The 144,179-nt window shown below is 39.1% G+C and overlaps 5 protein-coding genes and 5 pseudogenes across 5 annotated transcripts; 5 read left to right on the top strand and 5 right to left on the bottom strand.

The window, feature by feature from the left end:
- Positions 1-26,466: 26,466 nt before the first annotated feature.
- On the bottom strand, positions 26,467-37,406 carry LOC133243867 (RNA-binding motif protein, X chromosome-like). Its single transcript, XM_061410593.1, has 8 exons — positions 37,267-37,406; positions 36,638-36,744; positions 34,178-34,352; positions 32,384-32,521; positions 31,112-31,223; positions 29,810-29,932; positions 29,645-29,733; positions 26,467-29,024 (listed from the first exon to the last, which is right to left on the bottom strand). Exons 1-8 carry the CDS (start codon positions 37,373-37,375, stop codon positions 28,720-28,722), a joined length of 1,158 nt encoding a protein of 385 aa, XP_061266577.1. The 5' UTR covers positions 37,376-37,406; the 3' UTR covers positions 26,467-28,719.
- Positions 37,407-42,245: 4,839 nt separating this feature from the next.
- On the top strand, positions 42,246-43,198 carry LOC133243826 (etoposide-induced protein 2.4 homolog; annotated as a pseudogene).
- A 7,213-nt stretch (positions 43,199-50,411) lies between these two features.
- On the bottom strand, positions 50,412-61,351 carry LOC133243865 (RNA-binding motif protein, X chromosome-like). Its single transcript, XM_061410591.1, has 8 exons — positions 61,212-61,351; positions 60,583-60,689; positions 58,124-58,298; positions 56,329-56,466; positions 55,057-55,168; positions 53,755-53,877; positions 53,590-53,678; positions 50,412-52,969 (listed from the first exon to the last, which is right to left on the bottom strand). The coding sequence occupies exons 1-8, from the start codon at positions 61,318-61,320 to the stop codon at positions 52,665-52,667; spliced, it is 1,158 nt and encodes a 385-aa protein (XP_061266575.1). The 5' UTR covers positions 61,321-61,351; the 3' UTR covers positions 50,412-52,664.
- A 4,842-nt stretch (positions 61,352-66,193) lies between these two features.
- On the top strand, positions 66,194-67,146 carry LOC133243825 (etoposide-induced protein 2.4 homolog; annotated as a pseudogene).
- A 7,219-nt stretch (positions 67,147-74,365) lies between these two features.
- Positions 74,366-85,306, bottom strand: LOC133243866 (RNA-binding motif protein, X chromosome-like). Its single transcript, XM_061410592.1, has 8 exons — positions 85,167-85,306; positions 84,538-84,644; positions 82,077-82,251; positions 80,283-80,420; positions 79,011-79,122; positions 77,709-77,831; positions 77,544-77,632; positions 74,366-76,923 (listed from the first exon to the last, which is right to left on the bottom strand). Exons 1-8 carry the CDS (start codon positions 85,273-85,275, stop codon positions 76,619-76,621), a joined length of 1,158 nt encoding a protein of 385 aa, XP_061266576.1. The 5' UTR covers positions 85,276-85,306; the 3' UTR covers positions 74,366-76,618.
- A 4,832-nt stretch (positions 85,307-90,138) lies between these two features.
- LOC133243824 (etoposide-induced protein 2.4 homolog) lies at positions 90,139-91,091 on the top strand (annotated as a pseudogene).
- Positions 91,092-98,303: 7,212 nt separating this feature from the next.
- LOC133243863 (RNA-binding motif protein, X chromosome-like) lies at positions 98,304-109,240 on the bottom strand. Its single transcript, XM_061410587.1, has 8 exons — positions 109,101-109,240; positions 108,472-108,578; positions 106,011-106,185; positions 104,216-104,353; positions 102,949-103,060; positions 101,647-101,769; positions 101,482-101,570; positions 98,304-100,861 (listed from the first exon to the last, which is right to left on the bottom strand). Exons 1-8 carry the CDS (start codon positions 109,207-109,209, stop codon positions 100,557-100,559), a joined length of 1,158 nt encoding a protein of 385 aa, XP_061266571.1. The 5' UTR covers positions 109,210-109,240; the 3' UTR covers positions 98,304-100,556.
- A 4,838-nt stretch (positions 109,241-114,078) lies between these two features.
- LOC133243823 (etoposide-induced protein 2.4 homolog) lies at positions 114,079-115,031 on the top strand (annotated as a pseudogene).
- Positions 115,032-122,245: 7,214 nt separating this feature from the next.
- On the bottom strand, positions 122,246-133,180 carry LOC133243858 (RNA-binding motif protein, X chromosome-like). The gene is made up of 8 exons (XM_061410584.1): positions 133,041-133,180; positions 132,412-132,518; positions 129,952-130,126; positions 128,158-128,295; positions 126,890-127,001; positions 125,589-125,711; positions 125,424-125,512; positions 122,246-124,803 (listed from the first exon to the last, which is right to left on the bottom strand). Exons 1-8 carry the CDS (start codon positions 133,147-133,149, stop codon positions 124,499-124,501), a joined length of 1,158 nt encoding a protein of 385 aa, XP_061266568.1. The 5' UTR covers positions 133,150-133,180; the 3' UTR covers positions 122,246-124,498.
- A 4,845-nt stretch (positions 133,181-138,025) lies between these two features.
- LOC133243822 (etoposide-induced protein 2.4 homolog) lies at positions 138,026-138,978 on the top strand (annotated as a pseudogene).
- Positions 138,979-144,179: the final 5,201 nt, after the last annotated feature.

Raw genomic sequence — 144,179 nt, 5'->3', positions numbered from 1 at the left:
TACTAGCAGTCTGCTAATTAAAGACAGAGAATGTCTCAAAACTCAGAGAATAGCACCAGGCCCCTCCCGCACAATATGCATTTTGAGATAATATTGGCACCAGGTGAGTCATCCCAGGTCATAAAATGATTGACATGAATCTTGAAGAAAGAAAGATTTCCATACAAATATTTAGTTGCCTTAACATAGATTAGGAGAACAATGTATGAGTATTTAATATTGGTTCATCAAGTCAGTTCTGAGTCTTTAGGTGGAACTGAATTGAAGATAGAGTCTAGGGTAGATGCATAGTACATTTACATAACTTAAAACAAACATTTCATTTAAAAATATATTGGTTAGCTCAAGGTTTGAGAGAAGTTAAGTTCAGGTGGAACCAGATGTTATTATGGCAACACAGAATTTTAAGAGAAACCTCTTTTTAAATTTGTATTCAGTTCAGCTCAGTCCCTCAGACATGTCCAACTCTTTGCGACCCCATGGACTGCAGCACCCCAAGTCTCACTGTCTATCACCAACTCCCAGAGTTTACTCAAACTCATCACCATTAAGTCGTGATGCCATCCAACCATCTAATCCTCTGTGGTCCCCTTAACCTCCTGCCCTTAATCTTGCCCAGTGTTATGGTCTTTTCAAATGACTCAGCTCTTCACATCAGGTGGCCAAAGTATTAGAGTTTCAGCTTCAACATCAGTCCTTCCAAAGAACAGCCAGGGCTGATCTCCTTTAGGATGGACTGGTTGGATCTCCTTGCAGTCCAAGGGACTCTCAAGAGTCTTCTCCAACACCACAGCTCAAAAGCATCACATTCTTCAGCACTCAGCTTTCCTTATAGTCCAAATCTCACATCCATACATGACTACTAGAAAAAGCATAGCCATGACTATATAGACGTTTGTTGGCAAAGTAATGTTTTTGCTCTTTAATATTCTGTCTAGGTTGGTCAAAACTTTCCTTCCAAAAAGCAAGATTCTTTTAAATTCATGGCTGCAATCACCATCTGCAGTGATTTGGAGCCCCCCAAAAAGAAGCTCTGCAAATATTTCCCCATCTATTTGCAATGAAGTTATGGGACCAGATGCCATAATCTTAGTTTTCTGAATGTTGACTTTAAGCCAACTTGTTGAGTCTCCTCTTTCACTTTCATCAAGAGGCTTTTCAGTTCCTCTCATTTTCTGCCAGAAGGGTGGTGTCATCTGCATATCTGATGTTATTGATATTTCTCCAGCAATCTTGATTCCAAATTTTGTTTCCTCCAGACCAGTATTTCTCATAATGTGTTCTGGATATATGTTAAATAAGCAGCGTGACAATATACAGCCTTGACATACTCCTTTCCCAATTTGGAAGCAGTCTATTGTTTCATGTCCAGTTCTAACTGTTGCTTCCTGGCCTGCATACAGATTTCTCAAGAGGCAGGTCAAGTGATCTGGTATTCCCATCTCTTTCAGAATTTTCCAGTTTATTGTGATACACATAGTCAAGGGCTTTGACATAGTCAATAAGTCAGAAATAGGTGTCTTTCTGGAACTCTCTTGCTTTTTCGATGATCCAGTGGATGTTGGAAATTTGACTCTGGTTCCTTTGCCTTTTCTAAAATCAGCTCAAACATCTCGAAATTCACAGTCCATGTATTGTTGAAGCCTGGCTAGGAGAACTTAGAGCATTACTTTACTAGCATGTGAGATGAATGCAACTGTGTGGCAGTTTGAGCGTTCTTTGGCATTGCCTTTCTTTGGGATTGGAATGAAAACTGACTTTTTCCATTCCTGTGGCCACTGAGTTTTCCGAATTTGTTGGCATATGGAGTGTTGCACTTTCATAGCATCATCTTTTAGGATTTTAGGATCAACTGGCATTCCATCACCTCCACTAGCTTTGTAGTGATGCTTCCTAAGGCCCCCTTGACTTCACATTCCAAGATGTCTGGCTCTAGGTGAGTGATCACATAATCGTGATTATCTCAGTCATGAAGATCTTTTTTGTACAGTTCTTCTGTGTGTTATTCGGAGAAGGCAATGGCAACCCACTCCAGTGCTCTTGCCTGGAAAATCCCATTAGACTGAGGAGCCTGGTAGGCTGCAGTCCATGTGGTTGCTAAAAGTCAGATATGACTGAGCGTCTTCACTTTCACTTTCATGCATTGGAGAAGGAAATGGCAACCCACTCCAGTGTTCTTGCCTGAAGAATCCCAGGGATGAGGGAGCCTTGTGGGCTACCATCTATGGGGTTGCACAGAGTTGGACACTACTGAAGCGCCTTAGCAGCAGCAGTCTGTGTATTCTTCCCACCTGTTCTCAATATCTTCTGCTTCTGCTGGGTCCATACCATTTCTGTCCTTTATTGAGCCCATCTTTGCATGAAACTCCAATACTTTGGCCACCTCATGTGACGAGTTGACTTACTGGAGAAGACCCTGATGCTGGGACGGATTGGGGGCAGGAGGAGAAGGGGACGACGGAGGATGAGATGGCTGGATGGCATCACTGACTCGATGGACGTGAGTTTGAGTGAACTCTAGGAGTTGGTGAGGGACAGGGAGGCCTGGCATGCTGTGATTCATGGAGTCACAGAGTCGGCCACGACTGAGCGACTAAACTGAACTTGTATAAAATGTTCCCTTGGTATCGCTAATCTTTTAAAGGATCGCTAGTCTCTCCCAATATATCATTTTCCTCTATTTTCTTGCATTGATTACTGAGGAAGGCTTTCTGATCTCTCCTTGCTATTCTTTGGGACTCTGCATCAGATGTGTATATCTTTCCTTTTCTCCTTTGCTTTTCATGTCTCTTCTTTTCACAGATATTTGTAAGGCTCCTCAGACAGTCATTTTGCTTTCTTGCATTCCTGTACAATGTTATGAATCTGTCCGTAGTTCATCAGGCCCTCTATCAGATCTAGTCCCTTAAATCTTTTTCTCACTTTCACTGTATAGTCATGAGAGATTTGATTTAAGTCATACCCAAATGGTCTAGTGGTTTTTCCTACTTCGTTCAAATAGACAAGGGGAAAATATATAATACTTATTTGTTTCCTCCTGCTGCTTAAGAGAGAGATAAAGAATCTCTGACATTTGCAGCCTCTGTTTGAAGACCCTTGGCCTTCCTGCCTGTTACCCTCAATACTTATCCAAGAAAAAAGAAAACACATGTCTATATAAAGACTTTTAGATAAATGTTTACAAAAGCTTTTTTTGTGATAGCCACAACTGAAGCAATTCAAATACTGAATAAATGAATATGGTGCATATGAAATAACCAAACAGAAGTGGTATATCTGTACAATGTAGTAAAGTCAGTAATATAAACAGTGAGATGCATGAGTCAAAATAATTATGCTGATTGAATGAAGCCCTACAAAAAAATTTATATAAAACTTTAGAATGTGAAAACTAATCTGTTGTAACTAAAAACAGATCAGTAGTTTCCTGGGAAGAAGAGTCCATGGAACCAGAAGGACACATTGGAAAACAAGTGATGGATATGTTTGTTGCCTTCAATGTGGTGATGATTTCATGTGTATATACACATGTCAAGAGTTGCCCATTTTACACTTTAAATGTACACAGTTATACCAATTATGCTTCAGAAAAGCTGTTTTAAAAGTTAGAAAACATACACCATATCAGTTATAGGGCCTAGATATATTTCCTTGCCTTAAACAACTAGAAAATGAGAAAATACATATGAAACAGCCACTTACAACACTGGATGACAGTCAAAGCAAGACTGTGAAGGGAAACTAGCAAAGTATCTCCTTCAATGGCACCAGCTTGTTGTCTAAACGGAAAGAACCCAAATGAAGCTGTTGGGTTTGTGGAGTTGAGACAGAGTTCACAGTTGTGGGAGACCAAAGGCATTCAAATTTTCAGGGCATCGTGCCAGAAAGAAGGGTTCTACACACAGAGAAAAACTCCATTGTCAGGTTAGATACCATGTCTTTGATCTCTGATGATTGCTTTCATGTGAAAAAAATTCTTAAGCAAGAAAAAAGCCAACTGAAAGGAGCAGATGGACCAATACTGGGAGTTTTTACAGGGCTAGAAATTGTTGGCATTATCACCAGCTGGAGTGCAGAACACATAGATTGTATCCTCAGAAGGATATTGCCTTAATCACGGTGCTAAATTAGTCCTTGACTACGTATTGTACTGGACAACATTGAAATGCAAGCCCTGAAAAGATTAAAGTTTCCAAGTAACTGTGAACCAGAACAAAGTCCAGCATTCTCTCCAGGAATCAAACCAAATTTTATACCTAATACTGCAAAACGTCCATTACCTATCATCCAATAAAAAATGACCAAGCATGCCAATCAGTAGGAAAATATGACTTGTAACTGGGAGGAAAACAACAGAAATATGCCCAGGAATTAGAGAGATGATGAAACTGGCAGGCAAAGATGTTTAAATTGTGATGATAAATCTTATAAATATATTCTATGATGTTAAAGGAAAACATGAACTTAATTATGAGAGAAATAGAAGATATAAAAGAAAACCCAAGTGGTACATCTGGAGGTGGAAAGAAACAGTAGCTGAGAAACAAATTGTGAACAAAAATTATCATCTCATTGTTACTGGAACTCACTTTGAGGACATCAAGTGACCATTGCATCATAACTTCCTTGGAGACACTTCCTTGGCTGGGAAAAATTTATTATTCTGTGTTCTCAAAGTGCTTCAATCTCTTGTTTCAAGTACTTGCCATGGTCATAATATTTCCATTATCCATGAGACTACACATGTCTGTAAGGTCCATTAGAGCAGGAACAATTTTTTGATTACATATATGTAAATTTTACATATATGAAATTTTTTGACTACATAAATGCCAGTGCCAGGAGCAGTGCCAGACTTCAAGAAAGCACTCAATAAATGTATTTTGAATGAATGAATTGCTATCATTAATTTTGTAGTGGATTCATTCAGCCACTCTTATTTAAAGCATCACCTCTGATTGTTCATCAGCATAGTGACCCTGACTGATCACAGGATACGATTCTTACATAACTGCATAAAATGTGCTACCTGCAGGCACTGTTTAGCACAAACAAATGATTCATTGAGTGACCTGGAGTGAGTTCCTTAATGTCTTTCACCTTTGGTTTCCTCAGCTATTGAATAAGGATGTTGAAACCAATGATCTCCCTGGCTCTGATGCTCCAGGACACTGTTATGGTCTGTCTCCAGAAACAATCCCCATGGGGTTCTTGCCTCCTAGTGCCTATACCTTTGAATATGATCTCTCGGCCTTGAATCATGGCTTCTGCTTTGGGCTTTTGGATCTCCAGCCACCAAGTCATGAGAACACTCAAGCAGCCCTTGGGGAAAGGTTCTCATTGAGAGGAGCTCGGACCTCTTGCTTATGCCAGATGAGCAAAACATCCTGGGACAGATCCTCCAGCTCCAGTCAGACCTTCACTTGACTGCAGCTCTACCCACATCTGACCTTAACTTAATGGGAGGTGAGAGCTGCATTGTCCCAGCCAGACTGCTCCTGAATCCCTGACCCACAGGATCTGTGAGTGGTACTAATGGTTTATGCTCTTTTTTTTTTTTTTTACAGGGATAAATCTTTGCCATTTATTTATCTGCAAAAAAGACTTATCTTGATTATGAAACTCGTGGGCATATACTGATAAAGATACCAACAATCCACCAGAAAAAAATGATTGGCAGAAGATTTGACCAAGCACTTCCCCAAAAAAGATAACCACCTGTAGGGGCAAATGGCAACCCACTCCAGTTTTCTTGCTTGACAAATTCCATGGGCGAAAGATCCTGGGGGGCCATAGTCCAAGGAGTCACAAAGAATAGGACATATCTTATGACTAAAAGACAGCAACGTGGACTTTTCAGTTTCTGTTATAGGAGTACTGTAAGAAGCTAAATAAATAAAAGCATTATTTGTGATTTAAAAACAAAAATAGATTACCAAAAGGAAATAAGTATATTAAAAGGTGCCCCATATTATCACCCATGAGAAAATGGCAAGTCAAAACCACAGTGGCTATCAAATCCCTGACAACATGTACTGTTTTAAAGAATTAAGTTTTGTGGTAATTTATTATGCAGCAGTTGGGTGCTAGTCCACTGGTAGTTGAAGTTGTCCCTCCTTCACTTCTTCATTATTTCTGCTGTAGAGAAAACACTAACTCAGTCTCCAAAATGGACATCTTTCCCAACTTGGAGATCAAGTTGGGGGCTTGGAATCTTGATCAAAATGCTCCAGGAAGGTACAAGCACCTCTTTTCTTCATTGGCCCCAGCAGGTCTGATACTACCTTGTCTCCACTCTTATTCTCCCCATTCTTTTCCCTCTTTTTATCACCAGCAATTTTTACACAGTTTCAACTGCTTCACTCCCATTCTGCTTCTGATTTTCCAGGTGACCTTGGTCCTTTTCTCCTGAATGATTTTTCCAAGTTCCATAATCAGTTTTGAATGTCCTTGGAGTCCCTGTGGACACAGAGCAGGTGTTGAACAAGTATTATTTAGCACTTTGGTACAGGTTCTCCAGAAACCTGACCCTGAGCAAGGACTAAGGTTCTAGTGATTTGATTTGAAGGTGCAAGCCTAGGGCAATGGAGGCAAGAGATACAAAGAAATGGGTCAAACAGTGGTGTGATGCTATGCAACACTTCACTGTGGTGGTTTTGTTTCCCTGCAAGTTTCCCCTGAGCAGTGATGGGACACCAGGTTTAATCATCCCAGAGCTTGTTCAGAAGGGCTTCAGGAATGAATCATGATCCAGGGTCATTTATGGAAGAATCGAAGGTGGAGGAATGTATCTACCCTGCTCCTGCCTTCTACCTCTAAGGTTAACATTCACCCAAAGGGAACTTAGCTCCCTACCATTCTCCACTTCCTTGATGACTGCCCAGGAAGCCAGAGTCTACACCCTTGATAAGAATTTCATCTGCATTCAAAGGTGGAAGGAATCCAGGGGCAAGTTGGACACCAGGTGAGAGAGAGCACAGTCACTGAGGAACCTGTGAAACCATACAGGATATGTGTCTCATACAGTTACCTCGTGGCTGGTTTGAAGGCCTGGCTTCTTGTTCTGACTGTATAGGTTCCTGCAGTGTGTGATGTGGGGGGAGATCAGTGGGGTTGCTTGTTAATGGGAGCTGGCCCTTGCAGGTTTCAAAACAGATGGACACAGCCAAATCCTGGCACTCAAAAATGTGGGATTTCTTTCTGCAGCCAGCTGGAGGGAAGATCTTATCTCTCAACTGAGAAGGGTCTTTGAAACAGTTGCACCCACCAGCTTAGAAAATGGAATTTAATGGAGTACAACTGGAGTTTTTGAGCAATCACTGGGTTATTGTAGATAAAATTTAAAGGCTCTAACACACCATTTCTTTTTTGCTAGAAAGACAGGTGTTTCCTCCCAAGAGTTCTTCACAAACTTAAAAGCAACCTCAGGAAACTGGTTACAACCAGTAGGTGGAGGTACCCATGGTCCCTCAGAATCACAGTGTGCCAGAAGGCCAGTCAAGTTCTCATTAACAGATGAGGATGGATGATTGGGTAGGTGGAGACTGTATGGATGGATAGATGGGTGAGTGGGTGGATAAAGTTGCTGCTCAGTTTTGAAAAACTACGAGGTGTTGTCCTCATGTTAAAAACCATGAGGTGGTATTTTATAGGACATTAAATGCCCATTTCCTAGAGGCAATCAAATAAGTCATAACTGGATTTTTACCATATGAGTCCCTCCAACATTTAGTTTTCCTGTCCCTGACACAGCTGCCCTCTGTGATCACCCAGTCTTCGGGCTTCTTATCAGCTCCATGCTTTATCTTTGCTTTGGAGAGGCAAGAAGCAGCACAAACCCTCCAACAGGAGTCTGGAACTGTAACTTGTACTGACATGCACTGGTGTTATCCACTTAGTGCCTGGTAACCTAAATAGGAGATCTGACTGATTTTGATCCCAGGAAGAGAAGTAGGAGCCCTGCCCTGCTCCTGCCACTCAAAGCCAAGCATCAAGCCAGTACTTTGGCCCCAAGTCCTGCCTGACAACACCAACCTTTATGATGTGGTATTGTTTTCCTTTCCTGTGCCTGTCATTATGTTTCAGAGCTGATATCTGGCAAAATACTGGTTGAGGGAGCAGTGGCTATGGGTAGGGTAGGCCATGCAATCCTCTCAGCTGCTGACAGTACTCACCACAGATGGTTATAGGGCCTCAAAAGACCCTCTGGGGGACCTCAGTGCCTCCTAGAAGTCAGATCCTAGCTGAAAATACCCCAGCAGCCCTTCTCCTGCCTCCCTTTCCACCCTTCAATTCTTCCAGCTGTAAGAGGGATGAAACTGAAGGAGAGGTTTTTGAGAAGATCCCCAAGGAGTCACACTGTGGTGAAGCCCACTACATAATTTATAAAATTAAGATGTGGGGCCCCTTGTTTGAAAAAGCAGGAAAGTGTTGTTAGAGGTCCTAAAACATAAGGCCCTTTACCTTTTTTTGTAGTCTCCTCTGACATGCTCATGGTGATTTTTATTTGCTATGCAATGCCACTCCAAATATAAAAACATACATATTATTTATTAATATTAGAATGATCTTTACCCTTCATCTTTAGATTACACAATGATGGTTCTAGATGTACACAGAACTTTTAGCTCAGATGCGGCACCACCAAGGTGACACAGGGGATATTTCATAAATATACATGGATCTCTAGTTCATTGCTTCCAGAACAGTGTAAAAGCTGCATCAGACTATTCTTATTTCCCTTTTTGATACACAGATATTTTACCAAAATTTTCCACCCTCAAGGGAAAATAAACTGTGGTTGCACTTTTTGTGTGTGTGTGTCCTCATTTTGAGTGTAAAGTAAATGGTCAATACAGGGAACTAACGCTAGAGTGTGGCTGAGTTCCTTACCCTTTCTTAGGACATGATCATTTTCTTTATGCATTTCAGGAAAGTTGAAGAATGCTTACAGTGGTGAGCTGAAGTCCATACCCTCTGTGTACTTGAACTCATTGGATCCTCTTGACAACACCACATGGCAAGTTACTTAGATTTTTCAGAAAAAAATTGGAGGCACTGGGAGGTTAAATGACTTGCTCAGGGACTTGCACCCCTCCCCCACCAGAGCTGGGATGCAGGCTTAAATAGCTGGCCCTGGAGTCCTAGACCCACCCACTAGGCTCACCTGCTGTTCAAGACAAATCAAGGGAAGACCTGGGGGAGTCATAACCTTCTCCTTTCATCCTTCTTCTTTATTTGGGTCTATATATCAGGTCTGGGGTGAGTGGAACATCTGTCCCATTCAGGGGGAATCCATAACATCACTTTCTTAAAAATGCACCTTTGCTTGAGCCCAAATCAAGGGGCTTGAGTGACATTTTAAAGATGATAAGGTGAGTAAAGTTCAGTCTTAGAGTCTGATGGGGCCAAATGAGTTGGGGGAGGGCATCTGGGGTTCTCAGAGAAGGCAATGAAACTCCACTCCAGTACTCATGCCTGGAAAGTCCCATGGACAGAGGAGCCTGGTAGGCTGCAGTCCATGGGGTCCTGAAGAGTCGGACATGACTGAGCGACTTCACTTTCACTTTTCACTTTCATGCATTGGAGAAGGAAATGGCAACCCACTCCAGTGTTCTTGCCTGGAGAATCCCAGAGATGGGGGAGCCTGGTGGGCTGCCGTCCATGGGGTTTGCACAGAGTCGGACATGATGGAAGCAACTCAGCAGCAGTTGGGGTTCTGAGGAAGCCCCTTCCTCCCAGCCATTCTTGGGATCAGAGGTGGAGGAGTTTGCATGAGAACTAGGCAATGAAGCCCCAGCTTGGTTTTCCTCACCTTTAGTGAAGGACACATATGAGAACATGCACACACACACACACACACACACCTACACACACACACACACACACACACACACACACAGACACAGGACCCAGCTCCACTTCCAGGACATGTTGTTAGAAAATGACTTCCTTCACCACCACCTCCTCTTTCCCAAAGTGACTCACAGGTGGTTCCCACCTGCCTGGAAAGGCCTTGCCTACAAATTCACTGAGTCAAAGGAAAAGCCAGAATTCTGGACTGCAGAAATCAGCAAGGAGCAACAGGATAAGGGAGCTGACAATTCCCTGTGGGTCTTGTGTGAGTAGGGAACGGCAGAAGGATAAGTAGGGCAGGGGTCCTGGAGCAGAATGAAGAGTTAGGGACCTCATAAAGGAGGGATGGGCAGGATAAGATAAGAACTTCACCTAGAGTACCTGGGAGCTGGAGGGAGCCCTTCTATATCCAGTGATTTTACACTGGCCCGAAATGGTTCCTCAGCAAACAGCCATCTAGTCCTGTTCAGTCATATTTATGACATAGTTATAACAATGCTAGTTACTTTTGCCCCAAGTAGCATGCACTTTTCTAGTTAGCCATCCAAACAGGGTTATGCCAGATGAGAGCCGAACCTCACTGCTCTTCACACACAGATTAAGAGGCAGAAACCCCTAGTCCCTTGTACCATAAAGACATCTGTATCTGGTGCATTGACACAGTTTGAGGTTTGTTCCCTAAACTAGTCTTGCAGACACAAACTTCAGTATTCCATCATTTAGGAAGTAAAGACAAAAAGTGCAGTCATTCCCTCAGTATCCACGGGTGATTGGTTCAAACACCGCCCCCCACCACCACCAGCACAATAAACTCTGTGGATGTTCAAGTTCCTTCTATACAGTGCCATAGAACCAGGGTTCTCTGTACCCATGGGTTCCACAGACCCTGAATCCAGGGATGGGGCACCCTCTGTGAGAAGACTGTACAGAATAACTGGAAACTAACTCCCACAGACTGGTGCCTGGACTTGGAGAAAGGATATCAATGAAGGGAAGCTCTGGTATAAAGTGATGTTGTCATGATTCTCAGAGCAGTTACTTTCCGCTGTTAGCTTTTCATATTCCCAGAATGCAGAAGTCATTCCCTGATTTTCTCCTTCTTTTCTGTGGTCAAGTGCCTTGAGGGGAATCGTACTGATTAGTGAGAGTCAGGAGCACAGAAGACTTTCTTTCCTCTCCTATGTCCTTTTTTGAGTTGTAACACTCTATTTATCTCTAAACATCTTGTTTGGAGACCATCAGGCATGCATGCCTGACACAAATGTCATATAACGTTGTTAATGTCATATGGCTGACAAAGACAAGGAAGAGGGCCCTGATAGATGGACAGGTGTTAAATTTCATCCCCCCCACACAGACCATTACTGTCAGTGCAAAAAGATGTGATGTTTTCTGTTGCCTCATACAGTAATTCCGGAAGGGCTATTGTAAGGTCATTACTCACTTCTCAGGAAATTTTCTGTTTCTGGGTTCTCTATTACCCTCCTCAAAAAAGTGGTTATGGACCCAGGGTTGAGGGACAATAATTGCTGTCCCCTTTCAACATAAAGGTCAGGGGTCCTTCATTTCAAAGACCAAAAAGATTTTGTGGCTCAGATAAAATTTATCTCTCTTAAAGGGCAGTGGAAAATTAATTCACCTCCCAGCTGTCATGTCTGGCCAGTTTGAGTGACAAAACGGGTTTGAGCTTATGAGAACAAACAATAACATGCTCTCACTTTTCTTTTTATAGACAAACAAAGGAGACCCCAAAATGTCAGTGTTGCAGTTGAAGAACAGTTCTGTAAAAACAAAACAAAACACATTTTTCTCCCTTTGTTATCAGTTATCTTCTGTTAACTGTTTCTTTACAGTTATCTGTCAATATTATTTTGTCTCTAGCAAAGATACTGACACTATGATGATATAGTTATGTTTATAGAAGATAGAGGACAGACTTTCCTGCTTGTCCTGTGGCTAAAAATCTACTTCCCAATGGAAGGAATATGGGTTTCATGCCTGGTCATAGAGTTAAGGTCCCACATGCTGAGGAACCACAACCACTGAGTCCATATAATGCAAGTACAAAAACCTTCACACAAGCAGAGCCCACACTCCACAACAAGAGAAGCCCACACACCATAACAAAAACCCAGAGCAGCCAAAAAATTTAAAAAATGATATCTGTTTTCATCTTGGCTTGCAGATTTCCAGTTTTCTTCTGGCTTTGACACTGGAGAGCTGGGATTTTGAATGACCAGCAGTTGGAGGTTGACCCCTGGCTGGCTGACCCACCCATCCCTGAGTTCATCTCCATCAACCACCAATGAGATTGAACATATCACTTGGCAGTACAAACACCACAGACCATTCCTTTCAGGTTGTTGTGGGTCACCATGTAAACAAAGACATCTTAATATTAAGAATAATTTGCTCCTTAATAGAAATGGTCTCTCTGTAAACAAAGATTAACCTGGAAACCATCAGAGTCATTCCTTGTTGCCAGCCCCATCACATGCCTGTCCTACTTTCATCTGCTTGCCTAGAGGTCTTAATTTTCATGACATATGAGGTGCCAGGCATAAGGTCTTGGACTCTGTTGCAAAGCACTATAAAAAGGCAGATGAATGACTGTGTCAACCATAAATACCCTAGAAAGTTAAGTGTTAAACCAAAGTTAATAATATTGTCCTCCAATGTAGGTTATGGCAGCATCACCAGAGCTGTTTAAAATGAAAACAAAACAAAACAAAAACAAACAAACAAAAAAAACCCAATAAACTCTCAGGGAGCTAAAGGATCCCTCCACTGCCATTGTCCCTGCAGTGCAACCAGGAAAGTTATTAAATGTCAGTCCATTTGGTGTGCTTGGAAACCTTTAGTCTGATGGAAAGAGGACCTGTCCCTACAAATAACTGAACTTGATCTCTTTAAATGAGAAGTCTCAGGACCAGAAAGCCCTTATGGAATGTAGAAATGACTCTTCGAATGTCTTTTTGAGGAAACAGGGCCCCTGACCCTTCACCCTGACTCAGCCTGCCCACCCACACCAGTTTGTGTGTGGGCTTTCTTGATGTAAATTGTGGAAGAAGGTGAGAAAACATTCTCTGCTCAAGGTCCTCTTGGAGGAAAGCTTGGCAACCCACTCCAGTATTCTTACTTGGAGAATCCTATGGACAGAGGAGCCTGGCAAGCTATATTCCATAGTGTTGCAAAGAGTCAGACACAACTGAAACTATTTACCACTAATGCCCACTCTAGGTCCTGCCTGACCACCCATCACTAGGTGCAGTGTTGATAATTTAGTAAGCACTGTGCTTGACTTCCACCTCCTGTAGGGGCTTGTCTGTAAGGATTTGCCAGGTGGGGAGCCTGTAAAAAGAACTGCATGCTTATGTGAATAACCAGAAGCTTACTTTGCAAGGTTCCATAGTTGTGCTCTCTTTGCCCAAGTAAATTCCAAGCTGAAATTCTATATTCCAGCCCCTGTTAGGAAAGTCCTAACTGTTCTTCATCTCTTGCTCATCATCCAGTAGTAAGATGGGTAGCTGTTGTGGTTTTTGTTGTTTTCTCCTATAAGTTCCTTCCAAGATCCAAGAAAAAGAGTCAGTGTCATTGAGAAGATGAGTCAAAATGCTCCAGTGGCAAGCTGGGTTCACCAGAAGCAGACACCAGGGGGAGATTCTAGTGAAAATGAGTCTTTAGGAAGTGTTTTGTAGGATAGGAAAACAGGACTGGGGAGGGGAGGAGGACAGACAAGGGTATGATGTCAGTCCATGTCCCTGGGAAGGTAATGCTGGCACAATCCCTCAGGGACACCATGTAGGTGACACCTAAATGTCCCCATCTGGGATGAGGGAGTTGGACAGTTTATAGCTATCTGTCATCAGTTAAAGGGCTGCAGGGGCAGGACATGCGAGGAATGTGGCCAAGGCTATGCCCATGGTCCGTCTTCTGATATAGATGCAGGTGCTGCTGGGAGCAGAAGCCCGAGGGGAGATATTGTGCTCAGAAATGCTAAACAGGGACTTCCTTGTTGGTCCAGTGACTAGGACTCCATGCTCCCAATTCATGGCACCCAGTTTGACCACTGGTCAAGGAACTAGATGCCACATGCTGCAACAAAGCTAGAAGGTCCTGTGTAAGATTCAGCTCAGCCAAATGAACAAAATTAATAATAAAAAAATGAACATTTTTAAAAAGAAAAATCAAGTTGTCAAAGGGGAAAAAAGTTATATAAAGAAAAGAAACACTAAACAATCTTACTACTACTAAGTCACTTCAGTCATGTCTGACTCTGTGCGACCCCATAGACGGCAGCCCACCAGGCACCCCCGTCCCTGGGATTCTCCAGGCAAGAACACTGCAATGCGTTGCCATTTCCTTCTCCAATGCATTAAAGTGAAAAGTGAAAGTGAAGTCACTCAATTGTGCCCAACCTTCAGCGACCTCATGGACTGCAGCCTTCCAGGCTCCTCCATCCATGGGATTTTCCAGTCAATGTTGACATTGGACTGACTGCTGCTGCCACACACCCAACACACAGTAAAATAAAGCAAATAAAGGAACTAAAGGTTTACTTCTATGTTCAGTGACTTGTTAGTTACTCAGTCATACAGCAAACACTTATTGAACACCTGCTATGTCTGTCATTGTGCTAAACGCAGAGGATTTTTAAAAAAGAAGGTAGTACCAATCGTGTGCTTGAGGAGTATAATAGTGTGGGGTAGGGAATATGTGCCTAATGTCCACCACCCAGCTCAGGTTCAGATCCCACTAGTCCTAACTTCCATTCTGGTCTGTTCCACCTGGAAGAAGTTTTCTTTAGAATGATGTAGTTCAGGGGCTTCAGGGCTGTACGAACACAGCACCTGGCATCTGTGGATGAGAAGCACAACTGGAGTGTGGGGTATTATTAGTAATAAAAGTGGCATTTAGCAACACAAAAAATGAATAAGCTGAGATCAGAGTTTTTTTTTTTTTTTTATTCTTCCAATTTTATTTTATTTTTAAACTTTACATAATTGTATTAGTTTTGCCAAATATCAAAATGAATCCGCCACAGGTATACATGTGTTCCCCATCCCGAACCCTCCTCCCTCCTCCCTCCCCATACCATCCCTCTGGGCCGTCCCAGTGCACCAGCCCCAAGCATCCAGCATCATGCATCGAACCTGGACTGGCAACTCGTTTCCTACATGATATTTTACATGTTTCATTGCCATTCTCCCACATCTTCCCACCCTCTCCCTCTCCCACAGAGTCCATAAGACTGTTCTATACATCAGTGTCTCTTTTGCTGTCTCGTACACCGGGTTATTGTTACCATCTTTCTAAATTCCATATATATGCGTTAGTATACTGTATTTATGTTTTTCCTTCTGGCTTACTTCACTCTGTATAATAGGCTCCAGTTTCATCCACCTCATTAGAACTGATTCAAATGTATTCTTTTTAATGGCTGAGTAATACTCCATTGTGTATATGTACCACAGCTTTCTTATCCATTCATCTGCTGATGGACATCTAGGTTGCTTCCACGTCTTGGCTATTATAAACAGTGCTGCGATGAACATTGGAGTACACGTGTCTCTTTCCCTTCTGGTTTCCTCAGTGTGTATGCCCAGCAGTGGGATTGCTGGGTCATAAGGCAGTTCTATTTCCAGTTTTTTAAGGAATCTCCACACTGTTCTCCATAGTGGCTGTACTAGTTTGCATTCCCACCAACAGTGTAAGAGGGTTCCCTTTTCTCCACACCCTCTCCAGCATTTATTATTTGTAGACTTTTGGATCGCAGCCATTCTGACTGGTGTGAAATGGTACCTCATAGTGGTTTTGATTTGCATTTCTCTGATAATGAGTGATGTTGAGCATCTTTTCATGTGTTTGTTTGAGATCAGAGTTTTGCTCTGCATTGAAGGAAATGTTCTGGCTCTTAGAGATACTTTATCTAAGAATCAAAGGCTCCCATAGTTACAAAACATGTCTTCCCCAGATTGATTTGGGACCTGAGAATTTTTCTGATGTCTTCATATTGGTTAGTGCCTTGCTGATTCCAAGCAATGTGGCATGTAGGCAGCACTTCAGCTACAGCTCAGGTGGGTTTACTTAAGGTCATGTCCATCTATTACCCTCAACCTTCCAATCATGGTCAGGAGGGAGGGACAAGTTCAGTCACTCATTCGTGTCCAACTCTTCACGCCCCTGAATCACAGCACACCAGGCTTCCCTGTCCATCACCAACTCCCTGAGTTCACTCATACTCACATCCATCGAGTCAATGATGCCATCCAGCCATCTCATCCTCTGTCGTCCCCTTCTCCTGCTGCCCCCAGTCCCTCCCAGCGTCAGTCTTCTCCAATGAGTCAACTCTTCATATGAAGTGGCCAAAGTACTGGAGTTTCAGGTTCAGCATCATTCCCTCCAAAGAAATCCCAGGGCTGATCTCCTTCAGAATGGACTGGTTGGATTTCCTTGCAGTCCAAGGGACTCTCAAGAGCCTTCCCCAACACCACAGTTCAAAAGCATCAATTCTTCGGAACTCAGCCTTCTTCACGGTCCAACTCTCACATCCATACATGACCACAGGAAAAACAATAGCCTTGACTAGACGGACCTTTGTTGGCAAAGTAATGTCTCTGCTTTTTAATATGCTATCTAGGTTGGTCATAACTTTTCTTCCAAGGAGTAAGCGTCTTGTAATTTCATGACTGCCGTCACCATCTGCAGTGATTTTGGAGCCCCCAAAAATAGAATTTGACATTGTTTCCACTATTTCCCCATCTATTTCCCATGAAGTGATGGGACCAGTTGCCATGATCTTCATTTTCTGAATGTTGAGCTTTAAGCCAACTTTTTCCCTCTCCACTTTCACTTTCATCAAGAGACTTTTTAGTTCCTCTTCACTTTCTGCCATAAGGGTGGTGTCATCTGCATATTTGAAGTTATTGATATTTCTCCAGGCAATCTTGATTCCAGTTTGTGTTTCTTCCAGTCCAGTGTTTCTCATGATGTACTCTGCATAGAAGTTAAATAAGCAGGGTGACAATATACAGCCTTGACATACTCCTTTTCCTATTTGGAACAAGTCTGTTGTTCCATGTCCAGTTCTAACTGTTGCTTCCTGATCTGCATATAGGTTTCTCAAGAGGCAGGTCAGGTGGTCTGGTATTCCCTTGAAGAATTTTCCACAGTTTATTGTGATCCACACAGTCAAAGGCTTTGGCATAGTCAATAAAGCAGAAATAGATGTTTTTTCTGGAACTCTCTTGTGTTTTCCATGATCCAGTGGATGTTGGCAATTTGATCTCTGGTTCCTCTGCCTTTTCTAAATCCAGCTCGAAACATCTGGAAGTTAACAGTTCACGTACTTTCAAAGCCTGGCTTGGAGAATTTTGAGCATTACTTTGCTAGGGTGTGAGCTGAGTGCAATTTTGCAGTAGTTTGAGCATTCTTTGGCATTTCCTTTATTTGGGATTGAAATGAAAACTGACCTTTTCCAGTTCTGTGGCCACTACTGAGTTTTCCAAATTTGCTGACACAAGGAGTGGAGCACTTTCACAGCATCAAGTTTTAGGATTTGAAACAGCTCAATTGGAATTCCATCACCTCTTCTAGCTTTGTTCATATTGATGCTTCGTAAAGCCCATTTGACTTCACGTTCCAGGATGTCTGGCTTTAGATGAATGATCACACCATCATGGTTATCTAGATCATGAAGATCTTTTACTACATTCTAATAAGAGGGACTGATATTTGAGAAAGATTATCAGACATCCTCAGACTGCTCTTTGAACCAAGTAGTCTGCATACATATTTTGTGGTTACAACAGTTGAGCCCCTTCCATTTGCGAACTTTAAATTCTCAGTCACTAATATACCAACACTGCTATGAGTCTGAGATAATGTGAGCATCCCTGTGCCACTAATTCCTTACTTAGATAGGCTCTGGAGATTTAATCATTTCTTCTAAAGCTACACACTTTCCTTCTGTGACCTACAGATTAAATTTATATGTTGTGGCTAGACTATGAGCCAGGGCCTGAGGCAAGGCATTTTGGAGGATTTTGAAAGTATTTTTGGCCCTGGGGTCCACAGCAACTGATCAGTATTTGCTTTTTGAATCTTACTCAGTGAAAATCACTTGGTCACGTTCAACTCTTTGTGACCCCAGCCAGAATACTGGAGTGTGTAGCCATTCCCTTCTCCAGAGGATCTTCCCAACTAGGGATCAAACCTCAGTCTCCTACATTGCCAGCAGATTCTTTACCAGCTGAGCCACAAGGGAAGTCCAAGAATTCTGGAGTAGTTAGCTTATCTCTTCTCCAGGGGATCTTTCCAACCCAGGAATTGAACTCTGGTCTCCTGCATTACAGGTAGATTTTTTACCATCTGAGCTCTCAGGGAAGCCTGAGACTCAGTAAGGAGATGATATATAAAGCAACTATCCATATCCAGGAATTCAAATCCTACAGTTGCCCATGACTCCTAAAAATCTTGTCTCAAAGTATCTGGCTTTAAGCTTTGATCTGACTCTCATGTCCTAAGGCTTTGGTGCCCTGGAGGATTATAAGACCCAGATATTGGACCAAAATCTGATGTATTTGTGCTTTAGTCTTTGACACCTTGTAATTACAGTGTGCTAGGAAATTTAATAGTCACTCTGTGGCTGAGGAGCTTAATTCCTCAATGGCCATACATAACAAGACATCATTCAAAACTGTAGCCTGTTGATATGCAAATCTCTGTAAGTCCCAAGACAAAGTCAATCCGAACAAGTGAGAGATGTCTCAAAACCCTGTGGTAACACAGCCCAAGAGAGTTGCACATTTGGACAAACAAACAAAACTGACTTACCTTGGCTAATGGAATGTTGATAGAGGCATCTTTTAAATGTAGAACTGTAAACCATTTGGCATTTTCAGGTACAGTTGAGGGCAAAGTATAAAGATTGGGAACCAAGGGGTGAAAGGGCACAAGTGCCTCACTGATAATTCTCAAATCTTGAACTAGGTGTTACTGACCATTAGGCTTCCTAACACCTAATATGGAGGAATTACAAGGGTTATAACAAGACCCTAATAACCCTTCTAAGTTCTATGATTGATCACAGTCCTTCCTTGGCCTTTGACCTTAGGGGATACTGTTTTTGATAAGGGAAGGAAGTAGGGTCTTTAAGTCTGATAAACTTAGCTCTGCATACTTAGCTATTCCAATTTGTCCTTCTCAGCCCATACTTCTGGATCCACCTGAGGGGTGGAGGGGTTCATGTTCATGTGCACAGAAGCTTAAATTATTACCAATATATTTCATCCCAACAAGGAAGAAGTGTTCTCAGGCATTATTAAAAAGGCATGTGAGTTTAAAAAGAACCAGAGTTTCAATTACAGCTATGAGGTTGACTAAAATAGTACTTTTTTATTTGGCCAGTCCTCTTACAGCTGCAGATGCAGAGAGCATACTGGAGGTCTCTGTGAGAATGGAGAATGTAGCCCCAGTATCTAAAAAGAAATCAGTAAGCCAGCCACCATCAGTTGTACCCTGGACTCCTCAGATGCTTTATAAAGAGGAACTGTGTGGGTACCCCAGGCCTCATCAGTCTTGGTTACTGGGAGGTTCCAATTACTGGAGCCTCTGTCTCTGGGGATTGTTCCTCCTCCAGTGTGTTCCTTTACAGACCAGGCCTGGGGCCAGGGGCAGCATTTTCACATGAAGTGTCTCTCCTTTCCACACAGATAACATATTTGTCCCTTACCTGGGGCTCCCCTGGGCTTGAGGCACCCCTTGAATCACTGACTGCCTCATTATAGCCTGTACAGCCATGACTAGGACCTCAGTTTTTCCTTAGTCCTTGGCTGTTTACATTTCTCTTCCTAGTGCACACCCATAGGTGGAAATCAGTGTCATAAGATTGTCCCTCCATCTTTAGACACTAGTGCAAAGTAGTGTGCCAAACTTGGTTACCCACACTTCTGTCAAACTTGGTTAAAAATTATAGGTTTTCATTATCCCCATCTTTGGATTCAATAATTTACTGTAGTGATGTATATAACCCAGAAAAACATTTCTTACATTTACCATATTATAAAGGAAACAAATTGAACAGCCAGAACAGAAGACAAAGATCTGGAAAGATCTCAGGCTTTCCATGGAGTTTGAGTTGTACCTTTCTGGTACATGAATTCATTTTTTTCCACCAATCTGGAATCTATACAAACCAGTTTGTTTGGTCTTTAAAAGTTCCGATACACATGTATAAGTGGTGAAGGTAGTCATTAATGATTAACTGAATCCTCAATTCTTCCCATTTCTCAGGAAACCAGGAGTTAAGGGAAACTTCTAAATCTCTAATCTCATAATTAGTTTCACTGGTAACCAGTCTCCATTCTAAAGCTGTCAAGTGGCAACCAAAAGTTACCTCTTTATTGTAAACTCATATATTTTTAAAAGAAGCTTATAAATAACAAAATGCAGTCCTGTTACCAAAACCACTCAGGCAATTCCAAAGGTTTTAGCAATTCTGTGCCTGTAACTTGGAATAAAAAATCTAGTACCTATCACATACATATATACATATTTTATATGGGATTCCTGGATAGCTCTGCTGGTAAAGAATCAGTCTGCAATGTAGGACTGAAAGTGAAAGTGAAGTGAAATGAATTCGCTCAGTCATGTCAGACTCTTTGCGACCCCATGGACTGTAGCTTACCAGGCTCCTCTGTCCATGGGATTTTCCAGGCAACAGTACTGGAGTGGATTGCCATTTCCTTCTCCAGGGGATCTTCCCTACGTAGGGATCAAACCCGGGTCTCCCGCATTGTAGACCACTGGGAAGTCCAATGCAATGTAGGAGACCTTGGTTCAATTCCTGATTGGTAAAATTCCCCTGGAGAAGGGATAGGCTACCCACTGCAGTATTCCTGGGCTGCCCTGCTGCCTCAGATGATAAAGAATCCACTTGGAAGACAGGAGTCCTGGGTTCCATCCCTGGGTTATAAAGATCCTGTGATGGAGGGGATGGCAACCCACTCTAGTATTCATACCTGGAGAATCCGTATGGACAGAGGAGCCTGGTGGACTACGGTCCACAGGGTCACAGAGTTGGACACGACTAAGCACAGCATAGCACATACATATTTTATATATGTGTGTGTGTATGTTTTATACATGCATATTATATATATATATTCAATTACATACACACACATATGTACAGAATGAACCACAAGTCCCCGTGTTGCAGGAAGGGGGACCCCTTCCAGGCCCCAAGCATGGTTACCTGACACTCAGAAATGAATTGTCTGAGAAAACACTTGTGCTAACAAAGCAAATGACTTTATTGGGAAAGGGTACCCAGTTGGAGAACAGGATAAAGAAATCCAGGAGAACTGCTCTGCCAGGTGGCTGGAAGCCTCGGGTTTTATGGTGATGGGATTAGTTTCCAAGTTGTATTTGGCCAGGCATTTTGATGTAAGGTCCTTCTTGGCAGAACAGACATTGTTCAACCAAGAAGGGTGCCAGTGAATATAATTCTAGAAAGTGTTAGAACACATAGTGTCTCCTTTTGATCTTTCCTGAACTCTTCTGTTGGTGGTGGCTTACTATTTCCAGGTTCCTTACCAGGACCTCCTGTCATAAAATAACTCACATAAATGGTTACTATATGCCTTGATAGGGTGGGCAGATTCAGTGCGTTTCACAGAACATTTCTATAAACACCAGTTCATCGGTGTTTACAGATTAAGGCTGCATCATGGCACTTATAGGGATGCTTTCCACAGACACGTCCATAGACTTTCCAATGGTTGGATCATGGTACTTAACAGGGACACTTTCCATAGACTAGACAGACAGATAATAATTATATGCATTATATGAAATTTATATTTATGCAAATTTTAACTGTTATCTTTAGGGGTTTTATGGCTTATACCTAATAATGTAGGTCAACTTAAAGCTTCCAAGTCTGCATATTCAAAGGACAAGTTCAGAATAGAGTGAGAAATCAAGAAAATTTTATTTCAATAATTATTAATTTCTTAATCCTGACAAGGAATAAAATATGAGTGGAGAGAAAAAAATAAGATTAAATCTTAGATGGTATCTTGACAAAATCACATTATGTGTCAACTATAAATTGCTACTTGCCAAGAGCACTGCCAATAGCTGAACATTTACTATCTGCCCTGTGCTGCTGCAGCTGCCAACTATCAACACCCCTTGAGAGTCCAGTGTGGACTGAGGCATTCTGTGCTCCAGGCAATCTAGTCAGACAGGTTTTAGATAGTTGGTCATTTTCAGGAACTGATTTCATGATCCCAATCCCTGCATCTCATGATTAGAAAAGCATTAAATCCCTTGGTAGTGACATCAGCTCTTTGACTACCGGAAAATCTTTTGTAAACTGAATATTTAATTGTATTGAACTCCCCTTCACCAGGGGCTTCCCTGGTGGCTCACTGCTTGCAATGCAAGAGACCTGGATTTGATCCCTGGGTCAGGAAGATCCCCTGGGTCAGGAAATGGTAAGCCACTCCAGAGAATTCCATGGACAGAGAAACTGCAGGTTACAGTCTATGGAGTCACAGAGTCTGACATGCCTGAACAATTAACACTTTCACTCTCCCCGTTACCAAAATATAACATATTGATCTCTCCTGACCCACCTCTTTGGAGCAGTCTCTCAGAGCTATCTGAGGTGCTGTCTCCTGCACTGCAGTCCTGATTTTGTTACAAATACAACCTGTAATTTTCAAGTTGTGCATCTTTGTAGTTGACAGAAATCTGAGTCTTACTTACTCATGAACAAAATTAAATGTTAAGTTGTATAGCTAAAATTCTGTTTTGTGGCATAAATGTCTTTTTCAGTGACTACCATGTAGTTACTTTTTAGCATGTGAGATGAGTGCCATTGTGTGGTAGTTTGAGCATTCCTTGGCATTGCCTTTCTTTGGGATTGGAAAGAAAACTGACCTTCTCCAGTCCCGTGGCCAGTGCTGAGGTTTTCCAGTAGTCTTGTATGGATGTGAGAACTGGACTGTGAAAAAACTGAGCCCCCAAGAATTGATGCTTTTGAACTGTGGTGTTGGAGAAGACTCTTGAGAGTCCCGTGGACGGCAAGGAGATCCAACCAGTCCTGGGTGTTCTTTGGAAGGAATGATGGTGAAGCTTAAACTCCAGTACTTTGGCCACCTCATGCGACGACTTGACTCATTGGAAAAGACTCTGATGCTGGGAGGGATTGGGGGCAGGAGGAAAAGGGGACAATAGAGGATGAGATGGCTGGATTGCATCACGGACTCAGTGGATGTGGGTTTGGGTGAACTCCGGGAGCTGGTGATGGACAGGGAGGTGTGGCCTGCTGCAATTCACGGGGTCGCAGAGTCCGACATGACTGAGCGACTAAACTGAACTGAACCATGCAATTAAATGACAGTAAAACTAAGGAGGTTTTAGTTGTTACAACAGGCAGATAGCTATGAGAACAGAAATGGAGACAGTGGCCATGAGGCAGGAAATTATTCGTCCTGTAAACAGCAGGGGTCCATAGGTAGACAAAAGCAGGAATGTCCAGACTGACAGGAATTCACACGTTTTCAATGATAAGTGTCCCAAAGCCAGCAAAGAAATGTGGGGAATGGAAGGAATCTCATTCACATGTCAAGTGAAAGTGAGGTGAAGTCGCTCAGTTGTGTCTGACTCTTCGTGACCCCATGGACTGCAGCCCACCAGGCTCCCCTGTCCCTGGGAGTCTCCAGGCAAGAATACTGGAGTGGGTTGCCATTTCCTTCTCCAATATTCACATGTAACATATTGCTTATTTTGCTTTCATTACAAAAAGGTTAGCCTTGCAAAAAAGAAATACTAGATCATGCATCAACACCATGACACTTCTGATTTAAGCTAAATAAAGACAATGGTCCCTCCTCCCCTCAGGAGACTGGAGCTGGGATGAAAATCAGGGAAAGGACCTCCAAAATCCTTCCCCCTTTTGGTTTGTATGCCCTTCATAGCTGGTTTACCAAAGAAGTGCTGAGTAGCACCTCCTCACCTACCTGCCTATTCTCCCTCTAAGGACAAACCCTTGCTTAACTAAAACACTCATTTTACTTAACTTCCTATCTTGAAATTCTCTTTGCAATAAGGCAAGAACCTTAAACTCACTGGGAACAAGATTATTTATTCATGAAGAAGGAACAAATATAGCTTAACAACTAGTAGGAAACTTTTTTTTTCATTAATAGGAGAGACTGATTTACCTTAGAAGTCACCAAATTGAGAGTATTTTTAGAGGTAAAAGCAAAAGTATCTTTAACAACTTAGCAGAAATTACAACAATTCAAAGTTTAATGGAGTATTACTCAGCCATTAAAAAGAATACATTTGAATCAGTTCTAATGAGGTGGATGAAACTGGAGCCTATTATACAGAGTGAAGTAAGCCAGAAAGAAAAACACCAATACAGTATACTAATGCATATATATGGAATTTAGAAAGATGGTAACAATAACCCTGTGTTTGGCAAAACTAATACAATTATGTAAAGTTTAAAAATAAAATAAAATTAAAAAAAAAAAAAAGAAAGAAAGAAACAGTGATGTATAGAACAGTCTTATGGACTCTGTGGGAGAGGGAGAAGGTGGGAAGATATGGGAGAATGGCATTGAAACATGTATAATATCACGAATGAAACAAGTCGCAAGTCCAGGTTCGATGCACGATACTGGATGCTTGGGGCTGGCGCACTGGGATGACCCAGAGGGATGGTATGGGGAGGGAGGAGGGAGGAAGGTTCAGGATGGAGAACACATGTATACCTGTAGCGGATTCATCTCGATATTTGGCAAAACTAATACAATATTGTAAAGTTTAAAAAAAAAAAAAAGTTAACAGTTAGGACTGGACAAGGAACAGACTGGTTCCAAATCAGGAAAGGAGTATGTCAAGGCTGTATACTGTCATTCTGCTTAATTTATATACTGAGTACATCATATGAAATGTCAGATAAGCTGGAGTCAAAAGATTACTGAGAGAAGTATCAATAATCTCAGATGACACCACCCTTATGGCAGAAAGCAAAGAGGAATTCAAGAGCCTCATAATGAACATGAAAGAGGAGAGTGAAAAAGCTGGCCTAACATTCAACATGCAAAAAGCGAAGATCATGGCATCTGGTCCCACAAGCTTCATGGCAAATAGATGAGGAAAATATGCAAACAGTGACAAGCTTTACTTTCTTGGGCTCCAAAAACAACTGCAGATGGTGACTGTATCCATGAAATTAAAAGACAGTTGCTCTTTGGAAGGAAAGATATGATAAACAGCATATGATAGATAGGTATGATGGACAGCATACTAAAAAGAAGGGACATTACTTTGTTGACAAAGGTCCATCTAGTCAAAGTTACTTTTCCAGTAGTCATGTATGGATGTGAGAGTAAGACCATAAAGAAGGCTGAGTGCCAAAGAATTGATGCTTTTGAGCTATGGTGTTGGAGAAGACTCTTGAGAGTCCCTTGGATTGCAAGGACATCCAACCAGTCCATCCTAAACCACATCAGTCCTGGGTGTTCATTGGAAGGACTGATGATGAACTTGAAACTCCAATACTTCGGCCACCTGATGTGAAGAGCTGACTCAACTGAAAAGACCCTGATGCTAGGAAATACTGAGGGCAGGAGAAGGGGACAACAGAGGAAGAGATGGTAGGATGCCATCAGTGACTTGATGGATATGAGTTTGAGCAAGCTCTGGGAGTGGGTGATAGATAGGAAAGCCTGGTGTGCTGCAGTCCATAGGATTGCAGAGTGGAACATGACTCAGCGACTGAGCTGAACTGAAAGTTTAATTCCTCGGAGTGGAAGAAGAAAACAGGGATACAGACCAAATAATAAAAGTGTGTCCTTAAATGATGGCCAGCTTATGCAGGAAATTGAATACTGTAAGTTATTTTTAATAAAATATCACTTAAATTAAAGAACTTTAAACAAAAAGAACACCCATTTATTAATTGCAATACACATAAAATTTCATTCAAAACCTAAGCATTAAACATTACTTTAGGAATGGAGCTAACAGGGCTTCCAGGTGGCTAACTCTTAAAGAATCTGCCACCGAAAAAAATCCAGCATAACCAAACACAAGTAAACAGGAAAATGTCATTAACAACTGATGTAATAAGGGCCTTTAGTGAGAATCTGTCAGGTTCTAAATAGAGTCTGAATATAATGAAAGATGGGCGGGAAATTCTAAAACATTAAAGTCACTTTTGCCCTAATTCATTGATAAATGTAAAGCAATGTCAGTCAAAACTCCAATGGCTTATGGAACTATATAAAGGAAACAGCCAGAAAAATAAAAGATAAAATTGAACAATAATAGAGTTACTTCCGAAGTAATGTGCTACATGGCAATACATAGCAGAAAATTTCATTAAGAGAAGTAGAAACAAGAGCTGAGAAAAAGATGTGCATACTTTTTAACTTTTATGCTAGTTTTTACTGGAAAAATTGGTGTTTCACTAAGAAATGAAAATAATTCTATCATATATCACAGTAAGAAAAAAAATAATAGAGTAGGTATAAAAAGCCAAACTAACACTTTTAGAAAGTTATGTAACACTTTAATTTCAAGATAAAAATTCCTAACACAAAGTACTAAAAGTTTACAATACATACAGAACTAATGAAAAATCACAAATGGAAAGTTTTCTCTAACACAAAAACATCAAATAAAAACAAGCAACATACAAGAAGATAACCCCTTTAAGTCAAGACAGTTTCAAGGACTTTTTTCCACTTTTAGATGATTTAAAATTCATAGTTACTAAACACTAAACAAATTATGCCTTTATATTCAGCATACACAGCAAAGCCTGGGATACAGAGTTCTATATCAACATACAGAAGAAGAATACTTCGTTGTGCAGGTTTTTTAACACTGTTTCTAAAGCAACTTGATATTCTTTATTACTAAAAACCAGTTTAATGGCTAGGGTCAACAGAAAGGTACAACATTTCTTACATCAGGAGCATTTTCAACAGGGAATTTTACATTTCTGGGTTAACTGCCATTTTCAAATTAAGCCAACTACAGGAACCTTCAGGTCAAACTGATTTTAAAAACAGTAACTCATTACACATAAACTGTAGAGAAATTTAGTTATAGTTGAAATTTACTTTTTATTCTCTGTACTACAGACAACAAATTCATTTTTGTCGAATGAACACTTTAACAGGATAGGCCTTTAACTTTGGTTATAATTTTCAGAGTTTACTCTTTAACATGCTCAAAAACAGAATCTTTATAGCAATGTTTGGGAGAAATTATTTTCTAGGTTGCCATTCTCATATACTCACGAATGTTGTCACTATTATAACAAGATATCCTGTCAAGGATCTTTCTGTTGCTCAAAGTTTCCAGGGTAGGTAATACAGACACTATCATAATGGATTCATAGGAAATAATTAGAAATTATGCTAGGAAGTTTATATTCTTATTCAGTCCTCACAAATACTACAGCACAACTAAATGAAAGTTATGCTTTCATAATGTCTAGCATCAAAATAGCAGTTTGAGATCAGGTTGCAATTTCAGAAGTTACCAATCTAACTACTTAAAAAATATCCTGTTCTTTCTCAGCTTTGTACTAGGATCAGTAACTTACTGCTTACTTTGTTCCTGCTTACCTGGACAGTGTTGCCTTGAACTTCATGTAAATATCAATGTCACTTTCATGCACTATCCTTTGTCTTGAAAATGTATTCAACTATGCCTTTGACTTCTAACATTTGGAACAATCCTAAGAAATTTCTTAATCTGTCTTCTGAGTTTGCCTCAAATATTGTTAATTGAACCTTTAAAAAGTAAATTTCCCCTAATTTGCTGTTACTTTAAAAGGAAATTGCAAATCTCTCCACTAATTTTGCCAATTCCATTTGTCCTGCAGCTCTTATACTTGTTTCTTAATAAAAAGTTGATGTATTATTATTGATACCTAAATCTACCTATAAAAACCCTTAACTTTCCTTATAGATAAGCCTATACTTTTGGGTTAGATCAAGTACTCCAAAATGAAGTTAAAATCATCATTACTTAAAACACTGCCTTTCCAACAAATCTAGAACTATTTACTTTCATTAAGATACATACTCAGAATACTTAACTAGTTCAATCTCAACTTAGGTACAAATTGTTTTCTTTTTAATCATGGCACTTTTGTCATTAGCCACTTGAATGGCTAAGAAAATTGATACTTAACTTTAGACTTAAACATTTTAGTCATATATCTAAATTTTCTTCTGATTTATACTATTGTTTTAAAAAGTTGGACACATCATTTCAGTAAAGACGCAAACATCACTTTCAGGTTTTTTAGAGACTTGTCAAACCTTTTATACACTGCTTTCAAAAATAGCATGTAATATTTGTTAACCTAAATAGAAAGCAGGTACAGCTTGCAATGGAGAAATACCGTATTGCTTAATTCTGAATGCATTCATGTGCAAAGACACAAAGGGAAACTTTAAGCAAACAGCACAATTCACCCTCCAAACAAGTGTTTTTATGCTTGTTTAACGCACCAGTAAAATAAACAGTGGCATTTCGCAAAACACACTCTGAAAATTTAGACATTAAATTAAAAATTTTTAACTTCTATTTTTCAATTAGCAGACAACTATGAAATTACTTTGAGTAACTCTATTTTTCAACTTATCTGAATGATTCTATTTTTCAATTTATCTGAAAATTCATGGAGGGTAAAGTTTACAGCTCTTCCCTCCAAAGCCAATGCTTTTTTCTTCAGCAGTACTCAAGTATGAATTAAAACAGAAACTCACACAAAATTTTCCCATGCCAAGAAAACATGGTATGTGAGTATTATTTTTAGTATCTGTTTCGGCCTACTCTTTCAGATCGGTTTCCCCCATGACCTCCCCTGGAAGCCTCATAACCTGAGCTACTGTATGACTCATGAGGAGCAGGGTACACCCTATCCTTGGAGGATGGAAATCCTTGTTCTTGTCTTCCACCACGGTCACGACCACTTAAGTATGTATCACTTCGGCTGCATGAGTAACTTTTCTGCCCTCCTCCATTTCTATCTCTTGTACTGCTATAATCGTCATAGTGACGACCTCTGCCGTAACTCAGAGGTGGACCTCTTCCTGATACAGCACCGTGGGAGCCCCCTGTGAAATTAATAATTGATAAAATTATAAAATTTTCCCATTACTACTATAACATGACTATAAAGTACTAAATCTTTCAAAGGCTAGCCTTTATCTGCCTCTGTGGTGAAGATATGAATTAGTAGCCATGGTGAAGGGGCTTTCACATTTATTTAAAAAGAGCAGTATTTTTTAGCTCCAGTGGTTGAGAAGGCAATGGCAACCCACTCCAGTGTTCTTGCCTGGAGAATCCCAGGGACAGGGGAGCCTGGTGGGCTGCCATCTATGGGGTTGCACAGAGTCGGACATGACTGAAATGACTTAGCAGCAGTTTAAAGTAAATATTAATTTTTTGGAAAAGACTAAAATTTTGAACTTCATAATGTTCCTATGCTTCATACTCTTAATAGCACTTTTGTTTTTAAAAATGTTACAGTAATTTTTGTGATTAAAAAATGTAAGCTGCCAAATTACCCTTCATATCATTTTAAATGACTGATCAAAACTAATTCAAACCAATCAATTAGGTAGAAATTACTTTTTTTTCCCCCTGAGAAATTAGAAGTAAACTTGAGTAAATGATGTAGATCTAGCATGTCAATTCTAATTCTGTCCTTTCTGAGTTGTAACTGTACTCTTACCATAACTCCTATATGAATCCCTGTAAGAGCCTCCACTTCGATGTTCAGAATAATCTCTATCACGGCTTCCACCATAGCCATCATGATCACTAAATTTAAGAGAATTAATGTTAAAGAAAAAATTTCCGTAAGTTATTTGATTAGAAACAGAATTGTTTATAGTACCTATGTCCTCTAGAGGAATGATCATCCCAAGAACTTGAATGGCCATAATCATGGTATGCATAGTCTCTAGATGGTGGAGCATAATTCTTGGTGTCTCGCGAACTTGGATCTCTGCCTGAGTAACTTAAAACAAACAAACAAAAATAAATGAAAAGAATTCATACTGAATTCATACAGACAAAAAAAGTTTTAAATTCAAAGGATCTCAATATACTTTTCTTCAAGGAAGATATATAATGATGAACAAGAATGTAAAACACTGCTTAACATCATTATTTTTTTAGGAAGAAAAAAAGTTTTTCAATCTGAATGAGACACCTACTCTGCACCTAGTAGACAGGCTAACCCTAATATAAAGCATCAGGTGTTGGTGAGCATGCAGAAATCCTGTGTGTGCACAGTAAATAGAAAGCTGTGTCAGACTCTTAGTGACCTTGTGGACTGTAGCCCACCAGGCCCCTCTATTGATGGGATTTTTCAAGCAAGAATATGGAGTAAATTGCTGTTTTCTCATCCAGGGTATCTTCCCCACCTTGGGATTGAATCTGAGTCTCTTGCATTGGCAGGTGGGCTCTTAGCACTGCACCACCAGTGCAGTTATGGAGAAGATGAATGGTTCCTTAAAATACTGAAAATACTGTATGACCCAGGAATTCCAATTCAGAGTTTACACTCTGAATTGAAAGCAGGTACTCCAATGTTTGTACGCTTTAACCATAAAGATGGATAAACAAACAATGTTAACTATACATATAATGGTAGTTTAACCCCCACTCAAAAACTGAAGTACTGATTCATGCTTCAGCAAGGATTATCTTTGAAAACACTCACACTAATGGAAAAGCCACATATTAAAGGTCACATATTGTTAAGGCTTCCATGTGGCTCAGTTGGTAAAGCATCTGACTGCAATATGGAAGACCAGGGTCCAATCCCTCAGGAAGATCCTCTGGAGAATGGAATGGCTACCCACTACAGTATTCTGGCCTGGAGAACTCCATGGACAGTGGGGCCTGGCAGGCTACAGTGAACGTATGATATATTCAGGATTAGGTAAATTTACAGACACATGACGTAGGTGGGTGTCTCCTAGGGACACGGGGGGATAAAAATGGGAGCAACTGCTTATAGATTTTGTTTTGGGGTGATGAAATGTTTTGGAACTGAACAGAGATAGCGGTTGCAGAATTCTGAGTAGTTTAAATGCCACTGAACTGTTCACTTTTAAAATTTTGTTAGATACATTTTACCTCAACAAAATTAACTATGACTTAAAAATTCATGTATTTTATTTTTCTTTACCTGTCTTTAGTAGCATAACCATAATCTCTTGGTGACACATAGTTATCTCTCCGAGAAGACACTGGCTGTCTACGAGGACCTCCTCTGTAATTTTCTCTCCGCAATACTGGACCTTTAATTTAAAAATGCTCACATAAGTATCTCAGAATTGAGAGTAATATTTCAAAGAAAAATTCGAAAGACTGGTGTGTCTCCTCTCTCCAAAACAATTGAAAAAAAATACTTATAAAATCCGATTCATGCACATTTAGCTTGCTTTATAAATGTAATTTCTGAACATTTTATTTCCTGACATCTTCTGCTCCCTGTACATTTTGGATAATCTTTAAATTACAAGTAATAGAATCTCTCAAACTTTGAGTAAAGTCTAATTATTTTTTTGAAACTATTTTCACAGGTTCAATCACAAAGTAGTTGATTTTTTCCTAATGTTGATAAATTTAACATAAACTGCAACCTGAATTACTGACCTTTCCAAATGATAGTACTATTGAGTTCAACTACTTATTAGCAATAAAGGGCTCATTTGAAAAATGCTACCTCTTCCAAAACAGGAAAACTATTTACTGTAAATAATACTCACTTCTTGTGCTAATTCTTACTAATTCCTGGTGGTCAGACTTCTCTTGTTTTGTTTGCTCACTAGGCTAATAATCTAATGAAACTTTAGGTGTCTAAGCTTCTTTTGTATTTTGAAATCAATACCATAATACACTTAGCTTCATTAATATTCTATACATAAAAATGACAATTTGATAATGATTCAAAGTTTTTAGCTGTATCAAGAGCAAACAATGTAAAAATATGTTAAGAATCCAAACTACAGTTAATATGACAAGTTTCAGTTACTGTTTATAATTACATGAACCAGGTAGCCAATATAACATAGCTAAACTACTCTACATTCCAAATCGCTGACTCATAGGATATTAGTTTTCATGAAAATACTTGATCTTGAAACCACGTGAAAAATCCTACTAAGCAGCAAATGTTAGCAACTTCAAAAAAAAAAAAAAAAAAAAACCCAAGGAATTCTCTAGCAAGCATAGATTTAAAAGAAATGTCTTCCCCACTTCTATGTTAATCACCTACCACACATCTATAATTAGATGCTAAAGAATTATTTTTCATCCACAAATCAGCTAGTGATCAACAAACATGTGCATGTAATTCTCTTTTCATTTTGCTTCTTAAAGTTAAGGATTGATTTTTAAATAGCTCACGTTTACTAACTACTCAGAAACAATAGTCTCTGTATTATATAACGTTTACCTCGTCCTCTCATTCCACTACTGCTTCGCCCTTGAACAGAAGGAGCAGATCTTTTAGGAGAAGGACCTTGAGACGGTCCTTTTTTAACTGGATAGGGTCCTCTTGAAGAGCTCGTGTTGAGACTACATCCATTATCACCTGTATTTCAATGCAATTTTTTAGGTAGAGTAAACATTCTTAAAGTTTAAGTTTTGCTTACTGTTTATAGATCTTTAATAAAGAACTACCATTGCCTTCAGCATTTGTATTTGTCTAAACCAATAAAACTATTTCCTCATGTGATACATCAGTTAGTACAATTCAGTCAGTTTGAAAAATTTATGAAATGATTAAAGAACCACTGCTGTGATAGTAGTCTGAAGAGAATAGAGGAGGTGGAGAAAAACCAGGATAAAATAAAATTTTAAACACACTGGGAGGAAAATAATTCATACAATTCTGGTGTCAAAAAAGCTTTTAAAAATGTAACACAATAGGTGTTATGTCAAAACAATAAAAAAAATATGCACCTAAAAATATAAAAAACTCCTTTTATAGGAAAAAATGCAACCTCTCCAACAACCTTGGATCATTTAGTAACCTAGTACGTATTTACTTGGAGTAAAAACAAAAAACCCTGCTTTTAAGTGAATCCACACAGATCTGCTTTGTTCAAGGATCAACCTTTACTGTTAATTTTTCAAGGAAAAGGCTATGTTCTGTTCAACTCTAATAGTATTTAAGAATGCATGGTAAGTAATGAAATCTTTTTATCTAACTAGAAAAATGTTTACAGATATATTCCAGTTACACTTGGGAGAGTACACTTTGCAGAATATGAGCTAGTAAACTTTTCTCATCTCCTGAGAAAATAACAGAACTGTGTGATCTTATAATGAACACACCCTGTAACAGAACTTTTAAAAATATTTTCTAAAAAATCACACATCTGGTTGTCAAAAACAGAAGTGAAATGTTTTATTTTTCAAGATTGGTTATTGTTAGTAGAGGAGACAAAGTTTGTTAGATATATGGAAGTTTATGAACGGAAAGTGCCTCCCTTCTTTCTTACCAAGTAAAAACTTCTTTGAAAATATTTCATAATACCATTTGCAGTAACTCACTGTTCTCTAACACACACAAACATGCATATGTATGTACATATATGTAATTATACATACAAAACAGAGGCTTTTACATCTGTATCAAAGACAACTTTTCCAAAATGCGAATTTTATTACAACAGAACCCAGGAACAAAAGCACCATATCAAAATGACAGTGGAGAATTGCATAGAGTTGTCTGCACATACATGCTCAAGACAAATACTACAAGGTCAGTCCAAAAATACACAATGTTCACCCCTGAACTGTGTTATCTGTTATGTAATCTTCAAAGTTCTCCAGTACTTTTTACAATACAGTAGGACTACTCTGAGAGTATATAAATGTCTTTTTAATAGTTTAAATAAAGTTATTTGCCAAAATTGGAAAATTCTAATGTATGATCAACAGCAATGAATTGTGTAGAAAAACTGTTAAAGAGGCATCAATAACAATGGTAAAAAAAAGAATAAAATTTAAGCCATTTCCCTGTAAGATGATGAACTTTTTTTGCACATAAGTAATTTTATAACTACAACAATTCTTTACAACTTAGAAATAATTCTGATTATCAATAATGGTAATTTTCTCATTTAATATATTCTTGTAGATTATTCTTCTCATTAACAATGCAATAGAAATTGAGATTTACTAGATGTTCAAACTTAACAGTTTTTCAGTGCTATGGCGTCCTTGTATTTTAATACATTACCAAAGTTTCCTCCATGAGACATACGCCCTCTTGCTCCACCAGATCCTCCTCTTTCCCATCTCAGATTTCTTGGATGGCCCCTGTTTCTTGCAGGGGGTTGCAGTTTCTGTCTACCACCACTTTCAAAAGATGGTTTATTGGCTTGTTCTACTTTAATTGTTTTTCCATCCAAAAACTATAAGATTAAGTACAACATCAGTAATGTTACATAAATTTTAACTTATTATTGCAATGAATTAAATCAGTATTTTTCCCCAAAGCAAACGTTTTTTTCCTGAAATGACTGTGCTCTTCAATATGATGAACATGACTTAATTGGCAATTGCCTTTCCTAAGTCATCCAACACAAAGCGTATGTATTTCCTATTAGAACTTCCTGAACGGTTCTCTGGTATTAAATGATGAGTATCTCTCCTTTACCATGAAAAAGCACACATTTTTATTTTCTATAACATGCTTCATTTTAGTAAATTTTCCATTTAAAATTTCAGTTTCCCAAGGGTATGTAAAAGTATGCCTATTACTTATTCAAAATAATTGTTCCTATCATAATTATATTTTAGCATTTGTTCTATTAGACACAAACATAAATTTTCTCAATATAACTGCTGCTCTGTATTTACTCTAGTTCTAATAATTTTCTTCATTTTTCTTTTTTTAAAAATAGAACCTTTATTTGGCCATTAACATTTCTTGCCTTATACAACTGTTTTATTTTCTGTTCCCAGGGGGTTACTGACCGTAATGCTACTTCGTATTTTTCAGAAATGCTTAAATTTAATCTTCCAATATCTGCCTTAATATTTTACAGAGACCAAAAGGAGTTTTGAAAACCTAATAGGAATCATACTATATAGACTCTTGTTATTTCACATTATTTTTGGAAAACAATTTTAAATCCTAAATTTCCACCAGGACTTCTGGCTGAAATGGCCTCTAGATCAATATAATCATCCTCAAAAGCCATTTTCCCCTCATCTTAGGGTCTCATTTTCTATATCTTGGTTCAAAATATTTTCCACAAATTCATGCAGTGTCTCTTTCCCAACTCAGGATTTAGCAAATATTCCTAGATATACTGAAAAAAATAGTATTCACCACCCGATGAGCTCCACCAAAATTACTACTTTATTTTCCTTAACATTTCTGCGTGTAAAATTAATGTTTCTATTTGTACGTTTTTTCCCTTCACCCAGAACGCCAGTGCTTAAGAAAATAAATATTTTGTCTCATCCACAACCATTAATCAGCTAACTAAATTCAATCAATGCCTCGCAATATAACACCTATTGAATAAAAATTACTCAAGTGTAATTTCAGATTACATGTTCCAGTGCTTGACAACTAGAACAAATAAAAAAAAAAAAAAAAAAAAGAGGAATTAGTTACCATCAAGTATTCTCAAGGAAAATTTATCTCTGTGACCCAAAGCTGAGTCAAACTTAACTTTTAGGTACTACCATATCTGAAAAATTAAAGGACAAGGGTCAACATGTGTCACATGTGTGAAATATACTAGAACCGTAACTGTAGATAATAGGGAATTAATGTATTTGCACTAAGGGAATGTAGAAGTTCCAGAGATAATTTAACAACAGGATATCATGAGTACAAAAGCCTATTACCCACAATATAAAATGGGGGAGATACAGACTTCCTTTTTATTTAATGTAACAATCCACAGACGGGGCACATCCTGGAGCAAACACAGTGCTCCATAGCTAGCTAAAGAAATGGGATGGGGAGGGAAGTGGGAGGGAGATAACATTTGTATGCTTATGGCTAATTCATGCTGATACACGGCAGAAACCAACACAATACTGTAAAGCAATTCTCCAATTTTTAAAAAGTTCAGCTTCTACGGGACAAATTTTTATTCCTAACACTGATACACTGAAGAGTGACTTAAATAGAAAATGCCAAGACTTAAAATACAGTATGAAATACGGGGAGAGTGCTGAAGGTTAAAACCTATTTGTATTTACACCTGAATGTTAATAGAAGACAGATTTAATCTGTTTTGTTAATGCTGGTATTAACTTCAATCTCTTCCCAACCAGAGGAACTAGTATTTATGTGACAAAAAGGAGTGAAGCCTTACAAAGCATTATACTACTGTAACAATAAAGAAATCTATGCTGCTGCTGCTAAGTCACTTCAGTCGTGTCCGACTCTGTGCGACCCCATAGACGGCAGCCCACCAGGCTCCCCTGTCCCTGGGGTTCTCCAGGCAAGAACGCTGGAGTGGGTTGCCATTTCCTTCTCCAGCGCATGAAAGTGAAAAGTGCAAGTGAAGTCACTCAGTCGTGTCAAACTCTGCAACCCCATGGACTGCAGCCCACCAGGCTCCTCCGCCCATGGGATTTTCCAGGCAAGAGTACTGGAGTGGGGTGCCATTGCCTTCTCCAAAAGAAATCTATAAATAGTATTAAATGAAGAACATACATTATTAAGACTTACCTTTCCATTCATTTCTTTGGCAGCATCCTTTGCATCTGCGGGGCTCTCAAAAGTAATGAAAGCAAAGCCTCTCGACTTGTTTGTGTTCCGATCCTTTATCAAGAGAACTGTAATACACGTAAATCTTTTAAATTTAAAATGTCACATAAAATTGAACTTTACTATTTTCAAAATTATCACTCCTTTGACAATTTCTCATAAGACCCTTTAACATACTTGAATGTTACCAACATAGTACAAACTTTTGAAAGTTACTTAAAAACAAAAATCTATATATCGTTTTATACATGATATAAAAATATCACATAATTTGATTTTTATATATTATTCCTAGTATTCTAAAAATGAACAGTAAATCTCAATAATTCTACTATTACCATGTCTTATTCTCTTTCACATCCCAGGACCACTAGTACATTTTAAAGGCACTGTTTTCTTCCCTTTTCAGTAAGAGGAGACCCTTTCACTGACTGCCAAGTACTTGCCCAATTAAAAAAACAAAAACCTGAAACTACTCATAGTTGTCCATGGATATATATCAAGTAGACATTTGCTTTAAAGAGTTACGTATGTTGATTCTAGAGTTCGAGTCAGTTCAGTCGCTCAGTCATATCCGATTCTAGAGTTACCTGCCACAATGTGACCATATTTCCCAAATTCAGCTTCAAGAGACTCCTCCGTTGTTTCAGCACTGAGGCCTCCTATTAACAGTTTTCCAGGCCGATCTGCTTCCATCATTTTACTGTTAGGTGGCAAAAAATATACCAAAGAACAAATTATGAGCCAAAATGTTCCAATATCATTTAAAAAGAACTGAACTTTTAAAAATGTTTACTTAAAATACAAGGAAGCTTGTAACGCAAAAAGGAAAACAAGCCCTGACCTAATGAATGCTGTTTTTTTACAGATAACAAAAACCTGTAAGTTTAAATTACATTAGAAGGCTGCTGGAAAACTGTTTTGAGCTGCAGTGTTTAAAGAATTCACTCATTAAAACCTAAATACAGTATCTAAGTTTTATAAAATGTACATAAAATACACTAAACACATTTTCAAATTTCCCCATTTTCTCACGTTTATATTGATTACACAACAAATAATCTGTAAAATACACTTAAATTTAAAAACTTCTACAATACTAAGTCATAAAAGCCACAAGAGAATAAAATACTTTGCTGAGGAAAATTTAACCTGTGGTTACTTATTTTGGTAAACTAAGAATCATAGCTCCAGACAAAATAATGTTAACTTTTATGAACATTAAAATTTGACCATTTTTGTTAAGTTAATCAACAGTTCAACATTTGAAAACTTTAGTTTTAAGTCATATAAGTAAAATGGTTCGGTATACTGGTTAAGTTTTTCAACTACTGTCACTATCTCAGAGAAAAACTGTTTAAAAAAAAAAAAGAGTGCACGTGAAACAAAATGGAGCCTGGGCTGTTACATCCAGATGCGCAATTAGCAGACTCAAGGCAAGGGAGAAAATCTGAGTTATACACCAAAGCAATATCCCATGACTAGTAGCCAGAAGCCAAGAGAGAAAAGCTGGATTAGGCACCAAAGCAACAGCCCCCACAACTAGCAGCCCCAAGCCAAGGGAGAAAAGCCAGGTTAAACACCAAAGCAATAGTCCGGTGCCCTAGCAGCCCCAAGGCAAGGAGGGGAAAAAAAAAAAAAAAAAAAGCCAAATTACACACTAGAGTAACATTCAGCCCAACTAGCAGCCCCAAGTGGAGGGAGAAAAGTCGCGTTACCCACCAAAGCAGCATTCCGCACAACTAGCAGCCCCAAGCCAACGGAGAAAAGGCGAATTACACACCAGAGCAACATTCTGCACGACTAAGCCCCCGCAACTAGCAGCCCCAAGCCAAGGGAGAAAAGCCGGTTTACACACCAAAGCAACAGTCCGGTAAACTAGCAGCCCCAAGGCAAGGGAAACAAACAAACAAACAAACAAAAAAGCCAAATTACACACTAGAGCAACATTCAGCCCAACTAGCAGCCCCAAGTGGAGGGAGAAAAGCCGCGTTACCCACCAAAGTAGCATTCCGCACAACTAGCAGCCCCAAGCCAACGGAAAAAAGCCAAACTACACACCAGAGCAACATTCTGCACAACTAGAAGACCCTAGCGGAGGGAGAAATTTCGCATTACACACCAAAGAAGCATTCCGCGCCTCTAACAGGCACCAGCCAACGGGGGAAAAAATGCATTACACACCAAAGCAACATTCTGCATGACCAGCGGTCCCAACTGGAGAAAGAAATGGCAACCCACTCCAGTATTCGTGCCTGGAGAATCCCAGGGACGGGGGAGCCTGGTGGGCTGCGGTCTATAGGGTCGCACAGAGTCAGAGACGACTGAAGCAGCGGCCCCAAGTGGACAGCAAAAAAGCCGCATTACACACCAAAGCCACATTTTGCGAGAAACCAACGCAACATTCCACATGACTAGCAGCCCCAAACCAACGGAAAAAAGCCGAACTGCACACCAAGGCAACACTGCACACGACTAGCAGCCCCAAACCAACAGGAAAAAAATGAATTACACACCGAAAGCAACCAACATCCCGCCCTAGTAGCCATAAGCTTGTGGAGAAAGATCCAGCCTTATACATCAAAGAAAAGTTACAAAGCAAAAACAGCTTTCTCAGTCCCAGGGTAGGAGTATATGCCCAGTATATCCTCCCACAGCCAACATCCAGACATTTCAAACCCCCTTCTTCATCCCACCCCCGCTCCGCCCCCACCTCGTCCATCCCATCCCCAAGCCCTCCATTCAGACAAAAGAACCCTCAAACTTCACTGGCTTTCCATTGCTACTTCAGGCACTGATTCTCCAAGGAATAAAAATTAAAGGTATTTTTCAAGAAATAAACTAATAAGACTTTTCAGGATAATGTACACACACACACACACATATATATACATACACTCAGCTATTAGGTCTTACGGGAAAAAACCTGACAGGAAAAATCAGTCTGAGTTACCATTTTTCTCCAGTAAAAACTGACACTATACCTATAAACATGTTCTCATAAGGTATAAATCTGTTTTTTGATCTTAAAATGCCCAATTCTTTACCTTTTTTTGTCTCGTTCTTCCGAACACACACCACCAAAGCCCCTGAGTCGACCGCTAGCTAAACTAATTTTGAACGCAGCCCTGCCTCTTCCGTCAAGCGCATAAGGAACCGGATGTACGGCACGAGGAGACGAGCGTAAGGAACCTGGATGTATCGCGAGATGAGCCGCAGAGAAAGTAGGGCAGGAAGAAAATACAGAGGTGGAGGAGGGGTAAATGGAGACCTTTGAGGGAAAGTCTAAAAAAAAAACAAAAACAAAAACCAAAAATAAAAAGAGCAAAATATTCTACTAGGTTTACCAGTCGGGTTAACTTAATCACTATAAAATACAAAAGAGAACTTTTACCATCACATGTTTTCATAATTTATTGCCGTCTCATATGTCACCAATATGACCACTCTTGAGTGGCATATTCTTTAATTGTGTGATTTTCCTTTTTCTTAATACAAAAGAAAAGGATAAATAATGAAAATATTTAAACCATTTAGGAGTTAAAAGCCTTAGTGTCTTTGAAGTAAACATATTTGGAATTTTCTCATTAAGCAAATAAAGGTAATGTTTTTCACTAAAAATCCCAAAAGTAACAAAATGAAGAGATCCACTAAGGACACACTCTGCAATTTCTGTCACCTCAGCTAATGCATGTCTATACCTGAAAGAACTCTGCTGACAGATTATTTTTCCCTATATAAAATTCTTCCTTCTAGGAATTAACATGTAAAATCATATCTAATAGAAGAAAATACACTTAACGAAGAAGAGAACTAAAACTTATTTTCCAAGGGTTTCTTTAGAATTTATCTAGTTTATATAGCCATTATATATATATATATATATATATATATATATATATATACACACATACATACTTATATACACATAGTCGCTTCAGTCGTGTCTGACTCTCTGCGACTCCATAGACGGCAGCCCACCAGGCTCTGCCATCCCTGGGATTCTCCAGGCAAGAACACTGGAATGGGTTGCCATTTCCTTCTCCAATGCGTGAAAGTGAAAAGTGAAAATTGAAAGGGAAGTCTCTCAGTCGTGTCCGACTGTTAGCGACCCCATGGACTGCAGCCTACCAGGCTCCTCTGTATATGGGATTTTCCAGGCAAGAGTACTGGAGTGGGGTGCCACTGCCTTCTCCAATATGCACATATGTACATAAATATTTATACATATATATTCATACATATATGAAATTTAATATACTTATATACATATATATGTAAGTATATTAAATTTTACTATTCTTATAGAGCAATACTATAGCTCCATTTTCAGTGCTTATGTCTTATTTTAATACTGATGTCTACTAATCTGTATATTTCCCCGTTTACAAAAATACTTAGAATTTCTTAGTAAGCCATTATAAATAAGTAATATAGTGTTGACTGGTTCTTCTAAAGTAGTGGTTGATCTTTCTAATATATCTTCTTTAGGTAAATCCATGGAGAAGGAAATGGCAACCCATTTTGGTATTCTTGCCTTAAGAAGCCTATGGACAGAAGAGCACTGGGGCACTGGCGAGCCCCAGTCCATGGGGTCTCAAAGAGTGGGACAAGACTGAGCAAACATACTGTAGGTAAATGGAGCTTCTGTGATGACTCAGTGGAAAAGAATCTTCCTCCAATACAGAAGACCTGAGTTTGATCCCTGGCTCAGAATGATCCCCTGAAGAAGGAAATGTCAACCCTCTCCAGTATTCTTGCCCAGAGAAGTCCATGGACAGAGGAGCCTGGCAGGTTACAGGCCATGGAGTTGCAAAGAGTCAGAGACAACTAAGCAGTCAAGAACATGTAGGTGAACAACTCAGCAGTGAAATCATGCACCAAAGGTAAACACACCTTAATATATTTGTATAAGATATAGTTTAGAAAATCGTTTTTAATGTAATGCTTACCAGTCTATTAGTATTAATGTCTTACTACAGAACCATTCTAATAGAATATGTCTATATTACTATATTCTTACTTGAAAGTTTTCCTATGGCTCTATTAGTATTAGTTACCTTTTTTCATTTCACCAGGTAAAATGGGCCCTTTGTTTTCATATCGCTTTTGGAAAGTAAATGCCATTGATGGATTTTACTGATATTGCAGTAACTAATGTTACAAAAATTAAAACACGTAAGCAGTTACAGTCAACTAATAATCAGATGATAATCAGTTCAAATAAAGAATTACTACATTAACCAATGAGAGTACACATTTGAAAAGCATTACTGGAAATAAAGCATTATGATCGCTGCCATGAGAACGTGCTCCAGTGATTTAAAAAATGATTCATACACATGACAGTGATTTGTCACTTTCTGTACACTTATCAGAATAAATCAGCCATTTATTGTGATACAAAAATGTACACTGCAGTGCAGACACAGTGTCCCCTGCCCTGGGAATGCCTGGGTAGGAACTGGTGGCCAGGAGTGGAGTAGCTCAAAGGAGCCAGAGGCCAGTGGTGGATAAGGGTTGCAGCTGGAGCCAGAGCCAAGATAGAGAAGCTACTGAGTCCTTCATGATGAAATATTTGGGGAAACCTCTTTCTCTCCTTTCTGTAGTTGATAGTTTGGACAGTGAAGTGATGGCTGAATGTCACAACCTTTCTGCAGGACCTTGCCAGGGAAATCAGACTCTGTCTTGGGAATTTGTACCGTCTCAAAGTTGGATGCTCAAATTCAACAAAAGAGGGAGGAGTAGCATCAAAAAAGGGCAAGCAGTATCCTGGCTCAGGGGGAAGCCCAGAGCACAGAGAGGAAGCAGGAAAGTGAGCCAAATGTTGTTGGGAGAACTTTCCACTGCTGCACTTGTGATGCTGGAGTTTTCTGATTCAGTCTCCTCTTGTTTTATGGACTTTTCAGTCCTGTGCTTCAGTCAGTAGTGGCCCATATTATTGGTAATCCATCTCTACATGGAGATTTTTGGTCATAGCTGAAGTTCTTCAGCTCAGTGATCTCTCTTTGTGCTCCCCCACTTCATTCTCATCAATGTTGTGAACATGATTTGGTTCCAGGATTTAGCTGACCTGGCATTTGAGAGGTCAAGGAGGGAACCTCACCCATTGGCTAACAGCAGAGTAACTGCTGACATGCTCTTTAGCCTTTCACTGCAGTCTCTCTTCCTCCTCCAGGGTATGTTTGTCAGCCTCTTTACCATTCATTTTGGCCAGTTGCTTAGTCTCCTGCATACATCCCTTCTCTATTCACTTCCGTACCCATTATGTTGCTTTGAAAATCGTTGGTATTGCTTTGAAAATCATTGGTTCAATAAAGGAACTGGAATGCCCCAGCAATATCAACATAGAAAGAAACTGCCCTTACTACTTTGGATTTGGTTTACCCCTGGATTTCCATTGTAAGATGGCAATGCACTCTCCTGCATTGTGGCTGCCTCTTCTCTATCCTCTTTCTTTTGGTTGCCTTGCTCCACCTGTCAAACTCGCACTGGTCATCTGTTTTGCATAAGCTAATGTAAACCTTTTTGGGCTACTTTCTCACATTAACCCACCGTCACCATCTCCCACTGAGGCCAAAGTCTGTTCTTTATATGTCTGTTTCTTCTTTGCTGCCCTGCATGTTGGATGTTCAGCACCACCTACAAGGTCCTCAACTCCATATATTTGTGTTAACGGACAGTGTTTGTCTTTCTCTTTCTGACTTACTTCACGCAGTATAGTAGGCTCCACGTTCATTCCATCTCATTAGAACTGACATGGATGCGTTCCGTGTTAGAGCTGTGTAAGACACCGCTGTGTATGTGTACTCCAACTTCCTTATCCCTTCATCTGCTGATGGACACATAGGCTGCTTCCACGTCCTAGCTATTGTAAATAGTTCTACGCTGAAGACTGGGATACCCGTTTTTTACTATGTGCTTCTAGGGCATGTAAACGTTCACAGACACGCCCCCCTGGGAACTGACTTGAAAGAATCAAGCTGTCTTTAGTGTTTTCGGGGAGGGTAAGTGTACATATCTCTGTCTCTCTCTGTTTTGCAAGGAACCCCCTCCCCCCAGCTTTTGAGACACTTACGATGGTGTGCCCCCCTTCACCTAAAATAGAAAACCGAAGAAGCTGCTTCACGTGAAGACCAATGGCCAGCATAGTTCTCTTGGACGGGAAAGTAGTGAAGAGTGGTCTGGTGCTGAAGTGGATCGAGAGTGAGACACCAGTAAACCTGAATTAATTGCAAAGGAAAAATAAAAAGCATCAGCTGCATGTGTGCGCGTATTGTTTGGGCAGGTCCTCAGGACAAACACTTCAGCTGCATGTAGGAGAGTCAGTCCACCGCGTGGGAATTACCAGTCCGTGGAGATTCGTAGAGGGGGCTAAGTCATATGTTGGGGTTGTGTCAGGGGGTGCAGTTCTTCCCGTGGGGTGGGGGTTGGGGAGGATGGAGAAGGAAGACGAGGGGCCCATTGACTGTGGGTCTGGCAGTTTTACAAGGGAAATGTGGATGTTCGTGGAAAGGGTCTGGTGAACAAGGGCCAGAGATTGAAACAGTGGAACGCAATTCTGTTGGAAGGTGGTGGCCCAGGTATCTTCTCTGTTGCCTATCATCAGACACTTTAATAAGAGTACAGAACAAGGGAAAAGCCTTAACATTGAACTCGCTATGAACCTCGAAGGCCACATGTGTATGAGTGTGTATATGAGTGCACGGTCAGCTTTGCTGAGAGTCCGCTTCCCAGAGCTGGGGTTCCGGGTAACATCTTAGGGGATCGTGTATAAGGTATATGGAGGGGGCTGTGGCCTAGGGAGAAAGTGAGGGGTGGGAAGGCAGTGAGGATATTAGTTTCTGGCAAAAGTGACCAGGGGAAAAGAGAAAATGCAAGGAATCAGATAAAGGAAAACAGATCCCATCGTAGATGTTAGAGCTCATGTGAACTCTGTTATTTTTTCCAGGAACTCAGCTTCGGTACAGCGTGTCCAGGGGCAGAAGTGAGGGGAAAGAGGCTGTTAGGGCGAGCCTACGCAGCCATGTGCTCTGTGTCCCATGCTGCTACTGCTGCTGCTGCTGCTGCTGCTGCTGCTGCTGCTGCTGCTGCAGCTCAGGGGTCAATATCCCTTTTTCCAGGAAGGCTTAAGGCCTTTGCCCAAGGCCCTCTGCCAGGCCAAGCTGTAGGAAAAACATTTTTCTCACCAGCCCTGTGGTGACAGTTTCTCTTCCTTGCGGGACGGCTCAGCACAGAATGTTTTCAACCACAAGGGAGCTGTCCTTCATCTAGGGCTTTGCCACTACTGTGTGGGCCAAGGGCCAGTGGGAACACCTGGAGCATATGGAGCTCACTGAAGGACTGGTCAGCACTTAGGGTGGTCCTTCTGAAGTAGATGACTGCTTTCTGGAATCGCGTCCACCTCTGGATTGAGCAAAAGACAGACTGGCACAAATGGAGTAGGCAGAGTTCGTCTGTCCCCCCACTGTTGTCCTCTCATCCCAGATAGAAGGGCTCCACCGTGGGCATGCCTGAGGGTGATGTCCCACATGAAGTTCTCACTCTACAACTTTTCTCCCTGAAGCAGCACCTCTTTTGAGGGCAAAGCGTAAAGTTCACAGGTTTTATGGATGTCCTCTTCACGGTGCCCTGCATGAGATCTCCTGCCCAGGGCCAGCTTTTGCATTTGAGCATGTACACCCCAGCTTTGCCCCTTCTACAGAGACGCATCTACAGCGCTAGAAGGCAAGGCTTGGCCGTCTCTGGGTGCTTTCTGAACAAGCAGCCCAGGAGACACTGGAAACAGGTCTTCTTACTCTCTGAATCTGTAAACGTCCAAGAATCCGTGGGGCTCCGGCAGGCTGGTACCTGTCTTTCCCAGCCCTAGTTCAAAACAAAACAAAGCAGAAACTATGGTGTGATAACTCTACAGCGGGTGTGAGATGGCATACTGGGGCATGGTTTTCGGGACCTTAGACTGGGCTCATTCTAGGGACTGCATGGCATTTACCCACATTCAGAAGTTTCCGTAAGGCATTGCAAAGAAGTTAAAGACAAGAAAAGTTTAGGACAGGGTCCCCCAGGGCCTAATATTTCCTGCCAGTGCTTCAGGACCAGGGCTGGCTTTAGCTCTAACCTGTCCTCGAGTGGAGTGCAGAGATAGTCTTCGTTGACTGGATGGATGGTCATCCTCTGGAGACTTGCCGTGACTTGTGTCCCAGGCTCTCTAGGGCTTTCACTTGGGCCCTAAAGTCTAGGTGCTCTTAGAGTTGACTGCACACTTGGACGTGTTGTGTAAGGTTTTCCTCCACCGAATAGCAGCTGCCAACTATCAACACCCCTTGAGAGTCCAGTGTGGACTGAGGCATTCTGTGCTCCAGGCAATCTAGTCAGACAGGTTTTAGATAGTTGGTCATTTTCAGGAACTGATTTCATGATCCCAATCCCTGCATCTCATGATTAGAAAAGCATTAAATCCCTTGGTAGTGACATCAGCTCTTTGACTACCGGAAAATCTTTTGTAAACTGAATATTTAATTGTATTGAACTCCCCTTCACCAGGGGCTTCCCTGGTGGCTCACTGCTTGCAATGCAAGAGACCTGGATTTGATCCCTGGGTCAGGAAGATCCCCTGGGTCAGGAAATGGTAAGCCACTCCAGAGAATTCCATGGACAGAGAAACTGCAGGTTACAGTCTATGGAGTCACAGAGTCTGACATGCCTGAACAATTAACACTTTCACTCTCCCCGTTACCAAAATATAACATATTGATCTCTCCTGACCCACCTCTTTGGAGCAGTCTCTCAGAGCTATCTGAGGTGCTGTCTCCTGCACTGCAGTCCTGATTTTGTTACAAATACAACCTGTAATTTTCAAGTTGTGCATCTTTGTAGTTGACAGAAATCTGAGTCTTACTTACTCATGAACAAAATTAAATGTTAAGTTGTATAGCTAAAATTCTGTTTTGTGGCATAAATGTCTTTTTCAGTGACTACCATGTAGTTACTTTTTAGCATGTGAGATGAGTGCCATTGTGTGGTAGTTTGAGCATTCCTTGGCATTGCCTTTCTTTGGGATTGGAAAGAAAACTGACCTTCTCCAGTCCCGTGGCCAGTGCTGAGGTTTTCCAGTAGTCTTGTATGGATGTGAGAACTGGACTGTGAAAAAACTGAGCCCCCAAGAATTGATGCTTTTGAACTGTGGTGTTGGAGAAGACTCTTGAGAGTCCCGTGGACGGCAAGGAGATCCAACCAGTCCTGGGTGTTCTTTGGAAGGAATGATGGTGAAGCTTAAACTCCAGTACTTTGGCCACCTCATGCGACGACTTGACTCATTGGAAAAGACTCTGATGCTGGGAGGGATTGGGGGCAGGAGGAAAAGGGGACAATAGAGGATGAGATGGCTGGATTGCATCACGGACTCAGTGGATGTGGGTTTGGGTGAACTCCGGGAGCTGGTGATGGACAGGGAGGTGTGGCCTGCTGCAATTCACGGGGTCGCAGAGTCCGACATGACTGAGCGACTAAACTGAACTGAACCATGCAATTAAATGACAGTAAAACTAAGGAGGTTTTAGTTGTTACAACAGGCAGATAGCTATGAGAACAGAAATGGAGACAGTGGCCATGAGGCAGGAAATTATTCGTCCTGTAAACAGCAGGGGTCCATAGGTAGACAAAAGCAGGAATGTCCAGACTGACAGGAATTCACACGTTTTCAATGATAAGTGTCCCAAAGCCAGCAAAGAAATGTGGGGAATGGAAGGAATCTCATTCACATGTCAAGTGAAAGTGAGGTGAAGTCGCTCAGTTGTGTCTGACTCTTCGTGACCCCATGGACTGCAGCCCACCAGGCTCCCCTGTCCCTGGGAGTCTCCAGGCAAGAATACTGGAGTGGGTTGCCATTTCCTTCTCCAATATTCACATGTAACATATTGCTTATTTTGCTTTCATTACAAAAAGGTTAGCCTTGCAAAAAAGAAATACTAGATCATGCATCAACACCATGACACTTCTGATTTAAGCTAAATAAAGACAATGGTCCCTCCTCCCCTCAGGAGACTGGAGCTGGGATGAAAATCAGGGAAAGGACCTCCAAAATCCTTCCCCCTTTTGGTTTGTATGCCCTTCATAGCTGGTTTACCAAAGAAGTGCTGAGTAGCACCTCCTCACCTACCTGCCTATTCTCCCTCTAAGGACAAACCCTTGCTTAACTAAAACACTCATTTTACTTAACTTCCTATCTTGAAATTCTCTTTGCAATAAGGCAAGAACCTTAAACTCACTGGGAACAAGATTATTTATTCATGAAGAAGGAACAAATATAGCTTAACAACTAGTAGGAAACTTTTTTTTTCATTAATAGGAGAGACTGATTTACCTTAGAAGTCACCAAATTGAGAGTATTTTTAGAGGTAAAAGCAAAAGTATCTTTAACAACTTAGCAGAAATTACAACAATTCAAAGTTTAATGGAGTATTACTCAGCCATTAAAAAGAATACATTTGAATCAGTTCTAATGAGGTGGATGAAACTGGAGCCTATTATACAGAGTGAAGTAAGCCAGAAAGAAAAACACCAATACAGTATACTAATGCATATATATGGAATTTAGAAAGATGGTAACAATAACCCTGTGTTTGGCAAAACTAATACAATTATGTAAAGTTTAAAAATAAAATAAAATTAAAAAAAAAAAAAGAAAGAAAGAAACAGTGATGTATAGAACAGTCTTATGGACTCTGTGGGAGAGGGAGAAGGTGGGAAGATATGGGAGAATGGCATTGAAACATGTATAATATCACGAATGAAACAAGTCGCAAGTCCAGGTTCGATGCACGATACTGGATGCTTGGGGCTGGCGCACTGGGATGACCCAGAGGGATGGTATGGGGAGGGAGGAGGGAGGAAGGTTCAGGATGGAGAACACATGTATACCTGTAGCGGATTCATCTCGATATTTGGCAAAACTAATACAATATTGTAAAGTTTAAAAAAAAAAAAAAGTTAACAGTTAGGACTGGACAAGGAACAGACTGGTTCCAAATCAGGAAAGGAGTATGTCAAGGCTGTATACTGTCATTCTGCTTAATTTATATACTGAGTACATCATATGAAATGTCAGATAAGCTGGAGTCAAAAGATTACTGAGAGAAGTATCAATAATCTCAGATGACACCACCCTTATGGCAGAAAGCAAAGAGGAATTCAAGAGCCTCATAATGAACATGAAAGAGGAGAGTGAAAAAGCTGGCCTAACATTCAACATGCAAAAAGCGAAGATCATGGCATCTGGTCCCACAAGCTTCATGGCAAATAGATGAGGAAAATATGCAAACAGTGACAAGCTTTACTTTCTTGGGCTCCAAAAACAACTGCAGATGGTGACTGTATCCATGAAATTAAAAGACAGTTGCTCTTTGGAAGGAAAGATATGATAAACAGCATATGATAGATAGGTATGATGGACAGCATACTAAAAAGAAGGGACATTACTTTGTTGACAAAGGTCCATCTAGTCAAAGTTACTTTTCCAGTAGTCATGTATGGATGTGAGAGTAAGACCATAAAGAAGGCTGAGTGCCAAAGAATTGATGCTTTTGAGCTATGGTGTTGGAGAAGACTCTTGAGAGTCCCTTGGATTGCAAGGACATCCAACCAGTCCATCCTAAACCACATCAGTCCTGGGTGTTCATTGGAAGGACTGATGATGAACTTGAAACTCCAATACTTCGGCCACCTGATGTGAAGAGCTGACTCAACTGAAAAGACCCTGATGCTAGGAAATACTGAGGGCAGGAGAAGGGGACAACAGAGGAAGAGATGGTAGGATGCCATCAGTGACTTGATGGATATGAGTTTGAGCAAGCTCTGGGAGTGGGTGATAGATAGGAAAGCCTGGTGTGCTGCAGTCCATAGGATTGCAGAGTGGAACATGACTCAGCGACTGAGCTGAACTGAAAGTTTAATTCCTCGGAGTGGAAGAAGAAAACAGGGATACAGACCAAATAATAAAAGTGTGTCCTTAAATGATGGCCAGCTTATGCAGGAAATTGAATACTGTAAGTTATTTTTAATAAAATATCACTTAAATTAAAGAACTTTAAACAAAAAGAACACCCATTTATTAATTGCAATACACATAAAATTTCATTCAAAACCTAAGCATTAAACATTACTTTAGGAATGGAGCTAACAGGGCTTCCAGGTGGCTAACTCTTAAAGAATCTGCCACCGAAAAAAATCCAGCATAACCAAACACAAGTAAACAGGAAAATGTCATTAACAACTGATGTAATAAGGGCCTTTAGTGAGAATCTGTCAGGTTCTAAATAGAGTCTGAATATAATGAAAGATGGGCGGGAAATTCTAAAACATTAAAGTCACTTTTGCCCTAATTCATTGATAAATGTAAAGCAATGTCAGTCAAAACTCCAATGGCTTATGGAACTATATAAAGGAAACAGCCAGAAAAATAAAAGATAAAATTGAACAATAATAGAGTTACTTCCGAAGTAATGTGCTACATGGCAATACATAGCAGAAAATTTCATTAAGAGAAGTAGAAACAAGAGCTGAGAAAAAGATGTGCATACTTTTTAACTTTTATGCTAGTTTTTACTGGAAAAATTGGTGTTTCACTAAGAAATGAAAATAATTCTATCATATATCACAGTAAGAAAAAAAATAATAGAGTAGGTATAAAAAGCCAAACTAACACTTTTAGAAAGTTATGTAACACTTTAATTTCAAGATAAAAATTCCTAACACAAAGTACTAAAAGTTTACAATACATACAGAACTAATGAAAAATCACAAATGGAAAGTTTTCTCTAACACAAAAACATCAAATAAAAACAAGCAACATACAAGAAGATAACCCCTTTAAGTCAAGACAGTTTCAAGGACTTTTTTCCACTTTTAGATGATTTAAAATTCATAGTTACTAAACACTAAACAAATTATGCCTTTATATTCAGCATACACAGCAAAGCCTGGGATACAGAGTTCTATATCAACATACAGAAGAAGAATACTTCGTTGTGCAGGTTTTTTAACACTGTTTCTAAAGCAACTTGATATTCTTTATTACTAAAAACCAGTTTAATGGCTAGGGTCAACAGAAAGGTACAACATTTCTTACATCAGGAGCATTTTCAACAGGGAATTTTACATTTCTGGGTTAACTGCCATTTTCAAATTAAGCCAACTACAGGAACCTTCAGGTCAAACTGATTTTAAAAACAGTAACTCATTACACATAAACTGTAGAGAAATTTAGTTATAGTTGAAATTTACTTTTTATTCTCTGTACTACAGACAACAAATTCATTTTTGTCGAATGAACACTTTAACAGGATAGGCCTTTAACTTTGGTTATAATTTTCAGAGTTTACTCTTTAACATGCTCAAAAACAGAATCTTTATAGCAATGTTTGGGAGAAATTATTTTCTAGGTTGCCATTCTCATATACTCACGAATGTTGTCACTATTATAACAAGATATCCTGTCAAGGATCTTTCTGTTGCTCAAAGTTTCCAGGGTAGGTAATACAGACACTATCATAATGGATTCATAGGAAATAATTAGAAATTATGCTAGGAAGTTTATATTCTTATTCAGTCCTCACAAATACTACAGCACAACTAAATGAAAGTTATGCTTTCATAATGTCTAGCATCAAAATAGCAGTTTGAGATCAGGTTGCAATTTCAGAAGTTACCAATCTAACTACTTAAAAAATATCCTGTTCTTTCTCAGCTTTGTACTAGGATCAGTAACTTACTGCTTACTTTGTTCCTGCTTACCTGGACAGTGTTGCCTTGAACTTCATGTAAATATCAATGTCACTTTCATGCACTATCCTTTGTCTTGAAAATGTATTCAACTATGCCTTTGACTTCTAACATTTGGAACAATCCTAAGAAATTTCTTAATCTGTCTTCTGAGTTTGCCTCAAATATTGTTAATTGAACCTTTAAAAAGTAAATTTCCCCTAATTTGCTGTTACTTTAAAAGGAAATTGCAAATCTCTCCACTAATTTTGCCAATTCCATTTGTCCTGCAGCTCTTATACTTGTTTCTTAATAAAAAGTTGATGTATTATTATTGATACCTAAATCTACCTATAAAAACCCTTAACTTTCCTTATAGATAAGCCTATACTTTTGGGTTAGATCAAGTACTCCAAAATGAAGTTAAAATCATCATTACTTAAAACACTGCCTTTCCAACAAATCTAGAACTATTTACTTTCATTAAGATACATACTCAGAATACTTAACTAGTTCAATCTCAACTTAGGTACAAATTGTTTTCTTTTTAATCATGGCACTTTTGTCATTAGCCACTTGAATGGCTAAGAAAATTGATACTTAACTTTAGACTTAAACATTTTAGTCATATATCTAAATTTTCTTCTGATTTATACTATTGTTTTAAAAAGTTGGACACATCATTTCAGTAAAGACGCAAACATCACTTTCAGGTTTTTTAGAGACTTGTCAAACCTTTTATACACTGCTTTCAAAAATAGCATGTAATATTTGTTAACCTAAATAGAAAGCAGGTACAGCTTGCAATGGAGAAATACCGTATTGCTTAATTCTGAATGCATTCATGTGCAAAGACACAAAGGGAAACTTTAAGCAAACAGCACAATTCACCCTCCAAACAAGTGTTTTTATGCTTGTTTAACGCACCAGTAAAATAAACAGTGGCATTTCGCAAAACACACTCTGAAAATTTAGACATTAAATTAAAAATTTTTAACTTCTATTTTTCAATTAGCAGACAACTATGAAATTACTTTGAGTAACTCTATTTTTCAACTTATCTGAATGATTCTATTTTTCAATTTATCTGAAAATTCATGGAGGGTAAAGTTTACAGCTCTTCCCTCCAAAGCCAATGCTTTTTTCTTCAGCAGTACTCAAGTATGAATTAAAACAGAAACTCACACAAAATTTTCCCATGCCAAGAAAACATGGTATGTGAGTATTATTTTTAGTATCTGTTTCGGCCTACTCTTTCAGATCGGTTTCCCCCATGACCTCCCCTGGAAGCCTCATAACCTGAGCTACTGTATGACTCATGAGGAGCAGGGTACACCCTATCCTTGGAGGATGGAAATCCTTGTTCTTGTCTTCCACCACGGTCACGACCACTTAAGTATGTATCACTTCGGCTGCATGAGTAACTTTTCTGCCCTCCTCCATTTCTATCTCTTGTACTGCTATAATCGTCATAGTGACGACCTCTGCCGTAACTCAGAGGTGGACCTCTTCCTGATACAGCACCGTGGGAGCCCCCTGTGAAATTAATAATTGATAAAATTATAAAATTTTCCCATTACTACTATAACATGACTATAAAGTACTAAATCTTTCAAAGGCTAGCCTTTATCTGCCTCTGTGGTGAAGATATGAATTAGTAGCCATGGTGAAGGGGCTTTCACATTTATTTAAAAAGAGCAGTATTTTTTAGCTCCAGTGGTTGAGAAGGCAATGGCAACCCACTCCAGTGTTCTTGCCTGGAGAATCCCAGGGACAGGGGAGCCTGGTGGGCTGCCATCTATGGGGTTGCACAGAGTCGGACATGACTGAAATGACTTAGCAGCAGTTTAAAGTAAATATTAATTTTTTGGAAAAGACTAAAATTTTGAACTTCATAATGTTCCTATGCTTCATACTCTTAATAGCACTTTTGTTTTTAAAAATGTTACAGTAATTTTTGTGATTAAAAAATGTAAGCTGCCAAATTACCCTTCATATCATTTTAAATGACTGATCAAAACTAATTCAAACCAATCAATTAGGTAGAAATTACTTTTTTTTCCCCCTGAGAAATTAGAAGTAAACTTGAGTAAATGATGTAGATCTAGCATGTCAATTCTAATTCTGTCCTTTCTGAGTTGTAACTGTACTCTTACCATAACTCCTATATGAATCCCTGTAAGAGCCTCCACTTCGATGTTCAGAATAATCTCTATCACGGCTTCCACCATAGCCATCATGATCACTAAATTTAAGAGAATTAATGTTAAAGAAAAAATTTCCGTAAGTTATTTGATTAGAAACAGAATTGTTTATAGTACCTATGTCCTCTAGAGGAATGATCATCCCAAGAACTTGAATGGCCATAATCATGGTATGCATAGTCTCTAGATGGTGGAGCATAATTCTTGGTGTCTCGCGAACTTGGATCTCTGCCTGAGTAACTTAAAACAAACAAACAAAAATAAATGAAAAGAATTCATACTGAATTCATACAGACAAAAAAAGTTTTAAATTCAAAGGATCTCAATATACTTTTCTTCAAGGAAGATATATAATGATGAACAAGAATGTAAAACACTGCTTAACATCATTATTTTTTTAGGAAGAAAAAAAGTTTTTCAATCTGAATGAGACACCTACTCTGCACCTAGTAGACAGGCTAACCCTAATATAAAGCATCAGGTGTTGGTGAGCATGCAGAAATCCTGTGTGTGCACAGTAAATAGAAAGCTGTGTCAGACTCTTAGTGACCTTGTGGACTGTAGCCCACCAGGCCCCTCTATTGATGGGATTTTTCAAGCAAGAATATGGAGTAAATTGCTGTTTTCTCATCCAGGGTATCTTCCCCACCTTGGGATTGAATCTGAGTCTCTTGCATTGGCAGGTGGGCTCTTAGCACTGCACCACCAGTGCAGTTATGGAGAAGATGAATGGTTCCTTAAAATACTGAAAATACTGTATGACCCAGGAATTCCAATTCAGAGTTTACACTCTGAATTGAAAGCAGGTACTCCAATGTTTGTACGCTTTAACCATAAAGATGGATAAACAAACAATGTTAACTATACATATAATGGTAGTTTAACCCCCACTCAAAAACTGAAGTACTGATTCATGCTTCAGCAAGGATTATCTTTGAAAACACTCACACTAATGGAAAAGCCACATATTAAAGGTCACATATTGTTAAGGCTTCCATGTGGCTCAGTTGGTAAAGCATCTGACTGCAATATGGAAGACCAGGGTCCAATCCCTCAGGAAGATCCTCTGGAGAATGGAATGGCTACCCACTACAGTATTCTGGCCTGGAGAACTCCATGGACAGTGGGGCCTGGCAGGCTACAGTGAACGTATGATATATTCAGGATTAGGTAAATTTACAGACACATGACGTAGGTGGGTGTCTCCTAGGGACACGGGGGGATAAAAATGGGAGCAACTGCTTATAGATTTTGTTTTGGGGTGATGAAATGTTTTGGAACTGAACAGAGATAGCGGTTGCAGAATTCTGAGTAGTTTAAATGCCACTGAACTGTTCACTTTTAAAATTTTGTTAGATACATTTTACCTCAACAAAATTAACTATGACTTAAAAATTCATGTATTTTATTTTTCTTTACCTGTCTTTAGTAGCATAACCATAATCTCTTGGTGACACATAGTTATCTCTCCGAGAAGACACTGGCTGTCTACGAGGACCTCCTCTGTAATTTTCTCTCCGCAATACTGGACCTTTAATTTAAAAATGCTCACATAAGTATCTCAGAATTGAGAGTAATATTTCAAAGAAAAATTCGAAAGACTGGTGTGTCTCCTCTCTCCAAAACAATTGAAAAAAAATACTTATAAAATCCGATTCATGCACATTTAGCTTGCTTTATAAATGTAATTTCTGAACATTTTATTTCCTGACATCTTCTGCTCCCTGTACATTTTGGATAATCTTTAAATTACAAGTAATAGAATCTCTCAAACTTTGAGTAAAGTCTAATTATTTTTTTGAAACTATTTTCACAGGTTCAATCACAAAGTAGTTGATTTTTTCCTAATGTTGATAAATTTAACATAAACTGCAACCTGAATTACTGACCTTTCCAAATGATAGTACTATTGAGTTCAACTACTTATTAGCAATAAAGGGCTCATTTGAAAAATGCTACCTCTTCCAAAACAGGAAAACTATTTACTGTAAATAATACTCACTTCTTGTGCTAATTCTTACTAATTCCTGGTGGTCAGACTTCTCTTGTTTTGTTTGCTCACTAGGCTAATAATCTAATGAAACTTTAGGTGTCTAAGCTTCTTTTGTATTTTGAAATCAATACCATAATACACTTAGCTTCATTAATATTCTATACATAAAAATGACAATTTGATAATGATTCAAAGTTTTTAGCTGTATCAAGAGCAAACAATGTAAAAATATGTTAAGAATCCAAACTACAGTTAATATGACAAGTTTCAGTTACTGTTTATAATTACATGAACCAGGTAGCCAATATAACATAGCTAAACTACTCTACATTCCAAATCGCTGACTCATAGGATATTAGTTTTCATGAAAATACTTGATCTTGAAACCACGTGAAAAATCCTACTAAGCAGCAAATGTTAGCAACTTCAAAAAAAAAAAAAAAAAAAAACCCAAGGAATTCTCTAGCAAGCATAGATTTAAAAGAAATGTCTTCCCCACTTCTATGTTAATCACCTACCACACATCTATAATTAGATGCTAAAGAATTATTTTTCATCCACAAATCAGCTAGTGATCAACAAACATGTGCATGTAATTCTCTTTTCATTTTGCTTCTTAAAGTTAAGGATTGATTTTTAAATAGCTCACGTTTACTAACTACTCAGAAACAATAGTCTCTGTATTATATAACGTTTACCTCGTCCTCTCATTCCACTACTGCTTCGCCCTTGAACAGAAGGAGCAGATCTTTTAGGAGAAGGACCTTGAGACGGTCCTTTTTTAACTGGATAGGGTCCTCTTGAAGAGCTCGTGTTGAGACTACATCCATTATCACCTGTATTTCAATGCAATTTTTTAGGTAGAGTAAACATTCTTAAAGTTTAAGTTTTGCTTACTGTTTATAGATCTTTAATAAAGAACTACCATTGCCTTCAGCATTTGTATTTGTCTAAACCAATAAAACTATTTCCTCATGTGATACATCAGTTAGTACAATTCAGTCAGTTTGAAAAATTTATGAAATGATTAAAGAACCACTGCTGTGATAGTAGTCTGAAGAGAATAGAGGAGGTGGAGAAAAACCAGGATAAAATAAAATTTTAAACACACTGGGAGGAAAATAATTCATACAATTCTGGTGTCAAAAAAGCTTTTAAAAATGTAACACAATAGGTGTTATGTCAAAACAATAAAAAAAATATGCACCTAAAAATATAAAAAACTCCTTTTATAGGAAAAAATGCAACCTCTCCAACAACCTTGGATCATTTAGTAACCTAGTACGTATTTACTTGGAGTAAAAACAAAAAACCCTGCTTTTAAGTGAATCCACACAGATCTGCTTTGTTCAAGGATCAACCTTTACTGTTAATTTTTCAAGGAAAAGGCTATGTTCTGTTCAACTCTAATAGTATTTAAGAATGCATGGTAAGTAATGAAATCTTTTTATCTAACTAGAAAAATGTTTACAGATATATTCCAGTTACACTTGGGAGAGTACACTTTGCAGAATATGAGCTAGTAAACTTTTCTCATCTCCTGAGAAAATAACAGAACTGTGTGATCTTATAATGAACACACCCTGTAACAGAACTTTTAAAAATATTTTCTAAAAAATCACACATCTGGTTGTCAAAAACAGAAGTGAAATGTTTTATTTTTCAAGATTGGTTATTGTTAGTAGAGGAGACAAAGTTTGTTAGATATATGGAAGTTTATGAACGGAAAGTGCCTCCCTTCTTTCTTACCAAGTAAAAACTTCTTTGAAAATATTTCATAATACCATTTGCAGTAACTCACTGTTCTCTAACACACACAAACATGCATATGTATGTACATATATGTAATTATACATACAAAACAGAGGCTTTTACATCTGTATCAAAGACAACTTTTCCAAAATGCGAATTTTATTACAACAGAACCCAGGAACAAAAGCACCATATCAAAATGACAGTGGAGAATTGCATAGAGTTGTCTGCACATACATGCTCAAGACAAATACTACAAGGTCAGTCCAAAAATACACAATGTTCACCCCTGAACTGTGTTATCTGTTATGTAATCTTCAAAGTTCTCCAGTACTTTTTACAATACAGTAGGACTACTCTGAGAGTATATAAATGTCTTTTTAATAGTTTAAATAAAGTTATTTGCCAAAATTGGAAAATTCTAATGTATGATCAACAGCAATGAATTGTGTAGAAAAACTGTTAAAGAGGCATCAATAACAATGGTAAAAAAAAAGAATAAAATTTAAGCCATTTCCCTGTAAGATGATGAACTTTTTTTGCACATAAGTAATTTTATAACTACAACAATTCTTTACAACTTAGAAATAATTCTGATTATCAATAATGGTAATTTTCTCATTTAATATATTCTTGTAGATTATTCTTCTCATTAACAATGCAATAGAAATTGAGATTTACTAGATGTTCAAACTTAACAGTTTTTCAGTGCTATGGCGTCCTTGTATTTTAATACATTACCAAAGTTTCCTCCATGAGACATACGCCCTCTTGCTCCACCAGATCCTCCTCTTTCCCATCTCAGATTTCTTGGATGGCCCCTGTTTCTTGCAGGGGGTTGCAGTTTCTGTCTACCACCACTTTCAAAAGATGGTTTATTGGCTTGTTCTACTTTAATTGTTTTTCCATCCAAAAACTATAAGATTAAGTACAACATCAGTAATGTTACATAAATTTTAACTTATTATTGCAATGAATTAAATCAGTATTTTTCCCCAAAGCAAACGTTTTTTTCCTGAAATGACTGTGCTCTTCAATATGATGAACATGACTTAATTGGCAATTGCCTTTCCTAAGTCATCCAACACAAAGCGTATGTATTTCCTATTAGAACTTCCTGAACGGTTCTCTGGTATTAAATGATGAGTATCTCTCCTTTACCATGAAAAAGCACACATTTTTATTTTCTATAACATGCTTCATTTTAGTAAATTTTCCATTTAAAATTTCAGTTTCCCAAGGGTATGTAAAAGTATGCCTATTACTTATTCAAAATAATTGTTCCTATCATAATTATATTTTAGCATTTGTTCTATTAGACACAAACATAAATTTTCTCAATATAACTGCTGCTCTGTATTTACTCTAGTTCTAATAATTTTCTTCATTTTTCTTTTTTTAAAAATAGAACCTTTATTTGGCCATTAACATTTCTTGCCTTATACAACTGTTTTATTTTCTGTTCCCAGGGGGTTACTGACCGTAATGCTACTTCGTATTTTTCAGAAATGCTTAAATTTAATCTTCCAATATCTGCCTTAATATTTTACAGAGACCAAAAGGAGTTTTGAAAACCTAATAGGAATCATACTATATAGACTCTTGTTATTTCACATTATTTTTGGAAAACAATTTTAAATCCTAAATTTCCACCAGGACTTCTGGCTGAAATGGCCTCTAGATCAATATAATCATCCTCAAAAGCCATTTTCCCCTCATCTTAGGGTCTCATTTTCTATATCTTGGTTCAAAATATTTTCCACAAATTCATGCAGTGTCTCTTTCCCAACTCAGGATTTAGCAAATATTCCTAGATATACTGAAAAAAATAGTATTCACCACCCGATGAGCTCCACCAAAATTACTACTTTATTTTCCTTAACATTTCTGCGTGTAAAATTAATGTTTCTATTTGTACGTTTTTTCCCTTCACTCAGAACGCCAGTGCTTAAGAAAATAAATATTTTGTCTCATCCACAACCATTAATCAGCTAACTAAATTCAATCAATGCCTCGCAATATAACACCTATTGAATAAAAATTACTCAAGTGTAATTTCAGATTACATGTTCCAGTGCTTGACAACTAGAACAAATAAAAAAAAAAAAAAAAAGAGGAATTAGTTACCATCAAGTATTCTCAAGGAAAATTTATCTCTGTGACCCAAAGCTGAGTCAAACTTAACTTTTAGGTACTACCATATCTGAAAAATTAAAGGACAAGGGTCAACATGTGTCACATGTGTGAAATATACTAGAACCGTAACTGTAGATAATAGGGAATTAATGTATTTGCACTAAGGGAATGTAGAAGTTCCAGAGATAATTTAACAACAGGATATCATGAGTACAAAAGCCTATTACCCACAATATAAAATGGGGGAGATACAGACTTCCTTTTTATTTAATGTAACAATCCACAGACGGGGCACATCCTGGAGCAAACACAGTGCTCCATAGCTAGCTAAAGAAATGGGATGGGGAGGGAAGTGGGAGGGAGATAACATTTGTATGCTTATGGCTAATTCATGCTGATACACGGCAGAAACCAACACAATACTGTAAAGCAATTCTCCAATTTTTTAAAAAAGTTCAGCTTCTACGGGACAAATTTTTATTCCTAACACTGATACACTGAAGAGTGACTTAAATAGAAAATGCCAAGACTTAAAATACAGTATGAAATACGGGGAGAGTGCTGAAGGTTAAAACCTATTTGTATTTACACCTGAATGTTAATAGAAGACAGATTTAATCTGTTTTGTTAATGCTGGTATTAACTTCAATCTCTTCCCAACCAGAGGAACTAGTATTTATGTGACAAAAAGGAGTGAAGCCTTACAAAGCATTATACTACTGTAACAATAAAGAAATCTATGCTGCTGCTGCTAAGTCACTTCAGTCGTGTCCGACTCTGTGCGACCCCATAGACGGCAGCCCACCAGGCTCCCCTGTCCCTGGGGTTCTCCAGGCAAGAACGCTGGAGTGGGTTGCCATTTCCTTCTCCAGCGCATGAAAGTGAAAAGTGCAAGTGAAGTCACTCAGTCGTGTCAAACTCTGCAACCCCATGGACTGCAGCCCACCAGGCTCCTCCGCCCATGGGATTTTCCAGGCAAGAGTACTGGAGTGGGGTGCCATTGCCTTCTCCAAAAGAAATCTATAAATAGTATTAAATGAAGAACATACATTATTAAGACTTACCTTTCCATTCATTTCTTTGGCAGCATCCTTTGCATCTGCGGGGCTCTCAAAAGTAATGAAAGCAAAGCCTCTCGACTTGTTTGTGTTCCGATCCTTTATCAAGAGAACTGTAATACACGTAAATCTTTTAAATTTAAAATGTCACATAAAATTGAACTTTACTATTTTCAAAATTATCACTCCTTTGACAATTTCTCATAAGACCCTTTAACATACTTGAATGTTACCAACATAGTACAAACTTTTGAAAGTTACTTAAAAACAAAAATCTATATATCGTTTTATACATGATATAAAAATATCACATAATTTGATTTTTATATATTATTCCTAGTATTCTAAAAATGAACAGTAAATCTCAATAATTCTACTATTACCATGTCTTATTCTCTTTCACATCCCAGGACCACTAGTACATTTTAAAGGCACTGTTTTCTTCCCTTTTCAGTAAGAGGAGACCCTTTCACTGACTGCCAAGTACTTGCCCAATTAAAAAAACAAAAACCTGAAACTACTCATAGTTGTCCATGGATATATATCAAGTAGACATTTGCTTTAAAGAGTTACGTATGTTGATTCTAGAGTTCGAGTCAGTTCAGTCGCTCAGTCATATCCGATTCTAGAGTTACCTGCCACAATGTGACCATATTTCCCAAATTCAGCTTCAAGAGACTCCTCCGTTGTTTCAGCACTGAGGCCTCCTATTAACAGTTTTCCAGGCCGATCTGCTTCCATCATTTTACTGTTAGGTGGCAAAAAATATACCAAAGAACAAATTATGAGCCAAAATGTTCCAATATCATTTAAAAAGAACTGAACTTTTAAAAATGTTTACTTAAAATACAAGGAAGCTTGTAACGCAAAAAGGAAAACAAGCCCTGACCTAATGAATGCTGTTTTTTTACAGATAACAAAAACCTGTAAGTTTAAATTACATTAGAAGGCTGCTGGAAAACTGTTTTGAGCTGCAGTGTTTAAAGAATTCACTCATTAAAACCTAAATACAGTATCTAAGTTTTATAAAATGTACATAAAATACACTAAACACATTTTCAAATTTCCCCATTTTCTCACGTTTATATTGATTACACAACAAATAATCTGTAAAATACACTTAAATTTAAAAACTTCTACAATACTAAGTCATAAAAGCCACAAGAGAATAAAATACTTTGCTGAGGAAAATTTAACCTGTGGTTACTTATTTTGGTAAACTAAGAATCATAGCTCCAGACAAAATAATGTTAACTTTTATGAACATTAAAATTTGACCATTTTTGTTAAGTTAATCAACAGTTCAACATTTGAAAACTTTAGTTTTAAGTCATATAAGTAAAATGGTTCGGTATACTGGTTAAGTTTTTCAACTACTGTCACTATCTCAGAGAAAAACTGTTTAAAAAAAAAAAGAGTGCACGTGAAACAAAATGGAGCCTGGGCTGTTACATCCAGATGCGCAATTAGCAGACTCAAGGCAAGGGAGAAAATCTGAGTTATACACCAAAGCAATATCCCATGACTAGTAGCCAGAAGCCAAGAGAGAAAAGCTGGATTAGGCACCAAAGCAACAGCCCCCACAACTAGCAGCCCCAAGCCAAGGGAGAAAAGCCAGGTTAAACACCAAAGCAATAGTCCGGTGCCCTAGCAGCCCCAAGGCAAGGAGGGGAAAAAAAAAAAAAAAAAAAAAGCCAAATTACACACTAGAGTAACATTCAGCCCAACTAGCAGCCCCAAGTGGAGGGAGAAAAGTCGCGTTACCCACCAAAGCAGCATTCCGCACAACTAGCAGCCCCAAGCCAACGGAGAAAAGGCGAATTACACACCAGAGCAACATTCTGCACGACTAAGCCCCCGCAACTAGCAGCCCCAAGCCAAGGGAGAAAAGCCGGTTTACACACCAAAGCAACAGTCCGGTAAACTAGCAGCCCCAAGGCAAGGGAAACAAACAAACAAACAAACAAAAAAGCCAAATTACACACTAGAGCAACATTCAGCCCAACTAGCAGCCCCAAGTGGAGGGAGAAAAGCCGCGTTACCCACCAAAGTAGCATTCCGCACAACTAGCAGCCCCAAGCCAACGGAAAAAAGCCAAACTACACACCAGAGCAACATTCTGCACAACTAGAAGACCCTAGCGGAGGGAGAAATTTCGCATTACACACCAAAGAAGCATTCCGCGCCTCTAACAGGCACCAGCCAACGGGGGAAAAAATGCATTACACACCAAAGCAACATTCTGCATGACCAGCGGTCCCAACTGGAGAAAGAAATGGCAACCCACTCCAGTATTCGTGCCTGGAGAATCCCAGGGACGGGGGAGCCTGGTGGGCTGCGGTCTATAGGGTCGCACAGAGTCAGAGACGACTGAAGCAGCGGCCCCAAGTGGACAGCAAAAAAGCCGCATTACACACCAAAGCCACATTTTGCGAGAAACCAACGCAACATTCCACATGACTAGCAGCCCCAAACCAACGGAAAAAAGCCGAACTGCACACCAAGGCAACACTGCACACGACTAGCAGCCCCAAACCAACAGGAAAAAAATGAATTACACACCGAAAGCAACCAACATCCCGCCCTAGTAGCCATAAGCTTGTGGAGAAAGATCCAGCCTTATACATCAAAGAAAAGTTACAAAGCAAAAACAGCTTTCTCAGTCCCAGGGTAGGAGTATATGCCCAGTATATCCTCCCACAGCCAACATCCAGACATTTCAAACCCCCTTCTTCATCCCACCCCCGCTCCGCCCCCACCTCGTCCATCCCATCCCCAAGCCCTCCATTCAGACAAAAGAACCCTCAAACTTCACTGGCTTTCCATTGCTACTTCAGGCACTGATTCTCCAAGGAATAAAAATTAAAGGTATTTTTCAAGAAATAAACTAATAAGACTTTTCAGGATAATGTACACACACACACACACATATATATACATACACTCAGCTATTAGGTCTTACGGGAAAAAACCTGACAGGAAAAATCAGTCTGAGTTACCATTTTTCTCCAGTAAAAACTGACACTATACCTATAAACATGTTCTCATAAGGTATAAATCTGTTTTTTGATCTTAAAATGCCCAATTCTTTACCTTTTTTTGTCTCGTTCTTCCGAACACACACCACCAAAGCCCCTGAGTCGACCGCTAGCTAAACTAATTTTGAACGCAGCCCTGCCTCTTCCGTCAAGCGCATAAGGAACCGGATGTACGGCACGAGGAGACGAGCGTAAGGAACCTGGATGTATCGCGAGATGAGCCGCAGAGAAAGTAGGGCAGGAAGAAAATACAGAGGTGGAGGAGGGGTAAATGGAGACCTTTGAGGGAAAGTCTAAAAAAAAAACAAAAACAAAAACCAAAAATAAAAAGAGCAAAATATTCTACTAGGTTTACCAGTCGGGTTAACTTAATCACTATAAAATACAAAAGAGAACTTTTACCATCACATGTTTTCATAATTTATTGCCGTCTCATATGTCACCAATATGACCACTCTTGAGTGGCATATTCTTTAATTGTGTGATTTTCCTTTTTCTTAATACAAAAGAAAAGGATAAATAATGAAAATATTTAAACCATTTAGGAGTTAAAAGCCTTAGTGTCTTTGAAGTAAACATATTTGGAATTTTCTCATTAAGCAAATAAAGGTAATGTTTTTCACTAAAAATCCCAAAAGTAACAAAATGAAGAGATCCACTAAGGACACACTCTGCAATTTCTGTCACCTCAGCTAATGCATGTCTATACCTGAAAGAACTCTGCTGACAGATTATTTTTCCCTATATAAAATTCTTCCTTCTAGGAATTAACATGTAAAATCATATCTAATAGAAGAAAATACACTTAACGAAGAAGAGAACTAAAACTTATTTTCCAAGGGTTTCTTTAGAATTTATCTAGTTTATATAGCCATTATATATATATATATATATATATATATATATATATATATACACACATACATACTTATATACACATAGTCGCTTCAGTCGTGTCTGACTCTCTGCGACTCCATAGACGGCAGCCCACCAGGCTCTGCCATCCCTGGGATTCTCCAGGCAAGAACACTGGAATGGGTTGCCATTTCCTTCTCCAATGCGTGAAAGTGAAAAGTGAAAATTGAAAGGGAAGTCTCTCAGTCGTGTCCGACTGTTAGCGACCCCATGGACTGCAGCCTACCAGGCTCCTCTGTATATGGGATTTTCCAGGCAAGAGTACTGGAGTGGGGTGCCACTGCCTTCTCCAATATGCACATATGTACATAAATATTTATACATATATATTCATACATATATGAAATTTAATATACTTATATACATATATATGTAAGTATATTAAATTTTACTATTCTTATAGAGCAATACTATAGCTCCATTTTCAGTGCTTATGTCTTATTTTAATACTGATGTCTACTAATCTGTATATTTCCCCGTTTACAAAAATACTTAGAATTTCTTAGTAAGCCATTATAAATAAGTAATATAGTGTTGACTGGTTCTTCTAAAGTAGTGGTTGATCTTTCTAATATATCTTCTTTAGGTAAATCCATGGAGAAGGAAATGGCAACCCATTTTGGTATTCTTGCCTTAAGAAGCCTATGGACAGAAGAGCACTGGGGCACTGGCGAGCCCCAGTCCATGGGGTCTCAAAGAGTGGGACAAGACTGAGCAAACATACTGTAGGTAAATGGAGCTTCTGTGATGACTCAGTGGAAAAGAATCTTCCTCCAATACAGAAGACCTGAGTTTGATCCCTGGCTCAGAATGATCCCCTGAAGAAGGAAATGTCAACCCTCTCCAGTATTCTTGCCCAGAGAAGTCCATGGACAGAGGAGCCTGGCAGGTTACAGGCCATGGAGTTGCAAAGAGTCAGAGACAACTAAGCAGTCAAGAACATGTAGGTGAACAACTCAGCAGTGAAATCATGCACCAAAGGTAAACACACCTTAATATATTTGTATAAGATATAGTTTAGAAAATCGTTTTTAATGTAATGCTTACCAGTCTATTAGTATTAATGTCTTACTACAGAACCATTCTAATAGAATATGTCTATATTACTATATTCTTACTTGAAAGTTTTCCTATGGCTCTATTAGTATTAGTTACCTTTTTTCATTTCACCAGGTAAAATGGGCCCTTTGTTTTCATATCGCTTTTGGAAAGTAAATGCCATTGATGGATTTTACTGATATTGCAGTAACTAATGTTACAAAAATTAAAACACGTAAGCAGTTACAGTCAACTAATAATCAGATGATAATCAGTTCAAATAAAGAATTACTACATTAACCAATGAGAGTACACATTTGAAAAGCATTACTGGAAATAAAGCATTATGATCGCTGCCATGAGAACGTGCTCCAGTGATTTAAAAAATGATTCATACACATGACAGTGATTTGTCACTTTCTGTACACTTATCAGAATAAATCAGCCATTTATTGTGATACAAAAATGTACACTGCAGTGCAGACACAGTGTCCCCTGCCCTGGGAATGCCTGGGTAGGAACTGGTGGCCAGGAGTGGAGTAGCTCAAAGGAGCCAGAGGCCAGTGGTGGATAAGGGTTGCAGCTGGAGCCAGAGCCAAGATAGAGAAGCTACTGAGTCCTTCATGATGAAATATTTGGGGAAACCTCTTTCTCTCCTTTCTGTAGTTGATAGTTTGGACAGTGAAGTGATGGCTGAATGTCACAACCTTTCTGCAGGACCTTGCCAGGGAAATCAGACTCTGTCTTGGGAATTTGTACCGTCTCAAAGTTGGATGCTCAAATTCAACAAAAGAGGGAGGAGTAGCATCAAAAAAGGGCAAGCAGTATCCTGGCTCAGGGGGAAGCCCAGAGCACAGAGAGGAAGCAGGAAAGTGAGCCAAATGTTGTTGGGAGAACTTTCCACTGCTGCACTTGTGATGCTGGAGTTTTCTGATTCAGTCTCCTCTTGTTTTATGGACTTTTCAGTCCTGTGCTTCAGTCAGTAGTGGCCCATATTATTGGTAATCCATCTCTACATGGAGATTTTTGGTCATAGCTGAAGTTCTTCAGCTCAGTGATCTCTCTTTGTGCTCCCCCACTTCATTCTCATCAATGTTGTGAACATGATTTGGTTCCAGGATTTAGCTGACCTGGCATTTGAGAGGTCAAGGAGGGAACCTCACCCATTGGCTAACAGCAGAGTAACTGCTGACATGCTCTTTAGCCTTTCACTGCAGTCTCTCTTCCTCCTCCAGGGTATGTTTGTCAGCCTCTTTACCATTCATTTTGGCCAGTTGCTTAGTCTCCTGCATACATCCCTTCTCTATTCACTTCCGTACCCATTATGTTGCTTTGAAAATCGTTGGTATTGCTTTGAAAATCATTGGTTCAATAAAGGAACTGGAATGCCCCAGCAATATCAACATAGAAAGAAACTGCCCTTACTACTTTGGATTTGGTTTACCCCTGGATTTCCATTGTAAGATGGCAATGCACTCTCCTGCATTGTGGCTGCCTCTTCTCTATCCTCTTTCTTTTGGTTGCCTTGCTCCACCTGTCAAACTCGCACTGGTCATCTGTTTTGCATAAGCTAATGTAAACCTTTTTGGGCTACTTTCTCACATTAACCCACCGTCACCATCTCCCACTGAGGCCAAAGTCTGTTCTTTATATGTCTGTTTCTTCTTTGCTGCCCTGCATGTTGGATGTTCAGCACCACCTACAAGGTCCTCAACTCCATATATTTGTGTTAACGGACAGTGTTTGTCTTTCTCTTTCTGACTTACTTCACGCAGTATAGTAGGCTCCACGTTCATTCCATCTCATTAGAACTGACATGGATGCGTTCCGTGTTAGAGCTGTGTAAGACACCGCTGTGTATGTGTACTCCAACTTCCTTATCCCTTCATCTGCTGATGGACACATAGGCTGCTTCCACGTCCTAGCTATTGTAAATAGTTCTACGCTGAAGACTGGGATACCCGTTTTTTACTATGTGCTTCTAGGGCATGTAAACGTTCACAGACACGCCCCCCTGGGAACTGACTTGAAAGAATCAAGCTGTCTTTAGTGTTTTCGGGGAGGGTAAGTGTACATATCTCTGTCTCTCTCTGTTTTGCAAGGAACCCCCTCCCCCCAGCTTTTGAGACACTTACGATGGTGTGCCCCCCTTCACCTAAAATAGAAAACCGAAGAAGCTGCTTCACGTGAAGACCAATGGCCAGCATAGTTCTCTTGGACGGGAAAGTAGTGAAGAGTGGTCTGGTGCTGAAGTGGATCGAGAGTGAGACACCAGTAAACCTGAATTAATTGCAAAGGAAAAATAAAAAGCATCAGCTGCATGTGTGCGCGTATTGTTTGGGCAGGTCCTCAGGACAAACACTTCAGCTGCATGTAGGAGAGTCAGTCCACCGCGTGGGAATTACCAGTCCGTGGAGATTCGTAGAGGGGGCTAAGTCATATGTTGGGGTTGTGTCAGGGGGTGCAGTTCTTCCCGTGGGGTGGGGGTTGGGGAGGATGGAGAAGGAAGACGAGGGGCCCATTGACTGTGGGTCTGGCAGTTTTACAAGGGAAATGTGGATGTTCGTGGAAAGGGTCTGGTGAACAAGGGCCAGAGATTGAAACAGTGGAACGCAATTCTGTTGGAAGGTGGTGGCCCAGGTATCTTCTCTGTTGCCTATCATCAGACACTTTAATAAGAGTACAGAACAAGGGAAAAGCCTTAACATTGAACTCGCTATGAACCTCGAAGGCCACATGTGTATGAGTGTGTATATGAGTGCACGGTCAGCTTTGCTGAGAGTCCGCTTCCCAGAGCTGGGGTTCCGGGTAACATCTTAGGGGATCGTGTATAAGGTATATGGAGGGGGGCTGTGGCCTAGGGAGAAAGTGAGGGGTGGGAAGGCAGTGAGGATATTAGTTTCTGGCAAAAGTGACCAGGGGAAAAGAGAAAATGCAAGGAATCAGATAAAGGAAAACAGATCCCATCGTAGATGTTAGAGCTCATGTGAACTCTGTTATTTTTTCCAGGAACTCAGCTTCGGTACAGCGTGTCCAGGGGCAGAAGTGAGGGGAAAGAGGCTGTTAGGGCGAGCCTACGCAGCCATGTGCTCTGTGTCCCATGCTGCTACTGCTGCTGCTGCTGCTGCTGCTGCTGCTGCTGCTGCTGCTGCTGCTGCAGCTCAGGGGTCAATATCCCTTTTTCCAGGAAGGCTTAAGGCCTTTGCCCAAGGCCCTCTGCCAGGCCAAGCTGTAGGAAAAACATTTTTCTCACCAGCCCTGTGGTGACAGTTTCTCTTCCTTGCGGGACGGCTCAGCACAGAATGTTTTCAACCACAAGGGAGCTGTCCTTCATCTAGGGCTTTGCCACTACTGTGTGGGCCAAGGGCCAGTGGGAACACCTGGAGCATATGGAGCTCACTGAAGGACTGGTCAGCACTTAGGGTGGTCCTTCTGAAGTAGATGACTGCTTTCTGGAATCGCGTCCACCTCTGGATTGAGCAAAAGACAGACTGGCACAAATGGAGTAGGCAGAGTTCGTCTGTCCCCCCACTGTTGTCCTCTCATCCCAGATAGAAGGGCTCCACCGTGGGCATGCCTGAGGGTGATGTCCCACATGAAGTTCTCACTCTACAACTTTTCTCCCTGAAGCAGCACCTCTTTTGAGGGCAAAGGGTAAAGTTCACAGGTTTTATGGATGTCCTCTTCACGGTGCCCTGCATGAGATCTCCTGCCCAGGGCCAGCTTTTGCATTTGAGCATGTACACCCCAGCTTTGCCCCTTCTACAGAGACGCATCTACAGCGCTAGAAGGCAAGGCTTGGCCGTCTCTGGGTGCTTTCTGAACAAGCAGCCCAGGAGACACTGGAAACAGGTCTTCTTACTCTCTGAATCTGTAAACGTCCAAGAATCCGTGGGGCTCCGGCAGGCTGGTACCTGTCTTTCCCAGCCCTAGTTCAAAACAAAACAAAGCAGAAACTATGGTGTGATAACTCTACAGCGGGTGTGAGATGGCATACTGGGGCATGGTTTTCGGGACCTTAGACTGGGCTCATTCTAGGGACTGCATGGCATTTACCCACATTCAGAAGTTTCCGTAAGGCATTGCAAAGAAGTTAAAGACAAGAAAAGTTTAGGACAGGGTCCCCCAGGGCCTAATATTTCCTGCCAGTGCTTCAGGACCAGGGCTGGCTTTAGCTCTAACCTGTCCTCGAGTGGAGTGCAGAGATAGTCTTCGTTGACTGGATGGATGGTCATCCTCTGGAGACTTGCCGTGACTTGTGTCCCAGGCTCTCTAGGGCTTTCACTTGGGCCCTAAAGTCTAGGTGCTCTTAGAGTTGACTGCACACTTGGACGTGTTGTGTAAGGTTTTCCTCCACCGAATAGCAGCTGCCAACTATCAACACCCCTTGAGAGTCCAGTGTGGACTGAGGCATTCTGTGCTCCAGGCAATCTAGTCAGACAGGTTTTAGATAGTTGGTCATTTTCAGGAACTGATTTCATGATCCCAATCCCTGCATCTCATGATTAGAAAAGCATTAAATCCCTTGGTAGTGACATCAGCTCTTTGACTACCGGAAAATCTTTTGTAAACTGAATATTTAATTGTATTGAACTCCCCTTCACCAGGGGCTTCCCTGGTGGCTCACTGCTTGCAATGCAAGAGACCTGGATTTGATCCCTGGGTCAGGAAGATCCCCTGGGTCAGGAAATGGTAAGCCACTCCAGAGAATTCCATGGACAGAGAAACTGCAGGTTACAGTCTATGGAGTCACAGAGTCTGACATGCCTGAACAATTAACACTTTCACTCTCCCCGTTACCAAAATATAACATATTGATCTCTCCTGACCCACCTCTTTGGAGCAGTCTCTCAGAGCTATCTGAGGTGCTGTCTCCTGCACTGCAGTCCTGATTTTGTTACAAATACAACCTGTAATTTTCAAGTTGTGCATCTTTGTAGTTGACAGAAATCTGAGTCTTACTTACTCATGAACAAAATTAAATGTTAAGTTGTATAGCTAAAATTCTGTTTTGTGGCATAAATGTCTTTTTCAGTGACTACCATGTAGTTACTTTTTAGCATGTGAGATGAGTGCCATTGTGTGGTAGTTTGAGCATTCCTTGGCATTGCCTTTCTTTGGGATTGGAAAGAAAACTGACCTTCTCCAGTCCCGTGGCCAGTGCTGAGGTTTTCCAGTAGTCTTGTATGGATGTGAGAACTGGACTGTGAAAAAACTGAGCCCCCAAGAATTGATGCTTTTGAACTGTGGTGTTGGAGAAGACTCTTGAGAGTCCCGTGGACGGCAAGGAGATCCAACCAGTCCTGGGTGTTCTTTGGAAGGAATGATGGTGAAGCTTAAACTCCAGTACTTTGGCCACCTCATGCGACGACTTGACTCATTGGAAAAGACTCTGATGCTGGGAGGGATTGGGGGCAGGAGGAAAAGGGGACAATAGAGGATGAGATGGCTGGATTGCATCACGGACTCAGTGGATGTGGGTTTGGGTGAACTCCGGGAGCTGGTGATGGACAGGGAGGTGTGGCCTGCTGCAATTCACGGGGTCGCAGAGTCCGACATGACTGAGCGACTAAACTGAACTGAACCATGCAATTAAATGACAGTAAAACTAAGGAGGTTTTAGTTGTTACAACAGGCAGATAGCTATGAGAACAGAAATGGAGACAGTGGCCATGAGGCAGGAAATTATTCGTCCTGTAAACAGCAGGGGTCCATAGGTAGACAAAAGCAGGAATGTCCAGACTGACAGGAATTCACACGTTTTCAATGATAAGTGTCCCAAAGCCAGCAAAGAAATGTGGGGAATGGAAGGAATCTCATTCACATGTCAAGTGAAAGTGAGGTGAAGTCGCTCAGTTGTGTCTGACTCTTCGTGACCCCATGGACTGCAGCCCACCAGGCTCCCCTGTCCCTGGGAGTCTCCAGGCAAGAATACTGGAGTGGGTTGCCATTTCCTTCTCCAATATTCACATGTAACATATTGCTTATTTTGCTTTCATTACAAAAAGGTTAGCCTTGCAAAAAAGAAATACTAGATCATGCATCAACACCATGACACTTCTGATTTAAGCTAAATAAAGACAATGGTCCCTCCTCCCCTCAGGAGACTGGAGCTGGGATGAAAATCAGGGAAAGGACCTCCAAAATCCTTCCCCCTTTTGGTTTGTATGCCCTTCATAGCTGGTTTACCAAAGAAGTGCTGAGTAGCACCTCCTCACCTACCTGCCTATTCTCCCTCTAAGGACAAACCCTTGCTTAACTAAAACACTCATTTTACTTAACTTCCTATCTTGAAATTCTCTTTGCAATAAGGCAAGAACCTTAAACTCACTGGGAACAAGATTATTTATTCATGAAGAAGGAACAAATATAGCTTAACAACTAGTAGGAAACTTTTTTTTTCATTAATAGGAGAGACTGATTTACCTTAGAAGTCACCAAATTGAGAGTATTTTTAGAGGTAAAAGCAAAAGTATCTTTAACAACTTAGCAGAAATTACAACAATTCAAAGTTTAATGGAGTATTACTCAGCCATTAAAAAGAATACATTTGAATCAGTTCTAATGAGGTGGATGAAACTGGAGCCTATTATACAGAGTGAAGTAAGCCAGAAAGAAAAACACCAATACAGTATACTAATGCATATATATGGAATTTAGAAAGATGGTAACAATAACCCTGTGTTTGGCAAAACTAATACAATTATGTAAAGTTTAAAAATAAAATAAAATTAAAAAAAAAAAAAGAAAGAAAGAAACAGTGATGTATAGAACAGTCTTATGGACTCTGTGGGAGAGGGAGAAGGTGGGAAGATATGGGAGAGTGGCATTGAAACATGTATAATATCACGAATGAAACAAGTCGCAAGTCCAGGTTCGATGCACGATACTGGATGCTTGGGGCTGGCGCACTGGGATGACCCAGAGGGATGGTATGGGGAGGGAGGAGGGAGGAAGGTTCAGGATGGAGAACACATGTATACCTGTAGCGGATTCATCTCGATATTTGGCAAAACTAATACAATATTGTAAAGTTTAAAAAAAAAAAAAGTTAACAGTTAGGACTGGACAAGGAACAGACTGGTTCCAAATCAGGAAAGGAGTATGTCAAGGCTGTATACTGTCATTCTGCTTAATTTATATACTGAGTACATCATATGAAATGTCAGATAAGCTGGAGTCAAAAGATTACTGAGAGAAGTATCAATAATCTCAGATGACACCACCCTTATGGCAGAAAGCAAAGAGGAATTCAAGAGCCTCATAATGAACATGAAAGAGGAGAGTGAAAAAGCTGGCCTAACATTCAACATGCAAAAAGCGAAGATCATGGCATCTGGTCCCACAAGCTTCATGGCAAATAGATGAGGAAAATATGCAAACAGTGACAAGCTTTACTTTCTTGGGCTCCAAAAACAACTGCAGATGGTGACTGTATCCATGAAATTAAAAGACAGTTGCTCTTTGGAAGGAAAGATATGATAAACAGCATATGATAGATAGGTATGATGGACAGCATACTAAAAAGAAGGGACATTACTTTGTTGACAAAGGTCCATCTAGTCAAAGTTACTTTTCCAGTAGTCATGTATGGATGTGAGAGTAAGACCATAAAGAAGGCTGAGTGCCAAAGAATTGATGCTTTTGAGCTATGGTGTTGGAGAAGACTCTTGAGAGTCCCTTGGATTGCAAGGACATCCAACCAGTCCATCCTAAACCACATCAGTCCTGGGTGTTCATTGGAAGGACTGATGATGAACTTGAAACTCCAATACTTCGGCCACCTGATGTGAAGAGCTGACTCAACTGAAAAGACCCTGATGCTAGGAAATACTGAGGGCAGGAGAAGGGGACAACAGAGGAAGAGATGGTAGGATGCCATCAGTGACTTGATGGATATGAGTTTGAGCAAGCTCTGGGAGTGGGTGATAGATAGGAAAGCCTGGTGTGCTGCAGTCCATAGGATTGCAGAGTGGAACATGACTCAGCGACTGAGCTGAACTGAAAGTTTAATTCCTCGGAGTGGAAGAAGAAAACAGGGATACAGACCAAATAATAAAAGTGTGTCCTTAAATGATGGCCAGCTTATGCAGGAAATTGAATACTGTAAGTTATTTTTAATAAAATATCACTTAAATTAAAGAACTTTAAACAAAAAGAACACCCATTTATTAATTGCAATACACATAAAATTTCATTCAAAACCTAAGCATTAAACATTACTTTAGGAATGGAGCTAACAGGGCTTCCAGGTGGCTAACTCTTAAAGAATCTGCCACCGAAAAAAATCCAGCATAACCAAACACAAGTAAACAGGAAAATGTCATTAACAACTGATGTAATAAGGGCCTTTAGTGAGAATCTGTCAGGTTCTAAATAGAGTCTGAATATAATGAAAGATGGGCGGGAAATTCTAAAACATTAAAGTCACTTTTGCCCTAATTCATTGATAAATGTAAAGCAATGTCAGTCAAAACTCCAATGGCTTATGGAACTATATAAAGGAAACAGCCAGAAAAATAAAAGATAAAATTGAACAATAATAGAGTTACTTCCGAAGTAATGTGCTACATGGCAATACATAGCAGAAAATTTCATTAAGAGAAGTAGAAACAAGAGCTGAGAAAAAGATGTGCATACTTTTTAACTTTTATGCTAGTTTTTACTGGAAAAATTGGTGTTTCACTAAGAAATGAAAATAATTCTATCATATATCACAGTAAGAAAAAAAATAATAGAGTAGGTATAAAAAGCCAAACTAACACTTTTAGAAAGTTATGTAACACTTTAATTTCAAGATAAAAATTCCTAACACAAAGTACTAAAAGTTTACAATACATACAGAACTAATGAAAAATCACAAATGGAAAGTTTTCTCTAACACAAAAACATCAAATAAAAACAAGCAACATACAAGAAGATAACCCCTTTAAGTCAAGACAGTTTCAAGGACTTTTTTCCACTTTTAGATGATTTAAAATTCATAGTTACTAAACACTAAACAAATTATGCCTTTATATTCAGCATACACAGCAAAGCCTGGGATACAGAGTTCTATATCAACATACAGAAGAAGAATACTTCGTTGTGCAGGTTTTTTAACACTGTTTCTAAAGCAACTTGATATTCTTTATTACTAAAAACCAGTTTAATGGCTAGGGTCAACAGAAAGGTACAACATTTCTTACATCAGGAGCATTTTCAACAGGGAATTTTACATTTCTGGGTTAACTGCCATTTTCAAATTAAGCCAACTACAGGAACCTTCAGGTCAAACTGATTTTAAAAACAGTAACTCATTACACATAAACTGTAGAGAAATTTAGTTATAGTTGAAATTTACTTTTTATTCTCTGTACTACAGACAACAAATTCATTTTTGTCGAATGAACACTTTAACAGGATAGGCCTTTAACTTTGGTTATAATTTTCAGAGTTTACTCTTTAACATGCTCAAAAACAGAATCTTTATAGCAATGTTTGGGAGAAATTATTTTCTAGGTTGCCATTCTCATATACTCACGAATGTTGTCACTATTATAACAAGATATCCTGTCAAGGATCTTTCTGTTGCTCAAAGTTTCCAGGGTAGGTAATACAGACACTATCATAATGGATTCATAGGAAATAATTAGAAATTATGCTAGGAAGTTTATATTCTTATTCAGTCCTCACAAATACTACAGCACAACTAAATGAAAGTTATGCTTTCATAATGTCTAGCATCAAAATAGCAGTTTGAGATCAGGTTGCAATTTCAGAAGTTACCAATCTAACTACTTAAAAAATATCCTGTTCTTTCTCAGCTTTGTACTAGGATCAGTAACTTACTGCTTACTTTGTTCCTGCTTACCTGGACAGTGTTGCCTTGAACTTCATGTAAATATCAATGTCACTTTCATGCACTATCCTTTGTCTTGAAAATGTATTCAACTATGCCTTTGACTTCTAACATTTGGAACAATCCTAAGAAATTTCTTAATCTGTCTTCTGAGTTTGCCTCAAATATTGTTAATTGAACCTTTAAAAAGTAAATTTCCCCTAATTTGCTGTTACTTTAAAAGGAAATTGCAAATCTCTCCACTAATTTTGCCAATTCCATTTGTCCTGCAGCTCTTATACTTGTTTCTTAATAAAAAGTTGATGTATTATTATTGATACCTAAATCTACCTATAAAAACCCTTAACTTTCCTTATAGATAAGCCTATACTTTTGGGTTAGATCAAGTACTCCAAAATGAAGTTAAAATCATCATTACTTAAAACACTGCCTTTCCAACAAATCTAGAACTATTTACTTTCATTAAGATACATACTCAGAATACTTAACTAGTTCAATCTCAACTTAGGTACAAATTGTTTTCTTTTTAATCATGGCACTTTTGTCATTAGCCACTTGAATGGCTAAGAAAATTGATACTTAACTTTAGACTTAAACATTTTAGTCATATATCTAAATTTTCTTCTGATTTATACTATTGTTTTAAAAAGTTGGACACATCATTTCAGTAAAGACGCAAACATCACTTTCAGGTTTTTTAGAGACTTGTCAAACCTTTTATACACTGCTTTCAAAAATAGCATGTAATATTTGTTAACCTAAATAGAAAGCAGGTACAGCTTGCAATGGAGAAATACCGTATTGCTTAATTCTGAATGCATTCATGTGCAAAGACACAAAGGGAAACTTTAAGCAAACAGCACAATTCACCCTCCAAACAAGTGTTTTTATGCTTGTTTAACGCACCAGTAAAATAAACAGTGGCATTTCGCAAAACACACTCTGAAAATTTAGACATTAAATTAAAAATTTTTAACTTCTATTTTTCAATTAGCAGACAACTATGAAATTACTTTGAGTAACTCTATTTTTCAACTTATCTGAATGATTCTATTTTTCAATTTATCTGAAAATTCATGGAGGGTAAAGTTTACAGCTCTTCCCTCCAAAGCCAATGCTTTTTTCTTCAGCAGTACTCAAGTATGAATTAAAACAGAAACTCACACAAAATTTTCCCATGCCAAGAAAACATGGTATGTGAGTATTATTTTTAGTATCTGTTTCGGCCTACTCTTTCAGATCGGTTTCCCCCATGACCTCCCCTGGAAGCCTCATAACCTGAGCTACTGTATGACTCATGAGGAGCAGGGTACACCCTATCCTTGGAGGATGGAAATCCTTGTTCTTGTCTTCCACCACGGTCACGACCACTTAAGTATGTATCACTTCGGCTGCATGAGTAACTTTTCTGCCCTCCTCCATTTCTATCTCTTGTACTGCTATAATCGTCATAGTGACGACCTCTGCCGTAACTCAGAGGTGGACCTCTTCCTGATACAGCACCGTGGGAGCCCCCTGTGAAATTAATAATTGATAAAATTATAAAATTTTCCCATTACTACTATAACATGACTATAAAGTACTAAATCTTTCAAAGGCTAGCCTTTATCTGCCTCTGTGGTGAAGATATGAATTAGTAGCCATGGTGAAGGGGCTTTCACATTTATTTAAAAAGAGCAGTATTTTTTAGCTCCAGTGGTTGAGAAGGCAATGGCAACCCACTCCAGTGTTCTTGCCTGGAGAATCCCAGGGACAGGGGAGCCTGGTGGGCTGCCATCTATGGGGTTGCACAGAGTCGGACATGACTGAAATGACTTAGCAGCAGTTTAAAGTAAATATTAATTTTTTGGAAAAGACTAAAATTTTGAACTTCATAATGTTCCTATGCTTCATACTCTTAATAGCACTTTTGTTTTTAAAAATGTTACAGTAATTTTTGTGATTAAAAAATGTAAGCTGCCAAATTACCCTTCATATCATTTTAAATGACTGATCAAAACTAATTCAAACCAATCAATTAGGTAGAAATTACTTTTTTTTCCCCCTGAGAAATTAGAAGTAAACTTGAGTAAATGATGTAGATCTAGCATGTCAATTCTAATTCTGTCCTTTCTGAGTTGTAACTGTACTCTTACCATAACTCCTATATGAATCCCTGTAAGAGCCTCCACTTCGATGTTCAGAATAATCTCTATCACGGCTTCCACCATAGCCATCATGATCACTAAATTTAAGAGAATTAATGTTAAAGAAAAAATTTCCGTAAGTTATTTGATTAGAAACAGAATTGTTTATAGTACCTATGTCCTCTAGAGGAATGATCATCCCAAGAACTTGAATGGCCATAATCATGGTATGCATAGTCTCTAGATGGTGGAGCATAATTCTTGGTGTCTCGCGAACTTGGATCTCTGCCTGAGTAACTTAAAACAAACAAACAAAAATAAATGAAAAGAATTCATACTGAATTCATACAGACAAAAAAAGTTTTAAATTCAAAGGATCTCAATATACTTTTCTTCAAGGAAGATATATAATGATGAACAAGAATGTAAAACACTGCTTAACATCATTATTTTTTTAGGAAGAAAAAAAGTTTTTCAATCTGAATGAGACACCTACTCTGCACCTAGTAGACAGGCTAACCCTAATATAAAGCATCAGGTGTTGGTGAGCATGCAGAAATCCTGTGTGTGCACAGTAAATAGAAAGCTGTGTCAGACTCTTAGTGACCTTGTGGACTGTAGCCCACCAGGCCCCTCTATTGATGGGATTTTTCAAGCAAGAATATGGAGTAAATTGCTGTTTTCTCATCCAGGGTATCTTCCCCACCTTGGGATTGAATCTGAGTCTCTTGCATTGGCAGGTGGGCTCTTAGCACTGCACCACCAGTGCAGTTATGGAGAAGATGAATGGTTCCTTAAAATACTGAAAATACTGTATGACCCAGGAATTCCAATTCAGAGTTTACACTCTGAATTGAAAGCAGGTACTCCAATGTTTGTACGCTTTAACCATAAAGATGGATAAACAAACAATGTTAACTATACATATAATGGTAGTTTAACCCCCACTCAAAAACTGAAGTACTGATTCATGCTTCAGCAAGGATTATCTTTGAAAACACTCACACTAATGGAAAAGCCACATATTAAAGGTCACATATTGTTAAGGCTTCCATGTGGCTCAGTTGGTAAAGCATCTGACTGCAATATGGAAGACCAGGGTCCAATCCCTCAGGAAGATCCTCTGGAGAATGGAATGGCTACCCACTACAGTATTCTGGCCTGGAGAACTCCATGGACAGTGGGGCCTGGCAGGCTACAGTGAACGTATGATATATTCAGGATTAGGTAAATTTACAGACACATGACGTAGGTGGGTGTCTCCTAGGGACACGGGGGGATAAAAATGGGAGCAACTGCTTATAGATTTTGTTTTGGGGTGATGAAATGTTTTGGAACTGAACAGAGATAGCGGTTGCAGAATTCTGAGTAGTTTAAATGCCACTGAACTGTTCACTTTTAAAATTTTGTTAGATACATTTTACCTCAACAAAATTAACTATGACTTAAAAATTCATGTATTTTATTTTTCTTTACCTGTCTTTAGTAGCATAACCATAATCTCTTGGTGACACATAGTTATCTCTCCGAGAAGACACTGGCTGTCTACGAGGACCTCCTCTGTAATTTTCTCTCCGCAATACTGGACCTTTAATTTAAAAATGCTCACATAAGTATCTCAGAATTGAGAGTAATATTTCAAAGAAAAATTCGAAAGACTGGTGTGTCTCCTCTCTCCAAAACAATTGAAAAAAAATACTTATAAAATCCGATTCATGCACATTTAGCTTGCTTTATAAATGTAATTTCTGAACATTTTATTTCCTGACATCTTCTGCTCCCTGTACATTTTGGATAATCTTTAAATTACAAGTAATAGAATCTCTCAAACTTTGAGTAAAGTCTAATTATTTTTTTGAAACTATTTTCACAGGTTCAATCACAAAGTAGTTGATTTTTTCCTAATGTTGATAAATTTAACATAAACTGCAACCTGAATTACTGACCTTTCCAAATGATAGTACTATTGAGTTCAACTACTTATTAGCAATAAAGGGCTCATTTGAAAAATGCTACCTCTTCCAAAACAGGAAAACTATTTACTGTAAATAATACTCACTTCTTGTGCTAATTCTTACTAATTCCTGGTGGTCAGACTTCTCTTGTTTTGTTTGCTCACTAGGCTAATAATCTAATGAAACTTTAGGTGTCTAAGCTTCTTTTGTATTTTGAAATCAATACCATAATACACTTAGCTTCATTAATATTCTATACATAAAAATGACAATTTGATAATGATTCAAAGTTTTTAGCTGTATCAAGAGCAAACAATGTAAAAATATGTTAAGAATCCAAACTACAGTTAATATGACAAGTTTCAGTTACTGTTTATAATTACATGAACCAGGTAGCCAATATAACATAGCTAAACTACTCTACATTCCAAATCGCTGACTCATAGGATATTAGTTTTCATGAAAATACTTGATCTTGAAACCACGTGAAAAATCCTACTAAGCAGCAAATGTTAGCAACTTCAAAAAAAAAAAAAAAAAAAAACCCAAGGAATTCTCTAGCAAGCATAGATTTAAAAGAAATGTCTTCCCCACTTCTATGTTAATCACCTACCACACATCTATAATTAGATGCTAAAGAATTATTTTTCATCCACAAATCAGCTAGTGATCAACAAACATGTGCATGTAATTCTCTTTTCATTTTGCTTCTTAAAGTTAAGGATTGATTTTTAAATAGCTCACGTTTACTAACTACTCAGAAACAATAGTCTCTGTATTATATAACGTTTACCTCGTCCTCTCATTCCACTACTGCTTCGCCCTTGAACAGAAGGAGCAGATCTTTTAGGAGAAGGACCTTGAGACGGTCCTTTTTTAACTGGATAGGGTCCTCTTGAAGAGCTCGTGTTGAGACTACATCCATTATCACCTGTATTTCAATGCAATTTTTTAGGTAGAGTAAACATTCTTAAAGTTTAAGTTTTGCTTACTGTTTATAGATCTTTAATAAAGAACTACCATTGCCTTCAGCATTTGTATTTGTCTAAACCAATAAAACTATTTCCTCATGTGATACATCAGTTAGTACAATTCAGTCAGTTTGAAAAATTTATGAAATGATTAAAGAACCACTGCTGTGATAGTAGTCTGAAGAGAATAGAGGAGGTGGAGAAAAACCAGGATAAAATAAAATTTTAAACACACTGGGAGGAAAATAATTCATACAATTCTGGTGTCAAAAAAGCTTTTAAAAATGTAACACAATAGGTGTTATGTCAAAACAATAAAAAAAATATGCACCTAAAAATATAAAAAACTCCTTTTATAGGAAAAAATGCAACCTCTCCAACAACCTTGGATCATTTAGTAACCTAGTACGTATTTACTTGGAGTAAAAACAAAAAACCCTGCTTTTAAGTGAATCCACACAGATCTGCTTTGTTCAAGGATCAACCTTTACTGTTAATTTTTCAAGGAAAAGGCTATGTTCTGTTCAACTCTAATAGTATTTAAGAATGCATGGTAAGTAATGAAATCTTTTTATCTAACTAGAAAAATGTTTACAGATATATTCCAGTTACACTTGGGAGAGTACACTTTGCAGAATATGAGCTAGTAAACTTTTCTCATCTCCTGAGAAAATAACAGAACTGTGTGATCTTATAATGAACACACCCTGTAACAGAACTTTTAAAAATATTTTCTAAAAAATCACACATCTGGTTGTCAAAAACAGAAGTGAAATGTTTTATTTTTCAAGATTGGTTATTGTTAGTAGAGGAGACAAAGTTTGTTAGATATATGGAAGTTTATGAACGGAAAGTGCCTCCCTTCTTTCTTACCAAGTAAAAACTTCTTTGAAAATATTTCATAATACCATTTGCAGTAACTCACTGTTCTCTAACACACACAAACATGCATATGTATGTACATATATGTAATTATACATACAAAACAGAGGCTTTTACATCTGTATCAAAGACAACTTTTCCAAAATGCGAATTTTATTACAACAGAACCCAGGAACAAAAGCACCATATCAAAATGACAGTGGAGAATTGCATAGAGTTGTCTGCACATACATGCTCAAGACAAATACTACAAGGTCAGTCCAAAAATACACAATGTTCACCCCTGAACTGTGTTATCTGTTATGTAATCTTCAAAGTTCTCCAGTACTTTTTACAATACAGTAGGACTACTCTGAGAGTATATAAATGTCTTTTTAATAGTTTAAATAAAGTTATTTGCCAAAATTGGAAAATTCTAATGTATGATCAACAGCAATGAATTGTGTAGAAAAACTGTTAAAGAGGCATCAATAACAATGGTAAAAAAAAGAATAAAATTTAAGCCATTTCCCTGTAAGATGATGAACTTTTTTTGCACATAAGTAATTTTATAACTACAACAATTCTTTACAACTTAGAAATAATTCTGATTATCAATAATGGTAATTTTCTCATTTAATATATTCTTGTAGATTATTCTTCTCATTAACAATGCAATAGAAATTGAGATTTACTAGATGTTCAAACTTAACAGTTTTTCAGTGCTATGGCGTCCTTGTATTTTAATACATTACCAAAGTTTCCTCCATGAGACATACGCCCTCTTGCTCCACCAGATCCTCCTCTTTCCCATCTCAGATTTCTTGGATGGCCCCTGTTTCTTGCAGGGGGTTGCAGTTTCTGTCTACCACCACTTTCAAAAGATGGTTTATTGGCTTGTTCTACTTTAATTGTTTTTCCATCCAAAAACTATAAGATTAAGTACAACATCAGTAATGTTACATAAATTTTAACTTATTATTGCAATGAATTAAATCAGTATTTTTCCCCAAAGCAAACGTTTTTTTCCTGAAATGACTGTGCTCTTCAATATGATGAACATGACTTAATTGGCAATTGCCTTTCCTAAGTCATCCAACACAAAGCGTATGTATTTCCTATTAGAACTTCCTGAACGGTTCTCTGGTATTAAATGATGAGTATCTCTCCTTTACCATGAAAAAGCACACATTTTTATTTTCTATAACATGCTTCATTTTAGTAAATTTTCCATTTAAAATTTCAGTTTCCCAAGGGTATGTAAAAGTATGCCTATTACTTATTCAAAATAATTGTTCCTATCATAATTATATTTTAGCATTTGTTCTATTAGACACAAACATAAATTTTCTCAATATAACTGCTGCTCTGTATTTACTCTAGTTCTAATAATTTTCTTCATTTTTCTTTTTTTAAAAATAGAACCTTTATTTGGCCATTAACATTTCTTGCCTTATACAACTGTTTTATTTTCTGTTCCCAGGGGGTTACTGACCGTAATGCTACTTCGTATTTTTCAGAAATGCTTAAATTTAATCTTCCAATATCTGCCTTAATATTTTACAGAGACCAAAAGGAGTTTTGAAAACCTAATAGGAATCATACTATATAGACTCTTGTTATTTCACATTATTTTTGGAAAACAATTTTAAATCCTAAATTTCCACCAGGACTTCTGGCTGAAATGGCCTCTAGATCAATATAATCATCCTCAAAAGCCATTTTCCCCTCATCTTAGGGTCTCATTTTCTATATCTTGGTTCAAAATATTTTCCACAAATTCATGCAGTGTCTCTTTCCCAACTCAGGATTTAGCAAATATTCCTAGATATACTGAAAAAAATAGTATTCACCACCCGATGAGCTCCACCAAAATTACTACTTTATTTTCCTTAACATTTCTGCGTGTAAAATTAATGTTTCTATTTGTACGTTTTTTCCCTTCACTCAGAACGCCAGTGCTTAAGAAAATAAATATTTTGTCTCATCCACAACCATTAATCAGCTAACTAAATTCAATCAATGCCTCGCAATATAACACCTATTGAATAAAAATTACTCAAGTGTAATTTCAGATTACATGTTCCAGTGCTTGACAACTAGAACAAATAAAAAAAAAAAAAAAAAAAGAGGAATTAGTTACCATCAAGTATTCTCAAGGAAAATTTATCTCTGTGACCCAAAGCTGAGTCAAACTTAACTTTTAGGTACTACCATATCTGAAAAATTAAAGGACAAGGGTCAACATGTGTCACATGTGTGAAATATACTAGAACCGTAACTGTAGATAATAGGGAATTAATGTATTTGCACTAAGGGAATGTAGAAGTTCCAGAGATAATTTAACAACAGGATATCATGAGTACAAAAGCCTATTACCCACAATATAAAATGGGGGAGATACAGACTTCCTTTTTATTTAATGTAACAATCCACAGACGGGGCACATCCTGGAGCAAACACAGTGCTCCATAGCTAGCTAAAGAAATGGGATGGGGAGGGAAGTGGGAGGGAGATAACATTTGTATGCTTATGGCTAATTCATGCTGATACACGGCAGAAACCAACACAATACTGTAAAGCAATTCTCCAATTTTTTAAAAAAGTTCAGCTTCTACGGGACAAATTTTTATTCCTAACACTGATACACTGAAGAGTGACTTAAATAGAAAATGCCAAGACTTAAAATACAGTATGAAATACGGGGAGAGTGCTGAAGGTTAAAACCTATTTGTATTTACACCTGAATGTTAATAGAAGACAGATTTAATCTGTTTTGTTAATGCTGGTATTAACTTCAATCTCTTCCCAACCAGAGGAACTAGTATTTATGTGACAAAAAGGAGTGAAGCCTTACAAAGCATTATACTACTGTAACAATAAAGAAATCTATGCTGCTGCTGCTAAGTCACTTCAGTCGTGTCCGACTCTGTGCGACCCCATAGACGGCAGCCCACCAGGCTCCCCTGTCCCTGGGGTTCTCCAGGCAAGAACGCTGGAGTGGGTTGCCATTTCCTTCTCCAGCGCATGAAAGTGAAAAGTGCAAGTGAAGTCACTCAGTCGTGTCAAACTCTGCAACCCCATGGACTGCAGCCCACCAGGCTCCTCCGCCCATGGGATTTTCCAGGCAAGAGTACTGGAGTGGGGTGCCATTGCCTTCTCCAAAAGAAATCTATAAATAGTATTAAATGAAGAACATACATTATTAAGACTTACCTTTCCATTCATTTCTTTGGCAGCATCCTTTGCATCTGCGGGGCTCTCAAAAGTAATGAAAGCAAAGCCTCTCGACTTGTTTGTGTTCCGATCCTTTATCAAGAGAACTGTAATACACGTAAATCTTTTAAATTTAAAATGTCACATAAAATTGAACTTTACTATTTTCAAAATTATCACTCCTTTGACAATTTCTCATAAGACCCTTTAACATACTTGAATGTTACCAACATAGTACAAACTTTTGAAAGTTACTTAAAAACAAAAATCTATATATCGTTTTATACATGATATAAAAATATCACATAATTTGATTTTTATATATTATTCCTAGTATTCTAAAAATGAACAGTAAATCTCAATAATTCTACTATTACCATGTCTTATTCTCTTTCACATCCCAGGACCACTAGTACATTTTAAAGGCACTGTTTTCTTCCCTTTTCAGTAAGAGGAGACCCTTTCACTGACTGCCAAGTACTTGCCCAATTAAAAAAACAAAAACCTGAAACTACTCATAGTTGTCCATGGATATATATCAAGTAGACATTTGCTTTAAAGAGTTACGTATGTTGATTCTAGAGTTCGAGTCAGTTCAGTCGCTCAGTCATATCCGATTCTAGAGTTACCTGCCACAATGTGACCATATTTCCCAAATTCAGCTTCAAGAGACTCCTCCGTTGTTTCAGCACTGAGGCCTCCTATTAACAGTTTTCCAGGCCGATCTGCTTCCATCATTTTACTGTTAGGTGGCAAAAAATATACCAAAGAACAAATTATGAGCCAAAATGTTCCAATATCATTTAAAAAGAACTGAACTTTTAAAAATGTTTACTTAAAATACAAGGAAGCTTGTAACGCAAAAAGGAAAACAAGCCCTGACCTAATGAATGCTGTTTTTTTACAGATAACAAAAACCTGTAAGTTTAAATTACATTAGAAGGCTGCTGGAAAACTGTTTTGAGCTGCAGTGTTTAAAGAATTCACTCATTAAAACCTAAATACAGTATCTAAGTTTTATAAAATGTACATAAAATACACTAAACACATTTTCAAATTTCCCCATTTTCTCACGTTTATATTGATTACACAACAAATAATCTGTAAAATACACTTAAATTTAAAAACTTCTACAATACTAAGTCATAAAAGCCACAAGAGAATAAAATACTTTGCTGAGGAAAATTTAACCTGTGGTTACTTATTTTGGTAAACTAAGAATCATAGCTCCAGACAAAATAATGTTAACTTTTATGAACATTAAAATTTGACCATTTTTGTTAAGTTAATCAACAGTTCAACATTTGAAAACTTTAGTTTTAAGTCATATAAGTAAAATGGTTCGGTATACTGGTTAAGTTTTTCAACTACTGTCACTATCTCAGAGAAAAACTGTTTAAAAAAAAAAAAGAGTGCACGTGAAACAAAATGGAGCCTGGGCTGTTACATCCAGATGCGCAATTAGCAGACTCAAGGCAAGGGAGAAAATCTGAGTTATACACCAAAGCAATATCCCATGACTAGTAGCCAGAAGCCAAGAGAGAAAAGCTGGATTAGGCACCAAAGCAACAGCCCCCACAACTAGCAGCCCCAAGCCAAGGGAGAAAAGCCAGGTTAAACACCAAAGCAATAGTCCGGTGCCCTAGCAGCCCCAAGGCAAGGAGGGGAAAAAAAAAAAAAAAAAAAAGCCAAATTACACACTAGAGTAACATTCAGCCCAACTAGCAGCCCCAAGTGGAGGGAGAAAAGTCGCGTTACCCACCAAAGCAGCATTCCGCACAACTAGCAGCCCCAAGCCAACGGAGAAAAGGCGAATTACACACCAGAGCAACATTCTGCACGACTAAGCCCCCGCAACTAGCAGCCCCAAGCCAAGGGAGAAAAGCCGGTTTACACACCAAAGCAACAGTCCGGTAAACTAGCAGCCCCAAGGCAAGGGAAACAAACAAACAAACAAACAAAAAAGCCAAATTACACACTAGAGCAACATTCAGCCCAACTAGCAGCCCCAAGTGGAGGGAGAAAAGCCGCGTTACCCACCAAAGTAGCATTCCGCACAACTAGCAGCCCCAAGCCAACGGAAAAAAGCCAAACTACACACCAGAGCAACATTCTGCACAACTAGAAGACCCTAGCGGAGGGAGAAATTTCGCATTACACACCAAAGAAGCATTCCGCGCCTCTAACAGGCACCAGCCAACGGGGGAAAAAATGCATTACACACCAAAGCAACATTCTGCATGACCAGCGGTCCCAACTGGAGAAAGAAATGGCAACCCACTCCAGTATTCGTGCCTGGAGAATCCCAGGGACGGGGGAGCCTGGTGGGCTGCGGTCTATAGGGTCGCACAGAGTCAGAGACGACTGAAGCAGCGGCCCCAAGTGGACAGCAAAAAAGCCGCATTACACACCAAAGCCACATTTTGCGAGAAACCAACGCAACATTCCACATGACTAGCAGCCCCAAACCAACGGAAAAAAGCCGAACTGCACACCAAGGCAACACTGCACACGACTAGCAGCCCCAAACCAACAGGAAAAAAATGAATTACACACCGAAAGCAACCAACATCCCGCCCTAGTAGCCATAAGCTTGTGGAGAAAGATCCAGCCTTATACATCAAAGAAAAGTTACAAAGCAAAAACAGCTTTCTCAGTCCCAGGGTAGGAGTATATGCCCAGTATATCCTCCCACAGCCAACATCCAGACATTTCAAACCCCCTTCTTCATCCCACCCCCGCTCCGCCCCCACCTCGTCCATCCCATCCCCAAGCCCTCCATTCAGACAAAAGAACCCTCAAACTTCACTGGCTTTCCATTGCTACTTCAGGCACTGATTCTCCAAGGAATAAAAATTAAAGGTATTTTTCAAGAAATAAACTAATAAGACTTTTCAGGATAATGTACACACACACACACACATATATATACATACACTCAGCTATTAGGTCTTACGGGAAAAAACCTGACAGGAAAAATCAGTCTGAGTTACCATTTTTCTCCAGTAAAAACTGACACTATACCTATAAACATGTTCTCATAAGGTATAAATCTGTTTTTTGATCTTAAAATGCCCAATTCTTTACCTTTTTTTGTCTCGTTCTTCCGAACACACACCACCAAAGCCCCTGAGTCGACCGCTAGCTAAACTAATTTTGAACGCAGCCCTGCCTCTTCCGTCAAGCGCATAAGGAACCGGATGTACGGCACGAGGAGACGAGCGTAAGGAACCTGGATGTATCGCGAGATGAGCCGCAGAGAAAGTAGGGCAGGAAGAAAATACAGAGGTGGAGGAGGGGTAAATGGAGACCTTTGAGGGAAAGTCTAAAAAAAAAACAAAAACAAAAACCAAAAATAAAAAGAGCAAAATATTCTACTAGGTTTACCAGTCGGGTTAACTTAATCACTATAAAATACAAAAGAGAACTTTTACCATCACATGTTTTCATAATTTATTGCCGTCTCATATGTCACCAATATGACCACTCTTGAGTGGCATATTCTTTAATTGTGTGATTTTCCTTTTTCTTAATACAAAAGAAAAGGATAAATAATGAAAATATTTAAACCATTTAGGAGTTAAAAGCCTTAGTGTCTTTGAAGTAAACATATTTGGAATTTTCTCATTAAGCAAATAAAGGTAATGTTTTTCACTAAAAATCCCAAAAGTAACAAAATGAAGAGATCCACTAAGGACACACTCTGCAATTTCTGTCACCTCAGCTAATGCATGTCTATACCTGAAAGAACTCTGCTGACAGATTATTTTTCCCTATATAAAATTCTTCCTTCTAGGAATTAACATGTAAAATCATATCTAATAGAAGAAAATACACTTAACGAAGAAGAGAACTAAAACTTATTTTCCAAGGGTTTCTTTAGAATTTATCTAGTTTATATAGCCATTATATATATATATATATATATATATATATACACACATACATACTTATATACACATAGTCGCTTCAGTCGTGTCTGACTCTCTGCGACTCCATAGACGGCAGCCCACCAGGCTCTGCCATCCCTGGGATTCTCCAGGCAAGAACACTGGAATGGGTTGCCATTTCCTTCTCCAATGCGTGAAAGTGAAAAGTGAAAATTGAAAGGGAAGTCTCTCAGTCGTGTCCGACTGTTAGCGACCCCATGGACTGCAGCCTACCAGGCTCCTCTGTATATGGGATTTTCCAGGCAAGAGTACTGGAGTGGGGTGCCACTGCCTTCTCCAATATGCACATATGTACATAAATATTTATACATATATATTCATACATATATGAAATTTAATATACTTATATACATATATATGTAAGTATATTAAATTTTACTATTCTTATAGAGCAATACTATAGCTCCATTTTCAGTGCTTATGTCTTATTTTAATACTGATGTCTACTAATCTGTATATTTCCCCGTTTACAAAAATACTTAGAATTTCTTAGTAAGCCATTATAAATAAGTAATATAGTGTTGACTGGTTCTTCTAAAGTAGTGGTTGATCTTTCTAATATATCTTCTTTAGGTAAATCCATGGAGAAGGAAATGGCAACCCATTTTGGTATTCTTGCCTTAAGAAGCCTATGGACAGAAGAGCACTGGGGCACTGGCGAGCCCCAGTCCATGGGGTCTCAAAGAGTGGGACAAGACTGAGCAAACATACTGTAGGTAAATGGAGCTTCTGTGATGACTCAGTGGAAAAGAATCTTCCTCCAATACAGAAGACCTGAGTTTGATCCCTGGCTCAGAATGATCCCCTGAAGAAGGAAATGTCAACCCTCTCCAGTATTCTTGCCCAGAGAAGTCCATGGACAGAGGAGCCTGGCAGGTTACAGGCCATGGAGTTGCAAAGAGTCAGAGACAACTAAGCAGTCAAGAACATGTAGGTGAACAACTCAGCAGTGAAATCATGCACCAAAGGTAAACACACCTTAATATATTTGTATAAGATATAGTTTAGAAAATCGTTTTTAATGTAATGCTTACCAGTCTATTAGTATTAATGTCTTACTACAGAACCATTCTAATAGAATATGTCTATATTACTATATTCTTACTTGAAAGTTTTCCTATGGCTCTATTAGTATTAGTTACCTTTTTTCATTTCACCAGGTAAAATGGGCCCTTTGTTTTCATATCGCTTTTGGAAAGTAAATGCCATTGATGGATTTTACTGATATTGCAGTAACTAATGTTACAAAAATTAAAACACGTAAGCAGTTACAGTCAACTAATAATCAGATGATAATCAGTTCAAATAAAGAATTACTACATTAACCAATGAGAGTACACATTTGAAAAGCATTACTGGAAATAAAGCATTATGATCGCTGCCATGAGAACGTGCTCCAGTGATTTAAAAAATGATTCATACACATGACAGTGATTTGTCACTTTCTGTACACTTATCAGAATAAATCAGCCATTTATTGTGATACAAAAATGTACACTGCAGTGCAGACACAGTGTCCCCTGCCCTGGGAATGCCTGGGTAGGAACTGGTGGCCAGGAGTGGAGTAGCTCAAAGGAGCCAGAGGCCAGTGGTGGATAAGGGTTGCAGCTGGAGCCAGAGCCAAGATAGAGAAGCTACTGAGTCCTTCATGATGAAATATTTGGGGAAACCTCTTTCTCTCCTTTCTGTAGTTGATAGTTTGGACAGTGAAGTGATGGCTGAATGTCACAACCTTTCTGCAGGACCTTGCCAGGGAAATCAGACTCTGTCTTGGGAATTTGTACCGTCTCAAAGTTGGATGCTCAAATTCAACAAAAGAGGGAGGAGTAGCATCAAAAAAGGGCAAGCAGTATCCTGGCTCAGGGGGAAGCCCAGAGCACAGAGAGGAAGCAGGAAAGTGAGCCAAATGTTGTTGGGAGAACTTTCCACTGCTGCACTTGTGATGCTGGAGTTTTCTGATTCAGTCTCCTCTTGTTTTATGGACTTTTCAGTCCTGTGCTTCAGTCAGTAGTGGCCCATATTATTGGTAATCCATCTCTACATGGAGATTTTTGGTCATAGCTGAAGTTCTTCAGCTCAGTGATCTCTCTTTGTGCTCCCCCACTTCATTCTCATCAATGTTGTGAACATGATTTGGTTCCAGGATTTAGCTGACCTGGCATTTGAGAGGTCAAGGAGGGAACCTCACCCATTGGCTAACAGCAGAGTAACTGCTGACATGCTCTTTAGCCTTTCACTGCAGTCTCTCTTCCTCCTCCAGGGTATGTTTGTCAGCCTCTTTACCATTCATTTTGGCCAGTTGCTTAGTCTCCTGCATACATCCCTTCTCTATTCACTTCCGTACCCATTATGTTGCTTTGAAAATCGTTGGTATTGCTTTGAAAATCATTGGTTCAATAAAGGAACTGGAATGCCCCAGCAATATCAACATAGAAAGAAACTGCCCTTACTACTTTGGATTTGGTTTACCCCTGGATTTCCATTGTAAGATGGCAATGCACTCTCCTGCATTGTGGCTGCCTCTTCTCTATCCTCTTTCTTTTGGTTGCCTTGCTCCACCTGTCAAACTCGCACTGGTCATCTGTTTTGCATAAGCTAATGTAAACCTTTTTGGGCTACTTTCTCACATTAACCCACCGTCACCATCTCCCACTGAGGCCAAAGTCTGTTCTTTATATGTCTGTTTCTTCTTTGCTGCCCTGCATGTTGGATGTTCAGCACCACCTACAAGGTCCTCAACTCCATATATTTGTGTTAACGGACAGTGTTTGTCTTTCTCTTTCTGACTTACTTCACGCAGTATAGTAGGCTCCACGTTCATTCCATCTCATTAGAACTGACATGGATGCGTTCCGTGTTAGAGCTGTGTAAGACACCGCTGTGTATGTGTACTCCAACTTCCTTATCCCTTCATCTGCTGATGGACACATAGGCTGCTTCCACGTCCTAGCTATTGTAAATAGTTCTACGCTGAAGACTGGGATACCCGTTTTTTACTATGTGCTTCTAGGGCATGTAAACGTTCACAGACACGCCCCCTGGGAACTGACTTGAAAGAATCAAGCTGTCTTTAGTGTTTTCGGGGAGGGTAAGTGTACATATCTCTGTCTCTCTCTGTTTTGCAAGGAACCCCCTCCCCCCAGCTTTTGAGACACTTACGATGGTGTGCCCCCCTTCACCTAAAATAGAAAACCGAAGAAGCTGCTTCACGTGAAGACCAATGGCCAGCATAGTTCTCTTGGACGGGAAAGTAGTGAAGAGTGGTCTGGTGCTGAAGTGGATCGAGAGTGAGACACCAGTAAACCTGAATTAATTGCAAAGGAAAAATAAAAAGCATCAGCTGCATGTGTGCGCGTATTGTTTGGGCAGGTCCTCAGGACAAACACTTCAGCTGCATGTAGGAGAGTCAGTCCACCGCGTGGGAATTACCAGTCCGTGGAGATTCGTAGAGGGGGCTAAGTCATATGTTGGGGTTGTGTCAGGGGGTGCAGTTCTTCCCGTGGGGTGGGGGTTGGGGAGGATGGAGAAGGAAGACGAGGGGCCCATTGACTGTGGGTCTGGCAGTTTTACAAGGGAAATGTGGATGTTCGTGGAAAGGGTCTGGTGAACAAGGGCCAGAGATTGAAACAGTGGAACGCAATTCTGTTGGAAGGTGGTGGCCCAGGTATCTTCTCTGTTGCCTATCATCAGACACTTTAATAAGAGTACAGAACAAGGGAAAAGCCTTAACATTGAACTCGCTATGAACCTCGAAGGCCACATGTGTATGAGTGTGTATATGAGTGCACGGTCAGCTTTGCTGAGAGTCCGCTTCCCAGAGCTGGGGTTCCGGGTAACATCTTAGGGGATCGTGTATAAGGTATATGGAGGGGGGCTGTGGCCTAGGGAGAAAGTGAGGGGTGGGAAGGCAGTGAGGATATTAGTTTCTGGCAAAAGTGACCAGGGGAAAAGAGAAAATGCAAGGAATCAGATAAAGGAAAACAGATCCCATCGTAGATGTTAGAGCTCATGTGAACTCTGTTATTTTTTCCAGGAACTCAGCTTCGGTACAGCGTGTCCAGGGGCAGAAGTGAGGGGAAAGAGGCTGTTAGGGCGAGCCTACGCAGCCATGTGCTCTGTGTCCCATGCTGCTACTGCTGCTGCTGCTGCTGCTGCTGCTGCTGCTGCTGCTGCTGCAGCTCAGGGGTCAATATCCCTTTTTCCAGGAAGGCTTAAGGCCTTTGCCCAAGGCCCTCTGCCAGGCCAAGCTGTAGGAAAAACATTTTTCTCACCAGCCCTGTGGTGACAGTTTCTCTTCCTTGCGGGACGGCTCAGCACAGAATGTTTTCAACCACAAGGGAGCTGTCCTTCATCTAGGGCTTTGCCACTACTGTGTGGGCCAAGGGCCAGTGGGAACACCTGGAGCATATGGAGCTCACTGAAGGACTGGTCAGCACTTAGGGTGGTCCTTCTGAAGTAGATGACTGCTTTCTGGAATCGCGTCCACCTCTGGATTGAGCAAAAGACAGACTGGCACAAATGGAGTAGGCAGAGTTCGTCTGTCCCCCCACTGTTGTCCTCTCATCCCAGATAGAAGGGCTCCACCGTGGGCATGCCTGAGGGTGATGTCCCACATGAAGTTCTCACTCTACAACTTTTCTCCCTGAAGCAGCACCTCTTTTGAGGGCAAAGGGTAAAGTTCACAGGTTTTATGGATGTCCTCTTCACGGTGCCCTGCATGAGATCTCCTGCCCAGGGCCAGCTTTTGCATTTGAGCATGTACACCCCAGCTTTGCCCCTTCTACAGAGACGCATCTACAGCGCTAGAAGGCAAGGCTTGGCCGTCTCTGGGTGCTTTCTGAACAAGCAGCCCAGGAGACACTGGAAACAGGTCTTCTTACTCTCTGAATCTGTAAACGTCCAAGAATCCGTGGGGCTCCGGCAGGCTGGTACCTGTCTTTCCCAGCCCTAGTTCAAAACAAAACAAAGCAGAAACTATGGTGTGATAACTCTACAGCGGGTGTGAGATGGCATACTGGGGCATGGTTTTCGGGACCTTAGACTGGGCTCATTCTAGGGACTGCATGGCATTTACCCACATTCAGAAGTTTCCGTAAGGCATTGCAAAGAAGTTAAAGACAAGAAAAGTTTAGGACAGGGTCCCCCAGGGCCTAATATTTCCTGCCAGTGCTTCAGGACCAGGGCTGGCTTTAGCTCTAACCTGTCCTCGAGTGGAGTGCAGAGATAGTCTTCGTTGACTGGATGGATGGTCATCCTCTGGAGACTTGCCGTGACTTGTGTCCCAGGCTCTCTAGGGCTTTCACTTGGGCCCTAAAGTCTAGGTGCTCTTAGAGTTGACTGCACACTTGGACGTGTTGTGTAAGGTTTTCCTCCACCGAATAGCAGCTGCCAACTATCAACACCCCTTGAGAGTCCAGTGTGGACTGAGGCATTCTGTGCTCCAGGCAATCTAGTCAGACAGGTTTTAGATAGTTGGTCATTTTCAGGAACTGATTTCATGATCCCAATCCCTGCATCTCATGATTAGAAAAGCATTAAATCCCTTGGTAGTGACATCAGCTCTTTGACTACCGGAAAATCTTTTGTAAACTGAATATTTAATTGTATTGAACTCCCCTTCACCAGGGGCTTCCCTGGTGGCTCACTGCTTGCAATGCAAGAGACCTGGATTTGATCCCTGGGTCAGGAAGATCCCCTGGGTCAGGAAATGGTAAGCCACTCCAGAGAATTCCATGGACAGAGAAACTGCAGGTTACAGTCTATGGAGTCACAGAGTCTGACATGCCTGAACAATTAACACTTTCACTCTCCCCGTTACCAAAATATAACATATTGATCTCTCCTGACCCACCTCTTTGGAGCAGTCTCTCAGAGCTATCTGAGGTGCTGTCTCCTGCACTGCAGTCCTGATTTTGTTACAAATACAACCTGTAATTTTCAAGTTGTGCATCTTTGTAGTTGACAGAAATCTGAGTCTTACTTACTCATGAACAAAATTAAATGTTAAGTTGTATAGCTAAAATTCTGTTTTGTGGCATAAATGTCTTTTTCAGTGACTACCATGTAGTTACTTTTTAGCATGTGAGATGAGTGCCATTGTGTGGTAGTTTGAGCATTCCTTGGCATTGCCTTTCTTTGGGATTGGAAAGAAAACTGACCTTCTCCAGTCCCGTGGCCAGTGCTGAGGTTTTCCAGTAGTCTTGTATGGATGTGAGAACTGGACTGTGAAAAAACTGAGCCCCCAAGAATTGATGCTTTTGAACTGTGGTGTTGGAGAAGACTCTTGAGAGTCCCGTGGACGGCAAGGAGATCCAACCAGTCCTGGGTGTTCTTTGGAAGGAATGATGGTGAAGCTTAAACTCCAGTACTTTGGCCACCTCATGCGACGACTTGACTCATTGGAAAAGACTCTGATGCTGGGAGGGATTGGGGGCAGGAGGAAAAGGGGACAATAGAGGATGAGATGGCTGGATTGCATCACGGACTCAGTGGATGTGGGTTTGGGTGAACTCCGGGAGCTGGTGATGGACAGGGAGGTGTGGCCTGCTGCAATTCACGGGGTCGCAGAGTCCGACATGACTGAGCGACTAAACTGAACTGAACCATGCAATTAAATGACAGTAAAACTAAGGAGGTTTTAGTTGTTACAACAGGCAGATAGCTATGAGAACAGAAATGGAGACAGTGGCCATGAGGCAGGAAATTATTCGTCCTGTAAACAGCAGGGGTCCATAGGTAGACAAAAGCAGGAATGTCCAGACTGACAGGAATTCACACGTTTTCAATGATAAGTGTCCCAAAGCCAGCAAAGAAATGTGGGGAATGGAAGGAATCTCATTCACATGTCAAGTGAAAGTGAGGTGAAGTCGCTCAGTTGTGTCTGACTCTTCGTGACCCCATGGACTGCAGCCCACCAGGCTCCCCTGTCCCTGGGAGTCTCCAGGCAAGAATACTGGAGTGGGTTGCCATTTCCTTCTCCAATATTCACATGTAACATATTGCTTATTTTGCTTTCATTACAAAAAGGTTAGCCTTGCAAAAAAGAAATACTAGATCATGCATCAACACCATGACACTTCTGATTTAAGCTAAATAAAGACAATGGTCCCTCCTCCCCTCAGGAGACTGGAGCTGGGATGAAAATCAGGGAAAGGACCTCCAAAATCCTTCCCCCTTTTGGTTTGTATGCCCTTCATAGCTGGTTTACCAAAGAAGTGCTGAGTAGCACCTCCTCACCTACCTGCCTATTCTCCCTCTAAGGACAAACCCTTGCTTAACTAAAACACTCATTTTACTTAACTTCCTATCTTGAAATTCTCTTTGCAATAAGGCAAGAACCTTAAACTCACTGGGAACAAGATTATTTATTCATGAAGAAGGAACAAATATAGCTTAACAACTAGTAGGAAACTTTTTTTTTCATTAATAGGAGAGACTGATTTACCTTAGAAGTCACCAAATTGAGAGTATTTTTAGAGGTAAAAGCAAAAGTATCTTTAACAACTTAGCAGAAATTACAACAATTCAAAGTTTAATGGAGTATTACTCAGCCATTAAAAAGAATACATTTGAATCAGTTCTAATGAGGTGGATGAAACTGGAGCCTATTATACAGAGTGAAGTAAGCCAGAAAGAAAAACACCAATACAGTATACTAATGCATATATATGGAATTTAGAAAGATGGTAACAATAACCCTGTGTTTGGCAAAACTAATACAATTATGTAAAGTTTAAAAATAAAATAAAATTAAAAAAAAAAAAGAAAGAAAGAAACAGTGATGTATAGAACAGTCTTATGGACTCTGTGGGAGAGGGAGAAGGTGGGAAGATATGGGAGAGTGGCATTGAAACATGTATAATATCACGAATGAAACAAGTCGCAAGTCCAGGTTCGATGCACGATACTGGATGCTTGGGGCTGGCGCACTGGGATGACCCAGAGGGATGGTATGGGGAGGGAGGAGGGAGGAAGGTTCAGGATGGAGAACACATGTATACCTGTAGCGGATTCATCTCGATATTTGGCAAAACTAATACAATATTGTAAAGTTTAAAAAAAAAAAAAAGTTAACAGTTAGGACTGGACAAGGAACAGACTGGTTCCAAATCAGGAAAGGAGTATGTCAAGGCTGTATACTGTCATTCTGCTTAATTTATATACTGAGTACATCATATGAAATGTCAGATAAGCTGGAGTCAAAAGATTACTGAGAGAAGTATCAATAATCTCAGATGACACCACCCTTATGGCAGAAAGCAAAGAGGAATTCAAGAGCCTCATAATGAACATGAAAGAGGAGAGTGAAAAAGCTGGCCTAACATTCAACATGCAAAAAGCGAAGATCATGGCATCTGGTCCCACAAGCTTCATGGCAAATAGATGAGGAAAATATGCAAACAGTGACAAGCTTTACTTTCTTGGGCTCCAAAAACAACTGCAGATGGTGACTGTATCCATGAAATTAAAAGACAGTTGCTCTTTGGAAGGAAAGATATGATAAACAGCATATGATAGATAGGTATGATGGACAGCATACTAAAAAGAAGGGACATTACTTTGTTGACAAAGGTCCATCTAGTCAAAGTTACTTTTCCAGTAGTCATGTATGGATGTGAGAGTAAGACCATAAAGAAGGCTGAGTGCCAAAGAATTGATGCTTTTGAGCTATGGTGTTGGAGAAGACTCTTGAGAGTCCCTTGGATTGCAAGGACATCCAACCAGTCCATCCTAAACCACATCAGTCCTGGGTGTTCATTGGAAGGACTGATGATGAACTTGAAACTCCAATACTTCGGCCACCTGATGTGAAGAGCTGACTCAACTGAAAAGACCCTGATGCTAGGAAATACTGAGGGCAGGAGAAGGGGACAACAGAGGAAGAGATGGTAGGATGCCATCAGTGACTTGATGGATATGAGTTTGAGCAAGCTCTGGGAGTGGGTGATAGATAGGAAAGCCTGGTGTGCTGCAGTCCATAGGATTGCAGAGTGGAACATGACTCAGCGACTGAGCTGAACTGAAAGTTTAATTCCTCGGAGTGGAAGAAGAAAACAGGGATACAGACCAAATAATAAAAGTGTGTCCTTAAATGATGGCCAGCTTATGCAGGAAATTGAATACTGTAAGTTATTTTTAATAAAATATCACTTAAATTAAAGAACTTTAAACAAAAAGAACACCCATTTATTAATTGCAATACACATAAAATTTCATTCAAAACCTAAGCATTAAACATTACTTTAGGAATGGAGCTAACAGGGCTTCCAGGTGGCTAACTCTTAAAGAATCTGCCACCGAAAAAAATCCAGCATAACCAAACACAAGTAAACAGGAAAATGTCATTAACAACTGATGTAATAAGGGCCTTTAGTGAGAATCTGTCAGGTTCTAAATAGAGTCTGAATATAATGAAAGATGGGCGGGAAATTCTAAAACATTAAAGTCACTTTTGCCCTAATTCATTGATAAATGTAAAGCAATGTCAGTCAAAACTCCAATGGCTTATGGAACTATATAAAGGAAACAGCCAGAAAAATAAAAGATAAAATTGAACAATAATAGAGTTACTTCCGAAGTAATGTGCTACATGGCAATACATAGCAGAAAATTTCATTAAGAGAAGTAGAAACAAGAGCTGAGAAAAAGATGTGCATACTTTTTAACTTTTATGCTAGTTTTTACTGGAAAAATTGGTGTTTCACTAAGAAATGAAAATAATTCTATCATATATCACAGTAAGAAAAAAAATAATAGAGTAGGTATAAAAAGCCAAACTAACACTTTTAGAAAGTTATGTAACACTTTAATTTCAAGATAAAAATTCCTAACACAAAGTACTAAAAGTTTACAATACATACAGAACTAATGAAAAATCACAAATGGAAAGTTTTCTCTAACACAAAAACATCAAATAAAAACAAGCAACATACAAGAAGATAACCCCTTTAAGTCAAGACAGTTTCAAGGACTTTTTTCCACTTTTAGATGATTTAAAATTCATAGTTACTAAACACTAAACAAATTATGCCTTTATATTCAGCATACACAGCAAAGCCTGGGATACAGAGTTCTATATCAACATACAGAAGAAGAATACTTCGTTGTGCAGGTTTTTTAACACTGTTTCTAAAGCAACTTGATATTCTTTATTACTAAAAACCAGTTTAATGGCTAGGGTCAACAGAAAGGTACAACATTTCTTACATCAGGAGCATTTTCAACAGGGAATTTTACATTTCTGGGTTAACTGCCATTTTCAAATTAAGCCAACTACAGGAACCTTCAGGTCAAACTGATTTTAAAAACAGTAACTCATTACACATAAACTGTAGAGAAATTTAGTTATAGTTGAAATTTACTTTTTATTCTCTGTACTACAGACAACAAATTCATTTTTGTCGAATGAACACTTTAACAGGATAGGCCTTTAACTTTGGTTATAATTTTCAGAGTTTACTCTTTAACATGCTCAAAAACAGAATCTTTATAGCAATGTTTGGGAGAAATTATTTTCTAGGTTGCCATTCTCATATACTCACGAATGTTGTCACTATTATAACAAGATATCCTGTCAAGGATCTTTCTGTTGCTCAAAGTTTCCAGGGTAGGTAATACAGACACTATCATAATGGATTCATAGGAAATAATTAGAAATTATGCTAGGAAGTTTATATTCTTATTCAGTCCTCACAAATACTACAGCACAACTAAATGAAAGTTATGCTTTCATAATGTCTAGCATCAAAATAGCAGTTTGAGATCAGGTTGCAATTTCAGAAGTTACCAATCTAACTACTTAAAAAATATCCTGTTCTTTCTCAGCTTTGTACTAGGATCAGTAACTTACTGCTTACTTTGTTCCTGCTTACCTGGACAGTGTTGCCTTGAACTTCATGTAAATATCAATGTCACTTTCATGCACTATCCTTTGTCTTGAAAATGTATTCAACTATGCCTTTGACTTCTAACATTTGGAACAATCCTAAGAAATTTCTTAATCTGTCTTCTGAGTTTGCCTCAAATATTGTTAATTGAACCTTTAAAAAGTAAATTTCCCCTAATTTGCTGTTACTTTAAAAGGAAATTGCAAATCTCTCCACTAATTTTGCCAATTCCATTTGTCCTGCAGCTCTTATACTTGTTTCTTAATAAAAAGTTGATGTATTATTATTGATACCTAAATCTACCTATAAAAACCCTTAACTTTCCTTATAGATAAGCCTATACTTTTGGGTTAGATCAAGTACTCCAAAATGAAGTTAAAATCATCATTACTTAAAACACTGCCTTTCCAACAAATCTAGAACTATTTACTTTCATTAAGATACATACTCAGAATACTTAACTAGTTCAATCTCAACTTAGGTACAAATTGTTTTCTTTTTAATCATGGCACTTTTGTCATTAGCCACTTGAATGGCTAAGAAAATTGATACTTAACTTTAGACTTAAACATTTTAGTCATATATCTAAATTTTCTTCTGATTTATACTATTGTTTTAAAAAGTTGGACACATCATTTCAGTAAAGACGCAAACATCACTTTCAGGTTTTTTAGAGACTTGTCAAACCTTTTATACACTGCTTTCAAAAATAGCATGTAATATTTGTTAACCTAAATAGAAAGCAGGTACAGCTTGCAATGGAGAAATACCGTATTGCTTAATTCTGAATGCATTCATGTGCAAAGACACAAAGGGAAACTTTAAGCAAACAGCACAATTCACCCTCCAAACAAGTGTTTTTATGCTTGTTTAACGCACCAGTAAAATAAACAGTGGCATTTCGCAAAACACACTCTGAAAATTTAGACATTAAATTAAAAATTTTTAACTTCTATTTTTCAATTAGCAGACAACTATGAAATTACTTTGAGTAACTCTATTTTTCAACTTATCTGAATGATTCTATTTTTCAATTTATCTGAAAATTCATGGAGGGTAAAGTTTACAGCTCTTCCCTCCAAAGCCAATGCTTTTTTCTTCAGCAGTACTCAAGTATGAATTAAAACAGAAACTCACACAAAATTTTCCCATGCCAAGAAAACATGGTATGTGAGTATTATTTTTAGTATCTGTTTCGGCCTACTCTTTCAGATCGGTTTCCCCCATGACCTCCCCTGGAAGCCTCATAACCTGAGCTACTGTATGACTCATGAGGAGCAGGGTACACCCTATCCTTGGAGGATCGAAATCCTTGTTCTTGTCTTCCACCACGGTCACGACCACTTAAGTATGTATCACTTCGGCTGCATGAGTAACTTTTCTGCCCTCCTCCATTTCTATCTCTTGTACTGCTATAATCGTCATAGTGACGACCTCTGCCGTAACTCAGAGGTGGACCTCTTCCTGATACAGCACCGTGGGAGCCCCCTGTGAAATTAATAATTGATAAAATTATAAAATTTTCCCATTACTACTATAACATGACTATAAAGTACTAAATCTTTCAAAGGCTAGCCTTTATCTGCCTCTGTGGTGAAGATATGAATTAGTAGCCATGGTGAAGGGGCTTTCACATTTATTTAAAAAGAGCAGTATTTTTTAGCTCCAGTGGTTGAGAAGGCAATGGCAACCCACTCCAGTGTTCTTGCCTGGAGAATCCCAGGGACAGGGGAGCCTGGTGGGCTGCCATCTATGGGGTTGCACAGAGTCGGACATGACTGAAATGACTTAGCAGCAGTTTAAAGTAAATATTAATTTTTTGGAAAAGACTAAAATTTTGAACTTCATAATGTTCCTATGCTTCATACTCTTAATAGCACTTTTGTTTTTAAAAATGTTACAGTAATTTTTGTGATTAAAAAATGTAAGCTGCCAAATTACCCTTCATATCATTTTAAATGACTGATCAAAACTAATTCAAACCAATCAATTAGGTAGAAATTACTTTTTTTTCCCCCTGAGAAATTAGAAGTAAACTTGAGTAAATGATGTAGATCTAGCATGTCAATTCTAATTCTGTCCTTTCTGAGTTGTAACTGTACTCTTACCATAACTCCTATATGAATCCCTGTAAGAGCCTCCACTTCGATGTTCAGAATAATCTCTATCACGGCTTCCACCATAGCCATCATGATCACTAAATTTAAGAGAATTAATGTTAAAGAAAAAATTTCCGTAAGTTATTTGATTAGAAACAGAATTGTTTATAGTACCTATGTCCTCTAGAGGAATGATCATCCCAAGAACTTGAATGGCCATAATCATGGTATGCATAGTCTCTAGATGGTGGAGCATAATTCTTGGTGTCTCGCGAACTTGGATCTCTGCCTGAGTAACTTAAAACAAACAAACAAAAATAAATGAAAAGAATTCATACTGAATTCATACAGACAAAAAAAGTTTTAAATTCAAAGGATCTCAATATACTTTTCTTCAAGGAAGATATATAATGATGAACAAGAATGTAAAACACTGCTTAACATCATTATTTTTTTAGGAAGAAAAAAAGTTTTTCAATCTGAATGAGACACCTACTCTGCACCTAGTAGACAGGCTAACCCTAATATAAAGCATCAGGTGTTGGTGAGCATGCAGAAATCCTGTGTGTGCACAGTAAATAGAAAGCTGTGTCAGACTCTTAGTGACCTTGTGGACTGTAGCCCACCAGGCCCCTCTATTGATGGGATTTTTCAAGCAAGAATATGGAGTAAATTGCTGTTTTCTCATCCAGGGTATCTTCCCCACCTTGGGATTGAATCTGAGTCTCTTGCATTGGCAGGTGGGCTCTTAGCACTGCACCACCAGTGCAGTTATGGAGAAGATGAATGGTTCCTTAAAATACTGAAAATACTGTATGACCCAGGAATTCCAATTCAGAGTTTACACTCTGAATTGAAAGCAGGTACTCCAATGTTTGTACGCTTTAACCATAAAGATGGATAAACAAACAATGTTAACTATACATATAATGGTAGTTTAACCCCCACTCAAAAACTGAAGTACTGATTCATGCTTCAGCAAGGATTATCTTTGAAAACACTCACACTAATGGAAAAGCCACATATTAAAGGTCACATATTGTTAAGGCTTCCATGTGGCTCAGTTGGTAAAGCATCTGACTGCAATATGGAAGACCAGGGTCCAATCCCTCAGGAAGATCCTCTGGAGAATGGAATGGCTACCCACTACAGTATTCTGGCCTGGAGAACTCCATGGACAGTGGGGCCTGGCAGGCTACAGTGAACGTATGATATATTCAGGATTAGGTAAATTTACAGACACATGACGTAGGTGGGTGTCTCCTAGGGACACGGGGGGATAAAAATGGGAGCAACTGCTTATAGATTTTGTTTTGGGGTGATGAAATGTTTTGGAACTGAACAGAGATAGCGGTTGCAGAATTCTGAGTAGTTTAAATGCCACTGAACTGTTCACTTTTAAAATTTTGTTAGATACATTTTACCTCAACAAAATTAACTATGACTTAAAAATTCATGTATTTTATTTTTCTTTACCTGTCTTTAGTAGCATAACCATAATCTCTTGGTGACACATAGTTATCTCTCCGAGAAGACACTGGCTGTCTACGAGGACCTCCTCTGTAATTTTCTCTCCGCAATACTGGACCTTTAATTTAAAAATGCTCACATAAGTATCTCAGAATTGAGAGTAATATTTCAAAGAAAAATTCGAAAGACTGGTGTGTCTCCTCTCTCCAAAACAATTGAAAAAAAATACTTATAAAATCCGATTCATGCACATTTAGCTTGCTTTATAAATGTAATTTCTGAACATTTTATTTCCTGACATCTTCTGCTCCCTGTACATTTTGGATAATCTTTAAATTACAAGTAATAGAATCTCTCAAACTTTGAGTAAAGTCTAATTATTTTTTTGAAACTATTTTCACAGGTTCAATCACAAAGTAGTTGATTTTTTCCTAATGTTGATAAATTTAACATAAACTGCAACCTGAATTACTGACCTTTCCAAATGATAGTACTATTGAGTTCAACTACTTATTAGCAATAAAGGGCTCATTTGAAAAATGCTACCTCTTCCAAAACAGGAAAACTATTTACTGTAAATAATACTCACTTCTTGTGCTAATTCTTACTAATTCCTGGTGGTCAGACTTCTCTTGTTTTGTTTGCTCACTAGGCTAATAATCTAATGAAACTTTAGGTGTCTAAGCTTCTTTTGTATTTTGAAATCAATACCATAATACACTTAGCTTCATTAATATTCTATACATAAAAATGACAATTTGATAATGATTCAAAGTTTTTAGCTGTATCAAGAGCAAACAATGTAAAAATATGTTAAGAATCCAAACTACAGTTAATATGACAAGTTTCAGTTACTGTTTATAATTACATGAACCAGGTAGCCAATATAACATAGCTAAACTACTCTACATTCCAAATCGCTGACTCATAGGATATTAGTTTTCATGAAAATACTTGATCTTGAAACCACGTGAAAAATCCTACTAAGCAGCAAATGTTAGCAACTTCAAAAAAAAAAAAAAAACCCAAGGAATTCTCTAGCAAGCATAGATTTAAAAGAAATGTCTTCCCCACTTCTATGTTAATCACCTACCACACATCTATAATTAGATGCTAAAGAATTATTTTTCATCCACAAATCAGCTAGTGATCAACAAACATGTGCATGTAATTCTCTTTTCATTTTGCTTCTTAAAGTTAAGGATTGATTTTTAAATAGCTCACGTTTACTAACTACTCAGAAACAATAGTCTCTGTATTATATAACGTTTACCTCGTCCTCTCATTCCACTACTGCTTCGCCCTTGAACAGAAGGAGCAGATCTTTTAGGAGAAGGACCTTGAGACGGTCCTTTTTTAACTGGATAGGGTCCTCTTGAAGAGCTCGTGTTGAGACTACATCCATTATCACCTGTATTTCAATGCAATTTTTTAGGTAGAGTAAACATTCTTAAAGTTTAAGTTTTGCTTACTGTTTATAGATCTTTAATAAAGAACTACCATTGCCTTCAGCATTTGTATTTGTCTAAACCAATAAAACTATTTCCTCATGTGATACATCAGTTAGTACAATTCAGTCAGTTTGAAAAATTTATGAAATGATTAAAGAACCACTGCTGTGATAGTAGTCTGAAGAGAATAGAGGAGGTGGAGAAAAACCAGGATAAAATAAAATTTTAAACACACTGGGAGGAAAATAATTCATACAATTCTGGTGTCAAAAAAGCTTTTAAAAATGTAACACAATAGGTGTTATGTCAAAACAATAAAAAAAATATGCACCTAAAAATATAAAAAACTCCTTTTATAGGAAAAAATGCAACCTCTCCAACAACCTTGGATCATTTAGTAACCTAGTACGTATTTACTTGGAGTAAAAACAAAAAACCCTGCTTTTAAGTGAATCCACACAGATCTGCTTTGTTCAAGGATCAACCTTTACTGTTAATTTTTCAAGGAAAAGGCTATGTTCTGTTCAACTCTAATAGTATTTAAGAATGCATGGTAAGTAATGAAATCTTTTTATCTAACTAGAAAAATGTTTACAGATATATTCCAGTTACACTTGGGAGAGTACACTTTGCAGAATATGAGCTAGTAAACTTTTCTCATCTCCTGAGAAAATAACAGAACTGTGTGATCTTATAATGAACACACCCTGTAACAGAACTTTTAAAAATATTTTCTAAAAAATCACACATCTGGTTGTCAAAAACAGAAGTGAAATGTTTTATTTTTCAAGATTGGTTATTGTTAGTAGAGGAGACAAAGTTTGTTAGATATATGGAAGTTTATGAACGGAAAGTGCCTCCCTTCTTTCTTACCAAGTAAAAACTTCTTTGAAAATATTTCATAATACCATTTGCAGTAACTCACTGTTCTCTAACACACACAAACATGCATATGTATGTACATATATGTAATTATACATACAAAACAGAGGCTTTTACATCTGTATCAAAGACAACTTTTCCAAAATGCAAATGTTATTACAACAGAACCCAGGAACAAAAGCACCATATCAAAATGACAGTGGAGAATTGCATAGAGTTGTCTGCACATACATGCTCAAGACAAACACTACAAGGTCAGTCCAAAAATACACAATGTTCACCCCTGAACTGTGTTATCTGTTATGTAATCTTCAAAGTTCTCCAGTACTTTTTACAATACAGTAGGACTACTCTGAGAGTATATAAATGTCTTTTTAATAGTTTAAATAAAGTTATTTGCCAAAATTGGAAAATTCTAATGTATGATCAACAGCAATGAATTGTGTAGAAAAACTGTTAAAGAGGCATCAATAACAATGGTAAAAAAAAGAATAAAATTTAAGCCATTTCCCTGTAAGATGATGAACTTTTTTTTGCACATAAGTAATTTTATAACTACAACAATTCTTTACAACTTAGAAATAATTCTGATTATCAATAATGGTAATTTTCTCATTTAATATATTCTTGTAGATTATTCTTCTCATTAACAATGCAATAGAAATTGAGATTTACTAGATGTTCAAACTTAACAGTTTTTCAGTGCTATGGCGTCCTTGTATTTTAATACATTACCAAAGTTTCCTCCATGAGACATACGCCCTCTTGCTCCACCAGATCCTCCTCTTTCCCATCTCAGATTTCTTGGATGGCCCCTGTTTCTTGCAGGGGGTTGCAGTTTCTGTCTACCACCACTTTCAAAAGATGGTTTATTGGCTTGTTCTACTTTAATTGTTTTTCCATCCAAAAACTATAAGATTAAGTACAACATCAGTAATGTTACATAAATTTTAACTTATTATTGCAATGAATTAAATCAGTATTTTTCCCCAAAGCAAACGTTTTTTTCCTGAAATGACTGTGCTCTTCAATATGATGAACATGACTTAATTGGCAATTGCCTTTCCTAAGTCATCCAACACAAAGCGTATGTATTTACTATTAGAACTTCCTGAACGGTTCTCTGGTATTAAATGATGAGTATCTCTCCTTTACCATGAAAAAGCACACATTTTTATTTTCTATAACATGCTTCATTTTAGTAAATTTTCCATTTAAAATTTCAGTTTCCCAAGGGTATGTAAAAGTATGCCTATTACTTATTCAAAATAATTGTTCCTATCATAATTATATTTTAGCATTTGTTCTATTAGACACAAACATAAATTTTCTCAATATAACTGCTGCTCTGTATTTACTCTAGTTCTAATAATTTTCTTCATTTTTCTTTTTTTAAAAATAGAACCTTTATTTGGCCATTAACATTTCTTGCCTTATACAACTGTTTTATTTTCTGTTCCCAGGGGGTTACTGACCGTAATGCTACTTCGTATTTTTCAGAAATGCTTAAATTTAATCTTCCAATATCTGCCTTAATATTTTACAGAGACCAAAAGGAGTTTTGAAAACCTAATAGGAATCATACTATATAGACTCTTGTTATTTCACATTATTTTTGGAAAACAATTTTAAATCCTAAATTTCCACCAGGACTTCTGGCTGAAATGGCCTCTAGATCAATATAATCATCCTCAAAAGCCATTTTCCCCTCATCTTAGGGTCTCATTTTCTATATCTTGGTTCAAAATATTTTCCACAAATTCATGCAGTGTCTCTTTCCCAACTCAGGTTTTAGCAAATATTCCTAGATATACTGAAAAAAATAGTATTCACCACCCGATGAGCTCCACCAAAATTACTACTTTATTTTCCTTAACATTTCTGCGTGTAAAATTAATGTTTCTATTTGTACGTTTTTTCCCTTCACCCAGAACGCCAGTGCTTAAGAAAATAAATATTTTGTCTCATCCACAACCATTAATCAGCTAACTAAATTCAATCAATGCCTCGCAATATAACACCTATTGAATAAAAATTACTCAAGTGTAATTTCAGATTACATGTTCCAGTGCTTGACAACTAGAACAAATAAAAAAAAAAAAAAAAAAAGAGGAATTAGTTACCATCAAGTATTCTCAAGGAAAATTTATCTCTGTGACCCAAAGCTGAGTCAAACTTAACTTTTAGGTACTACCATATCTGAAAAATTAAAGGACAAGGGTCAACATGTGTCACATGTGTGAAATATACTAGAACCGTAACTGTAGATAATAGGGAATTAATGTATTTGCACTAAGGGAATGTAGAAGTTCCAGAGATAATTTAACAACAGGATATCATGAGTACAAAAGCCTATTACCCACAATATAAAATGGGGGAGATACAGACTTCCTTTTTATTTAATGTAACAATCCACAGACGGGGCACATCCTGGAGCAAACACAGTGCTCCATAGCTAGCTAAAGAAATGGGATGGGGAGGGAAGTGGGAGGGAGATAACATTTGTATGCTTATGGCTAATTCATGCTGATACACGGCAGAAACCAACACAATACTGTAAAGCAATTCTCCAATTTTTTAAAAAAGTTCAGCTTCTACGGGACAAATTTTTATTCCTAACACTGATACACTGAAGAGTGACTTAAATAGAAAATGCCAAGACTTAAAATACAGTATGAAATACGGGGAGAGTGCTGAAGGTTAAAACCTATTTGTATTTACACCTGAATGTTAATAGAAGACAGATTTAATCTGTTTTGTTAATGCTGGTATTAACTTCAATCTCTTCCCAACCAGAGGAACTAGTATTTATGTGACAAAAAGGAGTGAAGCCTTACAAAGCATTATACTACTGTAACAATAAAGAAATCTATGCTGCTGCTGCTAAGTCACTTCAGTCGTGTCCGACTCTGTGCGACCCCATAGACGGCAGCCCACCAGGCTCCCCTGTCCCTGGGGTTCTCCAGGCAAGAACGCTGGAGTGGGTTGCCATTTCCTTCTCCAGCGCATGAAAGTGAAAAGTGCAAGTGAAGTCACTCAGTCGTGTCAAACTCTGCAACCCCATGGACTGCAGCCCACCAGGCTCCTCCGCCCATGGGATTTTCCAGGCAAGAGTACTGGAGTGGGGTGCCATTGCCTTCTCCAAAAGAAATCTATAAATAGTATTAAATGAAGAACATACATTATTAAGACTTACCTTTCCATTCATTTCTTTGGCAGCATCCTTTGCATCTGCGGGGCTCTCAAAAGTAATGAAAGCAAAGCCTCTCGACTTGTTTGTGTTCCGATCCTTTATCAAGAGAACTGTAATACACGTAAATCTTTTAAATTTAAAATGTCACATAAAATTGAACTTTACTATTTTCAAAATTATCACTCCTTTGACAATTTCTCATAAGACCCTTTAACATACTTGAATGTTACCAACATAGTACAAACTTTTGAAAGTTACTTAAAAACAAAAATCTATATATCGTTTTATACATGATATAAAAATATCACATAATTTGATTTTTATATATTATTCCTAGTATTCTAAAAATGAACAGTAAATCTCAATAATTCTACTATTACCATGTCTTATTCTCTTTCACATCCCAGGACCACTAGTACATTTTAAAGGCACTGTTTTCTTCCCTTTTCAGTAAGAGGAGACCCTTTCACTGACTGCCAAGTACTTGCCCAATTAAAAAAACAAAAACCTGAAACTACTCATAGTTGTCCATGGATATATATCAAGTAGACATTTGCTTTAAAGAGTTACGTATGTTGATTCTAGAGTTCGAGTCAGTTCAGTCGCTCAGTCATATCCGATTCTAGAGTTACCTGCCACAATGTGACCATATTTCCCAAATTCAGCTTCAAGAGACTCCTCCGTTGTTTCAGCACTGAGGCCTCCTATTAACAGTTTTCCAGGCCGATCTGCTTCCATCATTTTACTGTTAGGTGGCAAAAAATATACCAAAGAACAAATTATGAGCCAAAATGTTCCAATATCATTTAAAAAGAACTGAACTTTTAAAAATGTTTACTTAAAATACAAGGAAGCTTGTAACGCAAAAAGGAAAACAAGCCCTGACCTAATGAATGCTGTTTTTTTACAGATAACAAAAACCTGTAAGTTTAAATTACATTAGAAGGCTGCTGGAAAACTGTTTTGAGCTGCAGTGTTTAAAGAATTCACTCATTAAAACCTAAATACAGTATCTAAGTTTTATAAAATGTACATAAAATACACTAAACACATTTTCAAATTTCCCCATTTTCTCACGTTTATATTGATTACACAACAAATAATCTGTAAAATACACTTAAATTTAAAAACTTCTACAATACTAAGTCATAAAAGCCACAAGAGAATAAAATACTTTGCTGAGGAAAATTTAACCTGTGGTTACTTATTTTGGTAAACTAAGAATCATAGCTCCAGACAAAATAATGTTAACTTTTATGAACATTAAAATTTGACCATTTTTGTTAAGTTAATCAACAGTTCAACATTTGAAAACTTTAGTTTTAAGTCATATAAGTAAAATGGTTCGGTATACTGGTTAAGTTTTTCAACTACTGTCACTATCTCAGAGAAAAACTGTTTAAAAAAAAAAAAGAGTGCACGTGAAACAAAATGGAGCCTGGGCTGTTACATCCAGATGCGCAATTAGCAGACTCAAGGCAAGGGAGAAAATCTGAGTTATACACCAAAGCAATATCCCATGACTAGTAGCCAGAAGCCAAGAGAGAAAAGCTGGATTAGGCACCAAAGCAACAGCCCCCACAACTAGCAGCCCCAAGCCAAGGGAGAAAAGCCAGGTTAAACACCAAAGCAATAGTCCGGTGCCCTAGCAGCCCCAAGGCAAGGAGGGGAAAAAAAAAAAAAAAAAAAAGCCAAATTACACACTAGAGTAACATTCAGCCCAACTAGCAGCCCCAAGTGGAGGGAGAAAAGTCGCGTTACCCACCAAAGCAGCATTCCGCACAACTAGCAGCCCCAAGCCAACGGAGAAAAGGCGAATTACACACCAGAGCAACATTCTGCACGACTAAGCCCCCGCAACTAGCAGCCCCAAGCCAAGGGAGAAAAGCCGGTTTACACACCAAAGCAACAGTCCGGTAAACTAGCAGCCCCAAGGCAAGGGAAACAAACAAACAAACAAACAAAAAAGCCAAATTACACACTAGAGCAACATTCAGCCCAACTAGCAGCCCCAAGTGGAGGGAGAAAAGCCGCGTTACCCACCAAAGTAGCATTCCGCACAACTAGCAGCCCCAAGCCAACGGAAAAAAGCCAAACTACACACCAGAGCAACATTCTGCACAACTAGAAGACCCTAGCGGAGGGAGAAATTTCGCATTACACACCAAAGAAGCATTCCGCGCCTCTAACAGGCACCAGCCAACGGGGGAAAAAATGCATTACACACCAAAGCAACATTCTGCATGACCAGCGGTCCCAACTGGAGAAAGAAATGGCAACCCACTCCAGTATTCGTGCCTGGAGAATCCCAGGGACGGGGGAGCCTGGTGGGCTGCGGTCTATAGGGTCGCACAGAGTCAGAGACGACTGAAGCAGCGGCCCCAAGTGGACAGCAAAAAAGCCGCATTACACACCAAAGCCACATTTTGCGAGAAACCAACGCAACATTCCACATGACTAGCAGCCCCAAACCAACGGAAAAAAGCCGAACTGCACACCAAGGCAACACTGCACACGACTAGCAGCCCCAAACCAACAGGAAAAAAATGAATTACACACCGAAAGCAACCAACATCCCGCCCTAGTAGCCATAAGCTTGTGGAGAAAGATCCAGCCTTATACATCAAAGAAAAGTTACAAAGCAAAAACAGCTTTCTCAGTCCCAGGGTAGGAGTATATGCCCAGTATATCCTCCCACAGCCAACATCCAGACATTTCAAACCCCCTTCTTCATCCCACCCCCGCTCCGCCCCCACCTCGTCCATCCCATCCCCAAGCCCTCCATTCAGACAAAAGAACCCTCAAACTTCACTGGCTTTCCATTGCTACTTCAGGCACTGATTCTCCAAGGAATAAAAATTAAAGGTATTTTTCAAGAAATAAACTAATAAGACTTTTCAGGATAATGTACACACACACACACACATATATATACATACACTCAGCTATTAGGTCTTACGGGAAAAAACCTGACAGGAAAAATCAGTCTGAGTTACCATTTTTCTCCAGTAAAAACTGACACTATACCTATAAACATGTTCTCATAAGGTATAAATCTGTTTTTTGATCTTAAAATGCCCAATTCTTTACCTTTTTTTGTCTCGTTCTTCCGAACACACACCACCAAAGCCCCTGAGTCGACCGCTAGCTAAACTAATTTTGAACGCAGCCCTGCCTCTTCCGTCAAGCGCATAAGGAACCGGATGTACGGCACGAGGAGACGAGCGTAAGGAACCTGGATGTATCGCGAGATGAGCCGCAGAGAAAGTAGGGCAGGAAGAAAATACAGAGGTGGAGGAGGGGTAAATGGAGACCTTTGAGGGAAAGTCTAAAAAAAAAACAAAAACAAAAACCAAAAATAAAAAGAGCAAAATATTCTACTAGGTTTACCAGTCGGGTTAACTTAATCACTATAAAATACAAAAGAGAACTTTTACCATCACATGTTTTCATAATTTATTGCCGTCTCATATGTCACCAATATGACCACTCTTGAGTGGCATATTCTTTAATTGTGTGATTTTCCTTTTTCTTAATACAAAAGAAAAGGATAAATAATGAAAATATTTAAACCATTTAGGAGTTAAAAGCCTTAGTGTCTTTGAAGTAAACATATTTGGAATTTTCTCATTAAGCAAATAAAGGTAATGTTTTTCACTAAAAATCCCAAAAGTAACAAAATGAAGAGATCCACTAAGGACACACTCTGCAATTTCTGTCACCTCAGCTAATGCATGTCTATACCTGAAAGAACTCTGCTGACAGATTATTTTTCCCTATATAAAATTCTTCCTTCTAGGAATTAACATGTAAAATCATATCTAATAGAAGAAAATACACTTAACGAAGAAGAGAACTAAAACTTATTTTCCAAGGGTTTCTTTAGAATTTATCTAGTTTATATAGCCATTATATATATATATATATATATATATATATATATATACACACATACATACTTATATACACATAGTCGCTTCAGTCGTGTCTGACTCTCTGCGACTCCATAGACGGCAGCCCACCAGGCTCTGCCATCCCTGGGATTCTCCAGGCAAGAACACTGGAATGGGTTGCCATTTCCTTCTCCAATGCGTGAAAGTGAAAAGTGAAAATTGAAAGGGAAGTCTCTCAGTCGTGTCCGACTGTTAGCGACCCCATGGACTGCAGCCTACCAGGCTCCTCTGTATATGGGATTTTCCAGGCAAGAGTACTGGAGTGGGGTGCCACTGCCTTCTCCAATATGCACATATGTACATAAATATTTATACATATATATTCATACATATATGAAATTTAATATACTTATATACATATATATGTAAGTATATTAAATTTTACTATTCTTATAAAGCAATACTATAGCTCCATTTTCAGTGCTTATGTCTTATTTTAATACTGATGTCTACTAATCTGTATATTTCCCCGTTTACAAAAATACTTAGAATTTCTTAGTAAGCCATTATAAATAAGTAATATAGTGTTGACTGGTTCTTCTAAAGTAGTGGTTGATCTTTCTAATATATCTTCTTTAGGTAAATCCATGGAGAAGGAAATGGCAACCCATTTTGGTATTCTTGCCTTAAGAAGCCTATGGACAGAAGAGCACTGGGGCACTGGCGAGCCCCAGTCCATGGGGTCTCAAAGAGTGGGACAAGACTGAGCAAACATACTGTAGGTAAATGGAGCTTCTGTGATGACTCAGTGGAAAAGAATCTTCCTCCAATACAGAAGACCTGAGTTTGATCCCTGGCTCAGAATGATCCCCTGAAGAAGGAAATGTCAACCCTCTCCAGTATTCTTGCCCAGAGAAGTCCATGGACAGAGGAGCCTGGCAGGTTACAGGCCATGGAGTTGCAAAGAGTCAGAGACAACTAAGCAGTCAAGAACATGTAGGTGAACAACTCAGCAGTGAAATCATGCACCAAAGGTAAACACACCTTAATATATTTGTATAAGATATAGTTTAGAAAATCGTTTTTAATGTAATGCTTACCAGTCTATTAGTATTAATGTCTTACTACAGAACCATTCTAATAGAATATGTCTATATTACTATATTCTTACTTGAAAGTTTTCCTATGGCTCTATTAGTATTAGTTACCTTTTTTCATTTCACCAGGTAAAATGGGCCCTTTGTTTTCATATCGCTTTTGGAAAGTAAATGCCATTGATGGATTTTACTGATATTGCAGTAACTAATGTTACAAAAATTAAAACACGTAAGCAGTTACAGTCAACTAATAATCAGATGATAATCAGTTCAAATAAAGAATTACTACATTAACCAATGAGAGTACACATTTGAAAAGCATTACTGGAAATAAAGCATTATGATCGCTGCCATGAGAACGTGCTCCAGTGATTTAAAAAATGATTCATACACATGACAGTGATTTGTCACTTTCTGTACACTTATCAGAATAAATCAGCCATTTATTGTGATACAAAAATGTACACTGCAGTGCAGACACAGTGTCCCCTGCCCTGGGAATGCCTGGGTAGGAACTGGTGGCCAGGAGTGGAGTAGCTCAAAGGAGCCAGAGGCCAGTGGTGGATAAGGGTTGCAGCTGGAGCCAGAGCCAAGATAGAGAAGCTACTGAGTCCTTCATGATGAAATATTTGGGGAAACCTCTTTCTCTCCTTTCTGTAGTTGATAGTTTGGACAGTGAAGTGATGGCTGAATGTCACAACCTTTCTGCAGGACCTTGCCAGGGAAATCAGACTCTGTCTTGGGAATTTGTACCGTCTCAAAGTTGGATGCTCAAATTCAACAAAAGAGGGAGGAGTAGCATCAAAAAAGGGCAAGCAGTATCCTGGCTCAGGGGGAAGCCCAGAGCACAGAGAGGAAGCAGGAAAGTGAGCCAAATGTTGTTGGGAGAACTTTCCACTGCTGCACTTGTGATGCTGGAGTTTTCTGATTCAGTCTCCTCTTGTTTTATGGACTTTTCAGTCCTGTGCTTCAGTCAGTAGTGGCCCATATTATTGGTAATCCATCTCTACATGGAGATTTTTGGTCATAGCTGAAGTTCTTCAGCTCAGTGATCTCTCTTTGTGCTCCCCCACTTCATTCTCATCAATGTTGTGAACATGATTTGGTTCCAGGATTTAGCTGACCTGGCATTTGAGAGGTCAAGGAGGGAACCTCACCCATTGGCTAACAGCAGAGTAACTGCTGACATGCTCTTTAGCCTTTCACTGCAGTCTCTCTTCCTCCTCCAGGGTATGTTTGTCAGCCTCTTTACCATTCATTTTGGCCAGTTGCTTAGTCTCCTGCATACATCCCTTCTCTATTCACTTCCGTACCCATTATGTTGCTTTGAAAATCGTTGGTATTGCTTTGAAAATCATTGGTTCAATAAAGGAACTGGAATGCCCCAGCAATATCAACATAGAAAGAAACTGCCCTTACTACTTTGGATTTGGTTTACCCCTGGATTTCCATTGTAAGATGGCAATGCACTCTCCTGCATTGTGGCTGCCTCTTCTCTATCCTCTTTCTTTTGGTTGCCTTGCTCCACCTGTCAAACTCGCACTGGTCATCTGTTTTGCATAAGCTAATGTAAACCTTTTTGGGCTACTTTCTCACATTAACCCACCGTCACCATCTCCCACTGAGGCCAAAGTCTGTTCTTTATATGTCTGTTTCTTCTTTGCTGCCCTGCATGTTGGATGTTCAGCACCACCTACAAGGTCCTCAACTCCATATATTTGTGTTAACGGACAGTGTTTGTCTTTCTCTTTCTGACTTACTTCACGCAGTATAGTAGGCTCCACGTTCATTCCATCTCATTAGAACTGACATGGATGCGTTCCGTGTTAGAGCTGTGTAAGACACCGCTGTGTATGTGTACTCCAACTTCCTTATCCCTTCATCTGCTGATGGACACATAGGCTGCTTCCACGTCCTAGCTATTGTAAATAGTTCTACGCTGAAGACTGGGATACCCGTTTTTTACTATGTGCTTCTAGGGCATGTAAACGTTCACAGACACGCCCCCTGGGAACTGACTTGAAAGAATCAAGCTGTCTTTAGTGTTTTCGGGGAGGGTAAGTGTACATATCTCTGTCTCTCTCTGTTTTGCAAGGAACCCCCTCCCCCCAGCTTTTGAGACACTTACGATGGTGTGCCCCCCTTCACCTAAAATAGAAAACCGAAGAAGCTGCTTCACGTGAAGACCAATGGCCAGCATAGTTCTCTTGGACGGGAAAGTAGTGAAGAGTGGTCTGGTGCTGAAGTGGATCGAGAGTGAGACACCAGTAAACCTGAATTAATTGCAAAGGAAAAATAAAAAGCATCAGCTGCATGTGTGCGCGTATTGTTTGGGCAGGTCCTCAGGACAAACACTTCAGCTGCATGTAGGAGAGTCAGTCCACCGCGTGGGAATTACCAGTCCGTGGAGATTCGTAGAGGGGGCTAAGTCATATGTTGGGGTTGTGTCAGGGGGTGCAGTTCTTCCCGTGGGGTGGGGGTTGGGGAGGATGGAGAAGGAAGACGAGGGGCCCATTGACTGTGGGTCTGGCAGTTTTACAAGGGAAATGTGGATGTTCGTGGAAAGGGTCTGGTGAACAAGGGCCAGAGATTGAAACAGTGGAACGCAATTCTGTTGGAAGGTGGTGGCCCAGGTATCTTCTCTGTTGCCTATCATCAGACACTTTAATAAGAGTACAGAACAAGGGAAAAGCCTTAACATTGAACTCGCTATGAACCTCGAAGGCCACATGTGTATGAGTGTGTATATGAGTGCACGGTCAGCTTTGCTGAGAGTCCGCTTCCCAGAGCTGGGGTTCCGGGTAACATCTTAGGGGATCGTGTATAAGGTATATGGAGGGGGGCTGTGGCCTAGGGAGAAAGTGAGGGGTGGGAAGGCAGTGAGGATATTAGTTTCTGGCAAAAGTGACCAGGGGAAAAGAGAAAATGCAAGGAATCAGATAAAGGAAAACAGATCCCATCGTAGATGTTAGAGCTCATGTGAACTCTGTTATTTTTTCCAGGAACTCAGCTTCGGTACAGCGTGTCCAGGGGCAGAAGTGAGGGGAAAGAGGCTGTTAGGGCGAGCCTACGCAGCCATGTGCTCTGTGTCCCATGCTGCTACTGCTGCTGCTGCTGCTGCTGCTGCTGCTGCTGCTGCTGCTGCTGCAGCTCAGGGGTCAATATCCCTTTTTCCAGGAAGGCTTAAGGCCTTTGCCCAAGGCCCTCTGCCAGGCCAAGCTGTAGGAAAAACATTTTTCTCACCAGCCCTGTGGTGACAGTTTCTCTTCCTTGCGGGACGGCTCAGCACAGAATGTTTTCAACCACAAGGGAGCTGTCCTTCATCTAGGGCTTTGCCACTACTGTGTGGGCCAAGGGCCAGTGGGAACACCTGGAGCATATGGAGCTCACTGAAGGACTGGTCAGCACTTAGGGTGGTCCTTCTGAAGTAGATGACTGCTTTCTGGAATCGCGTCCACCTCTGGATTGAGCAAAAGACAGACTGGCACAAATGGAGTAGGCAGAGTTCGTCTGTCCCCCCACTGTTGTCCTCTCATCCCAGATAGAAGGGCTCCACCGTGGGCATGCCTGAGGGTGATGTCCCACATGAAGTTCTCACTCTACAACTTTTCTCCCTGAAGCAGCACCTCTTTTGAGGGCAAAGGGTAAAGTTCACAGGTTTTATGGATGTCCTCTTCACGGTGCCCTGCATGAGATCTCCTGCCCAGGGCCAGCTTTTGCATTTGAGCATGTACACCCCAGCTTTGCCCCTTCTACAGAGACGCATCTACAGCGCTAGAAGGCAAGGCTTGGCCGTCTCTGGGTGCTTTCTGAACAAGCAGCCCAGGAGACACTGGAAACAGGTCTTCTTACTCTCTGAATCTGTAAACGTCCAAGAATCCGTGGGGCTCCGGCAGGCTGGTACCTGTCTTTCCCAGCCCTAGTTCAAAACAAAACAAAGCAGAAACTATGGTGTGATAACTCTACAGCGGGTGTGAGATGGCATATCGGGGCATGGTTTTCGGGACCTTAGACTGGGCTCATTCTAGGGACTGCATGGCATTTACCCACATTCAGAAGTTTCCGTAAGGCATTGCAAAGAAGTTAAAGACAAGAAAAGTTTAGGACAGGGTCCCCCAGGGCCTAATATTTCCTGCCAGTGCTTCAGGACCAGGGCTGGCTTTAGCTCTAACCTGTCCTCGAGTGGAGTGCAGAGATAGTCTTCGTTGACTGGATGGATGGTCATCCTCTGGAGACTTGCCGTGACTTGTGTCCCAGGCTCTCTAGGGCTTTCACTTGGGCCCTAAAGTCTAGGTGCTCTTAGAGTTGACTGCACACTTGGACGTGTTGTGTAAGGTTTTCCTCCACCGAATAGCAGCTGCCAACTATCAACACCCCTTGAGAGTCCAGTGTGGACTGAGGCATTCTGTGCTCCAGGCAATCTAGTCAGACAGGTTTTAGATAGTTGGTCATTTTCAGGAACTGATTTCATGATCCCAATCCCTGCATCTCATGATTAGAAAAGCATTAAATCCCTTGGTAGTGACATCAGCTCTTTGACTACCGGAAAATCTTTTGTAAACTGAATATTTAATTGTATTGAACTCCCCTTCACCAGGGGCTTCCCTGGTGGCTCACTGCTTGCAATGCAAGAGACCTGGATTTGATCCCTGGGTCAGGAAGATCCCCTGGGTCAGGAAATGGTAAGCCACTCCAGAGAATTCCATGGACAGAGAAACTGCAGGTTACAGTCTATGGAGTCACAGAGTCTGACATGCCTGAACAATTAACACTTTCACTCTCCCCGTTACCAAAATATAACATATTGATCTCTCCTGACCCACCTCTTTGGAGCAGTCTCTCAGAGCTATCTGAGGTGCTGTCTCCTGCACTGCAGTCCTGATTTTGTTACAAATACAACCTGTAATTTTCAAGTTGTGCATCTTTGTAGTTGACAGAAATCTGAGTCTTACTTACTCATGAACAAAATTAAATGTTAAGTTGTATAGCTAAAATTCTGTTTTGTGGCATAAATGTCTTTTTCAGTGACTACCATGTAGTTACTTTTTAGCATGTGAGATGAGTGCCATTGTGTGGTAGTTTGAGCATTCCTTGGCATTGCCTTTCTTTGGGATTGGAAAGAAAACTGACCTTCTCCAGTCCCGTGGCCAGTGCTGAGGTTTTCCAGTAGTCTTGTATGGATGTGAGAACTGGACTGTGAAAAAACTGAGCCCCCAAGAATTGATGCTTTTGAACTGTGGTGTTGGAGAAGACTCTTGAGAGTCCCGTGGACGGCAAGGAGATCCAACCAGTCCTGGGTGTTCTTTGGAAGGAATGATGGTGAAGCTTAAACTCCAGTACTTTGGCCACCTCATGCGACGACTTGACTCATTGGAAAAGACTCTGATGCTGGGAGGGATTGGGGGCAGGAGGAAAAGGGGACAATAGAGGATGAGATGGCTGGATTGCATCACGGACTCAGTGGATGTGGGTTTGGGTGAACTCCGGGAGCTGGTGATGGACAGGGAGGTGTGGCCTGCTGCAATTCACGGGGTCGCAGAGTCCGACATGACTGAGCGACTAAACTGAACTGAACCATGCAATTAAATGACAGTAAAACTAAGGAGGTTTTAGTTGTTACAACAGGCAGATAGCTATGAGAACAGAAATGGAGACAGTGGCCATGAGGCAGGAAATTATTCGTCCTGTAAACAGCAGGGGTCCATAGGTAGACAAAAGCAGGAATGTCCAGACTGACAGGAATTCACACGTTTTCAATGATAAGTGTCCCAAAGCCAGCAAAGAAATGTGGGGAATGGAAGGAATCTCATTCACATGTCAAGTGAAAGTGAGGTGAAGTCGCTCAGTTGTGTCTGACTCTTCGTGACCCCATGGACTGCAGCCCACCAGGCTCCCCTGTCCCTGGGAGTCTCCAGGCAAGAATACTGGAGTGGGTTGCCATTTCCTTCTCCAATATTCACATGTAACATATTGCTTATTTTGCTTTCATTACAAAAAGGTTAGCCTTGCAAAAAAGAAATACTAGATCATGCATCAACACCATGACACTTCTGATTTAAGCTAAATAAAGACAATGGTCCCTCCTCCCCTCAGGAGACTGGAGCTGGGATGAAAATCAGGGAAAGGACCTCCAAAATCCTTCCCCCTTTTGGTTTGTATGCCCTTCATAGCTGGTTTACCAAAGAAGTGCTGAGTAGCACCTCCTCACCTACCTGCCTATTCTCCCTCTAAGGACAAACCCTTGCTTAACTAAAACACTCATTTTACTTAACTTCCTATCTTGAAATTCTCTTTGCAATAAGGCAAGAACCTTAAACTCACTGGGAACAAGATTATTTATTCATGAAGAAGGAACAAATATAGCTTAACAACTAGTAGGAAACTTTTTTTTTCATTAATAGGAGAGACTGATTTACCTTAGAAGTCACCAAATTGAGAGTATTTTTAGAGGTAAAAGCAAAAGTATCTTTAACAACTTAGCAGAAATTACAACAATTCAAAGTTTAATGGAGTATTACTCAGCCATTAAAAAGAATACATTTGAATCAGTTCTAATGAGGTGGATGAAACTGGAGCCTATTATACAGAGTGAAGTAAGCCAGAAAGAAAAACACCAATACAGTATACTAATGCATATATATGGAATTTAGAAAGATGGTAACAATAACCCTGTGTTTGGCAAAACTAATACAATTATGTAAAGTTTAAAAATAAAATAAAATTAAAAAAAAAAAAGAAAGAAAGAAACAGTGATGTATAGAACAGTCTTATGGACTCTGTGGGAGAGGGAGAAGGTGGGAAGATATGGGAGAATGGCATTGAAACATGTATAATATCACGAATGAAACAAGTCGCAAGTCCAGGTTCGATGCACGATACTGGATGCTTGGGGCTGGCGCACTGGGATGACCCAGAGGGATGGTATGGGGAGGGAGGAGGGAGGAAGGTTCAGGATGGAGAACACATGTATACCTGTAGCGGATTCATCTCGATATTTGGCAAAACTAATACAATATTGTAAAGTTTAAAAAAAAAAAAAGTTAACAGTTAGGACTGGACAAGGAACAGACTGGTTCCAAATCAGGAAAGGAGTATGTCAAGGCTGTATACTGTCATTCTGCTTAATTTATATACTGAGTACATCATATGAAATGTCAGATAAGCTGGAGTCAAAAGATTACTGAGAGAAGTATCAATAATCTCAGATGACACCACCCTTATGGCAGAAAGCAAAGAGGAATTCAAGAGCCTCATAATGAACATGAAAGAGGAGAGTGAAAAAGCTGGCCTAACATTCAACATGCAAAAAGCGAAGATCATGGCATCTGGTCCCACAAGCTTCATGGCAAATAGATGAGGAAAATATGCAAACAGTGACAAGCTTTACTTTCTTGGGCTCCAAAAACAACTGCAGATGGTGACTGTATCCATGAAATTAAAAGACAGTTGCTCTTTGGAAGGAAAGATATGATAAACAGCATATGATAGATAGGTATGATGGACAGCATACTAAAAAGAAGGGACATTACTTTGTTGACAAAGGTCCATCTAGTCAAAGTTACTTTTCCAGTAGTCATGTATGGATGTGAGAGTAAGACCATAAAGAAGGCTGAGTGCCAAAGAATTGATGCTTTTGAGCTATGGTGTTGGAGAAGACTCTTGAGAGTCCCTTGGATTGCAAGGACATCCAACCAGTCCATCCTAAACCACATCAGTCCTGGGTGTTCATTGGAAGGACTGATGATGAACTTGAAACTCCAATACTTCGGCCACCTGATGTGAAGAGCTGACTCAACTGAAAAGACCCTGATGCTAGGAAATACTGAGGGCAGGAGAAGGGGACAACAGAGGAAGAGATGGTAGGATGCCATCAGTGACTTGATGGATATGAGTTTGAGCAAGCTCTGGGAGTGGGTGATAGATAGGAAAGCCTGGTGTGCTGCAGTCCATAGGATTGCAGAGTGGAACATGACTCAGCGACTGAGCTGAACTGAAAGTTTAATTCCTCGGAGTGGAAGAAGAAAACAGGGATACAGACCAAATAATAAAAGTGTGTCCTTAAATGATGGCCAGCTTATGCAGGAAATTGAATACTGTAAGTTATTTTTAATAAAATATCACTTAAATTAAAGAACTTTAAACAAAAAGAACACCCATTTATTAATTGCAATACACATAAAATTTCATTCAAAACCTAAGCATTAAACATTACTTTAGGAATGGAGCTAACAGGGCTTCCAGGTGGCTAACTCTTAAAGAATCTGCCACCGAAAAAAATCCAGCATAACCAAACACAAGTAAACAGGAAAATGTCATTAACAACTGATGTAATAAGGGCCTTTAGTGAGAATCTGTCAGGTTCTAAATAGAGTCTGAATATAATGAAAGATGGGCGGGAAATTCTAAAACATTAAAGTCACTTTTGCCCTAATTCATTGATAAATGTAAAGCAATGTCAGTCAAAACTCCAATGGCTTATGGAACTATATAAAGGAAACAGCCAGAAAAATAAAAGATAAAATTGAACAATAATAGAGTTACTTCCGAAGTAATGTGCTACATGGCAATACATAGCAGAAAATTTCATTAAGAGAAGTAGAAACAAGAGCTGAGAAAAAGATGTGCATACTTTTTAACTTTTATGCTAGTTTTTACTGGAAAAATTGGTGTTTCACTAAGAAATGAAAATAATTCTATCATATATCACAGTAAGAAAAAAAATAATAGAGTAGGTATAAAAAGCCAAACTAACACTTTTAGAAAGTTATGTAACACTTTAATTTCAAGATAAAAATTCCTAACACAAAGTACTAAAAGTTTACAATACATACAGAACTAATGAAAAATCACAAATGGAAAGTTTTCTCTAACACAAAAACATCAAATAAAAACAAGCAACATACAAGAAGATAACCCCTTTAAGTCAAGACAGTTTCAAGGACTTTTTTCCACTTTTAGATGATTTAAAATTCATAGTTACTAAACACTAAACAAATTATGCCTTTATATTCAGCATACACAGCAAAGCCTGGGATACAGAGTTCTATATCAACATACAGAAGAAGAATACTTCGTTGTGCAGGTTTTTTAACACTGTTTCTAAAGCAACTTGATATTCTTTATTACTAAAAACCAGTTTAATGGCTAGGGTCAACAGAAAGGTACAACATTTCTTACATCAGGAGCATTTTCAACAGGGAATTTTACATTTCTGGGTTAACTGCCATTTTCAAATTAAGCCAACTACAGGAACCTTCAGGTCAAACTGATTTTAAAAACAGTAACTCATTACACATAAACTGTAGAGAAATTTAGTTATAGTTGAAATTTACTTTTTATTCTCTGTACTACAGACAACAAATTCATTTTTGTCGAATGAACACTTTAACAGGATAGGCCTTTAACTTTGGTTATAATTTTCAGAGTTTACTCTTTAACATGCTCAAAAACAGAATCTTTATAGCAATGTTTGGGAGAAATTATTTTCTAGGTTGCCATTCTCATATACTCACGAATGTTGTCACTATTATAACAAGATATCCTGTCAAGGATCTTTCTGTTGCTCAAAGTTTCCAGGGTAGGTAATACAGACACTATCATAATGGATTCATAGGAAATAATTAGAAATTATGCTAGGAAGTTTATATTCTTATTCAGTCCTCACAAATACTACAGCACAACTAAATGAAAGTTATGCTTTCATAATGTCTAGCATCAAAATAGCAGTTTGAGATCAGGTTGCAATTTCAGAAGTTACCAATCTAACTACTTAAAAAATATCCTGTTCTTTCTCAGCTTTGTACTAGGATCAGTAACTTACTGCTTACTTTGTTCCTGCTTACCTGGACAGTGTTGCCTTGAACTTCATGTAAATATCAATGTCACTTTCATGCACTATCCTTTGTCTTGAAAATGTATTCAACTATGCCTTTGACTTCTAACATTTGGAACAATCCTAAGAAATTTCTTAATCTGTCTTCTGAGTTTGCCTCAAATATTGTTAATTGAACCTTTAAAAAGTAAATTTCCCCTAATTTGCTGTTACTTTAAAAGGAAATTGCAAATCTCTCCACTAATTTTGCCAATTCCATTTGTCCTGCAGCTCTTATACTTGTTTCTTAATAAAAAGTTGATGTATTATTATTGATACCTAAATCTACCTATAAAAACCCTTAACTTTCCTTATAGATAAGCCTATACTTTTGGGTTAGATCAAGTACTCCAAAATGAAGTTAAAATCATCATTACTTAAAACACTGCCTTTCCAACAAATCTAGAACTATTTACTTTCATTAAGATACATACTCAGAATACTTAACTAGTTCAATCTCAACTTAGGTACAAATTGTTTTCTTTTTAATCATGGCACTTTTGTCATTAGCCACTTGAATGGCTAAGAAAATTGATACTTAACTTTAGACTTAAACATTTTAGTCATATATCTAAATTTTCTTCTGATTTATACTATTGTTTTAAAAAGTTGGACACATCATTTCAGTAAAGACGCAAACATCACTTTCAGGTTTTTTAGAGACTTGTCAAACCTTTTATACACTGCTTTCAAAAATAGCATGTAATATTTGTTAACCTAAATAGAAAGCAGGTACAGCTTGCAATGGAGAAATACCGTATTGCTTAATTCTGAATGCATTCATGTGCAAAGACACAAAGGGAAACTTTAAGCAAACAGCACAATTCACCCTCCAAACAAGTGTTTTTATGCTTGTTTAACGCACCAGTAAAATAAACAGTGGCATTTCGCAAAACACACTCTGAAAATTTAGACATTAAATTAAAAATTTTTAACTTCTATTTTTCAATTAGCAGACAACTATGAAATTACTTTGAGTAACTCTATTTTTCAACTTATCTGAATGATTCTATTTTTCAATTTATCTGAAAATTCATGGAGGGTAAAGTTTACAGCTCTTCCCTCCAAAGCCAATGCTTTTTTCTTCAGCAGTACTCAAGTATGAATTAAAACAGAAACTCACACAAAATTTTCCCATGCCAAGAAAACATGGTATGTGAGTATTATTTTTAGTATCTGTTTCGGCCTACTCTTTCAGATCGGTTTCCCCCATGACCTCCCCTGGAAGCCTCATAACCTGAGCTACTGTATGACTCATGAGGAGCAGGGTACACCCTATCCTTGGAGGATGGAAATCCTTGTTCTTGTCTTCCACCACGGTCACGACCACTTAAGTATGTATCACTTCGGCTGCATGAGTAACTTTTCTGCCCTCCTCCATTTCTATCTCTTGTACTGCTATAATCGTCATAGTGACGACCTCTGCCGTAACTCAGAGGTGGACCTCTTCCTGATACAGCACCGTGGGAGCCCCCTGTGAAATTAATAATTGATAAAATTATAAAATTTTCCCATTACTACTATAACATGACTATAAAGTACTAAATCTTTCAAAGGCTAGCCTTTATCTGCCTCTGTGGTGAAGATATGAATTAGTAGCCATGGTGAAGGGGCTTTCACATTTATTTAAAAAGAGCAGTATTTTTTAGCTCCAGTGGTTGAGAAGGCAATGGCAACCCACTCCAGTGTTCTTGCCTGGAGAATCCCAGGGACAGGGGAGCCTGGTGGGCTGCCATCTATGGGGTTGCACAGAGTCGGACATGACTGAAATGACTTAGCAGCAGTTTAAAGTAAATATTAATTTTTTGGAAAAGACTAAAATTTTGAACTTCATAATGTTCCTATGCTTCATACTCTTAATAGCACTTTTGTTTTTAAAAATGTTACAGTAATTTTTGTGATTAAAAAATGTAAGCTGCCAAATTACCCTTCATATCATTTTAAATGACTGATCAAAACTAATTCAAACCAATCAATTAGGTAGAAATTACTTTTTTTTCCCCCTGAGAAATTAGAAGTAAACTTGAGTAAATGATGTAGATCTAGCATGTCAATTCTAATTCTGTCCTTTCTGAGTTGTAACTGTACTCTTACCATAACTCCTATATGAATCCCTGTAAGAGCCTCCACTTCGATGTTCAGAATAATCTCTATCACGGCTTCCACCATAGCCATCATGATCACTAAATTTAAGAGAATTAATGTTAAAGAAAAAATTTCCGTAAGTTATTTGATTAGAAACAGAATTGTTTATAGTACCTATGTCCTCTAGAGGAATGATCATCCCAAGAACTTGAATGGCCATAATCATGGTATGCATAGTCTCTAGATGGTGGAGCATAATTCTTGGTGTCTCGCGAACTTGGATCTCTGCCTGAGTAACTTAAAACAAACAAACAAAAATAAATGAAAAGAATTCATACTGAATTCATACAGACAAAAAAAGTTTTAAATTCAAAGGATCTCAATATACTTTTCTTCAAGGAAGATATATAATGATGAACAAGAATGTAAAACACTGCTTAACATCATTATTTTTTTAGGAAGAAAAAAGTTTTTCAATCTGAATGAGACACCTACTCTGCACCTAGTAGACAGGCTAACCCTAATATAAAGCATCAGGTGTTGGTGAGCATGCAGAAATCCTGTGTGTGCACAGTAAATAGAAAGCTGTGTCAGACTCTTAGTGACCTTGTGGACTGTAGCCCACCAGGCCCCTCTATTGATGGGATTTTTCAAGCAAGAATATGGAGTAAATTGCTGTTTTCTCATCCAGGGTATCTTCCCCACCTTGGGATTGAATCTGAGTCTCTTGCATTGGCAGGTGGGCTCTTAGCACTGCACCACCAGTGCAGTTATGGAGAAGATGAATGGTTCCTTAAAATACTGAAAATACTGTATGACCCAGGAATTCCAATTCAGAGTTTACACTCTGAATTGAAAGCAGGTACTCCAATGTTTGTACGCTTTAACCATAAAGATGGATAAACAAACAATGTTAACTATACATATAATGGTAGTTTAACCCCCACTCAAAAACTGAAGTACTGATTCATGCTTCAGCAAGGATTATCTTTGAAAACACTCACACTAATGGAAAAGCCACATATTAAAGGTCACATATTGTTAAGGCTTCCATGTGGCTCAGTTGGTAAAGCATCTGACTGCAATATGGAAGACCAGGGTCCAATCCCTCAGGAAGATCCTCTGGAGAATGGAATGGCTACCCACTACAGTATTCTGGCCTGGAGAACTCCATGGACAGTGGGGCCTGGCAGGCTACAGTGAACGTATGATATATTCAGGATTAGGTAAATTTACAGACACATGACGTAGGTGGGTGTCTCCTAGGGACACGGGGGGATAAAAATGGGAGCAACTGCTTATAGATTTTGTTTTGGGGTGATGAAATGTTTTGGAACTGAACAGAGATAGCGGTTGCAGAATTCTGAGTAGTTTAAATGCCACTGAACTGTTCACTTTTAAAATTTTGTTAGATACATTTTACCTCAACAAAATTAACTATGACTTAAAAATTCATGTATTTTATTTTTCTTTACCTGTCTTTAGTAGCATAACCATAATCTCTTGGTGACACATAGTTATCTCTCCGAGAAGACACTGGCTGTCTACGAGGACCTCCTCTGTAATTTTCTCTCCGCAATACTGGACCTTTAATTTAAAAATGCTCACATAAGTATCTCAGAATTGAGAGTAATATTTCAAAGAAAAATTCGAAAGACTGGTGTGTCTCCTCTCTCCAAAACAATTGAAAAAAAATACTTATAAAATCCGATTCATGCACATTTAGCTTGCTTTATAAATGTAATTTCTGAACATTTTATTTCCTGACATCTTCTGCTCCCTGTACATTTTGGATAATCTTTAAATTACAAGTAATAGAATCTCTCAAACTTTGAGTAAAGTCTAATTATTTTTTTGAAACTATTTTCACAGGTTCAATCACAAAGTAGTTGATTTTTTCCTAATGTTGATAAATTTAACATAAACTGCAACCTGAATTACTGACCTTTCCAAATGATAGTACTATTGAGTTCAACTACTTATTAGCAATAAAGGGCTCATTTGAAAAATGCTACCTCTTCCAAAACAGGAAAACTATTTACTGTAAATAATACTCACTTCTTGTGCTAATTCTTACTAATTCCTGGTGGTCAGACTTCTCTTGTTTTGTTTGCTCACTAGGCTAATAATCTAATGAAACTTTAGGTGTCTAAGCTTCTTTTGTATTTTGAAATCAATACCATAATACACTTAGCTTCATTAATATTCTATACATAAAAATGACAATTTGATAATGATTCAAAGTTTTTAGCTGTATCAAGAGCAAACAATGTAAAAATATGTTAAGAATCCAAACTACAGTTAATATGACAAGTTTCAGTTACTGTTTATAATTACATGAACCAGGTAGCCAATATAACATAGCTAAACTACTCTACATTCCAAATCGCTGACTCATAGGATATTAGTTTTCATGAAAATACTTGATCTTGAAACCACGTGAAAAATCCTACTAAGCAGCAAATGTTAGCAACTTCAAAAAAAAAAAAAAAAACCCAAGGAATTCTCTAGCAAGCATAGATTTAAAAGAAATGTCTTCCCCACTTCTATGTTAATCACCTACCACACATCTATAATTAGATGCTAAAGAATTATTTTTCATCCACAAATCAGCTAGTGATCAACAAACATGTGCATGTAATTCTCTTTTCATTTTGCTTCTTAAAGTTAAGGATTGATTTTTAAATAGCTCACGTTTACTAACTACTCAGAAACAATAGTCTCTGTATTATATAACGTTTACCTCGTCCTCTCATTCCACTACTGCTTCGCCCTTGAACAGAAGGAGCAGATCTTTTAGGAGAAGGACCTTGAGACGGTCCTTTTTTAACTGGATAGGGTCCTCTTGAAGAGCTCGTGTTGAGACTACATCCATTATCACCTGTATTTCAATGCAATTTTTTAGGTAGAGTAAACATTCTTAAAGTTTAAGTTTTGCTTACTGTTTATAGATCTTTAATAAAGAACTACCATTGCCTTCAGCATTTGTATTTGTCTAAACCAATAAAACTATTTCCTCATGTGATACATCAGTTAGTACAATTCAGTCAGTTTGAAAAATTTATGAAATGATTAAAGAACCACTGCTGTGATAGTAGTCTGAAGAGAATAGAGGAGGTGGAGAAAAACCAGGATAAAATAAAATTTTAAACACACTGGGAGGAAAATAATTCATACAATTCTGGTGTCAAAAAAGCTTTTAAAAATGTAACACAATAGGTGTTATGTCAAAACAATAAAAAAAATATGCACCTAAAAATATAAAAAACTCCTTTTATAGGAAAAAATGCAACCTCTCCAACAACCTTGGATCATTTAGTAACCTAGTACGTATTTACTTGGAGTAAAAACAAAAAACCCTGCTTTTAAGTGAATCCACACAGATCTGCTTTGTTCAAGGATCAACCTTTACTGTTAATTTTTCAAGGAAAAGGCTATGTTCTGTTCAACTCTAATAGTATTTAAGAATGCATGGTAAGTAATGAAATCTTTTTATCTAACTAGAAAAATGTTTACAGATATATTCCAGTTACACTTGGGAGAGTACACTTTGCAGAATATGAGCTAGTAAACTTTTCTCATCTCCTGAGAAAATAACAGAACTGTGTGATCTTATAATGAACACACCCTGTAACAGAACTTTTAAAAATATTTTCTAAAAAATCACACATCTGGTTGTCAAAAACAGAAGTGAAATGTTTTATTTTTCAAGATTGGTTATTGTTAGTAGAGGAGACAAAGTTTGTTAGATATATGGAAGTTTATGAACGGAAAGTGCCTCCCTTCTTTCTTACCAAGTAAAAACTTCTTTGAAAATATTTCATAATACCATTTGCAGTAACTCACTGTTCTCTAACACACACAAACATGCATATGTATGTACATATATGTAATTATACATACAAAACAGAGGCTTTTACATCTGTATCAAAGACAACTTTTCCAAAATGCAAATTTTATTACAACAGAACCCAGGAACAAAAGCACCATATCAAAATGACAGTGGAGAATTGCATAGAGTTGTCTGCACATACATGCTCAAGACAAACACTACAAGGTCAGTCCAAAAATACACAATGTTCACCCCTGAACTGTGTTATCTGTTATGTAATCTTCAAAGTTCTCCAGTACTTTTTACAATACAGTAGGACTACTCTGAGAGTATATAAATGTCTTTTTAATAGTTTAAATAAAGTTATTTGCCAAAATTGGAAAATTCTAATGTATGATCAACAGCAATGAATTGTGTAGAAAAACTGTTAAAGAGGCATCAATAACAATGGTAAAAAAAAGAATAAAATTTAAGCCATTTCCCTGTAAGATGATGAACTTTTTTTGCACATAAGTAATTTTATAACTACAACAATTCTTTACAACTTAGAAATAATTCTGATTATCAATAATGGTAATTTTCTCATTTAATATATTCTTGTAGATTATTCTTCTCATTAACAATGCAATAGAAATTGAGATTTACTAGATGTTCAAACTTAACAGTTTTTCAGTGCTATGGCGTCCTTGTATTTTAATACATTACCAAAGTTTCCTCCATGAGACATACGCCCTCTTGCTCCACCAGATCCTCCTCTTTCCCATCTCAGATTTCTTGGATGGCCCCTGTTTCTTGCAGGGGGTTGCAGTTTCTGTCTACCACCACTTTCAAAAGATGGTTTATTGGCTTGTTCTACTTTAATTGTTTTTCCATCCAAAAACTATAAGATTAAGTACAACATCAGTAATGTTACATAAATTTTAACTTATTATTGCAATGAATTAAATCAGTATTTTTCCCCAAAGCAAACGTTTTTTTCCTGAAATGACTGTGCTCTTCAATATGATGAACATGACTTAATTGGCAATTGCCTTTCCTAAGTCATCCAACACAAAGCGTATGTATTTCCTATTAGAACTTCCTGAACGGTTCTCTGGTATTAAATGATGAGTATCTCTCCTTTACCATGAAAAAGCACACATTTTTATTTTCTATAACATGCTTCATTTTAGTAAATTTTCCATTTAAAATTTCAGTTTCCCAAGGGTATGTAAAAGTATGCCTATTACTTATTCAAAATAATTGTTCCTATCATAATTATATTTTAGCATTTGTTCTATTAGACACAAACATAAATTTTCTCAATATAACTGCTGCTCTGTATTTACTCTAGTTCTAATAATTTTCTTCATTTTTCTTTTTTAAAAATAGAACCTTTATTTGGCCATTAACATTTCTTGCCTTATACAACTGTTTTATTTTCTGTTCCCAGGGGGTTACTGACCGTAATGCTACTTCGTATTTTTCAGAAATGCTTAAATTTAATCTTCCAATATCTGCCTTAATATTTTACAGAGACCAAAAGGAGTTTTGAAAACCTAATAGGAATCATACTATATAGACTCTTGTTATTTCACATTATTTTTGGAAAACAATTTTAAATCCTAAATTTCCACCAGGACTTCTGGCTGAAATGGCCTCTAGATCAATATAATCATCCTCAAAAGCCATTTTCCCCTCATCTTAGGGTCTCATTTTCTATATCTTGGTTCAAAATATTTTCCACAAATTCATGCAGTGTCTCTTTCCCAACTCAGGATTTAGCAAATATTCCTAGATATACTGAAAAAAATAGTATTCACCACCCGATGAGCTCCACCAAAATTACTACTTTATTTTCCTTAACATTTCTGCGTGTAAAATTAATGTTTCTATTTGTACGTTTTTTCCCTTCACCCAGAACGCCAGTGCTTAAGAAAATAAATATTTTGTCTCATCCACAACCATTAATCAGCTAACTAAATTCAATCAATGCCTCGCAATATAACACCTATTGAATAAAAATTACTCAAGTGTAATTTCAGATTACATGTTCCAGTGCTTGACAACTAGAACAAATAAAAAAAAAAAAAAAAAAAGAGGAATTAGTTACCATCAAGTATTCTCAAGGAAAATTTATCTCTGTGACCCAAAGCTGAGTCAAACTTAACTTTTAGGTACTACCATATCTGAAAAATTAAAGGACAAGGGTCAACATGTGTCACATGTGTGAAATATACTAGAACCGTAACTGTAGATAATAGGGAATTAATGTATTTGCACTAAGGGAATGTAGAAGTTCCAGAGATAATTTAACAACAGGATATCATGAGTACAAAAGCCTATTACCCACAATATAAAATGGGGGAGATACAGACTTCCTTTTTATTTAATGTAACAATCCACAGACGGGGCACATCCTGGAGCAAACACAGTGCTCCATAGCTAGCTAAAGAAATGGGATGGGGAGGGAAGTGGGAGGGAGATAACATTTGTATGCTTATGGCTAATTCATGCTGATACACGGCAGAAACCAACACAATACTGTAAAGCAATTCTCCAATTTTTTAAAAAAGTTCAGCTTCTACGGGACAAATTTTTATTCCTAACACTGATACACTGAAGAGTGACTTAAATAGAAAATGCCAAGACTTAAAATACAGTATGAAATACGGGGAGAGTGCTGAAGGTTAAAACCTATTTGTATTTACACCTGAATGTTAATAGAAGACAGATTTAATCTGTTTTGTTAATGCTGGTATTAACTTCAATCTCTTCCCAACCAGAGGAACTAGTATTTATGTGACAAAAAGGAGTGAAGCCTTACAAAGCATTATACTACTGTAACAATAAAGAAATCTATGCTGCTGCTGCTAAGTCACTTCAGTCGTGTCCGACTCTGTGCGACCCCATAGACGGCAGCCCACCAGGCTCCCCTGTCCCTGGGGTTCTCCAGGCAAGAACGCTGGAGTGGGTTGCCATTTCCTTCTCCAGCGCATGAAAGTGAAAAGTGCAAGTGAAGTCACTCAGTCGTGTCAAACTCTGCAACCCCATGGACTGCAGCCCACCAGGCTCCTCCGCCCATGGGATTTTCCAGGCAAGAGTACTGGAGTGGGGTGCCATTGCCTTCTCCAAAAGAAATCTATAAATAGTATTAAATGAAGAACATACATTATTAAGACTTACCTTTCCATTCATTTCTTTGGCAGCATCCTTTGCATCTGCGGGGCTCTCAAAAGTAATGAAAGCAAAGCCTCTCGACTTGTTTGTGTTCCGATCCTTTATCAAGAGAACTGTAATACACGTAAATCTTTTAAATTTAAAATGTCACATAAAATTGAACTTTACTATTTTCAAAATTATCACTCCTTTGACAATTTCTCATAAGACCCTTTAACATACTTGAATGTTACCAACATAGTACAAACTTTTGAAAGTTACTTAAAAACAAAAATCTATATATCGTTTTATACATGATATAAAAATATCACATAATTTGATTTTTATATATTATTCCTAGTATTCTAAAAATGAACAGTAAATCTCAATAATTCTACTATTACCATGTCTTATTCTCTTTCACATCCCAGGACCACTAGTACATTTTAAAGGCACTGTTTTCTTCCCTTTTCAGTAAGAGGAGACCCTTTCACTGACTGCCAAGTACTTGCCCAATTAAAAAAACAAAAACCTGAAACTACTCATAGTTGTCCATGGATATATATCAAGTAGACATTTGCTTTAAAGAGTTACGTATGTTGATTCTAGAGTTCGAGTCAGTTCAGTCGCTCAGTCATATCCGATTCTAGAGTTACCTGCCACAATGTGACCATATTTCCCAAATTCAGCTTCAAGAGACTCCTCCGTTGTTTCAGCACTGAGGCCTCCTATTAACAGTTTTCCAGGCCGATCTGCTTCCATCATTTTACTGTTAGGTGGCAAAAAATATACCAAAGAACAAATTATGAGCCAAAATGTTCCAATATCATTTAAAAAGAACTGAACTTTTAAAAATGTTTACTTAAAATACAAGGAAGCTTGTAACGCAAAAAGGAAAACAAGCCCTGACCTAATGAATGCTGTTTTTTTACAGATAACAAAAACCTGTAAGTTTAAATTACATTAGAAGGCTGCTGGAAAACTGTTTTGAGCTGCAGTGTTTAAAGAATTCACTCATTAAAACCTAAATACAGTATCTAAGTTTTATAAAATGTACATAAAATACACTAAACACATTTTCAAATTTCCCCATTTTCTCACGTTTATATTGATTACACAACAAATAATCTGTAAAATACACTTAAATTTAAAAACTTCTACAATACTAAGTCATAAAAGCCACAAGAGAATAAAATACTTTGCTGAGGAAAATTTAACCTGTGGTTACTTATTTTGGTAAACTAAGAATCATAGCTCCAGACAAAATAATGTTAACTTTTATGAACATTAAAATTTGACCATTTTTGTTAAGTTAATCAACAGTTCAACATTTGAAAACTTTAGTTTTAAGTCATATAAGTAAAATGGTTCGGTATACTGGTTAAGTTTTTCAACTACTGTCACTATCTCAGAGAAAAACTGTTTAAAAAAAAAAAGAGTGCACGTGAAACAAAATGGAGCCTGGGCTGTTACATCCAGATGCGCAATTAGCAGACTCAAGGCAAGGGAGAAAATCTGAGTTATACACCAAAGCAATATCCCATGACTAGTAGCCAGAAGCCAAGAGAGAAAAGCTGGATTAGGCACCAAAGCAACAGCCCCCACAACTAGCAGCCCCAAGCCAAGGGAGAAAAGCCAGGTTAAACACCAAAGCAATAGTCCGGTGCCCTAGCAGCCCCAAGGCAAGGAGGGGAAAAAAAAAAAAAAAAAAAAAAAGCCAAATTACACACTAGAGTAACATTCAGCCCAACTAGCAGCCCCAAGTGGAGGGAGAAAAGTCGCGTTACCCACCAAAGCAGCATTCCGCACAACTAGCAGCCCCAAGCCAACGGAGAAAAGGCGAATTACACACCAGAGCAACATTCTGCACGACTAAGCCCCCGCAACTAGCAGCCCCAAGCCAAGGGAGAAAAGCCGGTTTACACACCAAAGCAACAGTCCGGTAAACTAGCAGCCCCAAGGCAAGGGAAACAAACAAACAAACAAACAAAAAAGCCAAATTACACACTAGAGCAACATTCAGCCCAACTAGCAGCCCCAAGTGGAGGGAGAAAAGCCGCGTTACCCACCAAAGTAGCATTCCGCACAACTAGCAGCCCCAAGCCAACGGAAAAAAGCCAAACTACACACCAGAGCAACATTCTGCACAACTAGAAGACCCTAGCGGAGGGAGAAATTTCGCATTACACACCAAAGAAGCATTCCGCGCCTCTAACAGGCACCAGCCAACGGGGGAAAAAATGCATTACACACCAAAGCAACATTCTGCATGACCAGCGGTCCCAACTGGAGAAAGAAATGGCAACCCACTCCAGTATTCGTGCCTGGAGAATCCCAGGGACGGGGAGCCTGGTGGGCTGCGGTCTATAGGGTCGCACAGAGTCAGAGACGACTGAAGCAGCGGCCCCAAGTGGACAGCAAAAAAGCCGCATTACACACCAAAGCCACATTTTGCGAGAAACCAACGCAACATTCCACATGACTAGCAGCCCCAAACCAACGGAAAAAAGCCGAACTGCACACCAAGGCAACACTGCACACGACTAGCAGCCCCAAACCAACAGGAAAAAAATGAATTACACACCGAAAGCAACCAACATCCCGCCCTAGTAGCCATAAGCTTGTGGAGAAAGATCCAGCCTTATACATCAAAGAAAAGTTACAAAGCAAAAACAGCTTTCTCAGTCCCAGGGTAGGAGTATATGCCCAGTATATCCTCCCACAGCCAACATCCAGACATTTCAAACCCCCTTCTTCATCCCACCCCCGCTCCGCCCCCACCTCGTCCATCCCATCCCCAAGCCCTCCATTCAGACAAAAGAACCCTCAAACTTCACTGGCTTTCCATTGCTACTTCAGGCACTGATTCTCCAAGGAATAAAAATTAAAGGTATTTTTCAAGAAATAAACTAATAAGACTTTTCAGGATAATGTACACACACACACACACATATATATACATACACTCAGCTATTAGGTCTTACGGGAAAAAACCTGACAGGAAAAATCAGTCTGAGTTACCATTTTTCTCCAGTAAAAACTGACACTATACCTATAAACATGTTCTCATAAGGTATAAATCTGTTTTTTGATCTTAAAATGCCCAATTCTTTACCTTTTTTTGTCTCGTTCTTCCGAACACACACCACCAAAGCCCCTGAGTCGACCGCTAGCTAAACTAATTTTGAACGCAGCCCTGCCTCTTCCGTCAAGCGCATAAGGAACCGGATGTACGGCACGAGGAGACGAGCGTAAGGAACCTGGATGTATCGCGAGATGAGCCGCAGAGAAAGTAGGGCAGGAAGAAAATACAGAGGTGGAGGAGGGGTAAATGGAGACCTTTGAGGGAAAGTCTAAAAAAAAAACAAAAACAAAAACCAAAAATAAAAAGAGCAAAATATTCTACTAGGTTTACCAGTCGGGTTAACTTAATCACTATAAAATACAAAAGAGAACTTTTACCATCACATGTTTTCATAATTTATTGCCGTCTCATATGTCACCAATATGACCACTCTTGAGTGGCATATTCTTTAATTGTGTGATTTTCCTTTTTCTTAATACAAAAGAAAAGGATAAATAATGAAAATATTTAAACCATTTAGGAGTTAAAAGCCTTAGTGTCTTTGAAGTAAACATATTTGGAATTTTCTCATTAAGCAAATAAAGGTAATGTTTTTCACTAAAAATCCCAAAAGTAACAAAATGAAGAGATCCACTAAGGACACACTCTGCAATTTCTGTCACCTCAGCTAATGCATGTCTATACCTGAAAGAACTCTGCTGACAGATTATTTTTCCCTATATAAAATTCTTCCTTCTAGGAATTAACATGTAAAATCATATCTAATAGAAGAAAATACACTTAACGAAGAAGAGAACTAAAACTTATTTTCCAAGGGTTTCTTTAGAATTTATCTAGTTTATATAGCCATTATATATATATATATATATATATATATATATATATATATATACACACATACATACTTATATACACATAGTCGCTTCAGTCGTGTCTGACTCTCTGCGACTCCATAGACGGCAGCCCACCAGGCTCTGCCATCCCTGGGATTCTCCAGGCAAGAACACTGGAATGGGTTGCCATTTCCTTCTCCAATGCGTGAAAGTGAAAAGTGAAAATTGAAAGGGAAGTCTCTCAGTCGTGTCCGACTGTTAGCGACCCCATGGACTGCAGCCTACCAGGCTCCTCTGTATATGGGATTTTCCAGGCAAGAGTACTGGAGTGGGGTGCCACTGCCTTCTCCAATATGCACATATGTACATAAATATTTATACATATATATTCATACATATATGAAATTTAATATACTTATATACATATATATGTAAGTATATTAAATTTTACTATTCTTATAAAGCAATACTATAGCTCCATTTTCAGTGCTTATGTCTTATTTTAATACTGATGTCTACTAATCTGTATATTTCCCCGTTTACAAAAATACTTAGAATTTCTTAGTAAGCCATTATAAATAAGTAATATAGTGTTGACTGGTTCTTCTAAAGTAGTGGTTGATCTTTCTAATATATCTTCTTTAGGTAAATCCATGGAGAAGGAAATGGCAACCCATTTTGGTATTCTTGCCTTAAGAAGCCTATGGACAGAAGAGCACTGGGGCACTGGCGAGCCCCAGTCCATGGGGTCTCAAAGAGTGGGACAAGACTGAGCAAACATACTGTAGGTAAATGGAGCTTCTGTGATGACTCAGTGGAAAAGAATCTTCCTCCAATACAGAAGACCTGAGTTTGATCCCTGGCTCAGAATGATCCCCTGAAGAAGGAAATGTCAACCCTCTCCAGTATTCTTGCCCAGAGAAGTCCATGGACAGAGGAGCCTGGCAGGTTACAGGCCATGGAGTTGCAAAGAGTCAGAGACAACTAAGCAGTCAAGAACATGTAGGTGAACAACTCAGCAGTGAAATCATGCACCAAAGGTAAACACACCTTAATATATTTGTATAAGATATAGTTTAGAAAATCGTTTTTAATGTAATGCTTACCAGTCTATTAGTATTAATGTCTTACTACAGAACCATTCTAATAGAATATGTCTATATTACTATATTCTTACTTGAAAGTTTTCCTATGGCTCTATTAGTATTAGTTACCTTTTTTCATTTCACCAGGTAAAATGGGCCCTTTGTTTTCATATCGCTTTTGGAAAGTAAATGCCATTGATGGATTTTACTGATATTGCAGTAACTAATGTTACAAAAATTAAAACACGTAAGCAGTTACAGTCAACTAATAATCAGATGATAATCAGTTCAAATAAAGAATTACTACATTAACCAATGAGAGTACACATTTGAAAAGCATTACTGGAAATAAAGCATTATGATCGCTGCCATGAGAACGTGCTCCAGTGATTTAAAAAATGATTCATACACATGACAGTGATTTGTCACTTTCTGTACACTTATCAGAATAAATCAGCCATTTATTGTGATACAAAAATGTACACTGCAGTGCAGACACAGTGTCCCCTGCCCTGGGAATGCCTGGGTAGGAACTGGTGGCCAGGAGTGGAGTAGCTCAAAGGAGCCAGAGGCCAGTGGTGGATAAGGGTTGCAGCTGGAGCCAGAGCCAAGATAGAGAAGCTACTGAGTCCTTCATGATGAAATATTTGGGGAAACCTCTTTCTCTCCTTTCTGTAGTTGATAGTTTGGACAGTGAAGTGATGGCTGAATGTCACAACCTTTCTGCAGGACCTTGCCAGGGAAATCAGACTCTGTCTTGGGAATTTGTACCGTCTCAAAGTTGGATGCTCAAATTCAACAAAAGAGGGAGGAGTAGCATCAAAAAAGGGCAAGCAGTATCCTGGCTCAGGGGGAAGCCCAGAGCACAGAGAGGAAGCAGGAAAGTGAGCCAAATGTTGTTGGGAGAACTTTCCACTGCTGCACTTGTGATGCTGGAGTTTTCTGATTCAGTCTCCTCTTGTTTTATGGACTTTTCAGTCCTGTGCTTCAGTCAGTAGTGGCCCATATTATTGGTAATCCATCTCTACATGGAGATTTTTGGTCATAGCTGAAGTTCTTCAGCTCAGTGATCTCTCTTTGTGCTCCCCCACTTCATTCTCATCAATGTTGTGAACATGATTTGGTTCCAGGATTTAGCTGACCTGGCATTTGAGAGGTCAAGGAGGGAACCTCACCCATTGGCTAACAGCAGAGTAACTGCTGACATGCTCTTTAGCCTTTCACTGCAGTCTCTCTTCCTCCTCCAGGGTATGTTTGTCAGCCTCTTTACCATTCATTTTGGCCAGTTGCTTAGTCTCCTGCATACATCCCTTCTCTATTCACTTCCGTACCCATTATGTTGCTTTGAAAATCGTTGGTATTGCTTTGAAAATCATTGGTTCAATAAAGGAACTGGAATGCCCCAGCAATATCAACATAGAAAGAAACTGCCCTTACTACTTTGGATTTGGTTTACCCCTGGATTTCCATTGTAAGATGGCAATGCACTCTCCTGCATTGTGGCTGCCTCTTCTCTATCCTCTTTCTTTTGGTTGCCTTGCTCCACCTGTCAAACTCGCACTGGTCATCTGTTTTGCATAAGCTAATGTAAACCTTTTTGGGCTACTTTCTCACATTAACCCACCGTCACCATCTCCCACTGAGGCCAAAGTCTGTTCTTTATATGTCTGTTTCTTCTTTGCTGCCCTGCATGTTGGATGTTCAGCACCACCTACAAGGTCCTCAACTCCATATATTTGTGTTAACGGACAGTGTTTGTCTTTCTCTTTCTGACTTACTTCACGCAGTATAGTAGGCTCCACGTTCATTCCATCTCATTAGAACTGACATGGATGCGTTCCGTGTTAGAGCTGTGTAAGACACCGCTGTGTATGTGTACTCCAACTTCCTTATCCCTTCATCTGCTGATGGACACATAGGCTGCTTCCACGTCCTAGCTATTGTAAATAGTTCTACGCTGAAGACTGGGATACCCGTTTTTTACTATGTGCTTCTAGGGCATGTAAACGTTCACAGACACGCCCCCCTGGGAACTGACTTGAAAGAATCAAGCTGTCTTTAGTGTTTTCGGGGAGGGTAAGTGTACATATCTCTGTCTCTCTCTGTTTTGCAAGGAACCCCCTCCCCCCAGCTTTTGAGACACTTACGATGGTGTGCCCCCTTCACCTAAAATAGAAAACCGAAGAAGCTGCTTCACGTGAAGACCAATGGCCAGCATAGTTCTCTTGGACGGGAAAGTAGTGAAGAGTGGTCTGGTGCTGAAGTGGATCGAGAGTGAGACACCAGTAAACCTGAATTAATTGCAAAGGAAAAATAAAAAGCATCAGCTGCATGTGTGCGCGTATTGTTTGGGCAGGTCCTCAGGACAAACACTTCAGCTGCATGTAGGAGAGTCAGTCCACCGCGTGGGAATTACCAGTCCGTGGAGATTCGTAGAGGGGGCTAAGTCATATGTTGGGGTTGTGTCAGGGGGTGCAGTTCTTCCCGTGGGGTGGGGGTTGGGGAGGATGGAGAAGGAAGACGAGGGGCCCATTGACTGTGGGTCTGGCAGTTTTACAAGGGAAATGTGGATGTTCGTGGAAAGGGTCTGGTGAACAAGGGCCAGAGATTGAAACAGTGGAACGCAATTCTGTTGGAAGGTGGTGGCCCAGGTATCTTCTCTGTTGCCTATCATCAGACACTTTAATAAGAGTACAGAACAAGGGAAAAGCCTTAACATTGAACTCGCTATGAACCTCGAAGGCCACATGTGTATGAGTGTGTATATGAGTGCACGGTCAGCTTTGCTGAGAGTCCGCTTCCCAGAGCTGGGGTTCCGGGTAACATCTTAGGGGATCGTGTATAAGGTATATGGAGGGGGGCTGTGGCCTAGGGAGAAAGTGAGGGGTGGGAAGGCAGTGAGGATATTAGTTTCTGGCAAAAGTGACCAGGGGAAAAGAGAAAATGCAAGGAATCAGATAAAGGAAAACAGATCCCATCGTAGATGTTAGAGCTCATGTGAACTCTGTTATTTTTTCCAGGAACTCAGCTTCGGTACAGCGTGTCCAGGGGCAGAAGTGAGGGGAAAGAGGCTGTTAGGGCGAGCCTACGCAGCCATGTGCTCTGTGTCCCATGCTGCTACTGCTGCTGCTGCTGCTGCTGCTGCTGCTGCTGCTGCTGCTGCTGCAGCTCAGGGGTCAATATCCCTTTTTCCAGGAAGGCTTAAGGCCTTTGCCCAAGGCCCTCTGCCAGGCCAAGCTGTAGGAAAAACATTTTTCTCACCAGCCCTGTGGTGACAGTTTCTCTTCCTTGCGGGACGGCTCAGCACAGAATGTTTTCAACCACAAGGGAGCTGTCCTTCATCTAGGGCTTTGCCACTACTGTGTGGGCCAAGGGCCAGTGGGAACACCTGGAGCATATGGAGCTCACTGAAGGACTGGTCAGCACTTAGGGTGGTCCTTCTGAAGTAGATGACTGCTTTCTGGAATCGCGTCCACCTCTGGATTGAGCAAAAGACAGACTGGCACAAATGGAGTAGGCAGAGTTCGTCTGTCCCCCCACTGTTGTCCTCTCATCCCAGATAGAAGGGCTCCACCGTGGGCATGCCTGAGGGTGATGTCCCACATGAAGTTCTCACTCTACAACTTTTCTCCCTGAAGCAGCACCTCTTTTGAGGGCAAAGCGTAAAGTTCACAGGTTTTATGGATGTCCTCTTCACGGTGCCCTGCATGAGATCTCCTGCCCAGGGCCAGCTTTTGCATTTGAGCATGTACACCCCAGCTTTGCCCCTTCTACAGAGACGCATCTACAGCGCTAGAAGGCAAGGCTTGGCCGTCTCTGGGTGCTTTCTGAACAAGCAGCCCAGGAGACACTGGAAACAGGTCTTCTTACTCTCTGAATCTGTAAACGTCCAAGAATCCGTGGGGCTCCGGCAGGCTGGTACCTGTCTTTCCCAGCCCTAGTTCAAAACAAAACAAAGCAGAAACTATGGTGTGATAACTCTACAGCGGGTGTGAGATGGCATACTGGGGCATGGTTTTCGGGACCTTAGACTGGGCTCATTCTAGGGACTGCATGGCATTTACCCACATTCAGAAGTTTCCGTAAGGCATTGCAAAGAAGTTAAAGACAAGAAAAGTTTAGGACAGGGTCCCCCAGGGCCTAATATTTCCTGCCAGTGCTTCAGGACCAGGGCTGGCTTTAGCTCTAACCTGTCCTCGAGTGGAGTGCAGAGATAGTCTTCGTTGACTGGATGGTCATCCTCTGGAGACTTGCCGTGACTTGTGTCCCAGGCTCTCTAGGGCTTTCACTTGGGCCCTAAAGTCTAGGTGCTCTTAGAGTTGACTGCACACTTGGATGTGTCATGTAAGGTTTTCTTCCGCCGAATATCGATGCGTGTGAGACTCGCCGGTTTAGTGATGAATTCACGCGCATTCTGGCTCCACCAGCCTGAGCTGCATTTGCTTCCTGTGCCCTGGATGTGTTCATGTTTTCCTCTGTTTAGAATGAAGACTGGGTGTCTCCATTGTGTTTGCCCATGAATGTGAGTTGATGTTTCTTCCTGTGGGTCTGCCTATGCCTCCTGTCCTCTTTCATGTTGCACCCATGCTTGTGCCATTATGCACAGCTCTGCTGCCATATCTGTCTGAGTTCTTGCACGTCCCTATTCAACCTACATGCGTGGTATTGCTCGTATTTACTCCTTCTTTGGTTAAGTTTGCGTATCTTTGTTAGACTGCATGTGAATTGGACCTATTCTTTCCTTCCTGGATCAAATGCTTCCAACATCTTGAATTGTGACTTTTTGAAAGACTTCCATGATATTTGTGCACATCAAGAAATGCTTTATCACAGGAATAGTTAACAGTGACCCACATGTGGAAACAAGAATACCCACACACTTACAGTAATGCCCGACGTGCAGGAATATCACTCATTGCAGGGAGAATATTGATTAGGATCACAGAGGGCAAAGATGTTGCAGGAATGCATCTGTCAGGAAATGTTTTTTTGTTTTTGTTTTTTGTTTTTCCTCTGTCAGGAACGATTTGGGGTTGACTTGTTAAGTGTTCTATAAACAGCACCGCACGGTTGAAATACACTAACGTTTACCCCTACCCATGTGTCCTTGTGTTGTTCATTAAACTGGCATTGCCCATGCAGAATTTCTTCAGGATTGTAAGTAAATCATCACCCAGGTGATAGGAATTGGGGCTTGCCTTTCTGTACAGAGAAAGTTGTGAAAGAGTTCTTGTCCTCAGTGACTTTCTATAGCCCAGGGAAAAGGCGGTGCAAGATCAATTTCAAGTTCAAAGTCCCTTGCTATTTCTGTGTCGTTTCTGGAAGGAAAGCCCAGGGAATGGAATCACACCAACCTGAATGGCACTGTGAACCAGTCCAAGGCGACAGGAGTAGAGAACACAGGGACAGGTCACTCCGCTGTTCACAGTGAGGACTTCCAACCCTGCCAACCTCTTTGCATATCAGTCCCACTCATGAGCCAATCCCATTCACCTTCCAAGATATACCATACTAGTAGAAGAGGACACGGACTTGATCCATTAGCGAGTGAAAACATTAACCGGGGCAAAAAAAAAAAAAAAAGAGTGGTGCTTACCAAAGTCCATTATACTGGATCAGTAAACCAATAGTTCCACATGTGTGCAAGTTGCTTTTCAGAATTGTTGGTGTGTGAGTGTGTGTGTGTGTGTGTGTGCGTGCGTGCGTGTGCACACACATGTGCGCTGGGCAAAATGTGTGTGTGAACTCTCTGAACTGGCCTGGCTGGGGGATGAAAGAATGCACAATGAAAACATGAAAGAGCTTGTGTAAAGTACGAAGAACTTGGGGCGGCAGAAACACTGGAGAAAAGCCCTGGAGAAAAGCCCAGGGATCTCACCCAGGCAGCAAGCTGTACATGTAAACAGGCATGTAAGTGTAAACACGGATCCCTGAGGAGAAAAGAGAGGCAGGCCAAAAGCACCTGTGGCAAGTCAGGGAGGATGCTAAGGAGCAGAGCAAGAGTGGGCCAGACTCCCCGGCACAGAAGAGGGGCTACACACACCCCTAGGACACCTGGCCACAAAGGGTTTTCTGTCCTCAAGTGAAGGAGCATTCTTTCCCCAACATGACCAGCCATATGAACACAGCTTGCCCTTTTCTCTAAGGTTTGGGAACTGTAGCAGCACTTAGCACTGCTACGTGCAGCCTTTGCCAGTTTGAAACATCACTCCTTAAAAGGGTGTCCTAGGTTAATCCTCTCACCTGTCCCAGTCCCACAGGCCTGGGCTGATGGGGTAGGCTGGCGTGTGTTCTCACCTGGGGGCTGGATGAGAACAGAGCTATTTGAAAGCGCCTCTGTACAATAAATGGGCAGACTTCAATTCCTCTGGCACTGGTGAGTCATGGCTCTTAGCGGGACACTGTTCTTAGCATCTCTGGATGCTTCTGTTTCATCTCTAAATCTCTCTCTACACAGAGAAGTCCAGGTTTGTGTCACATTTGGACACGTGGGCAACAGTCTTTTACGTGAAGCACGGAACTCGTTATCTCCTGAAAGAATACATGCATTAAGTTTTCTGCCAAGAAATGTGGCATTCTCTCTGTTTCACCTGTGAAAATCTCACCACAAACTTCCCAAAATGGAAATGGAATTCTCTATATTTTATATGAAACATGGGTGCACGTGTTATTTGTCTGCGTGAAATTTGGAATTCTGTGTATTTCCCGTATGAAAACCTGGGTGCTGACTTTTGTACATGAAATCTGGAATGTCGTCTATTTCACTTATGAACATCAGGCCACTGATTTTAG

Source organism: Bos javanicus, chromosome Y (assembly GCF_032452875.1).
Source record: "Bos javanicus breed banteng chromosome Y, ARS-OSU_banteng_1.0, whole genome shotgun sequence".
NCBI lineage: Eukaryota > Metazoa > Chordata > Mammalia > Artiodactyla > Bovidae > Bos > Bos javanicus.
The sequence above is the reverse complement of the archived record's forward strand: the minus strand, read 5'-3'. Positions and strand labels throughout refer to the sequence as shown.

Coding starts and splice junctions, on each gene's coding strand:
- LOC133243867 (XM_061410593.1), bottom strand. CDS start 37,375: ATGATGGAAGCAGATCGGCCTGGAAAACTGTTAATAGGAGGCCTCAGT. Junction 36,745..37,266: donor ATATGGTCACATTGTGGCAG/GTAACTCTAGAA, acceptor CGTGTATTACAG/TTCTCTTGATAAAGGATCGG. Junction 31,224..32,383: donor TAGTGGAATGAGAGGACGAG/GTAAACGTTATA, acceptor TTTAAATTAAAG/GTCCAGTATTGCGGAGAGAA.
- LOC133243865 (XM_061410591.1), bottom strand. CDS start 61,320: ATGATGGAAGCAGATCGGCCTGGAAAACTGTTAATAGGAGGCCTCAGT. Junction 60,690..61,211: donor ATATGGTCACATTGTGGCAG/GTAACTCTAGAA, acceptor CGTGTATTACAG/TTCTCTTGATAAAGGATCGG. Junction 56,467..58,123: donor GTCTCATGGAGGAAACTTTG/GTAATGTATTAA, acceptor ATTGAAATACAG/GTGATAATGGATGTAGTCTC.
- LOC133243866 (XM_061410592.1), bottom strand. CDS start 85,275: ATGATGGAAGCAGATCGGCCTGGAAAACTGTTAATAGGAGGCCTCAGT. Junction 80,421..82,076: donor GTCTCATGGAGGAAACTTTG/GTAATGTATTAA, acceptor ATTGAAATACAG/GTGATAATGGATGTAGTCTC. Junction 79,123..80,282: donor TAGTGGAATGAGAGGACGAG/GTAAACGTTATA, acceptor TTTAAATTAAAG/GTCCAGTATTGCGGAGAGAA.
- LOC133243863 (XM_061410587.1), bottom strand. CDS start 109,209: ATGATGGAAGCAGATCGGCCTGGAAAACTGTTAATAGGAGGCCTCAGT. Junction 104,354..106,010: donor GTCTCATGGAGGAAACTTTG/GTAATGTATTAA, acceptor ATTGAAATACAG/GTGATAATGGATGTAGTCTC. Junction 103,061..104,215: donor TAGTGGAATGAGAGGACGAG/GTAAACGTTATA, acceptor TTTAAATTAAAG/GTCCAGTATTGCGGAGAGAA.
- LOC133243858 (XM_061410584.1), bottom strand. CDS start 133,149: ATGATGGAAGCAGATCGGCCTGGAAAACTGTTAATAGGAGGCCTCAGT. Junction 128,296..129,951: donor GTCTCATGGAGGAAACTTTG/GTAATGTATTAA, acceptor ATTGAAATACAG/GTGATAATGGATGTAGTCTC. Junction 124,804..125,423: donor GGATTCATATAGGAGTTATG/GTAAGAGTACAG, acceptor TTAATTTCACAG/GGGGCTCCCACGGTGCTGTA.